The sequence below is a fragment of the Lepidothrix coronata genome, unplaced genomic scaffold (assembly GCF_001604755.1).
Source record: "Lepidothrix coronata isolate B3197 unplaced genomic scaffold, Lepidothrix_coronata-1.0 Scaffold45, whole genome shotgun sequence".
Classification (NCBI taxonomy): Eukaryota; Metazoa; Chordata; class Aves; order Passeriformes; family Pipridae; genus Lepidothrix; species Lepidothrix coronata.
This window is the reverse complement of record NW_016690225.1, coordinates 4,536,594-4,656,599: the sequence shown is the minus strand read 5'-3', so window position 1 is coordinate 4,656,599 and position 120,006 is coordinate 4,536,594. Positions and strand designations below refer to the sequence as shown.

Sequence of the window (120,006 nt, the reverse complement as noted above, 5' to 3'; positions counted from 1 at the left end):
GGACAGGGAAGGAGATGGTGAGGTTGTGACTGTGTGTTATTTAGTTGCTGTCTGGGGCTAAACAACAACAAGGTCTGTTTCCAGGAATTCATATAAAAGCAACAGATTTAATGCCACCGCTGTATTATTGAGTGTTTTCAGAATTCAAAGGACAGTGAATTGAAAGCATTAGGTTTAAAATGTTCGTATGAGATGTCAATGATAAGCGCAGTTTTATTGTGTATACATATTAAATGTGTTAAAAGAAATTTGCAGATGGAAAAAGCTATTACCATGTTTCATGACAAATGCTGCATTGCAGCTTCAAAATTAAATGAAAGAAATGTTGTTTGGATGGAACCTCTAGAGGTCATCCACTCCAGCATATGGATCCAAGTAAGACTACTGCCAAAGCAAGGTCAAATCAGCCATAGCTTCATACAGTTAAGTCCTGAAAATTTCCCAGAGTGGATAGTCCACAAACTTCCTGGTTGTTCCAGTGCTGCCCTACACTTCTAATGAAGGATTTTTTCCTTGTGTTAATCCCAAATTTCAGTGTTAGCAGCAGCAATGGACAGTGAACATCTTCACAAGTATCACTGATAACTCACACACTCCTGAGGAATATCTTTTGAAAGAAATAAGATTTTTCTCAATAATGGTCTCTGTAGCCAAATTTATTTCTGGAAATGGTCTCTCACTCATTCTAACTCTTAAGATACACAAGTATCAAACCAATACCATACCACAGAACAATCTTTCCATTTAACTGAATTTAAGAGAGTTCCAGTGCTTAGAAATATTTCTCAAAACTGCTTTAATTCATCAGCAGGGGCTGTCTCTCCATGCTAATACTCTTTTCCTTGCTGACTCCCCCAGAATTCAATCACTTGAATTGCCCTGCATGTCTCTGTGGTAGTAACTGATCCAGCTGTTATAGGAGCTCTTATACTTCCTCACACCAAAATGTTGAAACATGCAATTACTACTTGTTCATGAAAAGCCTCTTTTACCATAACATGCCTTGCAGAGATGTGCTGCCCTCCTCTTCTGAATTCCTGCATGACATTGCATGGTAGTATTTCACATAACCTCCATTCAAAAGTGCACTGGTATCATGTCTCCAAGATAGCTCTTTTCCCACTGATCAACCAAAGCCTAACTCAAGTGTTCCAGCAGTGCCTCTGTAAGATTAGCTGTAAGGTAGCTCTTGCCTTATTGCACTTCCATTACATGACAGGATTAGAAAGAAGGGCAGACCAGAATTTAGTGCTTCCCACTTGCTCTGGTCCTGTTTAATTTCACATCAACAGTGTCAAAAATATGCTTCTACATGCAGCCTCCAAGTTAATTCCTTCCTCCTCAGTGACCACTCGCTGAAGTAATCCATGCCTCCACACAGCTAGGCAGGAATGCAACTCTAGGTATGCAAGAGGAAATGCTGATCTCCTGGCTGTCTCGGCCATGTGCAGCAAGGATCTTACCAGTTTCTTGCTGTAGCTAATACAAAGCCTCAGTCCCGATCTTCAAAGCTCAGGGACATTTGAAAGTGTCTCTCATGAGCAACCCTTTTAGCCAAGGCTGATGTAATTTGGTACAAAGTAGCACAAAATGCCTTAAGTGTGTCAACTCAGCTGAACTTAGCTGTATGACAAAAGCTCCCCGAGGAGGTCACATACAACCTCCAGAACAAGAACTAAAGCTTTCCTCTAAGATAAATAGGAATCATTTAAATGTATACTCACATAAAACCTTCTCTGACTCTATAGTAAAGTATTAGCAGTTATTTAGTTTCCTAAACCATAAGATGAATCTGATACTCACACTTCAGCACTGAATTATCAAAGTGAAGAAAGGATTCAGGCAGGTAACTTATCTTCAGGAGTTTCTTTTGGGGGTAGGTGTGTTCTCACAGGAGGGAGAAGTAGAAAAGTCAAAGTACAAAATAAACCAGTGTAGAAAGGGGACTTAAACAACAACAACAATAACAACAAATCTCACTTCCCCTTTCACCCTTACCCTCTCAACTGAATGTAAATTGGCAGCTTAGCAGCCACCAGCCTGTCTTTTGCTAGGTGAGAGAACAGGCAGAGAGGAGTAGTTTGTATTGGGCAATCCTCCAGCTTTCTCACAGTGTGCAACCCGCAGAAGCACCTGTATGTTCCACACTCTAGGCTGTATCTCTGAATCCCTGCCATCCTCACACACAGTGATTATGCCCTCCTCTCTCCAAAGAAAGAGACGACTGGGTGACCTCACCGCTGTCCTGGCCAGACACATACGAGTACTCAGACCCTGAGCCCTGCACGGACGCCAGATACCTGATGCCCAAGGAACTACAGACCTGCCTCTCTCTCAGACTCCAATCCAAATTGTTCCCTGGAGAAGCATATCCCATCCCTCCCACCTCAACTTTTCCAGGCTTCACTCCCCCCACCCACTGGAGTGATCTGGAAGGGCGCTTACTTGTGGACACTAGGAGGAGAGGCTAACAGACTGGTGTGTCACATAGGCATAAGCACAGTTCCTCTCCAAAGCCATGGGCAGAGGCAGCTATTCTGTTGTTATTCAACCACAGGAATATCTGCTGTTGCCAAGGACGATCCTGTTGTCCAAGTGTAGACTCCCTGTATCTGCACAAAGACACTTGCTTTTCTCTTGGCTCCTTTCCCTTCCCTGTTCTGTTGCATGGAGGTTTTACCGTGTTTCTCTGGCCGGTGCTTCAGCCACCACTGATCATGCGGCTGCCCAAGCTGAGCACCACAGTGCCATCAGGAAGTAGCTGCTCTGAGAGCCTGGTGCATGCTCAGAGAGAGTGTCACAGAGCACTGGCCATGGTGTTCTGCTTCTGGGAAAGAAGGGACAGCCTGAGTCCAGAAGGTGTGCTGCTATCTCTACCTCTCTGACACCAGTCCTCACCAGCACATGAGCGAGCATGATCTGATAGAAGGGGTCTCCACAGGGGCATGACTGTACCCAGCGCTTCCTGCCATGCCCACTCTCACCAGCCTCCACCCAGCTCTCCTCTTATCTTCTGCTCTTCAAACAACCCTTCCCATCTCATACTTACTTCTCACCTGGTTTACATGTCATTAAATCAACAACAAAACCTGCAAGCAGGACCAGTCACAGAATCACAGAATATGCTGAGTGGAAGGGACCCATAAGGATCATTGAGTCCAACTCCTGGCCCTGCACAGGACCATTCCCAAGAGTCACACCATGTGCCTGAGAGCATTGTCCAAATGCTTCTTGAACTCTGTCAGGCTCAGTGCTAATACCACTTCCCTGGGGAGCCTGTTCCAGTGCCCAAACACCCTCTAGGTGAAGAACCTTTTTCTAATATTCAATCTAAACCTCCCCTGACACAACTTCAGGCCATTCCCTTGGGTCCTGTCACTAGCCAACACAGAGAACAGATCAGCACGTGCCCCTCCTCTTCCCCTCAAAAGGAAGTTACAGACTGCAATGAGGTCTCCCCTCAGTCTCCTCTTTTCCAGGCTGAACAGACCAAGTGCCCTCAGCTGCTCCTCACACGGCTTCCCCTCAAGGCCCCTCACCATCTTCATTGCCCTCCTTTGGACACTCACTAAGAGCTTAATATCTTTCTGATATTGTGGTGCCCAAAACTGCACACAATATTCAGGGTGAGGCCACCCCAGTGCAGAGAAGAGCAGGACAAGCCCCTCCCTCAACTGTTTGGTGATGCTTTGCTTGATGCACCCCAAAACACAGTTGGCCCTCCTGGCTGCCAGGGCACTGCTGACTCATATTCAACTTGCCATTGACCAAGACTCCCAGGTCCCTTTCTGTGGCACTGCTTTCCAGCCTCTCATTCCCCAGTCTGTACATGCATTCAGGATTGCCCCTTCCACCGTGCAAAATCCGGCACTTCCCCTTGTTGAACCTCATATGGTTGCTGATTGCCCAGTCCTCTGATTTGTTGAGGTCTCTCCTGCCTTCCAGGAAGTCAACAGTTGTCACCTCATTAGCAACCATCCTCCATTCTGTCTGGGCTCCCTTAGGTGGCAAACTTCAGGAAACAGGCTGCCTTCTTCAAGGAGTCTCTACTTCCCACATTTCTCATGGAGAAGACCTTATAATGATAGGACTCTTTATGTTGCTACCAGTGTACAAAGATTAATCATTGTTTCACTTGGGTGGGCTTGATCCGAACTGCCTTGCTCTGTATGAGCCACATTCGCACTTTGTTTGTGAAAAGCAAAAGCTAATTCCTTGAATGAAGTCCTGCAGCCCTCTTATCCAAAACCTAACCTTAATGCCATTTCAAGGAGTACGTGGCATTCTTTTTTATTCATATATTCGATTGAATTTATATTCTGTATGACTGTTATTTATTGCTACTCAGTGCATGAAGAAAGTAAAAAACCCCTCATATTACAAACTAAAGTACAAAGATTGAAAGTTCCCTACTAAACATGTCAATGTAAACGTTATTTTAAACGCAATAATTTATGTGCTTTTTTTGTGGGGAGAAAACAGATCAAATAGGAAACAGACAAGTGTGAAATATAATTAAAATTAATTCAAATAACAGAGGCAATATGCACTAAGGGAGGAGGACTTCAGAATGAAAACAGATTATTTTGAGCTGAGCCGTCATTTCAAAAGGGAAACTCTAGAATTACTCTGTCCTTCTGAGCTATCAAAACTATGAAAAGGAAAATTGAGTCCATCTGCTTAGTCCAATCTATTTTATAGTGAATCATTCTATTTTCCCATTACAAAATGGGACCTCCATTATCTTCTATTTCCACAGTCAGCTCCACACAAAGATTCTTCAGGATTCTGGCCACCGAGGAGTTTTCCTCCAGGAAGCAAGGACAAGAATTCTTTAACAATAAATGTCATAAATGTGGTGAAATAGCCTGAAGTGGCAGAGAATTTTATATTATTTATCTCATCCACAGTAAGCAGTGAATGTAAAGGTACAATACCACTTCATTAAATTGTCTATGAGGTTGTCTTCTGTGGATGTTAAACTTTGAGCATGAACTGGACTCTATTTAATTGACACACTACAATCAGAATATTTTCAGGATGACATAGACTTTGTTCTTTCAAAAATAGCTAGAAATACTTGTTACAAGGCGGACAAATCCAAGATTTGTCTTACACACACAAATATATATAGGTCACAGAACTATGACATTGTAGATATAACTGAGATGCTGTGGGATAGCTCACATGGCTATAGTGCTGCAAGGGACACAGGCTCTTCAGAAAGACGGGGAAAATAAGTAAGACACAATCTCCACGTGAAGCAGCAGCTTAAATGTGGAGAACTTTTGTACAGGTTGAACAACAGGGCTGGGGGAGGACTTGTGGGTCAGGATCAGCGGAGAGGTCAGCAAGGGTGACATCATGGTGGGGCTGGGCTACAAACAGCACGGATGTGGTGAGGAAGTGAGCAGTGCTCCTCACAACAACTTCTTTAAACAACTCAAGGAAGTATCTGGATTGCACACCTTGGGGTTTTTTTTAATGAGACTTTAGCTTCTGTGACACTTGTAGAGAACAAAACAGCAGGGAACAAGCAATCCAGACAATTTCTGCAGGTTGTCAGGAACACTTCTTGCTTCAGGTACTGGATGGGCCAACCAATGTCATGCACAGCTGGATCTGTTATTCAGAAACAAGTAAGAAGTGGCTGGGGATGTTACACTCAGTGGCAGGGTTGGTTGTAGTGACTGCAAAATAGCAAGGCCTAAGATCTTATGGGGGACTGAGGAAGACAAACACACAGCCTGAGCTTTAGGAAAGCTGACTTCAGCTTATCCAGGAGCTGTTAAGTGGAATACCATGGAAGGCAGCTTGAGAACACAAGGAGCTTGGGAAAGCCATCACATCCTCTTAATCATGCAAGACAGTCCGTGATTCAGGAATACAAGCAGACTTATCAGGACACCAGTGTGGCTAAACGGTGAGTTTGTAACTGAGCTGAAATGCAAAAAGGCAGCACAGGATGTGGAAGCAGGAATATGAAATATTTCATGTATTTGCTCTACTGAAGTTAAATATGTGAACAGACATCAGCAATATGTACAAATAGCATCTGTATCACAATTGACATTGCTTCATGCAGTCAGTTGACCTGATCACATGTAACAAGGGGAAGAATCAATAAAAGCCCAGGAGATACAAAACTAGAGAAAAAATGTAGAGGCACAGGGAAATCAATCTAGCAAACAGAAAGAAAGGCATTAAGACTAAACAGGCAAAGAGAGAGAGAGGTGAAACAGAGAAGAGACTAGGGCTCAGCTGGAAGGGGAGAGGGAAAGGGGCAGGAGGACTGGCACAGGGCCAAAGCATTCCCCCAGTCAACAGCGCTGTGAAACCCACTGAGCCAGGGCCTCTTCCATCCCCCTCACTGAGCACCCGCAGGAATGTGACCTGTCACTGCTAACAGGGACTCTCTCAGCTCAACATGTTGGGAGGATTTAGTTTTGAAACTACTGAACAGTGTGTGACCTGACATGGGTGTTAGTGTGGCTCCCAATAGTGGGGTCTCTGTTTGCTCCACTTTGCTATTCTTAAAATTAGTAAATGATGCACAAAGAGAAAGTCATCAGCAGATCATTACGGTTCCAAATGAAGCACTCTGCATTTTGGAAAAGCCTTACTTAAGGTTCCCTGCTCAATTCCTTGTGCATGAATCTGCAATTAGATAATCATACTGGTTGATTACATTGCCATATATTTTCTCTATGCATAAGCTAGAAAAAAAAATTCACAGATTTCCTTTGAGAGCTTTTCTGAAGCTTAAGTGGATTTTACACTTGTTTTAATTTTGATGAGTTTTCTTTATATTTTATATATCAACTAAAAGTTAAACATGAGGTCACTGTCTAAAGAATTAATCCATTAATTAAAAAATGAACAAGTAAAATAATAAATAATATTCCTAGAACTTCATGCTGCAGCTTTAGCAATGATCTTTCACATATTATTCTTTAGATAAATACTTCCTTTTGTAGAAAAGAAAAGGTACTTTAAGGGTAGGTCATTACTTTCAGTTTCAGCACTTTCCCTATTTCCTGCCCAGTGCACCTTGCCTTGGTGAAATTGTACTTAAAATTGTTAACTAACACACAAGCTTGCCAAGACTCACTTAACTGAGGCTAAATGAGGCAAACATTATGATTAAACAGGAGTAAATGTTGGCCCACTAAGAAACAAAATCTACAAAACGCCATTAGTATTTAAGATAAGTGCTAAAAAATTCAGCGCTAATTTGTTTCTTAGCAAGAGTGATGGCCACCTTTCTTCACAGCCTTTGCAAAGCCAAGAATAAACTGCTCTTTTTGTGATATCAAGAAAATAACCATGTTAATGTTAAGCAAATTATAAATTGCATTGCAAGCCTAAGATAATTAGGAATAAACTGTGTTTTGACTGTTTTCACTTTGTTTTGGTCACATCTCTTTTCAATAAGTTCCAGATTCACTCCAAACACAAACAATTTCTTCTGCCATTTACTGATCTAAAGTTATGGAAAATAATGTGCAAAGATATTAAATAGTTCTTCAAGAAAAATACAAGAGAACCACAGACTATTAGCTATCAGTTTGGGTTACGATGGCAAATCAGTATTTAAATAGATTTCAGTTTTTGCATTTCACATGCACATCATACGCATTCACAAATTTCCATGATTTCCACAGAAATGTACCATCATAATTAATTTAGCATACATGAAGTTTCAATCTTTAAGGTCAGTAGTTAAAGGAAGCCAGGAAATATTCCTGTAAAGTACAATGGATTATTTCCTTTTTCTTCTAATAGTTAAATTTAAAAAAATAAAAATATCAACATTTCTCAGTATATCTTACCGTTTGCTTTTCCTCTGAAGCTGCTCTTCCTGAGACTTTGCTTTCATGTTTTCCTAACTCCATTTCCCAGGGGAATAAAAACCACTCAATATCCTGAGCAGAAGTGATTCAACCTGACCACATGTTAGATATGCCTGTACTTTTGGAGTTAGGAGAGAAAAGTATCAGGCAGCACTGTGGTGATTTCTGGTCAGCGCATGTTTCCAATTATAGCCAACGAAAATCCACAAATAGAAGCGTGAAGAAAGGGCAGACAGCTGCCTCTGATAACAATAAACATTGGTTTGGTATCACAGCAAATTGTTCAGGAGGGATTTTGGTTACCGGCCCCATTCACTCTCTCTTTGCCCCCTCGACCCCAAAAGCTCATACCAGAAAAGTCCATGAAAATTAATAGCTATGTCTCAGTAGCACTAACTTGTGTTCACAGAGATTATTAAGCAAGTAAAATGATGAATATAATTAACTGGCACCACATGTTGTTATCTAGACATGAAAGCATACAGGAAAATACTTTAAAACGGTGCTTTAGCATGACTGTTGGTCTTTCCCTGTTGAGTGTTTGGAACTGAGCTATTCCCATATTCCCTCATGCAGAGTGTAGTCTCCTTTTCTAGTATCAGAACATGACATCTTGCACTTTCAAAATGCAGAAAGCATTGAAAAATTTTCAGCAGGTACCATGAAGAAATGACCAGTGAACATCTAAAATAGAGCTAATAGCCATATAGAACCTGGTTGTGGAATCTGTTAGTGGACTGTAGAACAATAAATTGGCTCTGGTTCAAAGTGAAAAGGTCAGGAGGCCAATATTAGAAGCTGCAGTACTGGAGGAACCTCTCAGTGTCCCTGCTAAGGATGCCAAGGTATATAACCCACCCTTTTGTTGCCACATCAACTGGGCTCATGTTGTCTAAGGACCGATCCACACACAAGGCTGGTTCTGCATGTACCAGCATGGGAAGGGGAAGCATGATGACACAGAATAACACAGAAAATATTTGCTTCTGTTAAACGAGAATGTGCTCTCTGGTCAATCTGTGGTTCATTACAAAACTGTAAAACTGGCATTTTAAGCACCTCACTAAATCTTAGTAAACACACATCCTTTCTACCTCTTCCTCTCAATACATCGGTAAAAGAAGACTCTGTAAAATAAATAAATCAACACATAGGGCAAATAAATAATATGAAACTCTTGTTTATCTATCATTTTTCAACAGTCCAAACTAGGCACACTCCTTTCTGCATGTTTCTTGATAGATGCGATACTCACGGAATCTTTAGAGCCTTAGACAGGAAGAAAAGGCAGTCAGTTGACCCCCTACAGTCTATACAGTTTACATATGAAAAGTTGACAAACACCCCCTTCAAACCTTAGATTGTACCTTTTCTGAAACATTCTTTAGAACAAAGAAAAAGTTACTTCAGTGACAATTATTTTTCTTTAGTTTTTCTTTTACCTCTCTTTTCAGAAGAATAAGACAGCCAGCAGAAGAGTAAATGTGGCAAAGCAAAAGCAAAGAACCAGTCAAATCTGCAAGGGCTGCCATAGCGGAGGGAATAAATGTGAGCTTGATGTCATGAAAGTAAAAATACACCCCACTGTGTCTCCTGGAAATGCTAGGATAAAAGGAACTAAAGTAAGCAACATAATACCCAGAGGAAAGCTGCAGTTCTCTACTCTTCAGCAAGAAGGCAAGCAGTAATAAGAAGTTCATATCTCCAAAATCTTTTCTGTGAGGCTGAAACTTATCCCTGAGGCAAGAAATTTGCATAATGTCTTTGCACCACTTACTGACCTCAAAGGAGGTCTTCAGTGGGATCCAAACTGCAGCTTACATTACACTGCTGCTTACTGTTACTGACCATTCTTGTGGGAGGTGAAAAAACCTGAAGCACCTCCACTCCCATTAACCTGTCCATTTGCAATAGTTTTCAATCACAGACAAGGACTGGAGCATCTCAGGTGGTCACATTCAACTGCTTCTGCTTGGTGTGCTCCCAGCCCTGTCCCACTAGTGGCAGGGATACCCTGGCTGGCAGCAGGCTTCCAAACGTCAGCTCCCAGAGAGTCACTCCCTCCTCAGGCTGGGGAGCAGATATCCATGTCCTAATGGAACAGGCTGTCAGTAGTGCAATGAAGCAGCAATACAGGACTCAAGACATATATAAGCAAGCAATGGCAGATTTTTATCTGGCATTTGTGCCACGTGTTACTAAGCACTCATCCTAACTACGCTAAAACTTCATCTTCAATCATGTTTATTGTCTCTACTTTCAGGGTCTTATACTGTTTCCATGTGTCAGCTCACCCATGTCAAAGATGATCACTACAGAAAGACCCAAGGAAGCGACTATTGGAGTGACTGTACTAAATAATTTTAACGTAAGATGGTGATGAGTGTATGTAGTTTCACAAATAGGTTTTCCCTTAGCATTCTTGTAAAAGCATCTAATAGCATTCACTTGAGAAGCTCCACTTCTCATGAATGGAAATTTATATTCTGGATGCATCATGCTGCTGACTGTGCAACTGCAAGGGAGTTGAAGCAAACTGCATTGGAGATGGGAACAGGAAAAAAAAAAAAGCTGTAAATGCAAGAGAGTATGACACCAAACTTCATGCCATCATGCTTAAATCAAGGAGCCCAGGAAATACTGGATGCAGGGCTCTTCTGTAGCCTGAATTATATAAGGACCCTGGAGACATCATAGAAAAGCTGACATCACCTTATTATCTACCACAGCTTGCTCAGCATGATATTTCACCACTAAATTTGAGGAAAGATCATGATCCTAACCATATGAGAATTTCGTTTTATATAGTAATGAGAGTATATTATTTCTTACATAGAAATAATGGTTATTCTACTCCAGGGACTTTCTGAGACAGTAACTGTATATTTCCTGTTTTACTTTGCTAGGGAAAACATAGCAAAGAGGTGCTGAGTAAAAGCATGTTCTAGACATTGCCTAAATTACTGTGCTATTTTCAATTAATTCTTTTTATTACAGTCACTCCTCTCTTGACACTTGTTTTTCTTCTCAGAGCAGGACCTAACAAGAGGCCAAGAGATGAAGTTGATGATGGGGAAGGCTGTGAGTTCTTTTGTAAGAGGCAAGTGCTGAATATCCCAAATAGCAGTATTGTGTAAAGAAGCCATTCAAACAGATGTATTTTCCGTACTCATTTGATCTGCTGTTGTTGAGAATGAAGCCAGTGACTATCACGATGTGTGTCTGTCACTCTTAGCTGTTTTCACTCATGTGGCTTCCATAATTCTTTTACTTTGCCTATTTTCATTTCCAGCCCAGCTCAGTGGTAGCCCAGGGCTGCCAGCCAATGGCTGCACCACACATCACACATCTGCACTGCTGCTCTTAAGCCCATACCTTTTATTTGCTCTGCATTAGACACACCATAAGCTTTCAACAGTTAGAAGTGTTAAGTCTGACCCTGATGTGATCAATTATATTATACTCAGTTGAAAGCTATGTGACTTAAGTCACATATATCAGCTAAAAACCCTAAGAGTAATACACCTAAGAGAAATCACACCCACAGTAATTTTTAAAAGTCTAATGTGGAGAGAGTTCCCATCCCACACTTAAATCAAAAAGTTGAAAGAAAGAACAAGCACAAAACTCAGTAGGCTGCCTCACTACTTGTAACTGCCAGTCTGGCAGATGCCACAAGTTGAGCTTTCCAAGTTATTTCTGGTGCTCACCCTTCTCTCAGTCCCATCGTGCAACACCAGCAAGCAATCCCTATGTTACTCCAGGTCACATGAACCCAGGGTCACATGCACATGCCTGGAAATGACAGGACCCCAGCAGCGTTTCTAGCTGGCATTTCATGGCATGATCCTTGTAGAAATGAAGAGCACGGCAGAGTACTGGACAGTAATACAAAGCAGGCTTACCTTCCAGGCAGCCAGGAGCCAAGGGTGGGAAGCTGATCCTTATGAGAGGTGGGTCCACATTCCTGCCATGGCACACGGCAGCTGCTGCTGTCACTCCCTGGTCCACCCCGATAGTTCTGCAAACACTCAGGGAGCAGTAGGTGGCAGGCGTGGAAAAAGAGGAAAACATCACAGGCACCGCCAGTCTCTGTTTTACATGTGAGGAAGCAGAATCCTACATGTCATGTACAGGGAGCAAGAGGCTCCTTGACAAAGTTTCTCCAAAGGGACAAGTTTGTATACATTTGAGCATGAAAACTAGGAAGGTTATTTCAACATTATAACAAATTGATTCCAAGAGCTCTGAGCCTTTTCTGACATGGAAGTCCATGTAAGCTGTAAGCACTTTCTTCTCTTTGCAGGTCTTCTAAGTCAATTGTTCTGAAGTGGACTATCCTTGTGCCGGCAAGATCCTACATCTGCTGTCCTCCAGGAGTACATACGGGAGTGGAACAACAGATCTCTTTTCTGTCAAATACCCATTGTTTCAGCTATATACACATGATGTCCCTGAATATTACTGCTATATCCCAGCAAACCAAATTATCCTGGGCTGTAAAATATATTTTAATAGATGAGTTACACACACACAAAAAAAATCTTCCCTCCCATATTTATTGGTACTGTTTGCCATCCCTTCTCCACAACGATGGATGTGACAATGATAAGAAGTGACTAATTAGGAAAATATTAAATACCTTTTTAGCTATCTTTTAAATGATGTGGCAGCTGTTCCCTATAGAAAATGAGTGGCTGCTCCATAGCCAGGCAGTGGGTTTTTTCGAGTCACTTCCCAGGTCACCAGGAAGCAAGAGCACAGGATATGAGCTGTCATTAACAGACCAACTCCCATCCCACCGTCTCCACCTTCTGTCTCTGCTCACTCTTATCGAACAGCCAAACCTGAAAAGAGACATTACTCAGTAACGCTGATAAGGACAACAGCATCTGACTCGCACCTCTGCCCCTCTTTTGCAGAACAAAAGCGGAACATAATCACCTGCTACTGCGGAGATTTTTTCATAATAAAAGCTTGAATAAGCATAGGCTTTGATTGATATATTTTGCAGAGCTGTGTGTCCATTTACGTAAGTATTTGGGTTCGTTTGTCAATGTGTGTTCAATTTTTTTCCATAGAGAGGTTACCACGTAAGTTTATAACCACAGCAAAATTCTCTACACTGCCATGTGAAGTTTGCCTTGAAAACAAATTCAGTTGAAAAGGACAGATAAATATCTAAGTGTTTAAAAGTTTCCTGAATGGCAACAGCATTTGGTTAAAAGATTGGAATTTTGATAGCAAACCTTTTGACTGCCAAGACCCAATGAAGAATCTAAAATACACATCAATCTATGAGAAGGAAAAAAAATACAATACAGAGTTCTCAACAGAACTCTTACTTTTATTTTACTAACTCTCAATTACTACTTATTCTGCAGCCAAGGGTTGGTTTATAACAGCTGAGTTTATTTTTTTCTGCAGTGTAGTAAGAGACAAAAAAACAGTAATAAACTGTACAGTACTAGCTAGATTGCCAAAGTGTTTGTGGGTTCTGAGGTTGATATTTTTGCAATATGCATTGATCAAACATTAAGTCATGGTGGAAGAACCCTGTTTATTTTGGAGGAAGAAAAGGGATGGGAAGCAAACATTTTAATATTATTTCATTTATCAACATCATTTAACATAATGCTTATGCACATAATATAGTCTTTAATATTAAAGTCATAGCAGATTCTAAGATGTTCATTTTGCAAATGAAAGAAACTAGCTTAATATTCCTACTGCTATCTTCAATTAAAATGCAGATGTACAAGATAATGAAAAAACCACAGTGGATGCAGCTGACGTGATATCATAGTGTTATTGCAAACCTATCTTTTCAAAATAAAATATCTATTTTGTCAGTAGGAGATGTTGTTCTAACTCTGTGACAGCCATACTCTCCTGGGAACTTCATAATTCTGGAAAAGCCACATGCCAGCATTCATTGAAGCTATATATGAATGATCACTTGAGAAATCTTTCAGAATGGGAATAAAAGATGTGGATATACCAGGTCAGAGTTGTGCTGTATTATATTTACAGGAAAAGAAACTGTATAAACATCATAAAAACCATCAATGCACACTTCATCTACATGAAAAGGAAGTAATGACATTCCAGTCTAGCAGGGCCAGACCTCACCTCTGAGTTAAGGCAGTACTTTGGAACTCCACATATGTTTATTAAACATCTCAAAATGCACTAGAAATCTGAATAGCAGTGAAGAGAATTAAAGGATTGAACACTGTTGTACAGGAACATTTTCTTTTAAATGCTTACCTCATATATACACACACACATACATACATGAAATACTGGCATACTGCAGTAAGGCAAATTAAAGGTGCTCTGCTTATATGCAAATCAGGAGGAGAAATAAAAGAGTCTCAGACAGTTCCTCAAGCATAAGAAATTGCTTCTCAGTTCACTCTCAGGTACATAGTTGCATAAGGTGCCTCCTGCATTTGGATCTAATAAAATGCAACTTACAGGTCTTGTTCAAATCTGATATATATTCACATTACTGATATACCTGGAGAAACTATTCTTTATTACACTAGAATGAGATACAGAATTCCAACACAAATAACTTTTCTCTGTGGGTAAAAAACCCCATCACTATTAAAGACACAATTCTTTTTTTTAATTCTCATAGAAAACAACATTAAAAGGGACAATTCAAAAGAACATGGGGGCAGATGAAAGGATGAGCTGTATAGACAAAACATGGACACAAGATTTAAAAAAAACCAACAAACTATACAATTGTTTTCATTGTGTTTCCAAATGGGTAAAGTACCTTCTGAATAAAAATCACCTGCTTTTTTCACCATTGCATTTAGGTGCTGTAGGACACTCACAAGTGGATACTGAAACACATGGTGACATTCACATAACTCTACCCAGTGCATTTTGTTTCAAGTGCTGGCCAAAGGAAAGTTCAAGGCAAAGAAAAACAAACAGGGTTCTGCTCCCCCAGCTCAAATCCGTCCTCCATTTAATGGTTTTCGCTATAAATAAGGCATAGTGGTTCAAGTACTACACTAAATGTAATCAAACAATGGGAGAGAAAATCACCCATTAACTCTTTCCAGAGAAGTACTTTATTAGGGAGGATAAAAAGCGCTGCTCAGACAGTCCGAATAGGCATGGCCTCCTGCGCTGCCAGGCTCCTCAGGCTCAAAGTCATCAGGGTCTGGGGGCAACTGGTCGGTATCTTCATCAGAAGTGGAAGGGCGCGTGAGGATTATCCGAGGTATCTTCAGCAAAACGTGAAAGATTTCAGAGAAAAGAGTCAGATCAAGAGCAGGGAAGTGTTTAAAGGGGGTATTTTAGAGGTACAGTGAAAAGAGGTGATGAGAAAAACATGTGAGAGGTGTAACACCACAGAACTTCAAAGATTCATAGAATTGTTTAGGTTGGAAAAGATCTTTAAGATCATCAAGTCCAACTGTTAACCCAGCACTGCCAAGTCCACCACTAAACCATGACCCTAAACACCACATCTACACATCTTTTAGATATCGTCAGGGATGGTGACTCAGCCACTTCTCTGGGCAGTGTGTTCCAATGCTTAACAATCCTTTCTGTGAAGATATTTTTCCTAATGTTCAATATAAACCTTCCCCGGCACAAATTGAGGCCATTTCCTCTTGTCCTGTCACTTGTTACCTGGGAGAAGAGACCAACCCCTACCTTGCTACAACCTCCTTTCAGGTAGTTGTAGAAAGCAGTAAGGTCTTCCCTGAGATTCCTTTTTACCAAGCTAAACAACCCCAGCTCCCTCAGCCACTCCTTATATGACTTGTGTTCCACCTCCTTCACCAGCTCCATTGCCCTTCTCTGGACATGCCCCAGCACTTCAGTGTCTTTCCTGTAGTGAAAAACTGAAAACACAGAATTTGAGGTGTGGCCTCACCAGAGGAATGATCTCTGCCCTGGTCCTGTTGGCCACATTATTTCTGATACAAGACAGGATTCCATTGGCCATTTGGCCACCAGGATGCACTGCTGGCTCATGTTCAGCTGCTATCAACCAGCACCCCCATGTCCTTTTCCACTGGGCAGCTTTCCAGCCACTCTGCCCCAGCCTATAGCACTGCCTGGGGTTGTTGTGACACAAGCACAGGAACTGGCACTTGGTCTTGTTGAACTTCACACAATTGGCCTCAGCCCATCAATCCAGCCTGTCCAGATCCCTCTGCAAAGCCTTCCTGCCCTCCAGCAAATCAACATTCCCATGCAAACTGGGGTCTCTGCAAACTGGCTGAGGGTGCTCTTGGTTCCCTCCTCCATATCATCAATAGAGATATTAAACAGGATTCATCCCAATACTGAGCCCTGGCAAACTGCACTAGTGACTGTTTGCTGTCTGGATGTAGCACCATTCATCACAACTCTCTGGGCCCAGCCACTCAGCCAGTTTTTGACTCAGCAACAGTGTCCCCATCCAAGCCATGAGCAGCCAGTTTCTCCAGGAAGATGCTGTGGGAAACAGTGTCAAAGGCTTTACTAAAGTCTGGGTAGACAACATCTACAGTCTTTCCCCCTTCCACAAAGTGTATATCATAGAAGATCAGGTTAGTCAATCTCTAGTGCCCTGGCTCCTCCTTCCAGCCCCTCTTCTAGATGGGCATCACATTTGCCAGCTTCCAGCCACCTGGGACCCTCCCAGTTAGCCAGGACCACCAGTAGATGATGAAAAGTGGCTCAGTGAGTACTTCCCCAGCTCCCTCAGTACCCTTGGGTGAATTCCATCTGGCCCCATAGACTCATATGTGTCTAAGTGCTGTGGCAGGTGCTGAACGTTTCCCCTTTGATTATGGGAGCTTCATTCTGCTCCCTCTTCCTGTCTTCCAGCTCAGGGCACTAATACCCAGAGAGCAACTGGTCTTGCTATTAAAGACTGGGGCAAAGAAGGCATTAAGTACCTCAGGATTTTCCTCATCCTTGGTCCCTATGTTTCCTCACACATTCAACAAAGGACAGAGATTCCCCTTAGCCCTTCTTTTGTTTCCTGACAGACTAGCTGTTCTATGTCAAAAATTGCATTGATAATTAAACAAAATTGATATAAACTGCCTTTTCCATTCCTTAGCTAATCTTTTAAAAAACCTTCCATAGGTAAAAAAAAGATAAAAATATTTCAAAAAATAAAGACAAGAAAATATTAAATATATACATCTATTTTAATTAAACTTCATTATTCATTTAATTCATGCACCTGAAAGCAATAAGAGATTAATTAAGTACCACAAAGTGTATCAATTATTTATCTTTGAAAAATTGCATGTTCTGGTTTCTTTCCTGACAAAGTATATTTAAAGGAAACATTAAGACAAAATATTAATGTTTCAATTTGTCAGTAAAATAAGAACACATGGATTTGATTCATGTCAATTTTTTGGCCAAGAACTTTGTGTTTTTGAGAATTACATTACAATGTTTTAAAGTTAATTTAAATTCTGTAACTGAGAAAAGATAATGTCAGGCTCTTGGTGTTTAGTCAAATAATGTATCAGTAATGGCTTGTATCAATTAATGGATTACTACAAATAATTACTCTGATGCACAAAATCATCCTACTTTTCACTAATTTTAAAAAAATGTTTAACATGTAATTGAAAACAGATATAAGAGTGCGTCAATATATCTAACAAATAGGTAATATAATCATGTGTAATAAATAAAGTGGCCACCTTATTAGTAGCCTAAAATTTTTCAGGAACTTCTTATTTATCAGCTGCTTTGTTGCATTTCTTTGCATTTTATAAGAACATTTCATGTTGACACCACAAATTCAATTGTTTTTATATTATTTCCTTGCTGTACATTATTTGATTTAGGAAATTACATAAGCAAATAGATGCTTCGTGGCTGTTGAGCTAGACAGCCAGGAGGCTTCTGCATTGAAGTAAAATGAATTATTCCCCAGGCTCCACTGACATTAGCTCCAACTCCACTGACTGTTGGGAGGCCTGGCAACCCCCTGGCTCACAGCATACTACACACAGACACCAAAATGCAGGTGTCAGTTTGGAGTTGAATCTCACCCCTGAGAGCTGTAAACTAATTTTAAAACTAGGCATAAATTTAGTTATATTCCTTGATGTACTGAGTGCTCAATTATATCTTTCTCTTTTTTCCCCCTTCCTTTTCTGTTGCTTAAACTCAGAAGTTCACATTTCTGGAATCTTTAAATAACCTATATAGATCCTAAGTACTGGCCAAGGTAGCAACTCCTGTCATGCACATGTGACAGCACTTATAGGCATTCTATGCACTGGATGTTTCTCTTGGCTCTGTTCATTGCTGAAAGATGCTTCTTGCTTAACAACAGCCAGCAGACAGCTGCTTTGCACTTCAGCAAATGCACATCCTATACATACAGGTGATTTACTGGGTCACATAATGAAATTCTGACACCTCAAAAACTAGTGTGAAGGTCTATGCCCTACCTGAAGTTACCTATAGCCATATCCGGGACCAGATTTGGCATTTTATTGAGCTGTCTGTTCAAAGCTCACAGAAGACCTTTCTTTGTGTACTGTGCTATTCAAAAATAGACATATGCACATCTCTCCACAACCAGACATGTATTCCATTAGCCATGAAGAGTCAGCAGTACCTATTCTTCCTTTTGAAGAATAAACCTTAGCCATTTTGAATGTCATTTTTTTAAAATACTCTTTATCAGCATGGTTTCTACTTCCCAGGGATTCCACTTCCAAGGAATCAAAATCAATTTTCTAAAAAAGCTTTTCTTCAAACATTTCATGAGTTCTTTCATACTATCTTTCAAATATTATGATGAGTCTAGGTCTTGCAATCATAAAGTGAATTTAATTCATGGAAGTCACTCGTTCAACATTTCTACGGTAATTGTATTAACTGCTTCCACAAAGTACATGGTGTTGGGGAAGTCTTACAATGAATCTTTCATGTTGCTGCAGATAAAGAGGAACCAGCACTAAATGACCAACCAATTTTCTACAGCAGATGCTGAACAGCGTCTCAGCCCAGAACTGCTGCAAAGGCCGGAAAACTGGACTCCCGAGAGAAGAGCAGGCTCAGCTCTGATCCACAGTAGTCCCTCTATACCCTCTCCAGGCAGGTGAAAGCTCACATATATACAGACTCACACTGATTTGGAGACGTACTGTTGAGTTTTTGTAACAAATCAAATGTTCTGGTCCAAGTGCAGCTGTATTCTCTGTCCCTCTACTTTCTGCATATTCCCTGCCCACCCTCCCTCTGAAGCTTCATGTGAACCCATACCACTGCTTTCCCTTTACCCATCGCTGCTCCTTCCCCTGTGGTCAATTATCCTGCTCTGTCGTTCTCCCTGATGGGATGCTGAGGAGCCCTGATATCCTCAAATCTGAAACATAGGTACCAATGACAAAACAACTCTTGGTTGTGGATTGTGCCAACTATGCAATTGCAAATCCAATTAAGTAACAGAGTATGCATTTGTACAAGTCTAATTCAATGAAAAGAATCTCAGGCCTCTACTCTCCCTCTCCTAGCATCAAAAGTTATCAATTAATTTCCTCTATAAACCAAAACCAACACAAAATGGATGTAAGAAACACACATCACATTTCTAACCACAGTGGCCTTTCCATCTGCACCTAACCATCCCCTAGGAACCCAGCACTCTCTATCACTGCCTTCACATTCACCCTAGCTCCAGGAATATCACAATATAAACCTTATCAGATTCCTTGTTTTTCAGTTTTGTTAAAAAAAAAAACCCACATAAACAAAACAAAACAAAGTAACAGCAATAAAACTCAACAACTTGAAACTTGCATTATATTTTGTTACATCCTTTTCTCAAACCCAGTGCTTCTCCTTCCAGAACACCAGGAGGGATTTCAGATTTTCCTTCTTATCTTCATTGACCTCAGCTTTACTCTATTAAATAGGCTAGCTTTGCTCTTAGAGCTTTTCTTTACTCTTCATATTTGAATGTACATTTCCTTGTGCAGCATGACCAAGGGAAGACAGGAGAACAGATTTCCTATGTGAAAAAATGGCACAGCAAACAGGAAGCAAACTCTATCCACTGCCCATTAAAGACAAGGCAAGAAAGAGACATTTAGGATGGCAATAAGGAAAACCTTTTCAGTACAGGCACCTGATCTCAAGTTGCTTGCCTAAGGCATGTGGGAAGGTGTGAAATTTCCATCTTCTATACGTAACGCTTCAAAAAAAGTTGATGCTGGTGTAGGAGGACAAATTATCCAGATTCTCTAGTATTCCATTGTTTTCTCCACTCATTACTGAATAGTGTTTGAACTTGTTTAAAATACTTCTACTGAAATAGCAAAGTCCTCCTACTCAGTTTCCATCATCATGCACTCATTATTTAAATAATATTTGAACTACCATTCAATCCTGATCCGCCAAAATATATAGAATACTTTTTCACAAAAATGTATAATTAGCAATTTGAAATAAATTACTATTTTTCCATTTTCCCCTGAAATTGTATTTTCAGTGCCTAAAAAGTAAGCTTCACTAACAACATGTCCGGTACTACACCAGTGTACAGTACAGTAACTAGAACCAGTGGGTTCACTATGGATATTTCTTCCACTACCTTGTTCGTGTCTTTCTTACACTTTTTTCAACATAAAAGTGAAGACTTTGTACACTGAAAAGATTCACTAAAAAAAAAATTTTTGTTTGAATTAAGCATAACTAAATAACTAAAATCAAATTATTTCAGACACTCTCATTGAATGGAATTAACAGCCTCTACTGAAAGCTAGAGTCCTTTAACTGGAGCACAGAGAGGGGCTGCCTGTGCACTCCTAGTCCTCTGCAGCAAGCAGTAAAATGAAGCCATCTAAATAACCTCGGGCAACTCAGCTGCAGTGTTGGCTGTAAAAATTCTTTCATATTGAAATAGGATAGTAATAAACTCACAACTAGCTACGATGCTTCAGTTGAAAGCAGCTTCTTAAAGAGTGATAAGATATCCTGCCAAGAGGTTAACATCCCATCATTTTTAACTTCCAGATGTGCACATATGCTTTTCTTGTCTACTTCTAATAAAAATGTTTTGTCCAAAATATTGCAGAACAGTCCATAAAGGACAGCTCATTATGTCTTCTTATAATTTTTTCAAAACTAAAACTGAACAGAACAAACCCCATCATTTTTTTTTCTTCTATAAGCCTTTCCCTTCTTCTCACCTCCCCCCACCCACAGGTCCATACTCCAACCTTAGCGGGAGAAGAAAGCTCTCAAGGCAACAGTCATGGCTAAAACCCAAGCTTCACATCAAAAGCATAAACAGCAGCGACAAGGCAAAGCACAGCTGGCAGCAAGGTCAGCCACTGGGGACAAAGGCTACAGATCAGAAGGTGATAGGACACATGAAAAGCCAAAGTTTGATGGAATAGGGGCAGGGAAAAAGAATTTAGATTGGCCTTTTGGAAGAAAACCAGACATACTTTTAACCCTAGTTCAAATAGATAACTTTCTAAAGAAAATATTCCCCAGTTAGAAAATACCTGTAATAGGAATGTCTGCCTAGCTCAGCTCTGTATATCTAAATAGTACATATTTTTGAAATTTGACTTAACAGCTGATCTTCACTGACACCAGTGCTAAAGTTGGTACCCATCAGTTGGTAGAAAGGGGAAAACAAAAATATCTACTTGGTTGAGAACATTTGCAGGGGTTTACATACTTCATGAATAATGTTTTCATGATTTCAAAATTACTCTTACCTTTTTTGTCATCACTGGTGATGGAAGTAAATTTTTAAACTTGAACAGGAAATTCAGCCTTCTTACTAAACAGTGAAAATGTGCCTTTGCTAGATGGAAAAGCTCATATTTGCTGATGACTGTATTCATAGCAGAAACTGTCTAAATCAAATTTAAACTGAAGAAGGGCTTAGTCGTGCCTAAAAAATGTAACACAACTGTATTTTTCAATAAAAGTTTTAAAAAGAAGATGCCAAAATGCATCCAACAAGAACAGCAGAGAACAGGCAGATCAACTGCTGCATGGTTCATACCAAGCCGGCATCTGACGGCTTTCAAAGTTGAAGCGATGAGATGTTTTCCTCCCAAAGTCAGAGACAACAGATAAAAGCAGCCTTCTCCCCAAAAGAAAACAAGTAAATACAAGTCGAAGAGGGAGAATGAGATCTAATTAATTTCTTGTGTGTTCATTACTCACAAGCACCGCCACCGCCAGGCGGGAGAGGGCACAGCAGCCAGGGCACAGCGGGGACAGTGGCTGGGGCAAGGGCGAGGTGGGTGTGACAGAAAGCCCCTAATGCAGACCTGCCTGTATGAAACCATATGAATTTGCAAACCCCGTCTAGGCATTCGACACAGTTTCCCTCTTACGGCATATCAGGAACATTTTAACCAGCATGTGTTTCATGGTGCACTTTCAACTTTCCTGGTCTTGGAAACCCCTGGCTGCATCCCTTTCCCTGGCACTTTACAGTGCAAATATTTTACTGCTGTGGAGGCCTGTGGCAAAACTGCAGAAATTGTGAAGTCAGGTGGAGAGAGAGATATAATCCTCTTCTGCACCCTGGGGAGGATAAATCTACGGTCAGGCATGGTTGAAGTGCCTCATTACACTTGGCTGCAGAAGACCTCTGCATAAGGAAAGCAGGTGACCTGTGCTTCTGCGCTCATGAAGCAATAGGCTCGTGATAGCACCTCTTGTCACTTGGGGTTGGGAGAGGGAAGCACATAATTCTGTTCATCCTTACATTTGGAGCAGCCACACTACTCTCAAGCACAGCCAGAGAAGCTTTGGCACCACACTTTTAAAAGTGCTGCCTGGGTTTTGTGTGCGGCAGCTTGGTGAGAGTCTTGAGCAAGGTCTACCCAACCAGCCCACCCTTGTTGCTATTCCCACATGTGCCTGGTGATTTGCTCCGAAAGCTAATGCAGCTCAGCATGATTTCCTGGAAGTTCAGTGCACCAGGCAGGTGGTAAAACACTGGAACAGGTTGCTCAGAGAGGTGTGGATGCACCATTCCTGGAAATATTCAAGGTCAGGTTGGATGGGGCTCTGAGAAACCTGTTCTAGTTGAAGATGTCCCTACTCACTGCAAGGGGGTGGACAAGATGACCTTTAAAGGTCCCTTCCAAACCTAACTGCTCTATGATTCTATGAAAATTTCCTCTGTGGGAATTTTCTAGATATCAATATATTTTACAGCTCAGGTTTAAAATCAGGTATTTTCTCTACTTCTTGGAACAGCAAGAGAACATCTGGCATGTTTTATTTGTCTTCTAGTGTGTAGTATATATAACATTTGGCCATGTCACATTTAAAGCAAAGCCCACTTCTGTTTTTCCTCTCCAGCAGCTCAGTGCCTTCCAAAGGCAATGCACAAGGCAAGAAAGGTGGAGTTCCGTCAAACTCACCACAACAATGGAAGATCAATGTCCATCATGTCATATTTGCATTGCCATTAGACACAAAAGGCTTCTATATGATTTCAATTGCGTATGAAAATGGTCCTTGCTCCATTTCTTTTATCTACTAATGTACCACTGGATAGTGACTTCCCTGCCACTGGAACCCGATAGAGAGATTTTCATGTAAGTGCTTTCTGAGTAATCATTTATGGCCTGATGCTATAAAAATATTGAAGAAAATGTATTGCTTTGATCCCACTGGGAGACTTAAAAGGTACTGCTCCCATAAGCAGTGCTACCCACAGCCCAAGTTACCAATCCTTTGATTTTTAAGAAAGGTCATCACCCCTACAGAAGGCAGCAGCTGTACCTGAATGCTTGCAGGAACTCAGTACAGTCTCAGCTCCTGCTGAGCTCCTGCAGAGTCCATGAGGGCATCTTTTACAAGGGGAGATGTTGCTGGTAATCTGTGTGGTTGTTTGAATATTTATCCTTTCTATTCTCCAATAGTATGCTATGTGCTACAGCATAGTTCCAGGTGCCTTGCTTGACTCTTCTTGCCTGTTGCACGTGTTTTTGCTTATATTGTCTGCAGTGCTTATATTGTCTACCATATAATGGGTTTATTTTGTAGATTATTTTTCTCTAACTTTGAGGTATTTTAATGCGGTGTCTTGAAAAGATCAGCTAATGACTTGTCTTTTTTAAAGGTTTTTCATATTTAGCATTTTTTACTTACAAGCTCTGCAAAATCCAAGAATTTAAAGTTTGAAGTGAGTCAGCTCTGACCAAGTCCTGTGAGAAAACTACTTAAAAGGAAGAGAGGAAAAAAGTTACACTGTGCAAACAGAAGCATTTGTTGGGAGCAGGAACTTAATTCCAAATTCACAAAATAAGTTCCCCAACCACTACACTATAGAGGTAAACACAGTGCCTACACCACACACCTTTATGTTTCATCTTTCCTCCTGACTCAGAAATAATCTGTTGCTCAGATAAAAGCAGAACCAAACTAGCAGATGAACTGGAGAAGGCAGTCACATGGCAGATGGGTGCTTACACTCCACTGAAGCTCACACGATGACTACAGGGTTAGCTAAACCAACGAGGCTGTGTGCATAGGCTTCTTTGCAAACATAAATAAACCTGCACAAGATGCAAGGCAGTGAAGAGTCAGACTCCTGATTTCTAAAACTAACTTAGCTTGTCAGAATAGAAAACAAAACAAACATAAAAACACCAACACCCTTAACTGACATGATTCAGAGTCATGAAAATGTTTTGGAGAAGGGATAAAGCAGTTCCTCATAAGAAACTTGAAGTATTAAGTCTTATAGTGCTATGGGAACAGGTCACTCAAACACTGTATGTGATGTGAGCAAGGTCTTTACTGTTTAAAACAAGCTTCAGAAGAAACGTGGCTTTGTTGATGATAGGAACTGAATCACTCTTTAGTTGTCTTCTTTTACACTGTTTTTCTGACTTGAGTACTCCACTGGCTTTGCTTTTAAAATTGAACAAAGTAAGATGATGACTAAAGAAATAAGAAAGAAGTTCTATTATGTATATGTTGTATGATTTCAGTTTTCTGATATGTTTAAAACTAACATGCTCTGATGAATAAAGAAAGGGTTTGATACTTAGATTTCTGAAGATTTTTTTAACTAGTATATGTGCATCAAGTTTTTTTCCTGAAAAGTCTGCATCAGCTGGAAATGAAGAAGGTGGACCTGCTCAGATTCCCATCCATTTAAGGTTTCTCACAGCTTGTATACAAACAATGTGAGACAGAGGCAGACAACCAGCAACCTATGTATTGTGGAAGCATGGTATATATGCTTATTCACTTTCTGCAGGCACGGGAGCATTTCACTTTGATACATGTTCTCGTTCACTGAAGATGTCTGTTTTCTCACTGTAGTTAGGAACACTTGGAATCTCTGCATTTTTAAACAAAACATCCAAAACATTTGGTTTTTTTAGCTTGATGAAGTTCTTCAGATTTTTCCAATACTGTAAGCTTTTTTTTTTTAACACAATCGCTTTTAATTGATAATTCTTACTTTAACCTTCCTTGAAAATCTTCACTATAAGTGACATTTGTACCCCTGGTGAACTACATGAAAAAAATCTAACTGAGGAAATTCCCAGGGCAAAGGTATAAAATTAGATAAAATAATATGGTAAGAATTGAAGTAAAATATCTAAGAGACTTGAGATTAATTATGAAGTATTTAATATCCTTAAGATATTGATAGGGCCGAAAATGGATCAGAGAAGATGACATGATGATGAAGTGATATGAGATGCTGAAATCTGTCAACACTCACCATTCACTGAGACAAAAATCCATTGGGAATTTCAGTCAGAGCTTGAATAAAAATATTTATGATACAGAAAGATTTTGAAGAGTTGGCTCTATGTTTGAAAGCATAGATAGGAAACAGCAGAAAACTGGAAATGAAAACTCCAGAATCCAAGTTAAAATTCCTCCTGTTATAGTCAGCATGGGGCACTGTGTTTGCAGTCCTGATTTTTCTGCCCCTGTAGTTAGATATGCAGTATTTTACTCACAGTCTGCACGTAGACAGCCATATCAGCTGTGATTTTAATCTCTTATATTTTGATGAACATCTTTACATAGTCTTATTTAAGATCACCATTTTAAAATCCAAAGACTTGGTTTAAGTTAACTTACAATATTTTTCTTTAGATATATACATATTAAACAAGTAAAATAAACTGTTTTCATTTTTTTGAGGTGTGATTAGCATAACTGAGGCAAGTCTAAAAAATATTGTATTTAAAAAAGCATCTAATTGTAACTAAAGTTCTGGGGCCTCTACATTTCAGTATGATACTCAATCATAATTAAAACCAAGGGAGATTCTCATTTTTCCTTTGCAAAACTGTGACTCAGAGTGAAAGAGCATTTCATTTGTCCAATTAATTACTGGCCATTCACACTGTCGTGAAATCTTAAAGCTGGCAAAAAGGGTTTGAAATTGAGTTTGGTTGGATGAGTTAACAATTCAAATGAGCCTTTTAAAAACAGTCAGAGCAACCAAGCCCAAGGCAAACCTGGACCTGGCAGCAGCGTTACCCTTCGTAATATCAGAGCACCAGGCTCAGACACAGGATGGGCAATAGCAAGAGATGGCTAGAAGGCTATGGCTAGCAAGTTCAAGACAAATATTATCACAGATAGCATATGCAAAGAGAATGTTTATTAAAATGCAATAAAAATAAATAAATGAAGAAAGTATCTGCTGGTGGGCAGTGATGACATGGAAGAGAGGGAGAAGGAAGACAGGCACCATCCAGCACACATTCAGTTTTTGCAGGAAGAATAATAGAAGTCTTTGGTTTTTCTGCCATCATGCTTCTCTCCTTCCCTCCCTTGATATAGACGCACTCATCCTCTCTTGAAACCTGATCAGAAATACAAAGGAAGCAAACCTTCCTATATTCCTAGCACAGAACAAGATTCTGTATTATGGTCCTACTGCCACCTGCTTATCTGAACATGCAAAGCAAGTCCTCCATAAGAAGGCAGGCTTATCTTTCAGATAAGACAGTTACTGAGGAATAAGAGAAACTTCAAAGCAAGAACAGATGAGATACTGAGAGTTCCAAAGTCAGCAGGATACTCCCAGCAAGTCCAGAATCCCTAAGATTGATGAATGCTTCTCTAGGTTACAGGCGATAACATACACTATTTGCTACAGCACAAAGATTTTGATTTCAAAAAAGAAACAAAACCAGAAATGCAAATGTTTCTTCACAAAAGAACTTGTACATGGGCTACTTTTGACAGTTGGAACATATTCAGCCAGTTGACTCCCTCTGTGTATGGTGCCTTAAGTTAAGTGATTTGGCCTTATCTTCCTCCTCCTCCCTCTATAGCTGAAGAATTTTAAAGGGAGGCATTATTTTCCAAAAGGCACACAACATAAAAATATGGTCATTTCCTCTTTCAGGATGAAAGCACTAGAAGTCAGATACCCCTGCAAGAGATCCAGGACACTAGCAATGTGTGAATAAACCCTTTCAAGAGTGGTTCCTCTAACAGGAAGCCTCACGCTTCCTGCAATGCTGGTTAGAACCATAAGAAACAGCTACCAAGTAGAGCTGGACAAAAAAAAACCCAAATTGAAGGAAGTGTTTTCATCTGGAAAATAAAACTGGTCTAAATGTTTCACAAGATGATGTTGAAGACCAGAGGCCTCAAAATAAGTTTCTTTAAGCAACTGAATAGAAAACTTTTCTTAGACCATATTATGGACAAATGCTGCAGCTCAACCTTTCTCAAACAGTGATTAACAGATATTAACAGATTTGCATGGTCAATTTGCTCACTTTTGCAGTCAACTAACAAATCACATTATTTTAAAAAAATCTGAGTGGCTATTAAAACGTGAACATGGTCTTTGATTATAGTCTTTTATATAATATATGAATTTCCATTTTTTGCCACTAGCTGGGTTTTGAATGGTATTCATGGAAAAGGATAAAAAAAGGCTGGAAGAAGAGGAATCAAACAAAGCATTCCTCTGGCATTTGCTGTAGGAGAAACACTTTTTCCTTTTTGGTACTTCAGGTTTCAAAAAAGTAGGATGCTTTTTGACCTTAATTATTCAGATACCTTAATCTTATTGTATCTTCCTAGCAGAGCCATAGTTTCATGTGTGCAGGTAGATGAAAAGATTAGGGTAAGTCTTCAGAGAGTTTTATTTGCTAGAGAAGTTCACAAAAGTGACTCAGATTTCTAAAAGCTACCCTGCAGGCTCAGCCATTTCCCTTAGTAAGCAATAGGCTTACTCTCGTCTGACGCTGGTCACCTAAAATATGGGCATGTCTTAGCCTGTCGCACAAGTTCCCCCTCCAGTCAAAAAATGAAAATTGTCACCTCCAGGTAGCAGTTCAACCTCTCCCTCCTAAAAGAGGGACCCTGGAAATGCTGCTCCTTTCATTAGCTAGAGAGAGTCCAGACAATATAATAAACACTTAAGCAGGAGGGAATGGACACCACCCTCAAAGTCCCCAAACCAGAGTGCTTCAAAAGCTCTGGTCTGCTACACTGATGCCTACCCAGGAGCTGAGCTCCTCCAGAAGCCATGTTCCAGCTGCAGTGACAGCCAAGGAAACGCCTGGTAGGGTCTCTGATCTTTGGTATGTGTCTTGTTACTCATAAGATCTGTCCCAGTCTTAATTAGCATTAATGACAGACAACACAAATTACTTAGGTAAATATTATTTGTTATTTACTGGGCCATCTTACTTACTGTTATGATGTGATTTACTGTTGGGAAGTGGCTGCCCTTGGGTGAAGCTTCAGTAGGACCAGCATCAAGGACAGCAGGTTCTGAAATGAAGGTAGCCTTTAAAAAAACACACCAGAAACACATACTTTTATTCTGAATGCAGAAGAACAATTCCCTCCCTCTCAGGTTATTATACAAATACTTTGCCCTATTGTTATATGTGGTTGCACAATGAAAGCAATCAAAATTGTAATTCTTGCTGTTCCCCATTTTTGATGAATTGTATATTTGAACTGTTGAAATGATCAGTTCAAGAATAAGAAGTTGTAACACATAGTTTCAAGAGAAAAATGCTCATTATTTGTACCCAGATTATCCCTGTGGTCAAAACATTAGGATTCCTATAGCACATCTGATTGCATTAATTCCTTTTCATCAACCACACACACAAAAATCAGAGATTCGTTTTCTGTATTCTTTAAACAGATGAATGATTCTGCCATCTTGTGGGAGATGGAGAAATCCTAACTATTTATATGGTAACAACAGCAGAGCACAACAATATGGAAAAGAAATTTCCTGTATTTTTCACTTGTTTCAATACTGATTAAGTGAACAGATACTAGCAGTTATTATATTCCAAATAGCCCCAAAATAAGAAATTAATTACAGCCTTGTGGGGGAACCTGACAAAAGGGGTTCATTTTTAAGATACTGAGTTTATTAGAAACTCTGCTCAGAAGGTAAAGGTACAGCAACTAAAAATCCTGATTTTTTTTTTTCCTGATGATCTGATAATGTGAAATATGTAAAGAATTATTTAAACTCTCACATCTGTTAAAATACCTTTCATAAAAGAAAAATCTTAAAATTATACAGAATTTTATCTATAATTAACCTTTTAAAAACTGTTACACTAACACGGTATGTGGATTATGGAACACAATCCTCTGCTAATAATTCTATAGCATAGTTTGACAAAATTAGTAGATTAATTTATGATTAAATAGTCTTGGGCTGACAGAGGTTGTATCCATAGTCCTGACAATTTAACAGACATACAGTACTGTTTGCTCTATCCCATCTTAATTCGACATGGAGTATGCTGCAGTAAAGAGTATTCATTTAAGCAAGTATAAACGACAGTTTAAGAGAAGGAGCTGAAAAGAAGCCATGGACCAGTTTCACCTCAAAGTAATTTTGTAGAGGTTCCCCTCCTACTCCACTATTTTCAGTAGGTAGAAACCAAACAGTACGTCTAAAATATATATCACAAAACCGTATACGTGCTCTTGGGAAACTGAAGACCAAGACAGTGGCTTCTGCTGAGAAGGATGAGGTTTGAGGTGGAGCAGCCCGAGAGACACATCTATCCCTTGGGCACTTGGCACTGCAAGCCTCCATCAGGGGAGTTGTTTTGAGCTGTTCTGTCCCCATCAAAAATTACCTTGGGGAAACAAGCTCACCTAGTTTATATTTCTTTGTTACAACTGCAATGAACTCATCTAGTAACTCTAAACCATGACATAGGAAAGCTTCTTGGACCAGGTACAACTGCATTTGTTCTTACATAACTGCTTATTAAGACCATTATTTTCCTATGTGAATCAGTCATTTAAGTGAATAATATTTTGTTAAGCACTTTGAACATAAAGATCTGACAACCAGAATATAGTAATAAGGAATACGACAATTTAATGTTATTATAATTTCTTCATAATAAGTATCTGAAAAGCTAAGGCAAGCCTAAATCTAGATCTCAAATTCCCCAACTCTGAGTGATTTGATTTAAAAGACAACAACAAGAGAATATACTCCGCATTGACAAAGAACACATCTACCTCAGCCACTCTGTCTCCTGCTTGTACTCCAGCCAAGTCTGATGGGCTGTCTTTCGGCAGCCGTGCAATCAAGATCCCCTGGTAAGACAAAAGACAGGTTTTAGACCTGACAGAATTTCTTCTATTGTTCTTAGATGTAAAAAGCAAATGGGAAGTAATTAATTTTCAAGACTTGTTGTTCTGTTGCCCCCTATAAAATTAAAAACTAAATGCCTTAGCACATTAGCAAGACCAAAAAAGAAGTCTCCATGGCTGACACATACAATAATGGACAAAAGTCAGTAATTGTTTACACTGTGCCATGGGGGACAGATTGGGAAACAAAGATTTATTTAAATGATAGTTCAGTGAGAAGTTGTGAGAAATACTTCTCTCAAGTCTAGTTAGCTCCTGGGAATTAGCAAATGGGATGGGAGAGCATGTGGATTGCCAAGGGAGTGACCTCAAATTGAAGCCGAAAATGGAAATTAGACAACAGTGTTTCAGCCATCAGGTTGCCTCTGGAAAATCATTGGTTTACCTTGGGTTTTCTCTCCAAAATCATCCCTCCAGAAGCTTCCCATCAAAAGCTAGTGTCAGCTCCTACTTTAGGAAATAAGTTACGCATGTTTACCCTTGCTAGCTTTATCACAAAGACAATAATGTTACATTAAGGACAACCTCAGAAAGAAAACAACAAAACACAATAGCTCAAAGAACTACTCATTGGTCTATTTCTAATGATCAGTAGATAAATTTTGAATAAGAAATGCACCTCATCACTGTCTTTACACGAGGGTGAGCCCTTTCCACCAGCAATGCTAATACCAAGGCTCCCCATTTGGCTGCACACAGTAATGGTTACCTGTAAAGAATTACAATGGGTGAGTAGTCTGATTAATCAAAAACATTGCCAACATTAGCATTGAAAATCTACTTCTCACTCTGAACACCAGCAGACATGACCCTAGAGAGCTCAGCCCAGAGAAGAATGGTGCTACGCTTCAACACTGGCACATGCAAGACTAGTCTTTACTCTTCAATAATACCAAGAATGCATGATTTCTCCAGGTGTTAGAGTCATGCCAAAACCATATAAGGCTGTTTATAAGACTACTGACCAACCAGTTGCTTCATAAAACCCACAGATTCACTAAGCATTCACGATGGCAACAATGCCAGTCAGTACACAGGAGAAGTGAAGAGTAAATATTATTTGATAAATTTATGAAAAATCTTTGCTTTTAACAAATTTATGCAAATTTAACAAATGTATGCAGTCACTCTTGCACATAGAAGATACTCATCTGAAATTCCTAATTCCTAAAATATATGAAAAGACCATATCAGCCAAATGAAAACCACTCTGCCACACGTGGCTTAGACTTAGCATTACCTGAATTCTCAACACTTCACAAGCCCGTGACTGCCAGCACTGCTTTGATGACAGGTCCCAGCACCGGTGCCACTTTTGGGCAAGCTACCTTTCCTGGTGCTGCATCCTGTCCCACAGGCAGTCAGCAGAGGTGTGCCTTGTACCCTTCCAAGAAACAATCCATAAAGTATGTTTCCTCCTCATGTCCTCCAAAGCATGCCAAGATGGGATATATCCATTGAGTTCAGACCATAGCTTTTTCATAACTTTCAGCCAAAATCTTGCAGTTCTCACTGATAAATTTTCACTTGAACATTCCCCCTCCTTTTCACAGGATGGAAGCTTTCTCATGCCATGAGGGTAAGACCATGCCACTGCTCCAAAACCATGGACTAAATAAAGACTTAGCTGAGTGCCCACCTGCACAAACTCTTGACTTGAGCTCACAATACCAAAGCTGGATATATAAAACGAGATGCATGGCTACAAGGAAAGTGAGTTTTGTCAGGTTTTTTTCAAAGGAAAATTCTTTTTATACATAAACCAGGGGGAGCAAGGATGACCTTCAGCTTACCCTCTGTAAGTCTCATGAAATCTACCATGCAATGTCCCCCTTCTATGCATATTTTATAAACTGCCACACACAAGAAGAGGACTTACCCCCCCCCGCCCCCAACACATGGACTTCCCCACAGAAACACAGAGCCCCTCCACCAGCAAGCCCAGCCCATGCAGCAGTTCAATACCTTCAGTGGGGTCTGTGGTACATCCATCACCCTCAGTTCCTCTGGGATCCGGCTGCTCTCACTGGGGAAGCTGCCTGCTGAGGAGACAGCTGGCTGCACCTTAGTGTTAGTCCCTGGAGGATTCTTCCCTTTCATTGCCAACTTGTGCTTTTCTTGAAGAGTTGTTCTGGTATTTCTTTGATCTCTCATGCCACCATTGCTATCAAAAAGACTGCCGGAAAACTTGGAAATAGGTTCCTGGGGGTTAAAGATGAAAAAGGTAAACACAGCAACAGCAAGGACAATACCTACCTGATACACAGACCCTTCCAATGGTAACCTGGATTTGTTCCTCACTATCCCATTGCTGTATGGTAGCATTTGTTTCACTGAAGACAAAACTGTAACTTTACAGCAAATGTACAAGTATTTCTTTACCATTATTTCTCTGGGCATGTTTTGCCCTTGAAATCAGGGTTGAACTTGTGGGAACAGGGAGAGCGCTGTGATTCATATAACCTTTCACTAGATCCCCAAGCACATGCACAAGCACATGTAACGCACATATACCCAACTAAATCCTGTAATGCCCTATGAAAAGGACAGAGCATGAGAACAAGACTGTTTTGGCCAGCCTCTGGCATTTCTGTAGCACTGAATCTACTGTCCCAGGGCCAGGAATCACACACGTGAGGCAAAGACCTTTCCATACAGAAAATAAAACATTTCTCATAGTACCTCAAGGTGCACATTCCATTTTTGGGACCATAGGTGTGAGAGGGAAGGCAAGCCTATATCTTGCATCTATGACTCTAGACTTTGTTTCAGTAATTGGATTGACTTTATTCAGTTGCAAATGGCAGCTAGTGGAGACCTGCAAACTAAAGTGAGTTAGGAATTCCTCTGGAAATGGAACCTCAAAGGTGAGGTATCCCAAAGGCTGCTTTGAAGCCTGGCTCTAGGCTACACCTCTGAGATGCAGTGAGGAACTGAAGACGTCACCCTGTGCTTAGCTAAACCACAAGGACTTAAAAAGAGAAATAACTAAAACACATCCAATTAAAACACATCCACCAAACAATTAAAGCTTCAGATAAGTTTAACAGCAGAACACAATGACATTTCCCAGCCATCAGTTATGTTTTGGCAAAGGGTTAAATGAAATTCAGACATAATGCTCAAATTCTGTTCATATTTTATGAATGCTTTGTTTATGTTTAGCTGACTTTTGCTCCCTACTTTGATGGGTTAAGGTCGAATCAGACCTTCCTATTGCCCAAATCCTTCTAACTTCAGTTGGCAGTAAAATGATGTAGCAAACAGATCAACATCTCCGAAAATAAGCCCCATAAACTTCCCTAAGCCTGGAAGTTTAATACCAGAAATAAAAAGCAGTGGCATTACCTTGAACATCTTTGCAAAAACCCCAGTAGACACTTGATTTTTCAATCTATATCGGTGCTTTCCCACAATCTCTTTTTGGTTGGGTAGAAAAAAGCATTGCCAACCCCAGGGAGAGCATACAAGGTATGATTGCTTCCTATTTTCACTTAAAAGGGAATTTGTTTAGCTTTAACTCACATAAAACATTCATTATCTTTCTTCTCTTGAGAGAGATTTCTCTTTACACTGCCAGGCTGACTAACCCAGACCCATCAGCAGTGCTACAATGCCATGGGTGCCAGGGAAAAAGGCCAGGAGCAAGAGCCAGGACTGGGGGTTGGAGCAGAGGGCACACCAGCAGCACTCACAGGTGCTAGGAAGGAAGCAGAGGTCCTGAAAGAAGAGCAGGAGCCCAAATTCCTCTCTCATTTCCCAGCAAATTTCAGAAGAAAAGACTGGTGAGCAATGCCCTGACAGGAGAAGGCTGCAAGAGTGCACTGACAACCTCCTTTTCCCAGGCTATAACCAAGAAGACAGCCAGGCTGCCACATAGGTGACAGACATCTGGCAGGTACAGGCTCGAGAAACCACAGCACGCAGGGTTTCCCAAATATCACCATCCTGGAAGAGCACCACCCAAAACTAAACATGCAGTGGAGTAGTACTGCAACCTCACTTTTCTACCATCCAGTCCAAGGGAGACACTGAGACTCGAGTGCTGCTAATCTCCTACTTACCTGAAAGAGATGGAGGGAGGTTGGTAACTGGGGATATAAGTAGGATTAAAGTAAAATCATATCTGTCTCATCCTTACTCAGGTTATTCATTGTAACCTGCAAGTTAAACTGTACTCCTGAGGGTTGCATGGATGAATTGCAGGTAAAGTAAGGGAATAAAACACTGAACACGGCACTGTACCCCCTGCACAAACAAGGATGTAAGAGTATAAGCAATGCAGCCTCCCACAAACCCAAAGTGCTCGGTTGCACAGCACTGCAAGCAGTTGTAGACTCTTGATGGATACACATTTTCCCTCCTGATTTCAAGGAGACTACCTACATCATCAGGATCCTCGAGTTCCTCTGCTTCTTGCTCAGGACTGCTCCTTCCTTCCCTCCATTTTCCATTAGCAGAGCTGAATTTGTACAGGTTACCACCATGAAAACTTTCCTTTCCTTTCAACGAGGCCCAGCGAGAGCCCTGAGAGCTCCAGTTATGACCACTGTACAGTTTAGGAGACTTGGGAAGCCACTTAATAGAGTCCTGAGGGGAAGATGACAAAAAAAAAAAAAAGAAAGAAAGACAAAAAGGCAATGAATAGATTTTAAGAAAGTGACTGAAGTGTGTAAGTGCAGAAACTGTCTGGCAAGTTCTGCTAGGCATTTTTGTATCTTGTAAATACTGGATTTCCCTTTTTTACCTTGAGAGGTACCTTCAGTCCCAGAGAGACACTTTGCCAGTTAATGGGCAATGCTGGTGATACAAAGAGCAAGCAAAGGTTGCTGAAAATAATGGAAGCCTTTAGGGGCTTACATGAGCATGGAACCAAGCCTACCTTCAGAATCGTAAAGAAGAATTAATGATCAACAACAGTCTTCAATAAAGTGTATTATTAAGAAAACAAACAAGAGTTTGTTTTCTAGTAAGTCACTCCCCTCTTCATTATTCATTAAATAAAATATTTCATTTTTTTAAGGGTCCCAATAGAAAGTACAGCACTAAATTGATCTTTCAAGATTGCTGATTTTCAAAGTGATTATAGTCCAGTAATCCCCAAATATCCATTACTTATTTACAGCCAAAATACTTCACCTCTCTCACTCACACACAAAAGTTCATACATGACAAGTTGTGCCAAGGTTGTCTATGTACCTTAATTTCATTGAACTTCAGAAGCTATTTTTCAAACTAACCTTTATCTTTCTTTTAAGCTTTCTTTTAATCTCACCTCTACATTTTCTTACAGTGATACAAATCCAGTGGCAGAAAGCAGCCTCATGTCATATAAATATATGGCACATTAAGGCACGTGCTCCAACAAGAAAGAGAGATGGAGAACACAAACTAACAAAAACAATTATCAACAAGCTTATGGTGGGGCTATCAGCAGCACACAGCGACCTTCACATTGTTTAAACAGATATTTGATTCATATTTAACAATTCTTTAAGTTCCCATTTTCCTTTTTAAATGAAGAATGGTTATGTTCACACACATACACAAACACACAGATTTCTCAGTGCTACCAGCAACCCAGATGTCACCATCTTATAAGATCTAAGGTTGATAAAGACAGGGAGGCAGGACAAGGCATCTTATGCTGGACATACTGATTCATCTTCAGGTGCCAAAGGAGCTCCCCTTGGGATTCTTAATTTCCTTTTAGTTTTAGCATGGCTGAAAAGACTAAGGAATGCACAAGGACAATATGTCAGTATCTCACTGGAAAACATTGTAGACCTTTCTGTGAGTCTTGAAAAGACTTTGTTGACCTCAACAAAGGATTATTTGCATTGTACAAGGAAGGTATGATTGGCCTCCGCAGGAAATTTGCTGTTAAACCATATTTTGAACTGCACTGACACTCAGTGACACTGTTATTTGCCGATAATAGCCCATATTTCTGGTTATTCTAAACCACATTGCTCAGGACACTAGACCTGATTGCCAGTTTAGTTGATCAATGCAAAAGCAGCACAATCAATCACGACACAGCAGGAGATTCCGTTTCTCCTGACTATTCAAAATGCGAGGCAGGATCCTGGTATTTCTTTACACTTGTCTTGAATAAGGAAACAGAAACTTTGCTTTCTGTGAATATTAACTAGGGGAATAGCAATTCTAATCAGACAGGTAAACAGCACACTAAGTGAAATTGTTTGCTAGTGGTCTGGTCTGTTTTATTTCAGAATAGCTAATGTGACACCTCCTAGTGTTCAGGGTACTTTCAGACACAGTTTAAATCCTTGTCAACTATTAAGCTCACTAGGAAGTCATAAAACAATTTCACTCTAAAAATAAATATGGGTACAGTGAAGCATTTAACTTCTTCCAAGGAAATATCTCATCTTTGTTTGACCCTGGTCCCTAATTCTAAACAACAGCTTCTCAAACCCAGCATGCCAAATTCTGTAAGACCAGTAAAAAGGCTATTCTTTCAAAGTGACACACAGAGATTTTTAATTAAACTTATGCCGTCAATCACTTCATCATTTTAGGCATGCATTCAACTGCAGTGGCAGCCTCCTGTATGCATGAGGAGCAAGGTGATGAGCATCAGTAGATTTTACATCCCTATGTCCCTTGCAGCTCAGCTGGGAACATAGAGCTACAGGGCACTTCTGCTCTCTGTTTTCTCCTATGGCAGGATGCTTTTCCTCATGCTGACATAAAGCTGTAAGGAAAATTCAGTACCTGTTCAACACCTTCTGTAACCCGTCTTCAATATTCTTCATCTATAGTACTTCAAAGTAAAATAGAAACAAAAAGACAATTCCAGGAAAGAACTCTTCACTTTTTCACTAGGTCTGTACAGTACCATGGCCTTATCTTTATGAGAGTAGTTTCACAGTTTGGTTATAGCAACGGCAAAAGATGGAACAAGACAACAAGAAAGTCTTTTAGCCTATGGTTGCACATGAGAGTTATACTTTCATGAAACAAAATGGAGAAACAATGCCAATGAATGCTGGTGCTGGGAGCACTGGCTACCATTTACTTTGAAAACAAATATTAATCCTCCAACTTTTTTACAACTTGATACTTTTTGATGAAAGAAAAGGGTGAGTGGGTAGAAATAGGAAGATAGTGAACTTTTAATTCAGCGTTCAGTAGCAATATAAGGTAAGGAACAGAGAAATCCAGAGATGCTGGAATGCCACTGCCAGGGTGTTATGGTGCCCAGCTTTTTCATCTTTTTGGACAAAGCCAAGAGTAGCCAAGGTGCTACACAGTGCTGCAACGTCTTAGCAAGGCTAGTCATGTGTAGTTTGCCTCAAGGAAGAGATGGAAGGTACAGCCCTGTTTGCTGTTCTTTAAGGCAAAGCAACCCCTCAATTTGTTTTTTTTACTGGATTTTGTTTTCCTTCCCAAAAATAAAACTAACTCCCTACTCTGATGTATTAAAGAAAATTGCTTTAAATGGGCAACAAGCTTCCATCAGCCTTCAAGGTAGTTCAGCTAACAGATAGTAGATTTGTACTTCAAAACTAAAACTATCTTAAAAAACTTCCAGTAATTTATTAGCTCATTCTCATTATATTAGATACTAAGGACCATGCTTTTAGACAAGAGGCTACTGGCAAATACCCTAATATGAAGAAAGAAAAATCAGCTCTCCTTGCAGAAATTTACAGATTATTGGTCTTCTTCCTGCCCAGGTAAGTTTGGAAGTTCTTTCTTGTGTTTCATATGTGGGGAAGCTAAGACCCAAAAAGATGAAAAACGTCATTGTTTTAAGTCATTAGTATCAAACACAGAGTGAGATGCACATAGATTTATGTTCTCTTAATAACTGGAACAAAACAAAACAAACAGGCAAATTCAGTATTTATGACTTTAAGCTTCTCATAGGTATGTAGGCTGTGTAACACTGATGTTTTTGTAAATGCAGAAGTGTTTGGAGAGAGAAAATATTTATCAGTCTAGAAGTTATGTTCCATGGAAACACATTGTCTTCTCCCTTCATGGTTAACAATCTTAACTGATTGGTAATAGATAATTTTGCTTCAATGTTTCAGCAGCAAGTCAGGTGGGCTTCCCTTTTGCCTTCTTTCAACATGTTTTTCATGTTTTAAAAAGCAGTCTCTTCTTAACATAAATACTGCTTTGTATCATACCCCTGTCTGTTAGGAGGACAAATTGTTCTCATAAAGTACAAGGTGTCTATTCTGGTAAGATCTCACTAATAAATCTTCTAGAGAATTAATTTCCTTCAGGCAACAAAGGTATGTAAATGTAAATGCTATGTATCACCCTAAATCATTCTCATGAATGAAAAAGAATCCTAAACACTAACAATAAAAGCCAAAACATGAAAGCCACCTACGTCTCTGAAGTACCACACTGAAACCACACAATGACAATGAAACACTCTGCCTATGGCCACAGCCTGGTCTCCATCGGCAAGTAGAATCCAGTGCTTTCAGTTACAGAACACTTCAATGGTCATACACCTGCTACTACAACTCAACTCAAAGCTCCAAACACACATTCTCACCTATTTTTCTGTTTAAAAGATGATTTGCTTAAATAGCTCAGTTATGGCAAAGAAAATGTCTTTTAAGATGCATTTCAAAGAACATAAACACTCTCTTTCATTTAAATACAGCTACACATAACACATTCTATTAATTCAAAATTATTTCAGACTCATTCCTTTTTTCTAGTACAAAAGGCCGTTTCTTAGAAAGCTTTGTGTAATTCGCATGAAACAAGAATGAAAGCTAAACAAAATGCTGCTGAAACAAAGGCATCCTTGAATATGTTTTTGCTGTAGGAGAGGCAACAAAGCTGCCTGAACAGATAATGGAAGCAAGCCTTATATTGGGAAACCTTGCTAGCGTAAATACATGACAATGTCAAACTTAGATGTTCAAGTACTGAGTAGCCAGATAAGATTTTTTTAATTTCCTGGAAACACCATTAAAAAAATAAAATTGCTGTACATTATCCTAAAAACATCCACTATGCAAATTCTATTTAGACTTGCAGTCTTCTTTCCTTCTGAAAGAAAAAAAAATTCATCAGTAATATTCAAACAAACATTCTTTTTGTTAGTTAGTTTAGATTTTGTTTCGGTTTAAGATGCTTAGTGGAAGTCCATGATGTCATCAATGAACTATTAATAAATTCATGTTTATAATCATGTAGTCATGTAGTGTCCTGTTCAATCTTCCAGAAATACGGGACAATCATGTCTCCTATGAGCTACTTCAGACTGGTTTAAAGCACCCAATTTATTTTGGGTTTGGGTAAAACTGGCAAGTTATTGGGAATGATCATAGAATCAGACTGCTTACAACAAGAGCACATTTCCATAACTTGCCCAAGTTTGCTTCAAAAGAAGATAGTTTTAGCCCAATGCAAAACTAACTTCACTCTTCAAAGTCCTGTCCCTGCATTATACTGAATCTGAATATAATCTGAAATCCAAGATGCTGATGTTTTGGTGGTATTTGGAAGCTCTATGCATCTGTGGATTTTTGAGAAAGTTACCACAGTCAGTACTCGTTGCTAACATTTTGGGTTTGGATGTTACCACACCTCCAGAGATTTCAGTCAAGACAACATTCTCCAGCAACAGATGAGCACATTATAGAAAAAGTGTCAAAGGTTACTGGACATCAGGTGTCCACTTCCTGGTACTAATGCCAAGAGAGATTTGCTAAAACTCTTCTCTGAAACATCACTGAGGAGCCACAGAGTTTTTCCCATGGACAATATTGATGCTGTACTTCTCAGAGAGGGCTTCTCCTGTACAAAGATAAACTACTTTCTTAAGATCTCGGTGTTAATAGACTAACAACATCAGTGTTAAGAGGCAAAATACCCTGAACAACTTATAAATTCAAAAACAGACTGCCATGAACCCATGCTCCTGAAGTTAGTACACAGTCCAGCTACAGTCATTGAGGTCCTTCCTCAAAGCCCTCTGCTCTGGCAGAGCCCATGACTGACCAATTGGTTGCCACAAGAATCATGCACGTGGCAATAAAACAAATAGTGTCTCCAAACACCCACCAGAAAAGGAAGACAGTTCCTGCAAAGCAGCCCACAGAGGCATCCTCAAACCAGGCATGTGCTCTTCCACTTTGGGGGGGAAAAAAAAAATCACATTTTTCATTCAGCTGGTGGAATACTGATTATATTCCTGACTTTAGCATGAAAGAGCAAGGCACTGGCCCTTTGAAAATTTCACAATTGGTTCAGAAGGAAGGGAACACCCAAAACTATTACTTATAGTCAAGACCAGTCGGCTTTTGTCATATTCTCTGATAGCAATCCAAGTGCTGAAACATATTTATGCATTTGATGGAAACTGAAGAGGGGAAACACTCATATCAAGTCAATTGAAAAAGTAATTTTATTTTTGGAGTCAAGGTAAAGAATGGCAGTGAATTCTCCATTAACAAAAGGTCTAGACATTTCTGATAAACAGTGTGCTTCCATCTCAGTAGGAGGAAGACATTTACATTTACCTGGGTAGGATCAACTGATATACTAAAAATACACTTTTTTAAAAAATCAAATTCCTGCTGTCACTACTCTCCTCTTAAAAGCTGAAATCATGAGCAGCCAGTAGCTAATCATCAAAAAAATGTTCACTCAGCACCAGTAAATTTCTAGTGCTAGACAAAAAGCAGGCTAAGCAGGACACAAACAAGTTACTTGCTGGAAAGGAGAGCATTATGCAAGTTTCCAATATGCACTTTCCTATAATATGCCATTTATAAAAAATATGGAATTTGAGCCAGAAAAATAATCTTAACACATAAATTATATGGAAGCTGTGAGAAAAGCCTGGAGCAACACAGAGGGGATGGAAAAATCCATTGCTACACTAACAATGGTAGCACAAGAGTGCTTTTTTTTCCCTCCTATTCTTTCAAGACTATGGAATTGTGACTTTCAATAAAGAGAACTTGCATGCAGTAAATGACAGGTTAATATTAAATCTACTCCACCACTATGGTCAGTTGATTTTCCCTGGTTACCTGTTTATAGCTAATAAAACAGGATGCAAATTTTGTCTTTCCTTGCATTAAATCCACCTCCCAAAGGGAAGTGGAAAACGTTCATAGAGAAAAAAGTCAGTCATGCTTACAAAATCATATTCACTACTCAAGCTCCTCACAGCATCAGCAAAAGAAAAAAGCCAAACAGAGACTAGGGAGGGCTCATGCTTTCAATGACACACACTGCTTCATCAGAATATCATCATTTTTTTCTGGTTATAAAACACAATTAAAACTGCCTGAAGTGTTATCAACACTGTTGGGAAGAGAAGCATACCTAAACCACTTCATAAAATGGCACACGCATGGACCAGTCAAGAGATAGAAGGACTTCTGGGGTCTCAGCTGCTGGAGGTTTGATCAAGCAGAATGACATGCAAGTCACTCTGAACCAGCATTAGGGGGAGAGAGGGTAGACATTTGTCACTGTTTGCACAGCAAGTATCCAAACATCTTTTCAGCCCTGAAGCACAAATGACACTTCAACTGCTATTATCCCACAACACCAGCAGCTGTTGCCATACCTCAAGGATTCACTAGGCTGGAAATTACACTTATTGCTAGACTCAAACACTGCACTACATTTATACACTGCTGAACTACCTGCAGCAGGGCAAAATCTTTAATTGTCTCACCCAAGAAACATTAAAAAAAGACATTAACGACATACAGTGCTACACAGTGTTAGTGTAGAAGACTGAAAAATACACCTCTCCTCTTTTAACTCTCCCCAGATACTGACTGAAAAAAAACAATGAAAATCCAGACTTCCATTGCACAGATTCACAAAGTGAAGACAGATGGCAGTGAAAAGCAAGGAACACCGACACTCCTTCAGGGATTGCAGCTGGATGGTCTGATGATGGACTACAGCTCCAATAACCTCTCATTAGGCAATTACTGGATTCTAGTCTGAGCTCCTTTTATTTTCTTTTACAAATGAATGGATGCAAACACTTTCAATAAGCAATTCATACCACCCACCTTTGGCTGAGATGACAATACCAGCACTCCTGGGTGCAGGAGTGTGAAACTGTCCCAAATGAAGGCAACAAGCCTGGTTCACCCATTTTTCTACAGCCAGAGAAAGCACAACAAATATTCCTCTCACTATTAACAACAACAACAAAACAAAACAAAACCCCCAAACAAACAAAATAAACATATAAAAAAAATTGACTGCTGACCAGTTACTTCATGCCAAAGCAGATGCAGCAAACCTGTCTTCTGGTAGGTTTGTGGGCTGCAGCACAGTCTCCACAAGCCTGCTGGAATGTATAAAAAGCAACTGCCGAGCAACCAAGCATTTATCACAGAGTTATAACAAGATTTACGTCTTGTTTTGCCTGTAGCAGGAGGGAGTAGGTGCACAGGGGCAGTTAATTATTTTCATCTGGTGGCATGTAAGGCAAGGCCCAAACCCAGGCTTTACACATTCATCTTGCTGATGGAGCAGACACTAAAAACAAAACAAACCACAGCTTCCAAATGAAGAATTGGCATCACAGAGTCTTGCTGCCTTTGGCTATTTTAGGAACACTTTTCCATCTCAAATGGGTTTGCTGAGGTTTACTTGCACTCTGGGTACATTTTTAAATTTTGTTGTGTCAATTCCATTAAGTACTTTAAAAAGAAAATTCTATCCAGGGTTGGAGTCAGCTGTACCAAAAGCTCATTTTCTTTTTGGTTTTATTTTAACAGAGGCTTACTGAGAATAACCAGAAGAGCTCTGCCTTGGAAAGAATAAAACTGCACTACCCCTGAACTGACCTAATACCTAAAAACCTGCAGCATCTCCCGCAAAGAAACCACGTTTTTAAGCTTACATGAGGAATCTTTGGGATGAGAAATGAAAATTAATGTATTGTGCCAGATTAGATTTAAACACTTGCAGATGGCTTGCAATACCTACCTGTTCAATATCAAAAAGAAAGCAGTGCCTTTTGTAAAAGCTTCAAATCAAAATTTAAAAAGTTAAAGCAAAAAGTTATCACAGATTCAGGTATTAATTTGAAAACACAATTTATTAGGACTTCCCTGATCTCTTCCTTTCCTATCTTCTCCCAGAAATCCTCATACAATTCACACTTTCTGGAAGAAACATTCAGCAGCAGAAGGGGTGTGGTTAGCCACTCATGAAGTGTCAGATATTTCATTTTGTTTAATAAGGGTTCATTGTATCATCTCACACCAAATATGTGAAATTTTTGCTCTGAACTCTGACTACTCAAGTCCCTGCACTGAACCAGTCAGTGGTCTTTGTTAGCTCATGGCACATACACAACCCAGAGACACCAAAAATCTTTATCAGCCTTTTGCAAAACTGTTATTTACCGAATTCAGTTAATACTTACCTTTAGAAACAAACCAGAACCCACAGATTTAATAAGACCTAGAAATCAGCATTGGACTACTGGAAGTGCAACACAGCAACAATGATAGTAAATTCCAGTATTAATTGATACTTTAATTGCTGTTTTAATGATACAATGAATCTACTGAAGCTTTCAAAGATTTTTTTTATTATGGTTTTATATATTTTTATAAAACCACCAAAGCAGTTTAAAGAATCATGCTTTCTTGTGTAATACATAAAACTAGTTTCATACTGTGCTTCTGAAAGTCTATCGTACTGTTTTTCAAGTTATTTTACAGATGGCACATTTGAAAAAAACAATGGAAGCATGAACTTCTAGTGACTGCAATGCAACACGGGATCCAAACCAAGATGTTTCATTACAACTAAGTTAAAGTGTGAGTGCATTATGTAATAAACAATAGCAGTTTGGTCATTTAAATCTTAATTCTCTTTACAACAAAACTAACATTTGTGCTTCATGACCTAAGATTCCATAATATAAACATAAGTTCTCTGCTGTAAAATTCCCAATGTCTGAAAAGAAAGACATATCTAATGCAGGAGACCAAATCTACTCACTTTCCTCAAGAATTGTTATATTTAAGACTAATATGACATACAAGACACAATAAGGCACAATGGGTGGTACAAACAAACGATACAGCTGTCCATGAAACTTGTTCTCTTCCACAAATACTAAAATATGTACCGCTCAAGATAAATTTTCTCTTAAAAATGAAATACATCATCTTGTTATGAAAGTCCTATACAAAAATTTAAAATTTACACCATCTGAGCTGCCAAAAAAATAAAAAAGTGTATCAATTTCCCACAAAACTATATTTCTCACCAGCACATCCAGCCACTGGGAAGAGGATATCCCAGCACTCTGGAAAAGAAAAGCATTATTTCCCCTGTGTTTAAGACAAAAATATTGTATTTTGCATACAGTAGTGTATTAAACTTTAAAAAGCCTAGGACTACTAAAATTACAATATTGATTTGGAAATTATTGGTTCACTGCCTGGATGAAATAAGGCACTTTCTTCCAGTGGGCCGCATTTTTCACGTGTATGGAGACGATGAATCAGGTTCTGGTTAAAAACAAAAAGGGGCTCAGTGAGGTCCCAGAAGACGACAGGAACATTTCAACAGCAGGGGAAGACACAGGAGGCAAAACCTGGAGATGAAACTCTACACGGAAGTGGTCACTCTGTCAATGGCATTATTGACCTCGTTTTTGTTTGAGTCCAGTCCTTTAGCAGCATTCATATCATTCCGTAAATTCTCCACTGTCTTTTTCATGTTCTTTAATTCTCCAGGGTGTGGAGTGGCTCGCCTTAGAAGTGTTCTCTAAAAATAAACAGCGCAATAAGTGGTTTTGCCTTCGTCTCTTTGCAAAAACAACATACACTTTCAAGGCTTCAGCATTCACATACCAAATATTAGGTATCTTTCTTTTTCTTTTTTATCCCCCCTTTTCCTTTTCAAACTATGATGTTCTGTGCTGAATATGACTTTCATAGCTGCTTGTTTATGAAGATAGTGAAAGAGGTTTTAAGAACTGTCTAGGAGCAAATTTTTTCCTCTTTTGGCCTACTAATCTGAAAGCCACTCAAGTGAAGTACAATTAAAAGTTATGAAGTGAAGATTCTTTCACAAATGTAGTTGGGGATTTTTTTTTCTCCCAAAAGCATATAAGTGATTTAAGATCACATTTGAAATAGAAAACATTCATCTGATTTTGAAAGAATCCCACAAGAGTGTCAAATACATGTTTGTGTGAGGTTTTGTTTGTCTTCCAGCCCCACCACACAGTTTGGTTCTCTTGTCAATTGAGAACAAGTATCCTGAGAGGATGAAGAGGGAGTATTTCTCTCCCCTCTTAAGACACAAGAATGTCTAACATCATTGTGCTGAAACCTTTACAAGGAAAACAAAATTTACAAAAACTGCAGTTAGCATCCAGATTGGAGACCAACAGAACATTACAAATATAAAATACGTATAATAAACGTATACATGCAGTTACTTTTTAGTGGCATACATGTAAACTGTGCACATTATGGATGAACTGATGACCCATAAACGGATGCTTTAGTCAAGACTGCTTTGGAAATCTGCCCTTCCTTCTCCCCAGTAAGATCATAAGCCCTTTTTTTCCCTAAAAAGGTCCTTGCCTCAAATCAGGCTGTAAAACCATGACTGAAAGCAGTTGTCTTTAACACAGGAGCCCTCGCTACTGTATGGACATTCTCAGGTTGGCACAGCTTTTAAGCAGCATTATTCTGAACTTGCTTATTAGTCAGTCTACGAACAATGCTTGTTAAGAGACGTCTAGTTTCTGCTGCTTTGGAGTAAGCAACTACCTTACTTGTTCATTTACCTTACTAACTAGAAGTTTTTATAGTCACTTTGTAAAGTAAAACAATCCAGACAGTGCCCTGAAGTATCTCAAGCTGAGATCTAATGAGGATCACCAGCAACTTTTTAGAGCATCAGAGAAGCAAACTGAAAATGTGATTGAAGAAGTCTTATTCTTTACAAAGAGTTATAATTGTTAATAGAAGTTAGGAAAACTACAGATCACATTGCATTTTGATCTTCAGGACATGCAGAGTCCAACTTAATGGAGAGGTCTTATAAGTACAGTGACAGATGTTCCCACATCCTTTGTTTAAGTGGGAAACTAATGAGCAACATTTTTTCTGTTTATGGACACACTGGTTGTTTCATGGCAAATGGTGGAGTTCAGGAAAAAAAAAAAAAAAGAAAGAAAGAGAGCAAAAAAGATAGGAAATAGAATTCAGAGAGACAAACGATGGCAAACTTAATGGAGACACATGCCAGAGTGCTGGAATGTTAAATTAGACCCTAAATACTTTCAGGCAGTAAAGCTTCAAAGATGCAGAGAAAGATCCTATCTTCTTTCTGCAAAGAAAACATCCTGAGCAGACAGAGGAATACAAAGCAAAACAAAGACTGCCCTGCATCAGAATATAAAAGTTATATTCAAAGCAGAAAAGAAAAAAGGCATTTAAAGTCAATATAAAAAGTTTCAGCAGTCAACATGAAGAGTTTCTGCTACAAATGTACACACAAAACAGCAGTCACAGCTGAAATATTTACAGCAAGAATGCTCAGATACTTTTTACACTTTTGCATTAAAGTCACAGTGTCTGCAGGTATCCAAAGGCTGGGAAAACATACCATTTCATTATCTTCTTCATCTTTTTCATCTTCTAAGAAGCGAATTGCGCTGACTCGATTCACTGCCCGCTCATTCCATGTTTCATCTGACATTTCATTTACCAAACTCTCCAATGCACCACATCGTGGTAGGTTATCTGTTAGAACAGGAAGATGCAGCTCAGGATTCACAGCAACATGCATGTGAATCCACACAATCAGCATGCTATATTGGCAATAACCAACTAATCACTCATTCAAGATTTACAAGTGGCTATTTCTACTTTTTTTGGCAGAAAAAAGAACCTGCATTTATTTTCTGTTATTGAGGACACACACTAAATAGTTTATGCATAAATGAGATATTTCTATACTTGGACTGTTTCAGATTTTAGAGTGCTGATTATATAATTTAATATATGTGGCTTTTCTTCTGGATCATGGCTGCCACCTGACATTAGCCAGTTCACTAAATGGATTTCCTAACACAGGATCATTGCTTTTACTAACTTCATCCTTTTAATACTACCAAGCATACACATCCAACAATCCTAATTCCAAGCCTTCTCTGCTTGAAGGTATGAAATTCACCTGGAGAGGTGGAAATCTAATTTCTAGTAGTGCGGTCCTTAGAGAAAGTCGGTCTACCTCAGTTCCACTTCTTGAACTAGCTTAATTTTCTCTAAATCTAAACAGGTTGATTCATTTACTTATTTTAATTCTTCATGGAATTTGTATTCTTAAAATGCAGAAGTTGAGGTAAAACAAATACTTCTACATTCCTGTTGCTTCAATGGTTTCTATTTGCTCCAGCCACACAGGACTGAAACACTGGAATTAAGTCTGGGTACCTACAATACAGATATCTACAGCTGAACTTTTCTCCTCAGGCCCCCTTTGGACGCAGTGGAGAAGAATCTACATGATTTTCTTTTAAAGTCCATTCTTGCATGGGATAAATTACTTTCCAGTGATTACACCAGAAGTTTAAATATTAGCTCAGACGAATCCCCTCCAATGTTCACACACAGCTTTAAAACTTGAGGACAAAAAACATTCAAAAGTTACTGGAGCAGCAACCCAGCCAACAGTGAAAAAGAGTTTATGGTTCCACCTGACCCAGAGGCAAGTTTCAACACAAAAGGTAAACGCAACTTATAATGCAATTCTACACTTGTTAATTAATATAATAAAGTTATTGTACAGCATATTTGCTTGAAAGAAAATTAGCTTGCTAAAAAATAAAATGTCTACTGCTTACTACTCGCTATGCAATTCATTTTTCTGGTTAAAAAAAGCAGAAAGGCACTAATTTTCAAAACATACATATGTATTTAAGATGTATAATCAATGTGCACAAATATGGACACCACTACGTGGCCCACTGGCAAGCCTCAGAATAATGATCTAAGTCTTTTTCTTTCAGATCTGTATTTTATTTATTGTATGTATTGTATTTATTGTTGTCTCTGTATTTTCAGTAACATTTACTGCCAGGTTTTCAAGTCTTCTGAAGACCAATTACAGAAAAAAAAAAGTTTAATAGTGAAAATTTAACCAGAACTTTGGTACTTTGCTCATTAGAGCTTATGAATCGTTTACAAATCTTTATGGAACAGATAACAAAGTAAACAAAGAAGTAATATTTCTATACAGAATGAAAAGCTGACTCTACACACTCACCTTGGCAAACAGGCTCAGAAGGCATTTGAGGAAGTAATACACATGTCAAAATCTTTTCTCCTGTTTCAGGGTCTGTGTCAGTCTGAAATGTCAGTAGAGGTTGGGACTGGTTATCAGACAACCACAAAGCCTTCAGCTTTAAGGTAGTCAGTGAGAGGGGAAGATACGCCAGCCTAGTTTAAAGAAAAAAGTAAAAAAGTCAGGGCAATCTCTAGGAGTCTTAGTAGAGACTCATGAAGTTGACTTAAGTATATATCATTGAGTTAGAATAAATAGGATTGAAATTATTGCCTCTAATAAAAGGCATTGCAGTAGTCATCAATTCCAACTATTCCGTTCATTAGAAAAAAAATAAATCTGCAGCTTAACTTTATACCATAATCCTCTGTAGCTGTGAGTAACAGGTAAAACTATGCTGAGCTTTCTCTACTGCAGTAAAATGCCCTGGAAGGCAGACGGCTGCCTCCACTCAGGAACATTACACATAAACAACTGTCAGAACAGTAACATGTAAGTGCCTCTGAGACAATTACTTTGCATAGAAGAAATAACATTTGCTTTTCCTCCTTTTTTTTTTTTCATTTAACTCCCTACTAAGCAACTAAACTAATTTGTTGGTTTATGCTTTAATCCACTCATTTTTGCATGTTGATGTCTGAAGCACACTAAGATTGGTGAGAAGCTACAAGGTCAAACTGGCTTTCCTTGTTACCTTCACTGTATTGCAAAGATAAGACACTCGATACTAGTGTTACTCGGTGTTATGGCTGGTAGTTTCAGCTGAAGCTCTAGCAGTTGCCTAGATTCTCAGTTTCAACTCCCAAATATACAAATCCAGACGGTTTTTTTTAAAATCCTATCTCTTCCTCAGAGTCAAAGTAATCAAAAAAATCACACTCATGAAAACACACAATTTATGCTACTTTTGGCCAAGGGGAAAGACTACTTTCAGAATTTCAACCATAACACTTACATAAATGTCATAACTGGTTTTTATTACTTCATTCTTAGACGTAGTATCTTTTGCTATCAGAAAGAATTGAGTAAATACAGCAAAAGAACATGAAAACAAAAATCTCTTGCCTGTTTCCAGCAACATCCAGGACATGAAGTTCAGTGGCTTGTGAAATTTCAGAAGGAATTCGAGATAATCTGTTGTCACGTATAGAAAATACGTTAAGACTGCAGCAGCCCCCAACCTATATTAGAGAAGAGGGGGGGGAAAAGTCTGGTTTTGTTGCCATACGACAGTATAACAAAGGCATGCAGTACTGGTCACAGAGTATGTCACAGCACATTCAAGCTACAATGCCTGCCAGACACTTCACCCAGAGGTACAGACTGCAAACAAGTGTTAGCTTAGAAGAAGTCTGACCTGAAGCAAGTCTGTTGGAGCCATGTCTTGAACATCTGTATCTCTGTATCTTTACAAATAGGTTGCATTCTACCTACCTTTCAGAGCCTTCTACACAAGGAAAAAACTAGTAATCACACACAGGCTACTCTATAGACAACACTCACAAAAACCCCTACCCTTAACTTTTTCTAGCTCTGCATTTTACATATTAATTCTTTCTTTCCTTTCAGTAATTTAGGTACAAACAATGGGGTTTTTGGCAAAGCACAATGCTAAACACACCAACCAACTCCCAACATTTATTGAGACCACAAAGAGTAATGAAGAGTTCACAAGAAGCAGAAGACTGAGTAAAATCTTTGATGCCCCGAGTCATTAAAACTATCTTATTTCAAGATGATTCCCATATGAATTGGCCTTCTTTAATCTATTGTAATCTAATATCCTGTGTCTCTACCCATTTATCCAAATGCAAGCATTTGCATTCTTAAGCTAGTTTTCTGGGTGCAAAAGATAGGAGTTTTCAGTTTTACCCTTAAAATACCTATATTTTCTACCAGAAGTAGATGTCTTCAGAAAAATAAACATTCTATATTTGATTTTAAAAAACCATATTCCAGTTTTATGTTCCAGAAGGAGCTACTCCTATAAACAGCAAGATTATTAGCTGTAGTAACTCAAAAGCTGCTTCAAGTAACTCTTTGTTCCTATTCACACAGAAAACCTACCTTTGCTTGCTTATCATACGGAGTTTTCAAAAAGCACTGCTGTTTGTTTGAGCGTTCCAAAACCCACCATAAGAAGAGGAAAAAAAGACGTTTCTTTTCTTACTCCAAGTATTAGAGGCAAAATATCCCAATGCCTTTGGAACCTTTCAAGTAAAGTGGACTTGGAATCTAGCTATAGACAGCAAACGTAGTGGAAGAGCTTAGTTCAAAAATTGGAGGACTTCTGTAGCCACACACATCTAAGAAGGGTTTCCTCTCAAAATATAGCCAGCATGTTGCTACACTGTGCTCAGGAGTCCCCAAATCTGAGCCGAAATTATTCATGTGTTCTTGTTAACTGTCAGTTGTGTTTTTGCAAAATCCACAATTCAGTCCAAATCCAAGTTTGAGATTACAAACAATTACCATAAAAGATTTTTAATTGGCAAAGTAAAAATAATGTTGATTTAACCTACACTATTTACAAGGAAAAAGCCATTTTTAAAAGGATGCAACTCTGACTACAAAATAAAACAAATACACCATTCACCTTCCTTTGTATCATAAATGCTTTTTAATGGAAGAAAGCAGCAATCAGCTGCTCAAGGCTTCTGATTCACAAGCTATTTACAGCAAAAAGTTACAATGCAACATTCTCTTGACAAAACAAAATCTGTGATGTTTCCCCTAAATCACTGCACTCCTAAAGAATGCAGCTATTTCACAAGATTACCAGCTTTCCTGGCCCTGTGTGTACAACAGAAGTATCAACCTTGTTAGCCATTTTAGCTTGTGAATCAAAGCCCTTAGAAACCAGTGCTCAAATCGTGAGTAAACTTTCTTAATGCAAGAATTCTGCTACTCATATTAAAGCGTGTATAGATTCTTAAATAATGTGCCTTCACATATTCACAGAATACAGTGCCATTTAAAAAAAAAAACATATACACACTAAGTGTCTAATTGGTGTTTCTAACACGAGGAGCTGTGAAAAGCAAGAAATACAATTAGTGAATGTTGATGAGCTGGTAAGTGATGCCCTAAGTGTACACAAGGTGTTCGATTTTCATGAATGAAGTTTGTGTTATTCAGTCTTGGAGCATGGAGATCCAAACAGTTTAGCCAAACAAACAAGGAAAAGCCATGCAGCCCTGATGAGACCAAAACTTCTATACTTCTGACAATGGAAAAATGCAGCAGTGGAATCGGACGGCCCGAGTCATCATGCATTTAAAGCAGTTTAATGAAAGGTAACAGTAGAACCGTGGACTGAATAATACTTACAGGGTTATCAATTTACCTGACCCATAATTTTCCAAGCGGCTAACAATTAAGAAAATACAAAAGATGTTCAATTTATTTTTCTTTATCCATACTGGATACATGGACAAGAGCATGCCAACAAATGGGAGACAGAACACACATTTTTTTACTGCCAAAAAGAGGGTTACAACTCCTAAATTATTTTAACTTCTGTTAATTTAACTTTGCACTATCACTCAACAGGCAGTTGTTCAAAGGTTTTATTTCATTCAGAGGTAGTGAATTTTCCTAGGGTAGTGGGGTAGATAAAAAAAGAGACACTGAATTTTTTTTAAGTAACTGTTTTAGAAAATGAAAACAGCATCTAACGAGCAGTATCAGGTGAGATATCACAGAAAAAAAAGACAAGCTGACAGTTCAAAATAAACTAAAATCTTTGTCATTTCAAACAAAGATGGCACCCATCCAGCAGTACAGAAAGATGTCAGGTCCAATGTTTGAAAACCTGAACATGAAGTGGTACCACTGAGGCAAAGTGCACACACTACATGGCATGCTGAAAGGAAAACACTGCTGTGACCACCGTGAAGTAATACGGTATCAGAAGGTCTCTGGTTTGGCTGAGAGTCATTAACTGGGGAGGAGCCATGCTTTCCAAGGGTCTGATCACATGCTTACAACAAACTTTGCCAAACCACAGCATATGCACCAAGTACACAGTTGAGGCCACAAGCCCATGTAACACTTAAGCACACAATTCATTTCAAGCACTGACTTCAATTAATGGGGACAAGCATGTGCTTAGTTCTAGGCACATGAGTAACTGTTCCAAGGACTGGAGGCTTAAAGAAGTCCTCACATTCTTCTGCAGTGAGCAAGACATCAGGAAAAGATCTCAAATGAGTTGTGCATGTCTAAGTCATACTCCTGAGATTTAGTTCATTTTAGCAACTGTAAGGGTTATTCCCTTGTCACATCACACCAACTCCAAAGAACAGTAAGCCTAGATAAAAACCAAAACCCACACATCAGTCAGGCAGAAAACGGTCATTACTACGAAGTGCTAATTTCAAGATCACTGATACTATGAAGTCAGAATAAAACTGCATATTTGCAATTCAGATGGACTTGCTTGAGAGGATGAGGATCACTAGGACCCCTCTGGGTTCCACACAAAACTATACCTATGGAGGACCTTTTTGCTCTTTCCTTCTATCTCAGTCTGAGGTTCATCTTTCTAACAGCTTCCTTGTTCTGGAGAAGCAGTAAGGTTTGGACGTACATAGGCAGTATGTCAGCTTGGCTACTAAAGCTCCCCACTATGTTCTGATCATGGGAAGCATTCAGCACTTCAGCCTCCTGCTTTTTTGACATTCATATACCTGCTACTAGTCCATCTTAGACAGTCCTCTAGAACTGCAAGTCCTAACACATCACTTCTCTGCTTTTGTTTCTGTTGACTCTTAAGTATATACCAGCAGTTGTTAACTACTCAAAAGCTATGAATCAATTATCCTGTCCTTTACCAGTTAGCATCTTTCACACAGGTATAAGCAATGAAAAAAATTACGATATTATGACAAATACTATAATGATTATTCTTCAGCATGTGACTAGTTAAAGTCCAATGACACATCTCTTTTATTCAACTCTCAAAACAGCTGTCAGCGTCAAGAACTCTCACTAGGTTTATACAAGCCTGATAAACATACTGGCAATTTAAACACAGTTCCTCTTGTGTTATAAAACCTTTTCCAGAGTGTCATACCCAAAATTTTTTTGGGGTTCAAAGTAAACAAGGTCAGAATTTTACTTGGCTCTACATAAAGTATACTACTTCTTTAACTGCAAGCATAGAATACATTTAGAGGTGGAAGAAACCGCCCAATTCACTATTATTAAATATTATTCAGTTATTAATAACTTTAAATTGGCTAGGAAAATCTTCAGCAAACTCACTTCAACACCCCCTGCACCACTGGTGAATAGTAGAGGAGGAGGAGCATAGCAAGGGAGCTGCTCCGCCCTCTGTCTCAAGACAAGTTTTCCTGCATTTTTCCTCAGTGCCTTTTTTCCCTCTGAGACGCACAAACACATACTTTTACACAAATGAGGGAAGGGACAGGACATCAGAAGTTAAAACCAGAAACAACAAAGCAGTCCCACTTATTTGAAAAACAAAATTAAAAGACAGTTACTGCCAAAAAAACCCTGCAGTTTTACCTACTGGAATAATAATTCTCACAATATACCTCAGAGCCAGGAAGGACACATTACAAGATCTCTGCAGGTTGTAAAGACTCATTAACAAAAGCTGGAAAACATTCCAAGGAGGTTATTTATGCAAGTGCCAAAATCAACACACCAGTTTCACCAGCGCTCCTGTGCCAGGGTGAGATTTCAATGCCTGAGAGTCACCAAGCAGGTCTTTCAAGTTTAAGGGGAAAAACATTTCTAACTATGAACAGGTTTAGACATTCTCAGTTCCTGCTGAAGTTTGTTTCACCACTTGGTTCAGTAAGAGAGGGATCAAGCTGCAAGATGAGATAATGAAGATGAAATCTGTCAGTGACTCAAGTCTTGGTCATGCATTCAGCTGTTCCACATTTTACCTTTATTGGCACACAATACAGAAGAACCTCTGAACCAGGAAACTTTGAAGGTGTATTTGCATAAAAACACCTCAATAATCCCAAGTCAGAAATCTTACACCAAAAGATAGAGAATGGTTTTACAAATGTGCCTTGAAACAATCTGGCAATGTAATGGTTTAACAGATTTGACCCAAAATCCAATTATCTTAAACTGCTAACAAAACAAAATCAAACCAACATTCCCCCCGACCCCCTTTCCCCAAAACTACAAAAAAAAAACCCTACACTGCCTCAGAAAATCTAGAACTCAGAGATTATCTCACCAGGACACATTAGAGCAGGCACATACTTTCTGCCAACCTATGTATAAAAGCTCTCTTTGCTACAGGAATAATTCTGAATGAAAGGACAGAGATACCAGCAAGCAGATACCGTATTGGTTACATGTGCTCTTCTCCCATTTTTTCCAATTTTTTTTTTTACATGCATGTTACCAGACTCTGTGTCTTTGTCCCTCTCCAACAGAAACCAGTAATGGCCTGTCATACACCCATTACTTATAAGGATGAAGACCACAAATGCACAGCTGTTCTAGCACTCTGTAAGGCAGGGGAAGAATGAAAGAGGTAAGGAAAACAGCTAAAGGAAAAGAGGGGAAGATAAATTAACAAAAATATCTGTGGTGCATACTCTACTTCTGCATCTGACTCTGCTTCTGTGAAGGGGGAACCAGTGTACAAGTACTAACACCGACTGACGTGCAAAAGTCCGAGACCTCAGTCTTCACCATACTGTCTCAGGAGACATCTTAAGCAACACACAGCAGGCGTGGGTATTGAAAATGACTACTGTCAGAAGCTTGTGCCTGGCTTTAAGTATTAATTAGTTGGTTTAGGATGAAAATAAATGGAAAAGATAGTATGATTCTCTCACTGTCAAGCAGAGCCTTCCAACAGACAGAAAAAGGGTGACACATTTTTCAGTTTTCCTTAAGTGTTCTACCAGTGCATTTTATATTACTTTTTTTCCAAGTCAGTAATGATGAGAAGGAAAATGGAAATCGAACACTTCACCCAGGACACCAAATTGTTCCTCCCTGCCATCCAAAGGGAAACTGAGAATTGGGATCTCTGCCATTATCAGCACACCTGAAGCTGCTCCTGTGGATGCTTTGCGTAACAGCAAACAGTACTTGTTATACCTGTGCACTCAGTTTACACAGAACGTTTTTCTTTTAGAGCTGTGAAACATATCTCTTCACTGAATTCTTCTGAATTTTAACCAGAAAAATTGCATTACAGAAATGTTCATGTTTAGTTTAAAGCAAAATGCTATTGGTTAAGAAGAACACTATACAAAGAAAATGCAGTTCTGGAACAGATGAAAACATGAGCAGAGAGCAGTAGATTCCTCTGTTTTTGAAACTAGCATTTCAGCATTGTTAGAAGGCAATCTAAAGAGGGAAAAGCATTTTACTGCACAGCCTAAGCCCAAGGAATTCAAACTGAAACTCGAAAAACTGAAACTGAAAAGCCTCGTTAGCTAGATGGCAGGTTCTGCAATACATGCATATTAACAGTATTTTTGAGACAACCTATTGCATCAGTGGTTTATGCTTTCTATTTGTCACATTACCAGCTTGGAATTCCAATGCACTGATCTAGAGGGTGAACATAACCCTCCAGTTAGAGAAGGACTGACTTCCTTTAAAAATAAAAAAATAAAAATTAAAAATCCACAGAGCAAAACATAAAATCTTACATTACATTAATTTCAGTATTTGCTCTAAGGAGTCAGACATATTGGTGTGGGCACCTTTAAAGGAAAAATAAAAATTCTATTTCAAAGAAGTGGATAGGGAGTCAAGGAACTTTGCTTCCTCTGTTTCTCTGCCAAGCTCCCTGGGAACCACCCTCTCCCATTTTAATTTCCTGGACTCCATCAACTCCCCAGCTCACCTCATTCCAGATACTACCATCCATTTCCTCATTATCCGCCTTCTCCAAACACAGGCTCATCCCTGACTTCTTCCCACTGCTGTTCAGTTGTCCCCCTCTGTTCCTTTCATGTGCACTAATGTTCTCTTCACATACTCTCATTCTTCACCCTTGGATATCCCCAACTCCTTCACCAACTGAGCAACATTTTCCACCTCTGAAACTCATTGCTGGTTCCACGTCTCCAGTATCTCGCTCAGCATTAATCCCTTTATTGTTCTGCACTGAGCTCTCAGCTCCATTATTCCCCGTAGACCTGTTCCATATTCATCCTGCTTTACCTGCTTCTGAAACCAAGCCTTCTCCTTTCATCTGCTCCTGTCCCTGCTCTGTCCAAGCCACACTGCTTGCCCTCATGCACTGTCTCCAATATCATGTACTTCACTAAGAAAAGTGCTTATACATTACATAAGCTATTAATGGATAATCTGGAAATAAAGTGTACCAGTAAAACCTCACATGCTATAACGAACTCAGAGCAATTCTGCTTAAAGGCAGAGCAGACATAAAATTGTACAAATCTCAAGTTCAGATATTTTAGGACACCTGTGTAATGTATTAACTTAAAGTTCTTTGTACAGACATGGAAAGTTTTCTGCTGAATGAGTATAAGATCAAAATTGTCATCACATACCAACCCAGAAACACAGTTTCCCCAGGGTCTTGCCTCTTGCCAGCATTCATGGAACCTGTCTGGGTACACCCTCTGCAGTTTTCTGTTCAGAACCAGCAGCACCTCTGCAGAGAAGACACTGTCCTGCTAGAGAAACTGCAGTACTCACACCTTCTCTTCCCTCCCCATTAGGTGACTGGCCTGTGGCAGCTCAGACCCAGGACACTGGAATTGTTACTGCCAGTGCCACAGCATCCTCCTCTGTCCCTGCTTGACCCCTCTCCCCCATCTGCGAGTTGCCTGCCACTTTGCTTCCTTCTCATACCACCTCCTTGAGCTGTCCGAGCTCCATAAGGAAGAGAGCCAGAGCTGATACTCCTCTCAATTTCTGCCCATTGGCTGCCACCTGAGTACGCATCCCTCCTGCTCCTGAAGTAACTGAAAGTGGTGAAGAAAAGCTTCAAACTCAGAGCTATATGTTACAGATAGATAAGAAAATTAAGAGGGAGAATTACTTGGACAAAGATTACGGAGAAACAGTAGTGCAAACCGAACCAACTCACAGCCCCGTGCTCCAATCACAGGATGCTGCTTTCCCTGACCTCTTTCCAGAATTTACAACTAAACTTCTAAGGCTTTCGTTACACTTAGTTTCACAACAGAAACTCTAGCCTAATTTCATTCCGCCCACTGTTACAATACACAAGAAGTCCCAGTGATCATAGCTGTAAGATTTGAGGTATATTGGTCACATCAGGTCCTCACAGTTAAGGGCAAAAGCAGTCCAGAGATCTTCAATAAGACTGTCAAGACAGTCTCTGAGCCACTTTTCAGAATATGAAACTTTCCCTTTGCTATTGCTCCCTAGAGTGAGGTGAGGAAGAGGCTGACAGTACTTTTATACTACATGCAGAAGAGGCATATTGGTGTTTAAATGCATTTCACCTACCAGAAGTCCGAGTGTTCAAATAGTGCTGGACCTGACACCCACACTGGGAATTGCCAGTTACAAGCTAATTAGATCCAAGCCTTCCTGCTCAACTGCAAAGACATTTTGCACTTCCAAGCCACCAAATCACCAGAGCTGCTGTTCGGATCTAATGGACAAGTTCCTGGTTATGATCAGTTTGGAAAGAATCCCCAGTGCACCAAAGTTGCCTGCTACTTCTTGTAGGTATTTGAAACCAAGAGTTTTCTACTTGTACTATCGCATCTGCACAAAACTTACCTCTTTGGGCAAGGATGTTAATTTGTTTCTATCAGCATTCAAATTGTTCAGCTTCTTTAGTTTTCCAATGCTCTTCGGCAATGACTGTGCCAACACAAACAAAATAAAATGCAAACAGAATTCGTAAATACACAGTCAGAACAAAACTTCTCTCACTTTAAAAATTAAGTAATATTCTGATCCACTTTCAAAACAGAAGTGTCTTAGTCCTCATTACTGCCAGACCTTCCAAAGAAGATCTAAAGGTTTATATTGCAGAACAAATACCTAGGAATGTCAGTTTCTAATACAAATTCACTCATAAAATATCTCTGCACTAAGACAATAGTCACACAAGAGCTGTGTACAGAATGCACATATGCAGAATGCCCATATCATCGAACTTCAGGTTTTCAAAATTAATTGAGAAGCAATCTCCTAACTTAGGTGCTATGAACTGACTTCTGGAGAAGCATCTTTCCATCAGACTTATGACCCTAACTCAATCATAACAACTGAACTTAAAAATGCTCAAACCTAGATCTTTATAGAGACATCTACTCTCCAAGTGTCAGTGTCATGTGAAGACAGTTCCAAAATAATGGAAGGAAACACCTAACAGAAGGAATTCTTATTTATTTTAACTGACCACATATCGTATTTAATATCTGGCTGGAGTACAGCAGCAAACCAAGGAGCAATACAACAGAAGCTCTGCAGCACTCAGGGCTCCTATTCAGTTCCAGCAAGTCTGATCCAGATAATGCACAGGAAAAATTGGCAATAACACAGTACAGCACAAACCCCGCATTAAAAACACAACAAAGTAAGTGATACCTGCACTCCACATGCTCCAATTCCCTTACTGGTCATGAAAGATTCAAGAATGAATATGTAATTGCTGAAGCATTTGAAGGGCATGTTGTTACTACACACAACTTGATCTCCAGCATTCATTGAACAGGTAAGAAATAAGATGCATTTAAAGAAAACTTGCTAGTTAGCAGGAGCAAGGGTGAGTAATCTAATGAGCTAAGTGATTCAGCACCTAAGAGCAGGTCTTATTACCACCCACCATTTGAGTAGCCATGACCATGTTTACCTGCAGCTGGTTTTCTGTGAGAACTAGTTCAGTAAGGCTTTCGCAGTCTCCAATTGAATCTGTTAGTTGAATCAGTTTGTTCTGATCAACCTTTAAAATGGAGAGCCTTCGCAATTTTCCTGGACAGAAAGAAAAATGTGGTTTTTTAGCTTAGTATCCTCCAATACCTGCTTTAATTACATAAAATTTTGCTGCTGCAAAACTTCTAGAAATCCTCTAAAACAATGAATTTTTTCAGGTAAAAAAAAAGAACTCAAGCACTGCTTCACTTGGTGCTTGCACTATGTTAGGAAGTTTTAACATCACTGAGTTCATATTCAATATAAATATTCATATCCAACATTTAAACCTAAGAAAATTGCAATAAATTTGCCATCTGAACATATTCCATATAAATATCAAGGATGTGTCTACCCAAAGGCCTATAAAAATGTGAAAATTATCAGGTTTTTCCTCCATTATACAACATCTATTAATAAAAAAGTGTGCAGAAGATCACCTACACCTAACTCAGCTACAGTGAGAATGGCTTGCAGTGAAGTGACACTCCAAACCCAAACTGGATTAAGGTCTCCTTGTCCTCATATAGAACCCAGTTAGTCAGACATGAAACCTAATTGTATTCTTTAGACTAGAAATCAAACTTCTTTGAACGTGGTCTTCCCATGAAGAACAAAATACCATTTCAGCACAGAAAGCTCACCTTGTTCTTCTTTGCAACAGAATGGGGAGAGCCCAAGACAGAGAATTCAGGAGATATCACTAGCTGCTGACACCTCCCTGCCATCCCTACATAGTCCAAAAAAGCTGTAATAGGCTGGCATATCAAATTCACTGCTGATGCTAAATCGTGAAGAGACATCTGATATGCAGAAAGATAAAAACCTAAAGAGAAACTCAAGGTTTAGCACAGAGAAGTGCAGAGCTCTGCAACCAGGCAGAATAAACCTGTGCACCAGCACCGCCTGGGAAATGAGGGTTGTACAAGAGTTCTGCTGGAAGGGACCTGGAGACTATCGAGGGCACCAGGCTGAACATAACTAGCAGTGAGCTCTCACCAGAAATAAACACTAGCTGGACTACATTAGGAGAATTACAGTCAGCAGATCAATAGAAGTTGCTATATCCCATCTACTTGCAAATAGTGAAACCACACCTGTAACATCATTCTCAGATTCACGTCATGTCCTGTCTTCCCCGTGTTCAAATGATGGGGGTCCAGTAGAAAGCTATCAAGATGGCTAGGGCACACGTGAGCTGAGGCTGAGGGAGCTGGCTTTGTTGACTCCCACCAAGAGGCAGCCAAGGAGATATCTAGAAACTGCCCACAGCTACTTGAAGGGCAGTTACAGAGATGACAGAGGAAAACTCTTCCCTGTAGTGGCAGGTAAGACAGCAATGGCTGTAAATTGAAGCATGGAAGATCCCAGCTGGACATCAGAAGCAGCTTCCTCACTAGGAGGTGATGCCCGGGGTGCTGGAGCCAGCTCCATTAGGGCTTTAGAGGCTTGGTGAGACATGGCATTACCCACTGGTGCTGACGAGAGCCCTGCTTCAAGGGCTCTACAGATCCACCAATCCAACCACCAATTCAGTGATCAGCTGAGCAACTCCCAGGAGCTTTTGCATTAGACCAGCAAGGTTCACTTCTGCCAACAAGCACTATCTAGAAGACTTCATGGGTTGTTGTATTTAAGAAGGTACAGCTCCATTTCTGATGTACAACAACTGTGCTGGCCAGCTCAGGTCATCACAGGGGGCTCCTATAACTCTCTATCAAACACACATTAGCCAGCTGTAGGACCCACAGTACTCACCCCACCTCCCCAAGCTGAACTTTTAGAGAAACATTTCTCTTTTCTCATATAGCATACAGGGGAAGGGGGAAGGTCTGTCCATTCTTTTCCACATGTTAGATGTAGTTAAACCACATTCACAAGTCCTCCTTATCCTACAGCTTTATTTTGAAAGAAAAAAAAAAGTCTTCTCAAGAAAGTACACTTGTACACTCTTGTAATGTGACACTTTCCAGAAAAACAGCTCATGAGCAGCAGAGAAAAAATGCTTCGCTGACTACTTGTCACAACTACTGCATGGGAAAAAATATGTACCTTAAAAAAGGCACTGGTAGTGCTTCAGAAAATATTCTTCAGTTACTGAACCTATTCTAAGGGGTCAGACACAGAAAGATTGTAGTTTGAATATTCAAGGGCAAGGAGTAATGGGCTGAAGTGCAACCAGTCACCCACTGGGTTCAGTATAGGATTAATCACATTGTCCAACTGAAGAGAAATACACATCCCCACTAAAAATTCTGTATTTCTATGGTGACACTGTCAGTCAGTCTTATCAAGTGACCCACAGCACATTACAAGCTAAAATTCTACAGTGTTAAAGGAGTTATGATGGTAACATGGATACAGTGGAAACCAAAAGGACATATTAATTTTTATTTTGGTTGGTAGGAATCAAGTGAAGACTGAAAGAGGATTATGAGGTAGTCATGTAGAGAATAAAAATGCAAAGTTAATAGAATTATGCATTTCATACTAAGTAAAAGGAAAAAAAAAACAACCTGAGACAAGCTCATCTTTTGCACAAAAAGACTTCAAAAGACTTGAAAGCAAGTGACTTCCAGTTTATGATGGATTAAATGGTTCTGTGTGATAGCATTCACCTTGTACTTACCAATGCCATCAGGTAAGACCTGAAGTAAATTCTGAGAAACAAGCAAGTCTGTTAAAGAAGTCAGACCACTAATTTCTTCAGGAAGGCATTCCAATTTATTTTCAGAAACATCCAAACAAAGCAGGTTTTTCAGGTTTCCTACTTCCTGTGACACAAGACAAAAAATTTAAGTCATGCTCAAACACGTAAGAAAGCAATTTGAAAAATGTACCATTGCAATGAAATTCCACAAAGTAAAACAATTATTTGTATGACCTCTAAATTGGCCGTTCTCTACACGACCTCTATATGCAGAAAAAAAAAGTAAATAATTACACTTTACATATGCTAAACCAACCAAGTGATTTAGTCACAGTTTCTTATTCTAGCTATTAAGACTGCCTTCAGTAGTCAGACAAGGGATGCTGAGCACACTGAGGCAAACAGCAGTCAAATGTGGAGTTTTCCCTCAAGTAGACTGCACAGTTGTTTTTTCAGAAAGGCAGATTATCAACCTGCACATAATTAAATCTACCCCTCCCAATTAACCCTAGGCAAACTAGGATTAGTCTCTCCTGGCTGTTACAGCAACGTGCCATGACATCTAGGGATTTCATATCTTCACATCTCCCGACTACAACAAATGTAGAAACAGGAATTAGGAGTGTTGCTCTAGCAAGCATATTTGAACTGCCAAGTTATACTGCCATCATCTGCAATTATTATTGACTACTTAAGGTTTTTACAATGGTAATCCAACAATTAGACAGAGAAATGCCTTTGCCCCTACTAGCTATCAGAGCACCCTCCCATTTCCCATGTACACAGACACCTCTATACATGCTTGAGAATAGTTCTTACTTTAGTCATTCACCTTTCAGAGAAGAGAACAGCTGGGGCAGAACTGCCCTTTACTTTTACATATATGAAATTTTCATACTGTGACAGCAGCCATGATCCTAACTCACAGTATCAGTTCTTTTACTTTTGAAACACCTGCCTCTCAAGAAGACCTTTCATTAAACACATACACATACCCTTTATCCTACAAGTTCATCTTTTGGCCATTAGACAAAATACACAATAATGGCCAATTTCAATAAAAACAGCATCTGAAGTCAAACTTGACCTCTTATAAATGATTATTTCTACTTAAAAAATTATTAGGCCAAGCCAACAAAAACAAAGTCAACTAAGCCCACTAAACTGTAACTGATTTCCCAGGTACACAGTTGACAATTAGATCAAAATATGAAATAACAGCAAACTGCAGGAGGAACTGAAGAAAAATCAGGTTTTGACATGTCTGTAAAGGAAAAAGGGGAAAAGGACCCATCCCACATGTTATCACAATTCTTAAAAAAAGAAAATTTGGAGTGCTGTAAGCTTTAAATGCTAAGGCCCTCATCCTGTGAGTGATATCAGATAGGGGATTTGCCTGAATAAATCAAAATTTCTATTTACGGCAACAGTTCTGTTACTTCTCCCTAACACTGTGCTTCAATGGATGAAGATGACTGCAAAAAGCAAAAAATCATACTCAGAACTATTAAAACTGCAATTTAGATAGATAAACATGTGAGGGTTAGCTCAGATGACTAGTGACTCCCTGATCATTGGGCAAGAACTGTAAACAGTGGGTGTGTCATCCTAAAAATTTAACAATGCAGCTATTAGGAAACAATTCCTTTGTCAAAATGCTTAAAAGAAAATTTCTGACAATATACAGTATCATGGCCAATCCCTTATTAATTTATTAAGAGAAGACCCTTACACACCCAAAGCCAAACCCAGGCAAAATGAACTGAGAAATCTATTCCATTTTAAAGCACTTCCCTTTAGGTATGAATGAAAAGGTTTTCTTCTAAAAGCATCTTCAAAATTATTCAATATTAGTAGAGCTCATCTTTACCTGAGGTATTTCAGCTAACTGGTTTCCATCCAACCAGAGGTCTTTAAGATTGAAAAGTGCACCAATTGTTTCTGGCTACAACATAAAACATCATAAGGTTAAGTAGCATAGCAGCTTTAAGTAAAAAACAAATGGCCACCTTGCAATTAAAATATAAGTAAACCAATTCTTATGCAAGCACTAGTTAGAGGTACCTTGATTAAATGTAGCAAGGGTGACTGTAAGCTTCTGGGAACTCCATCACACAAGTTAATTGCTATAGCTTAACAAATTACCATTCTTTACCTGGCATTAACTAACAAATTGCATGCACACTCTTGATCAACTGCAAATCCAACATTTAATTGAGTCAGACTTCATGGGACATGAAAGATATCTTTTTGGTAGATCAATCTGCGACAATGTAGGACCCTGCAAACCTCAATAGTTTGCTCAGCCCTTTTACAAAGGGCTACTCTCACCCTGAAAATAAGTGAGCTTTCATCTGTGCTCAGCTCATCCAGCTCCCGACAGAAGCCCATGTATTCATTGTAACTGCAAGCGCAGACAAGAGTTTGTGCCCTTCCACTCCTTTTTACTTCCATAAAAAAAGCTGTGCAGTGCTCTCATTTTCTAGAGATAAGCTGCAGTTTTTTGAGTAGAGTGATATTGTACTGAACAAGACTAAGTAGATATAGGAATCACCAGCTCACTGCCAGAATTCATCTGTGCATACAAAAAGACTCTCCCTCCACACGTTTTTCTTTCTTCAATTTTGGACATCATATAACCTATTTAATCTAAATGATGCATAAAACAAGACCAATGTGCACTTTCAGTGGCATGTTCTCTTACCAAGTGATAAAGTTCATTGTTTCCTAAATCAAGTTCTTCTAGTCGCTGCAGCTGGGCAAGTGATCTGTGAGATAAGTCAAAGCAAAACCACATTAGACTAAACCAACAGAAACCCTATGTATTTGAATGAGCTCATTTTACTGAAACTTGAATTTCAAATTACAATGTACTGAAGGCAGACAGCTATTTTACCAGGCATAGACTATTTGCAGTAATACCTTACTGAAAAAATAATTTGGTTTGTCAGTCTAACTGTATTTCTTTGAAACTTAAAACTTAGAACAGGCAATCAAATCATTATTTTTTTTTTAATTTTAACCGTAAGTCCCTTGGGGTGGAAAATGCCACATAGTCTAGTACAGTTAGTTAGATTTATTTTTAGGGGAAATTTACAGTTATGCAACTGGACAAAAATTCCCGATAGTGTAACTATGTGACTCAAGACTCAATAAATCCATTATTTATCTTCTCAGCATGTTCCATCCTTTTCTGAAGTATTTCAGGTTGGATTCAAGACTGTAAACAGAGGGAAGCCCAAAAGGATGTAAAAGAAGTTCTCTGAACATAAACAGACACAGAAAGCCACCCTTCTCCTTCAAAAACAGTCTGTTGCTTACCTTCCCCAAAGTCACAGTAGCATGAAAGCCAGCAAGACTTCTCAACTACATTACTTGCAGTCAGAATTTTCCAGGAGCAACAAAACTGTCAATATTTGTGATAGTTTCATTCTGACACTGCATGACAAAACTTAGTTAGCGATTCCTATCTTCTGATCACTGACATTTAAAGTGCCTTGTGGCTCACAGCTATAAACAGCCACAACCAAGGCAGTGGGTAGACTGACAGGAAAAAAGGAACCCAAAGCAACTAGGGATGAGATTCTGATTAAAATAGGTTAAATCTTTTACAGTATCTATTAGATTATCTAAACAAGCAAAATAGGAGTCACCAAAGCTCCTGCAAGAAGCAGCCAGTTAGTGAAGGAAGGAAGCTCCTTCATTAGAGAAAGAAAAGGCTTCTTCTAGGCAGACAAAAAGGATTCCCAAAATATAAGATACAAAATTCATCTTACAAAAGACCACAAAGTCCTCTGCCACAGATAACACAGAGACACCTATATAACTTTTTTCCCCAAAAATCACAGTAGGTGGAGTCAGACTTTAGACATCAGTAGGCCTAGTTTGCTACTGAGGCTTTAGAAGCCTCCAGGTTTTAGAAGCTGTTGGTTACTCAGCCCCAAACGCAAACACTTATTTAAAAGGTCTAGAGTGGAAATCTCCAACATCTTGTTACCCTACTTTCACGGTTATGAAATTTCAGCATGAGAACAACCCAAACCACCACTCCCACTGCAGACACACTCGTTCAATGAGTGCAAGAAGTGTTTGGTGCTGCTGCCTTCTATACTGAATATTTTTTGTAGAGCAAAGCCAATCCACACAAACTGCAAGCTCCAGTAAATAATCAAGTACAACTAGGAATAATGGATGCAACTAGATGTGGCTAAAAGAAGGCTGTATCTCATACATGTCGTCAATTGGCACTGAATATTTTTCTAGCTGTCATTCAGTTTCACATGTTAGCAGATTTTAAGAATAAGAACATTTTGTTAATATAATCAAACACACAAAATGTCACTTACTCAGGTAAATACGTCAGCAAGTTTTCTCTCAGTTCCAGTGAAGCCAGGTTATAAAGACTAAAACAAACAAACAAACACATTTTAATACAATCTTACTTTTCAGAAGTGTGTGTTTACACAGTTTAAAACAAAATTGCTGTAAAGTGGTTTTTTGTTGTTTTAGTTCAACCAGTCCCTGATGGGAAAGGCAGAATACAAAGACTAAATTCTTGCATGTTTCTCTGTGATAGGCAATAGATTAAAGCTAGAAAGTAAACAGACAAAACACAAATTTCCATTTGTTAAGAGGTCTGTAGCTGCAATTTACTGAACAGAGCATACTCATTTGAATTGCATTCACTTACTTGCTTTCAGAATCTGTCACGGGCTACCAAAGTTACAGAGTACCAGGTAAACCCATCACTGTTCTAATGACGCCTGCTCATTACTGTGAGTGACATTATGCTTCTAAGCGGCTCACTCACTCCATATCCCGGGCTTTTACTAACATCACCATAGCAACATTCAGATTTCTCAGGGGTTTATTTATGACTAAATGGAACACAAGGAGTCAGACATTATCCCAACACTATAATCTGCTCTAATCCTCCACCATCACAGGGAAAAACAAAAATCAGATATGGTGATTGCAAATAAGGAGTTTTCTGCAACAGAATATGTTCCATCCCGGTGTGCACAGAAGGGGGACAGTGGCTAGGCCTTAAATAAAATCTAGTTTAGAAACAAGAATTCCACTAAATTTGAAACACATTAAGTCTAAATGTGTACACCTTAGAAAAAAAAAGAAGCCCTTACATTTACACCATAAAAATTTAATTTACAGCTATCTAAGCAGAGAAAAACAACAGAACTGATATAATGACTTATCAAAAAGAAATGAAAATTTGTCATGGATTGACTCTGGATAGTGTCTGAAAAATAAATCCTTATTTCAAACACATATTTTGTAGTGCATTCAGAAAATAGTGAATGAAATCTCAGGAGTTTTGATTACAGACTCAGCAGCCCTCTCCAGCTTTTAAAATAAACACATTTTACCCAGTGGATTCTGTATTCCTTCAGAAAAAGTACACTTTAAATATCCCATATAGGTGAAGATACTTCAGTGGAAGCCTATTACAAATCCAATTAAAGGTTAAGTGAGAATAACTCAGCTACCACCACTCAAAATCAATGACAGAAAGAAGGTAATAAGGCAGCCATCATTCCAACAACGCAAGAGAAAACTCACATGTAAAAATTTTAACACTATAAAACACAAGTCAAGATGGGACATGGTATTTGACATCCTCACAGAAACCAAACAAGTGAAGGGAAAGAGGGAAGGGGTGATGGAGAACCATTTATCTCCAAGAGGACTGTGAGTCTGATCTTACTCACATTGACACCCACAGATTGCCATTATATTTTTGTTTCCGGTTTTCTAGAAACCTAGTCCAATCTTCCTTTAAATTTTGCACTTTCTCTTCAAACTCATATTAGGTGAGGCCTATGACTCATTTTTATCAAGAGAATACAAAAAGGATGCATACACCGACAAGCTGCTTTGTAATCTTGTGTTTACACATCACCCACCATCTACTTATCTCCCTCCTCATCACACTGAAGCATTGATGAGTAAAATGGTGCAATCTCTTAATTTCTTTTCTTATCTCAGACACCACTTTGGCTGAGGCCAAACAGAAATCTTTGTTAGGAAAACCATGTTCAACAGCAAGAACTTGGGAACCACCATCTTAACCAGCCTTATAGTATCATTAAACTGGGCCAGGCCAGTGAATCAGCTCAGGAAATTGATCTTGTTTAAAAATATCCCAGCAAGGAGAGTAACACAGATCCCTAATCCAACACAGAATAAATCCCCTTAAACACCTGGGTTAGTATGAGTGCCAGGACGGTGCAAGGAAGGCAGCTGTACTGCAGTGCTGTGGGGACTCCGTGGGTAGCTGTGTCCTTGCAAGTACCCACACACAACCACCTCTGCACTCAACCACATTCCATGCATTTCGGAGACTGTGGCCCACCACAGTCCCAGGTGATGTTCTCTTCTTACGGGAGTAAACTACCTATCAGGTTATGTTTTCATCTCTAATGACACAGCTTTCTGAAGGATAAATGCTTCATTTATTCTACAGCTATTCTCACCCACAGCATGCTCACAACCCTAACTCTACCCTGGAACAAAAAAAAGACACTGCCCCACACTCTTTACTCTATTCTTTCTACTTCTTCCAAGGTCTTAAGTCCAAATCCAATGAAAGTCAACCCCAATAAGAAACATGAAGCTAACCACCAAGTAATGTAAAATACAGACTAAGTCTATTAAGTTTAAACCAGCAAAGTTGCACCATTAGACTGAAATGTTATGTTTAAGGTGGATCCATCAGACAGAGAGGTCAGAAAATTAAAGGAAACTTGTGACTCATTGTTCTTAAATTTTGACCAGTTAGAGAAACGGCTCCCAGCAAACCTAGGTGCAACTTAAAATGTGAAAATCTGAAAGCTATCATATAAAATAGCATTGTAAAATACCACTTATTCAGACGACACGTATGTAAAGGTACAGTACGTACCTTCGAGATAGGCTCCTGTTCCAAGTCAAAAGAAGCTTCCAAAAAGAAGCCTCTTTCTCTTCTCCTCGCTTCATTGACTGTATCACCAACTGCACAAAGACCCTGAAAAGACCAATCTCTAACCTCCAGCCCCTAGATCAACCATATCCTGGACTACATCAAAAAAAGTGTGGCCAGCAGGCTGAGGGAAGTGATTCTACTCTGCTCTGGTGAGATCCTACCTGGAGCACTGCATCCAGCCCTGGGGGCCCCAGCACAGGAAAGGAACAGACCTGCTGGAATGGGTCCAGAGCAGGGCCACAAAAACAGGGAGAGGATTAGAGCACCTCTCCAATGAAGACAGGCTCAGAGTTGGCATTGTTCAGTCTGGAGAAGAAATTTTTTTACAGTGAGCGTTGTGAGACATGTTATAGGGTACCCAGAGAAGTTGTAGATGCCCCACCCCTAAAAGCATTCAAAGGTCATGTTGTAAAGGGCTTTGAGCAACCAAATCTAATGAAAGAAGTTTCTGCCCACAACAGGAAGGTTGGACTAGATGATCTCTGAAGTTCCCTTCCAACCCATTCTACCAAATTCTACCAAGATGCTTAAACTTGGATGGTTTCAAGAGTTCCTGTAGCAGAGTTAACTACCACTTCAGTTCTTCCCTCAGTCTGCTGTATTTCACCCACAACTACTCTACCTGCCAGCAACATATCTTCCCTCAGTGTCTGAACAACCAGCTCCATGTGGATTTTTGGTGTAATGATATTTTCAACACAACAAAAGCAACATTAGCCATATAGGGAAGCCATATATGCTTCCTGAACATGCCATATATGCTTTGTGAATTTCCTAAGGGTCCCTGAACACATAACCATGTAGTTCATGGTCTATATGCTCAAGGTATGCATTTTGCCCTTCTTCTTACAAGGTTCAACACTACATGCTTATTTGTTTCCAACTACTGCATAATGCTGACATACAATTAGACAAAGTTACCATGAAAGAACCTAACAATTCATATCCGTTATATGATAACCTACAAATAATACAATAGTCCTGCCTTGGTTATGCTTTGGTTACAGAAACCTGTTTTACAGTGTGGATGATAAAGAGCACTGATAAATCTTCGTAAAATTAATCTGGTAGAGTTGAAAGACAGAGACCTTCTGTCCACACCATGCAATATGGGAAAGATATTTTTGCAAATTCTTAGGTAATAAATCTCGCAAATTCTTATGTGAGCCAGAAATTACAGGAAGTATGAATTTCCAAAATGAGGGCACTACCAAACTATCTTCACACACATGAAATCCTATAGTTCTACCTCAGAATACAAGGGAAGCTGAAAAAACAACTAGAAAGCAAGGCAACTAGATTTGGTTTGATGAAACTGTTATTATGTCTCACTAGTATTATTAAAGACCATTCATCCAGAAATCATCTTCAAGAGCTTTCCCCCTCCTCTTTTTTGGAGACAGAGTAACTTGATGTAACTTGTATCTAAATTACACACTCTTCTTCCCTCTCAAATTTAAGTGTATCATATTCAGGGGAAAGGTACATATGGCTTTCTTTAGCAGGTCATTTCTGGAGTTTGACAAGCAGAGCAGCATTTTAGTAAGAACAATTCTCGTAACAAAATCTGAAATTAAGGATTATGGTCTCAATACCTGCCACTTTCTACAGAGCTGGGAGAAGTGGACACAAATTACAGGAGGGAAATACTCCTTCCTTGGAAGACTAATTTCAAACAGGCACAAAAAAAGTAAAGCTAATAATTTTTTCATCCTAGACTTACACAGCAAAGGCACTGAAAGCCAGAGAAAGAGCATTGCATAGTTAGTTACTTGAATTGAATTGTCAATATGATTAATTGGCTTCTAAAAATCTACAGATCTTCCACAAGTAAAAACAGGATAAAAAAACCAGTATCTTTCAGCCACTCTCTGGAGGAAAGCCTAAACAGATCACCAGTAGTACAAGTAACATCCAAATTTTAAAAACAGAGTAAAGTTCCACAGTTTATGGCCAAGGAATTCGCTAAATATGTTACGGAGGTAGTCTAAGCTGCTAGTTAAGACTAGCTTTCTACATAAGCTTGGCTTTCAAGCTCTGCTCTCTCTCCCTCACACGCACAGCAACACGCATGGACCAAAAGAATGGACAGGAACCCTTCAAAAGGCATAATCAAGAAGAAAAGAGAGATTCATAATTACAGCTCAGCCTGTTCACTTTTGAATGCTTTAACCAAACATTGTCTGATTTGCTTATCAAGATTACTGACACAGACTGCAAAGGTTAAGCCAATTCACTATTACAACATGATTTCATTTTCAAAATATCTTCCATTCCACTCATGCAACGTCAATCTTCAACAACTTCAATAAAAATGGAATTATTTAATTTCAAAAAAATAGCGCTAAATATGTGCTAATTTTTTTTTCTTGTGTAACATACAGGATGCAATATCTCTTACTTAAAGGCCAGATGGCACTGCATTCACTATTACATTGTTAAAGGGTTCCTGAAGTAAACTTCTGAGTTCCTTTACATCCAGTTTTGGCAGTTACCAAACAGCCGTGATTATCACTGAATGCTCTACCAACTCAGACTCTGTAAATATTACTTGCCACGCTAAATTCAGATAAACCAAAATAAGAGCTTTTAATACTATTTTTAATACTACTTATATCAGCCTGGCCAGACCACCTACATCCAGTTCTTCTCCTATGTATTTGCAAGATAACCCTCCCCCTCACTTCTGCTGAATCATGTAAAACCGTATGTTAATCAGACATTACTATGCTAAACCTGAGAACAGAATTACATTGTCTTATTCCACACAATTTTAAGAATATTTTCCATTCTGTGTGATGCTACCAGATGTGTAATCTACACTTGAGACATCCAAGCATACACTAAGAAAAACACAGTCAAGGACTGGCCCAGGAATCCGTTATCAGGATTAGCATGCCATTCTGATCTGCTTCTGGATCATCTGCATTGAGCATGTCACCCTGCCCTTTGAAGACCTTTTACTCTCTCCAGCTATTCCTATTCCAATCAACATTAGAGACTCTGTTTCAGAGACTGCGGAAAACTTCAAAACCTCTAGAATTAAACATATATATGCAAAACCACCACGTTCAGTGACTAACGTGAAATCTCTGGATATCTATGGTTCCATGACTGTTGAAAAGCACGCCTATAACCAATCTTTCTGCAAAACAATGCTAACTGCAGCAACATTTGTTCTATTCTTTTCATTATTTTCACTTTCACAATGAAATGCCTGTTCCAGCATTCTACCTGCTAGCTGCAAACGTTAAGAGGAAAAGTTCTCTGCTTACCTGGTAATTCCCTTTCAGTAGTAAGGTCCACAGATCCTTTCAGCCTGCTTGCAGCTTGGGGGTAAACCAGACTCATCAGTCATAGGCATCAGAATATCCTTCCCATCTAAAGAAATTCACCCTCCCCACGTTAAAAGTTTCTAAAGCCAAAATAAGGCTATCCTACTTTCTTGCATCAGAGACTGTGCAGTCCTCTTGAAAAAAAAACAAAAAAGGGGAAGGGGAGGCTGTGAATGATGGGGATACTACAAATCATTATATTTCTATGATCTTTTGTTGAATTCTCAGGATTTCAAGATCATGTTCAAGTAAGAGACCATCTGTACATTTTCAGGGGAGGAATAAAGACTGCGTATGGCAGAGGAAAACTTTTTTTATTTACCACGTAGGGAACTTTCAAAATACCCTTCCTGCCAGTCATGAATAATCTCATAATTTAAAGCTTAGCATCCAAAAAAACTAAAAGTAATCTGGCAATCTTTATCTTTTCCATGCACAGACAAGACTGCTGAAAAAATTGTGAAAGCTAAAAACTGGGTATCAGTTAGATGTCTGGTGTGCTGATGGACAGCAGCTCTTAAATTGTAATTTAAAGCACAGTAGTGAAGCTCTGCCCTTTGCTTCAGCCATTTAAAAAACTTGTTGATTTTGTTGTCCCCACAGAATTTGACAGATAACTGTCTTTTTCAAACATGCATTTCATGCTGAAAGGACTGGTTCTTCAGCTAAGGACAATTCCTCGTGAAGCACCCTTCTGGGAGTCCAACGCTAGATTAAACATCAGAGACATACATAAAAGGCTTTCCAAAGAAGGTAACTGGATCTCATTCAAGCCTAAGAACCACAAATAAATAATAATGTGCCATCTGTAAAATAACTTGAAAAGCAGCACTATATGGTTCTCTAAAATCACAAATCTTTGCTGGTAAAAAGCCAATGTCACAGTGAGTTGAAGCCAACATTAGAGAATGAACACATGGACAAAGAAGGTGCTAGGGACAGACAGACATTAGATTATTTATGCTACTACTGTAAGGCATGCCCTAGGAAGCCTCGATTTACTCAAATACCCTTACATACAAATACTCTGATTTTTGAATTTCAGACAGTCATGCCTTGTGTTTTGGGTGCTACACAAATAAGTAAGTATTGAAGAGAAACCCTAGAAGTGGAAATTCCTAAATGTTACCAATGCTGGGAGGAACAGGTTATGCCTGCTTGTTGGGCAGCTCTACAGACACACACAGTCCTGCAGAATAGGCAAGGAAATTACACTTGCTCTCATTAGACTGAGAAATGCTGTAAAAGACACTCCTACTCACAGCTTAAATGGCGTAACTTGTTTCTCCAAATAGTTCAACTACCCAACAGGACAAGTACTGCTCCAAGCTGCACCCACCTAATTATTAGCTTAAGTATCTCACATGTATTAACACTCACTGTTTTACTCCAGAGAGCAACCAAACTACAAGTTAGGAGAACACAAATCACAGAGAAACACAAAAAGGAGCACTGGTAACATTAAGATATCTAGTCTTTTATCCAGCCCTAAAGTAGTGTATCACACATATTTTTAGCAAGCCCTGAAACAATACATGAGCTTAAAAGAGGAAGGCTACATCCAGCAGGGAAAAACTGTCAGCACATATACCAGCATTGGATAAGCCGACTGAAGTGGTCACACAGACTAAGAAAAGCTGACATACTCTGAGCATGGCTACGAATAAGCACGAGGAAAGGCAAAATGTTCAAAGAAGGTCCTGCCTATGTTCTTCAAACATCCAGTTGTGACCCTTAAAAATACTCCTTTTAGCAACACAAAGGAAAAGAAAAATATAAAAGGTCTGTGCAGAAGAATTCTTAATGGCACAGTAAAAATATTAATGGAACTCTACATATCAATGGTTTGAACAAGCTCAGCCACTGGCCTGGGACAGTGAAGCTGAACTCTGGCACTCACTCACCTTATACATCAGACCATGGGAAAAACGGATTGAATATCCGAATTCACAAGGAAGACACACTTCCACTAATGGCTCACCACAAGGCAATTCAAGTCTATTATCTGCCATTAGGAAGAACTTTCTTACTAACATTTAAATTGCTACTGTTTGTAAAATATTTGCCAATGCTTTTGCTGCTTTCCCCATTAAGACAGTAAGGCAAATTTGCATTGCCACAAGATTTTAAGTAGGTAGCTAAAAAAAAGAAACAAAAAAAGACCCTAAGTATATACTGATCACGGTACTACACGAAGATGAATGAGATTTCACTGGCTGTATTAGGCAGCTTTCTAGAAAGCACCATAAGACTGTAAGAAATTAGGATGCATTTCCCCAAGTTTCCACATGCTCTAGTCATTAGAAGACCTGCAAAAAGCACACGGACTTCAAATTTTTCCCCAAACATGCCCAACTAGAGTAGAATAAAACACCAGTATGGTTTTTTTGTTTGCTCACTATTTGACAGAGCGCACACAGGTCCAGCCTATTCCATCAAATAACACCATGCATTATTATCCAAAGGACACTGAAACTCCAGTAAGGCATTTGCAAACATATCCAAACACTTTTAAGAGCTTTACTTAGTCTGTTCAGCCAGAAAAACACAATTAGTATTACTTTCTAATTCCCAGCACTTTTTGGGTCCCAGTAGAACAAAGGAGGAAACAAAGACTACAAGTATGCAACCTCTGGAGAAGCCACAGAGCATTTCACTACTTTTACCAAACGCAGGTTGGTTGGCTGCACCATCAAATTTACTTGCAATAAATGATGAAAATTTTGTAAACTAAAAAAGGAAAGTTGCACTTGTTGGTAGCCAGACTGAAAAAAAACCAAATCTCTAACCTAAGTATCTAATGCTAAAAATCCAGTAAGATTCCCTCTCAGAAGCAATCTATAAGGACTTCAGGTTGCTAGTTCACTACAAAGACGACCTCCCAATAATTTCCAGTTGGAACCAAACAGGATCTCTTTCTGTCTGTTGTCAAGACATTCCTCGACACACTTCAGGAACAGTTACATTTTGGGTGGATACCCCATGAGTTTCCCTCATACTACATTAACATTCTTCTGAGTTCAAAAGCATCCATCCTTAGTCCAAGCTTACTGTTGATTTTCCAACTGCCAGATTCCCACCTACTAGGAACACCTGATGAGAAAAAAACAAGAGTCCCACACATTTGTCTCTGCTTCTTTAAGCATAAACTTGATAATAAAAACTTCTACTAATGAGATTAAAGTGTTTTTGTAAAAATACAATATTCATATTCTAGACAGCAAATGTGGGAGCACTTCCCAGATCAAAGCAGGCCTGTCAGACTTGAATAAATGTCTATCTCTCAGAAGAAATCTCCAAGACCATCAGGATGAGCACATGGGTCTTCCTGATGCAAGTGAGAACCCCAGATTTTTAGCTTCAATATTGGGAATCAAATACCGACCTTGAGGGAGGAGGGCTTACACTGCTCTGTTCTGCAACAGCTCACACAGGGCTGAAATAGTATGACAGCATTTCCATGAACTGCTTAGGACCAGTATGAGGCAAATTTTTACTTTTTTTTCTTGCACAGCTGACATATACTGACATCTCTACAAACCTCTGGTATCCCCATTTTAACCAAAGTCGTTTCCAGTCATTTGCTCCAGAACAGAGTCTATCACCACTCACACTACCAAATGACAGGCAGGACAAGCAAGAAGCCACAGCCACCACAGCCAGTGAGCTCTCAAGGAAGCCAGCAACCTTCCTCTAGCTACTGTCTGCGAAGCAGCAGTCCACCTCATGCTTTGGCAATCATTTCAGCTTGTCATGTTTCTTATATTTATTTTCAGAATCAGGCAGGATCCCAAATTTTTGACCTTGGTTTTCAGTAACTGCAAAGTCTGAACAGGCCTGTTTTTAGCTGCCAGTGCTGGAAAAGCTGCATGAAAAGTTTTGTGGACTTTTACAGAACAGGAAGAATGTCACAAAAGCCTTGGCCCATGCAATTTTTAGGTAAGACTTTCCCCTAGTCACTGGGTGCACATTAACTCTACGGGTTAGTGCTTGCAGAAGGTTTCAAAGGACATTTTCTGCTTCTCTTGCTGCTGGAACGGTTCCAGCTGACAGCTTTCATACCCATGAGAAGTGGCTAAAGTAATGCTCGTCTGAACTTGACTACATTGCAGGGGCTCTTATTATTAAAATCCTTTCAAGAAGACTCCTGTTTAGAAACAGCTGGAATTGACTGAACCAACAACAAATCAATGCAAAGGGTAATAGACCTGTGCAGCTATTTGCCAGGGGAGAATACTAAAGATGTCTACGCATGTTCAAGGAGAAACTGGACAAGTACATTGAGGAGAGATTCACTATGGGCTATCAATTAGATAAACCAAAACTCTAAAGCTCAAGAAGTCCTCTGAACCAGAAACAGTCAGAGGATGCAAAGAGAAATCATCAAATACACACTTTTCTTTTTAATTCTCACTAGGCATCTACTTACTGTAACTGTAGAAGGAAGCTGGGGTAGATGAGCCTTTGAGATGAACTAGCAGAGTCATTCTCATGTATTCAACTGAGGCAACATGGAATTACCTCTTCTCCTTCAAACTGGAAAAGATACCCTTCTCCCCACTAACAGGACAGAGATTTCCCTTCTGAAAGTATGAATGTTCATTTCAGACAAAAGGAGACAGATAAACACTGTTCACTTTCCACATGTCTCCACTTTGGAAGTCTGTCCTTGCAACTCTGCTCTACTTTCCAGAGTTAACAAACACATCTTAAAGGCTTATAAAATTTCACCTTTAAGAGCTGTTCCTTTCATCTCCACAGCTCCCACTGGAGTTTTTTTCAGAACCAGACTGCTCCCATACTTAGTTATGAACCTTCTAATTTTCATCCTGATCCCTGCCAGCTTTAACCCATCTGTTCTTGTGCCAACAATTGCCTGGTTTTGAGCTAGGTTGCAAGCCATCTGACATGCTCACAATAATGGATCAATGATCTACTACAACGTAGGAAAGTAAAAGGTCAGATTGACATCACAAAACACCTAATTAATTTTGCACCTAAAATTCCAAGTTACTCTAAATCACAGAGAAAGTAGTTGAACCATACACATACATGCTGAAGATTCCGCATTAGCCTGCTAATGTCAAGTGAAAATGCCAAGGGGTTTCTTTAAACAGATCCCTCGGACTTGAAAGAATAGAAAAAATAAGGATAGACCTGTAAATAATTTTATAGGAGTATTACATACAATTATGCAAGTCATTTATACAATAAGCATAAAAATAACGAGAAAATAAATTAAGGGAGTAATATAGTATAAAAAACTTACTTTCCAATGTTTTCAGGTAGTGCTTGCAGAGAGATGTCGTTTACTGAAAGACACGTTAGATTCTGCAATTCAGGAAAGCTTTCAGGCAACCTATGGAGATATTAATTCAAATCAAGGACTTTCAGCAGAAGTATTCTCATTCATGTGAACAAGAGTTTATTTAGCAAATACACACAGAGGGAGACGTTCCCAGACTCCAGCATGACTCTCAGAGAATTCTAAGGATCATAATAAGAAAAAAACCCATGTTTACTGACTTTAAAGTTTATTCTGTGTCAAAGAATAGGTAATATACTTATCTCCCAGCCCCCTTCTTCCCTGTCCCCAGTTTGGAACTTCAAAAAGCTGTAGTTACGCACTATGAACATTTTAAGCATTTTCACAAAAATTAAAAAGAAAAATCAAACATTAAAAAAACAAAACTTTTTTACTATTATTTTCTTGTATCACCAAATGGTAAAATAATTAAAATTTATTTTTATTCAGGCTTCAGTTACATACATGCTTATAGCATGGCCATTCTGTATTAGATACTAAGCTGCTCTTCGATTGCTGCTTTTTGAAGAAACAGTCTGTTCACTATGAAGACAATGTTCTGTGTTACAGCATTCCACATTTACTGGTTCACAACACAACAGCATGTAATCCCTCCCTTCTTACACTATAAAATGCAGTCATATGCAAAACACTCCCAAAGTTACCAAAGCCTTTAGGTCTATCACTCAGTCGGTCTCCTGCAAGGCTTGGCTCCCTCTTCCCTTCACACTGATGGATTCCTGTACTACTCACTGGCAGCCCAGTCGCACCAAGCAGCTCAGTTTGCAGTTGCACAGGAGACAGGATGGGGTAATAGGGCCAATGAGGTAAAGGAGAAGAAGCCCCTGGCCCAGCCACCCAACTTGTGCTTGACTCCCAGAGCACGCCACCTAAGCTCAAGCTGTAGAATTTGGTTTGGTTCCTGCTCTCCCCATCACTCAGCTCAAGGCACATGATATGACCTGCAGGCAACTAGCCAAAGGGAGACACACACCTACAGGCAAATATAACTGTGCTCAATGGGATGGAGAGAAGGAAAAAGGCGAATTAAACTAGGGGGGGAAGGGGGCAGGGCTTTTCATGTGCTCAACTCTGTACTACACTGCTGATCATTATCTGGACCTTATTGACAGAACGTGCTCAATATCTTCAAAATGTGAGCTTCACTGAAACAATTCACTATCACTTAGACTCTAACAGGTTTAAGAGTGGAGTTAAATGGTTTGATTATCTTTTGCTCAGCCCTGAAGTCGACAGATAGCTGGACTCAATGATCACAATAGGTCCCTTCCAATTAGAACTATTCTATTCTACCTGTAGCATGCAGTGGACTTCCAGTCTAAACTGTAATAAATGCACCTGCTTTTAATCAATATAAACCTGAAATCATCTGAAAACAGCTGGGAAAATGGTACACCAGCCAGTTTTAATGCTCCAGTTTCATCAATCATTTAAGTTTGTCAATGAGGCAACATACACTGCAATAGTGGTAGGACATTGATCGGGAAGATCTCCGACTGGCTTTTAAGCTTAGAGGAAATAAGGACAAGAATTAATGGCTAAAAAAAGTTCCCAAATATTACACAGAAAAGGAAATAACTACTAGACTTTCCCACTCTGCCTGGGCAAATCAGTGTCAAACTTACGTGCTGTTGTTATACAGGTAAAACTGAAATTCTGGATCTCATCACAGAAATACCCGGCAACCAGACATGAACAGCTTCTGGTGTCTGTGCTTTCTAACTTAGCAAACTGCTTGGAGTGATGTTTTCCAGGACACACATACACTTTGGAGCCACTTCATCATGAATTTTTAAAATTCCCTTAAATTGTCTACAAAGAGGTAGGAGATCTATTTCAACACCATTGAAAAACTCTTTTGTGAAATCCACGAAGCTGTAGCTGTGCATTACAAGTACTATTTGAGGAAACACATTACTTAGGCCTCAGGCCTTACTGACCACAAAAAATGAAGAAAAATAACTAGAACGTTACTACAGACAGTTTTGATTTCAATACCCCAAGGTGCAGCTCTGAGCTTTATACACTGCACACTGATGCCCGGAAAAAAGCTGTTCAGTGACCCTCACCACTTGCATATCCAAACATCAGTTCAGCGTCAGTTTGCTTTGCCGGATTTTTGTGGTATTATTATCCTCACTGTATAAATAGGCTACAGAGCCACAGGGATTAAGATCACAAGTGTCCCTTTAATGCCCAGAGATGTGACTTTCCAGAGAACTTAGGAAGCACTATGGGTGATATTCAAAGCGCACTTCTGAAGAATCTAAGCTGCACACGTGGAAGAAGCCATCTTGCGAAACCACTGGAGCAGCTTAAGCTATTACACACACACTCCTGTTTCTCAGCACTCCAGCAGACCAGCCAGCCAGCTAACCCTGCAAGTACTCCTAACCATCTCAGTGCAAAGCAAAGCAGGTCAGCGAGCACCCACTATGAACGCTCTGGCTTATGTGACTTGCTCAGCATCACAAAGGAGTTCTGTGGCAATAGCTGGCTTAAGAAATAGTTCTCCAAATAGTATGTAAAAGCTTGAACTAGCAGATCCTCTCTTCCTTGCCATCTCCACCCTCACTTCACTAGATAAATTCCAAATTCTGCAGCAAATTGAGCAGAGAAACAAAACTCTTCTGTACTAAAAGTGCACATAACCTCCAAACCTCAGCTCATCAGAACACAGCCTGGCAGCAGACACAGCAGCCACTGACACACACAGTCATTTCTGCCTCATGTTACTGCATGTCACTGTGTTCCAATTGATGGGAGAGTGATGAAATGCTAGTCCAAGCTTTAATCATTAGTAAAAGCCATTATCTGCAGCAGCTAATCTACAGTCTATTCCAAATCGTCAGACACCTGGGTTTGTGCCAATGCATTTGCACTAACCATTGCTTTATCTCTCCCAAGTATAAGCATGGTATTCCTATGCATATAAGAAAAGTAATGAAAATTACTTTATAGACAATCAGATTTACATTTCTCCTGGTTGACTAACAAATTTCATCTCCTCCCAGGAAAGATGCATATCACTTTTTACATCTAAACTTTTGCTGCGGTCCTTGCCAGAGACAAGCAGTGTTGGGAAGATTACATAGACAGCATAGATCACAATTTTTCAGGACTTATTTAAAATTCTAATTGTTACAGTAAAATTGAAATTCTGGTATGTCAAGTACTAAGAAGAAGGTGGAAGTTACCTAGTCAGGGGATTCCCACTGAAATCTGCTACCTGTAGTGCTCTGCAGAATGAGATGCTTTCTGGTATTTCAGGAATATCTGCAGAAGAAAAAAAAAAGGAAAAAAAAATTGTCAGCAGCTGTACTTTATTTACACTGAAATTATTGCTTCATTACATTGAGTAACTTGCCACTGGCAAGGAGCTACCTTGGTATCTTTCAAGACATTTCAACATGCTTCATGTCCAAGTACATAACTATTGAAGTAGAGCCATTTTGTGCTTTTTCACATCCCATTTTCCCCTCCTGCTCCATGTTCATCTTCCTACTACTCACCTGTCCTTGGACTGATCTTTATCAGGATCTGCCCATCAAAAAACCAGACAACCTATGTGCTAGGACTGTCCTAAACAACCGATTATAATCTGAACCTCTTGTGATTTGATCAACACATGCCCATACTCTGTAGTGGAAAAAAGTACGCGTGGAGGGAAAACAAGGGAAAGAAGAAGAGAATGTGCAAGTCTTTCCACCTGCAACATACACTCATGAAGCAGAACCAGCTACCCTCACACTAAAGCCAGATAATTTGAAAATATTATTCAAACTGACAAGGTGCAAGTAAGCGCTAGTACACTATTTCAGATTGCCAGAAAGTAAGGAGATATCTTGAAACAGACTTTTTTTTTTCAAATAACTTCGATATAACAGGTTTACCTACTGAAGTCAGGTAAGTCTTAAAAATAAAACTGTTTTCTTGCCCTCTTACAGCAAACCGTATCTCTACAAATACACTGTGGGTCTTCTAATTAAGTCCTTGTTTACCATCACTGAGATCTAGCAAAACTGAAACAAATACTTTCCGTTTCCTCAAATCTCAAAATAAAGATTTATGATCCATTTTGAAAATAATTCAAAAAAGAAGAGGCAAAACTTAGACTTCTGTTTCCAAGTTTTTTGCTATTTCCCTTTTTATTACAGAGCACTGTGTCTACTCTATCTCCTCGTCTTGCTATTCCCATCACAAATAATAGTTTGGGAAATGCCTGCATAGATTTTCCTCATGCAAGTGGTACCATTGACCTAAGCAGCCATGTGTGATCTAAATATGTCGGAAAAAATTTGGAAGTTAGGTCTCTTCCTACCTAAGTAACTCAGAATTGACTCCTTATGTATTTTGTTCATTTTTCTCCCCAAAAGAGGTGTGATGGAGAAAGAAGTATAGGAAGGAAGAAAGTACCTTCTCATCACGTTCATCTCTTACCAGGTAAACAGCAAATGCATCCACTTTGAACGATTCCCAGCTCAGAACCCAATCACAGAATGGCTTGGATTGGAAGGGATCATGTAGTTCCAATCCCCCTACCATAGGCAGGGATACCTTTCACTAGATCAGGTTGCTCAGAGCCCCACCCAATCTGTCCTTGAACCCTTCCAGGGATGTGGTATCTGCAACCTCTCCAGGCAACCTGTTCCAGTGCCTCACTACCCTCACAGTGAATAATTTCTTCCTAATCTAAACCAATTCAAATAGATGTTTTAACTTTCACCTTGCATTTATGTACACACACAACCCTTTCACACACAGATACACACTTTTCTGTGTGACTCATTCTCACAGATTAAAAACAAAGAAACACACAAACCACAAAACAGCAAAGCTGAAGTAAAAATAACTATCCTAGTTTGTTTGGGGAAAAAAATACAAACACATAAAAATGCAGCATATAAAGCAGAAGGTAAATCCTCAATGGCAAAGTTTCTGAAACTAATCATGTTACTGATTTCCTCCACCAAAGTATAATGTCATTGCCATACTGCAAATAATCTCTCTTCTACTTCTGTATTATGTACTACAAAACCCAGAAAACATTCCTTCTCAGCAAAACTATTTTGATAAGTTTTTTTCTTTTACAAAAGTCTTGGGTATTATCTGTAAAAGCCAATAGGTATCTGAGCTAAGTAAGAATTACTCCAGTATAGGATACTACTTGAAATAAGGCAGTATAGGCACTGTTTACAGTCTGAATGCATTCACAAATTACTAAATCTGTTTTGAAAATAAAATGTGCTTTTCCAGACTATGACGTCACTACATGAGCAAAACTCTTCAGTAAGAAATGTTAAGAGACACAGGGAAAAGAAGGGAAATTCCATTTTTATGGTGTTTTTTGCACATAATCTCTGACCCAGGAGACCAGGGTAAATGCATGTTGGAAGGAAGACTTGCCCTTGGTCAAGGAGGATTGGGTTAGAGAAGACCTAGGCAGACTTGTTATCCAGAAGTCCATGGGCCCTGTCAGGACGCTTCCACTAGTGCTGAGGGAGCTGGTGGAAACCATGGCTAGGCTGCTCACAATCATCTTCAAAAGGTCATGGGGATCAGGAGAGGTGTCTAAGGACTGGAAGAAAGCAAATGTCACCCCGGTCTTCAAAAAAAGGCAATAAGGAAGACCCAAGGAACTGCCAGCCAGTCAGCCTCACATCAAACCCTCTAACAAGGCAATCAGGAGTAGTCAGCATGGATTCACTAAAGGTAAATCCTGCTTGACCAACTGATTGCCTTTTACAATGAAACAACTATCTGGGTGGATGAGGGAAAAGCAGTGCATATTTTCTACCTTGACTTCAGCAGGGCTTTTGACACTGTTGTCCAGGATAACCTTAGAGCCAAACTGAATAAAATGTCCAGCACACAGCTGGATAAACACATTGTGGTGGGTGAGCAACTGGCTGACAGGTCAAGCACAGAGGGTAATAGTAAATGGGGGAACATCATACTGGTGACTTGTCACTAGTGGGGTTCCACAGGGCTCCATCTTAGGCCCTCTGCTCTTGAACACCTTCATAAATTACTTGGACTCAGGACTGGAAAGGATACTAAGCAAGTTTACAGATGATACAAAACTGGGAGGAGCCATTGACTCCCTCAAAGGGAGGGAGGCCCTGCAGAGAGAGCTCAACAAATTAAGAGAACTGGGCAATCGCCAGCCACATGAGGTTCAACGAGGGGAAGTGCCGGATTTTGCACCAGGGACGGGGCAAACCTGGATGTTTGTACAGACTGGGGAATGGGAGGCTGGAAAGCAGTTCCATGGAAAGGGACCTGGGGGTCCTGGTCAATGGCAAGTTGAATGTGAGTCAGCAGTGCCCTGGCAGCCAGGAGGGCCAACCGTGTCCTGGGGGCATCAGGCAAAGCATCACCAGACAGTCGAGGGAGGGGATTGTCCTGCTCTGCTCTGCACTGGGGTGGCCTCACCCTGAATACTGTCTGCAGTTTTGGGCACCACAATATAATAAAGATATTAAGCCATTAGAGAGTGCCCAAAGGAAGGCAATGAAGATGGTGAAGGGCCTTGAGGGGAAGCTGTATGAGGAGCAGCTGAAGTCACTTGGTCTGTTCAGCCTGGAGAAGAGGAGACTGAGGGGAGACCTCATTGCAGTCTGTAACTTCCTTTTGAGGGGAAGAGGAGGGGCAGGCACTGATCTCTTCTCAGTGCTGACTGGTGACAGGACCCAAGGGAATGGCCTGAAGTTGTGTCAGGGGAGGTTTAGGTTGGATATTAGAAAAAGGTTTTTCACCGAGAGGGTGGTTGGGCACTGGAACAGGCTCCCCGGGGAAGTGTTCACAGCACCAAGGCTGACAGAGTTCAAGAAGCATTTGGACAATGCTCTCAGGCATGTGGTGTGATTCTTGGGAATGGCCCCGTGCAGGGCTAAGGGTTGGATATGACAATCCTTGTGGGTACCTTCCAACTTGTCATATTCTGTGAAGTATTTGAAGGGAGGGTGTCAAGAGGATGGAGCCAGGCTCTTCTCAGTGGTGCCAAGCAGTAGGACAAGAGGGGCAGAAACTGATGCACAGGAAGTTCCACCTAAAGATGAGGAAGAACTTCTTTACTGCGCAGGTGACCAAGCACTGGAGCAGACTGCTCAGAGAGGTTGTAGAGTCTCCCTCACTGGAGATATTCAAGAACCATCTAGACACAACTCTGTGCAATGGGAGCAGGGAGATTGCCTCAGATGACCCACTATGGTCCTTTTCAACCTTCCCCATTCTCTGATTCTGTAAAGTGCATTTTCCTTCCCCCCTTGATACCTTCACTATTCACTTTTCTCCTCTGCCTGTATGGACAAAGGATGGACAAAAATTCAGTGCAACTGTTTGAAGTGAGGATCATTATATATTTATACAAGATTGAAATATAACTCATTTTAATTGCAAGGCATCTTAAAAAGATTTCTCAGGCAAAACACAACCAAGTTAGGAGCAGATACTTTATCACTATATATGAAGACTAGTGTAACATTGAATTGTTGAATTCAGAAGAGAATAGGCGAGTAGCATTTTAGTATATGACAAAAAAAAATGAGTGATAATTATAGCAGAGAAGATAATGGCACATAACAATAGCATTGACATAATCAACTGGAATGCAGCAGAGGATATTAAAATATATAAAGAAGTTCTTTTGTCTCTTGATGGATTATGAAGTTTTCACCATTAGTGTGGAGTACTCTATTTTGTTACAGACATTAACATACATGTCTCTGCCAATATCAGCAACAGTAAAGTTGAATACTTTTCTTGCCACTGCTGGATAACCAGCTCAAATCCTACTTAAATATCCAGGATTCTTCTAATGCTACACTCTGACGAACACTCTGCATCTACATGATGTCCCAGATGTTCTGGCATACAGACTGTGCAGCATTGCTAATAATAAAGCCATAAACCAAGCATAAGCCCTGTGACATGTGACAGTACAAATACACTGGCAGCAGAAAAGTTGTGGTAGCAGAAGTGGATCAAAATCAAGCTTGGCAGTCATGTATACAAGAGGGCATGCGTACTCCTCTCCATTCAATACACCTTTTCAGATGTTTATTGTTATAGTTTGCACAAGAATTTGCTAATGATTTAGCAAGCTCTGTATAAGTCTCTTTAGAAGCAAGTTTGACATTAGGGAATTCTGTACTGTCTGGGTGAGAAAATTACTTCTAAAAATGCTTTTGTTTGATGCCGATCCTTTTTTTTTTTTTTGATTTTTACAACACCTACATCACTCAATCCCCCTTCCCCTAGTTTTCTTCCTCTAGTGGCTGGGGAGGTAGGGGGAGAAGATAATCTTATTTTTAAACTGATAAATCCTTTTGCATGGCACAATTTTGCAGCATTTTATTTGAATTTCAAGAAATGGTAATATTTCATCTACCCAAAGCCTACACACCAGCATCCTTTACACACTCTGCAATAGCGAACATAATTTCCAATACCTAATCAATATCATGATAGAAATGTCTGGGAAAGTCCTATGATACAACAGGGCTACCAGACCAGAGCTACTCACACAGTGACTCTAGCTCAAAATAAAAAGTATTTTTGCGAGAATTTTGCTGAAGTCTCAGACATGAGAGATGCACCACATTCCTTAGGGAGAGTTCACAATGCTCGAGTCTTTCAGGAAGTAACTACTGGATGCTGTCATATTTTCCAGCTATGAAGGAGACACAAAGCACTGTGCTTTAGGAGAGCTGGAGCTGGCACACTGCATACATTCCAGCAAAAGTCAACTGAATAGACCTGATCTAGACAGTCATAGTGCAAGGCCCACCAACAGGTATACACAACACAAGCCAAGCAGCTTTAACTGCTTAGTGACTACTAATTAGGCAGTTGATTGGTTTACACCAAATTTATACCCAGGGAAGCCCATTCTAGACTCAAAGAATGTGAATCCATGCAGCATTATCCCTCAAGAGAGATATCCAGCAGCAAAACAGACCTCATCCATCCAATTCAATACACAGATGATTTTTTCCCCCTCCTCTTCTCATATATATAATATACATTATCAACTACAGTATTTACACACACACACACAGAGAAGGTCCATTGAAGCATTAAGCACTGCAATGCTCAAGTGATTTAGGAGCCTAAAGGTTCTCTCATCACTTCCACGGAAGTTCCTCTGTGCCACCCACCTTAGGCTTCTCTGAGAAGCCTGCCCTTGGGAAAGCTCTGCTTTCCAGCCCTGCTCTCCACCTACTCCACCTTCCAAACATGGGAGGAAAGAAACTGCCCACTTAGTCAAATACCTTTCAAGTAGGAATTTGTGCTGCAAATATTTGTTTGTCTTTGTGAAGGGCTCTCCAGCTGGAAAGCCCAGCTGAGCAGGCTGTTGTCTCACAGACACCACCACCACATTTCTCTACCCTCCAAAAAGCAGCCAAGTGCAGCTCCGAGAGGGTCTGACTCCAGGGGGAAGGGATGGTGGAAGGTTACTCATCCTCTCCCTCCATTTTCATGTTGAGATCCAGTCATACACAATGATCAGACAGGTTTCCTTTCTTCTAAAACCAGAAGGCTTTGCTACTATCTCTGAAGACTGAAGTAACCAACCTCTTTAGATCAAGTGCTACAATTTCTAGGCACATTGTGACAGGAGTCACACGGTTCTTGCGAAGCCTATTGAGATTAAGTGGCTCTTGAACAGGTTGTAACATTTTCCTCTTCACGCTCTGAGGCTGAGAATATACAAAATACAAGACGTACACCACTTTTAAGACCTGTCTTTAAAGCTTTAAGGAAAATTCACCAGCAGGTTCAGGTTGGGTTTTCTCAAGTAAATCCCTTACTGTATAATTAACAAGAAACTGAAGAAACATGTCTCATTTCTCCTCCTCACTGCTTCTGGATATATCCCTTTTCCAAACAATGAGAGCAGCAGGGAAAAAAACCCTCAGCATTTCACGGATACGTAGATATTAGGCATGTTACTTGAAAGAAAACTCTGCATGGACAAGCTGGTTTTTGAACAGATAGGATGTGGTAATTCAACAGATTGTCCTTCTCAGCTGCAGGAAGCAGCAGTAACAGAGGATAAGAAGCTGCAGACTGGAAACAGGAAGAAAAATAGGGGGGAGAGGAAGAGGAGGAGCTCAAAGATCAGATGACGAGGAAACAGTAGTTCCAGGTGAACTAAGTGAAAGAGCCCAAGTTTGGCAACAAATTTAGGTCTTCTACCTTTTTACTTATACATGCCAATGGAGAGTTAAACAAGGCTTGAAAACATTTTTATAAGGATTTCCATCTTAGACCTTGAAGATAAGAGGAATTAAATACTTTTAGTCTAAGAAGCAAGGTGGGTAAAAACATAAAAACTAAAAATTCTGTGAATACAAGAACTAACAATGCCTGTTTGCAGATTGCCATTTTATGATATCTAGTCTAGATTATCCAGAAGATTAACGCTTTATTTTATGTCACTTCTATACATATCATCAGATATTTAACACTCTAGCTGATACTTCAGGCAGTCCCAAGATTTCTGTCCCCAACTTGTCTTGTTCCTTCCTACAGCCTTCCCTTGAATTTGGATGAAGACAACTGTTATGCATGGAAGTACGTTAGCAAAGTCTCCTTAGAAAGTAAGTTAAACATGGCAGAATATACCATGACGGAAAAATCCAGTTTTCTGTAATCCATTTAAAAATGACACCTTCTAAACTTCTCTAATTATTTCATCATGAGATTTCACTTTTCTTTCACTTTCTTTTCTTTCTCAATCACAGTCAGCACTTGCTGCTTCTTCCTTCCCCTCCTTGATGAGAAGCCCTGCTCAGGGATGAGGTCCAGTGATTTCTCTCTCACCTTACTTCTCTTGCTGCATATAAAGCTCTCCTCTTCCTCCAACCTACCAACATCAAATTCATTTTAGCCACCTAAATGCACAAGTCCCAACTTTTACATCACTTTTTCAAAGCGAGCAAGACTTTCTAAACATCTGTGATACTCTACAGAGGCCCAGAATCCAAAAGCAATCTGCAGCAGGTGTTTCTTCCCTGGAATGTTGCTTTGTACATTGATCCCTAAACTTCATGTGTAAGACGTTAAAACGATAATGTTTTTTAAGTACAAGTTTTAAAGTAACCTCAAGGGAGGAATGGGAGATAATACAAAGGAAATGTATGTCACAAGAAATAAGATTTGTCAAAAAAAACAAAGCATAAAAATCCAAACATGCAAAACAACTATTAGCAAGCAACCATCTAAAAGGGTGAAAAATTCTGTTATCTCCAAGTCTGCTTTGCTTTCATTAGCACAAAAAAAACATCCCCCAAACCAGTCACTGGCCATACTGAAGCTTAAGATACTCTACCACCATACAAAACACAATAGTCTCTGGTGGAATATGCAATGACTTTCAGATGTACACACCCAAGGTTGCAGTGAGTGTATTCACAGGATGCTTTCTTGTACCAGATAAGACATGTCCATGCAGGAGTAGGAGAACAATTCTTGTTTGTCCGTAAGCGCTCACCGGACACAAATCAGTCCAGAAGGCAAATAAGCAACATCCAGCAGTTGCATACGTTAACTAAATAGATGCATTTGTCAACTATTCCGCCTGCCAGCACAGCTTGCTGACTTGGGGTTTTTTTCTTGTCCACTGAGCAAGAAAGCATCAATTCCCACTTATTTCTCAGCACTCTGGGTTTTGCCATTTGCCACCAGACCCATACCAGCACATTCATGCCCAGGCAGCTGGTGGCAGGCAGAGAAGAAGAAGATTTCATGGAGGAGGTCTCTGCTCAGATGCTGTGGAAGTGCAGCACAGGCGGACAGCCAGATCCCAGGCAAGAGCACAGAGCAACAGCAGCAGCTGCCAGGCAAGAGAGCAGATCCCATGTGAGGCTGCAGGACAAGATCAGAAGACCTAAGAGTGCTTCTCCCTAATTAGTTCATATCCTCACTGTAAAATAGCTGGGTCACTAGACCAGGCTGAACTGAAACAAGTGTTCAAGCCTTTTCTCGGTCAGAATTTCTAGTTTGAAAAAACACTGGTTATCCCGCTTTCAGTGCAGGAGAGGAAAAGGGGAACACTTTGATGGCAGAAGGGAGATAATCCTACAGTACAGATAACAGGTATGTCTTTGAGAGCAGACAGCTGAATTAAAAAGGGTAAGCATATGTGTGCATGCACGGATACAAACAAGTGAGCTGAAGTCTTAGAGGGCAGAGCAAAGAGTCTACACTGCTCTTCAGCAGGATGGACCGATGGATGCTCTGCAGGAAAGCTGCTGCCGGCTCACCCAAGCCTCTAAGGAAGCTCCAAATAACTTTTTGAATAAAATGTACCTATCACACAATACACAATGAATGTGGCGTCCTGAGGATGACCATCTCAGGTCATCCTAACATCTCTAAAGAGACTTTTAATTGGGTTGTAAAGCAGCTAAAAAGAATAAACACTTCAAATAAAAAGCAGTAATATCAAACCACCTGCTACTGAAAGTAGAACAGTTAAATACCCTTGCTGTGGAGTTCTGAAACTACCCTGATAACTGAAGACAAAAGAAAACACAAGTTTCTAAATTTGCAACTGTGATCCATTTTGGAAGGAAGGAAAACATAAAAATAAGGCTCATGGAGTACATGGGACACTGGTCTTCTAAAGACTGACTTTTAAAATCTTGGACCCTGCTCAGACCTTGCATAGCAGCAGCTCTCTCCTTACATAGTGTTGTGACTATTGACAGGCTTCTGAGGAACCATCTTTACTGTTAGGGTAATCCTAAATTAGCATATTTATCTTTTTTTAATTCTGTAATTATTTTCATATAAATGACAGCGTATATGCCATAATATGGCAACTGTGTGGAGAGACTATTTTGGAATGAGGATATCCTGATGTCACAAGACTTGTGTCCAGAACAACCACACTATCAATACAGTCAAAAGCTCAGTTTAACCATAAGCTACAGAAACGGGTAGTAACTAGCATATCATGTAGCAGGAATCCACCTCTACAGTAGGTATGAAATATAAACCATACACATTAAACAAACAGTATTAGTCCTATTGGGTATCACAGTAAAGAACCGTGTTGAGATTTTGTTATCAAGCATCTTGCAGAGCCAAATATGGCTTAACAAGATCTGCCCACACACAGATTTCCTCAGTAGATGCCATAGCAAAGCCATCACTCCTCAGTTCACAAAGTAAAGCTGAGATCTGAGTCAGCAAAAAGAACCAGCACAACCTATCTACCAAGATTACAAAAATCCATTTCATTCTCCCATTGCACACACACTTGCACCTTTTTTAGAGTTTTGAGACTCAAGGCTTGGACACAACACCAAACTGTGAGGCTACAGAGGACTTGCACAGAAGAACAGACAACTTGAGTCCCCTTACCTGCTGCCAGCTGGAGAGTCACCACAGACAGGTAATGCAAATCTGCCAGCACAGAGCAACTACAGCGATGCTATGGGCTTGCATAACCAAGTCCTTGGTAGGCACATTCAGTGGAAGTAAGAGTAGCAGCAGAAAAGTCTACTAGACTTTGATCACAGAGACAGCAACTCACAGGTAGACACAGAAGTGCAAGAGGCTCATCTCCTACAGAAGCAAGGGGGTTAGCGTGCATCCAAGAAGGGGTTGGATAGTGGGACAGTTAAAATGGCACTCCTGCAGCTGGGAAGGGTAGGAAAGACACCACAGTGCCTAATACCCAGCATTCACTGCCCAGTGTAAAAGCTCACAGGGATTTCTTCCTATGTTAAAAGAGCTGAATAAAACAAGCTGCAGACTGACTGTCAATGCCTGTGAAAGGTATATGACATTAAAAACAAAAATCCAGGCTTCCACAGCTCACCTGTTAAGAGAAAACATGGGTAAGATGGAAATTTTTTTCAAATAAGAATACTACAGTTAAATTAACACCTTCAGGGCATTTTAAGGAGCATACAATACCATGACAAAACCACATAATTGAAATCTGGAGGATTTAATATTTGTCAAAGGCAAACAAAAACCCCCTTCTTGAAGAAGAGGGGTACTAAAAAGGAACACACCACCCCTCCAAGAACACAGCATACGTACATCGTATACATAATCCCAAATATAAGCATGCATTAAATTAACTATAGAAACTTTATGCATCGCCCCTCCTGTCTAGAAGAAGCTACAGAACAAGAAAAGCCATTAACATTTTAATGAATCTCAGATGGCAGGGCCCTAAGCTTTAAGAATTTGGCCTCCAGGGGTTGTGGAAGAAGAAAAGGGAGGATGGAGTCACTGAAAGAAACCTCTGGGTGATGAGCAGCATGGGAAGCAGCCTGCTACAACTCACAGGGATCTGAAACACACTGCATACACTTTGGGAGAGAGGGAAGCTTAATGAAGTGCCAGCTGAGGCAAGAAGGAAAAACTGCAGAAATTCAAGGACATCTTTCTACCTTTGGAGATTGGACCTTCTGAATCCCAGGGTCTTTCAGGACTTGACCGAGAGAGTGTGCAAGTGTTGTGGAGAAACAAATAGCACACAGGCACTTCTGACTCTGCTTAAAGCAGAATCTTTCCCCCTATCATGGAGAGCAAAGGCTTGCACTGAAGCTCAATGCAAAGCACTGGCGCCCTTCAGGGGGACAAATGCTTTGCAGAGACATCAAGCAAGGATGCTTAATTGACCCAGTGTCTTCACAAAATTCCACTGTGACATGAGAATCCAGGAAAAGTTTTACTAAGCTTGAGGAGTCCGAGGGAACCAGCAGTAGCTTCAGACATGCAGCAGTAAAGCATCTATTTCAGAAGATTTCTCGGAGAATACTCCGAGTCTTAGACATGCTTTGCCAGCAACTCAGAAGCTCAGGCATCTGCTATTGAAATCCTACAAGTCAATTTGTTTTAGCCTTAGAACTAGTACATCAGCTTTTTGAACAACTTAATACCAAGAGGCAGAGATAACCTAGATTGTCAAATAACCTTCAGAGTGTTCACTATCACTATGCTGTTTCCTTAGCACAGCTTCCCTGTCTTCATATTCCAATCATTGATTCATCCATGCAACCTTTGCTCAAATAACAGCCTCGATCAGACTAGAAACGTACGGTGGGGATGCTTCCTAGGAAAATCTGCATGAACACGTGGCCTTGCAGAGGAATAAAAAACAGCACCAACATGCAAATAATCCAGGAAAATTTAAGACTATACAGCTCCTAGACTGCCCAAAATCTTTTTCCTTCTGCTTCACTGAGGTTATCCTTACCCTCCCCAGAGACTACTCTCACGGTCACCCAAGATCACAGGGAGCATCAAGTTTACATCAGCTGAAGATTTTTTAGTTTTATTTCTTAGAAGGATTTTTGTAGTTCTAGATTCACTTATTAACCAAAAAACTGCTAAAGGAATTCATTATATAGCACATTTTAACATACACTAGCATACCTTGGGCATTTTAAAACACCTGAGAATTTAAGAAAGACACATTTAAGAGTTTCCTTGTTGACCCTTCCTGAGTGCCTACAAACTAGGACTACTTAGGTGGTGAATAAAACTGCATGGTACAGGCACCCAGAGCTACCTACAAAGAGTTGGAGGCATCCTGCCTGAAGGGATTTATCCCACCTCTGGATGCAACACCTCACCACTCACACAAAACATAGCTGGCCACTGCAGTCTGGAAGCACAACCAAGTCCAGCCATAAGATACACTCACCATGTCATGAGGCTACATGACCATACACTGGCCAAAGGATTAGAAAGTAGGAGTAAAGAAAATATTATCATTTTATTATGAGGGAAATGGAAGTACTCTCTTTATTCAAAACCTTTTCTTCCTCCTGATGAGAAGTTAAAATAGAAAAAGCTATTCCTGTACATAGAACATTAAATGAATTTATATTTGTGCTTTTAAGATCTTAAGGAAACAGAATGGCCAGAACTGAAAGCAATTAGTGCACTGAACCAGACAGCTAGAACAACAAAAAACACAGAACAATGATCTCTTATTTCCCAAGTTCAGATGTCACCATCACACTTTCCTATTCATGCAGCATACTGCATTTTGAAAAGTAGGGCTGTTTTTCTCTGCCTGAAAGGAATACAAAGAGTTCCTATTTTTTTTTCCTAAGTACTCTTGGGTAGTTAGAAAACAGGACAAACCTGTGGCAGGCTAAGAATCTGACATACTGAAAGGTAGGTTCAAAATACAAAGCTAAGAAATTAAAATACTGTAAATCCCAAAAACCTTATGTGACATTTCCCCTACAGCATCCCAGATGGTGTGTGTTTTGCCTTTTAATTTGGAGAACTGTGAGACAACCATGAAATGACCAAACAGCAAAAAGCAGTATTAGTTATCTTCTACCACAGCCCCCCAGCACCACATAACACGGTGCATTTTCCATTTGAAGAGTCAAGTCATGCAATAACTGTGATATGATTAAGCAGAGGGAAGCAGTATCAGTCACCTTCTGCAATGAACGACAGAGAAGACAAAGTAATGCAATAAAATGGGCAATTAACACTGAACCTTGGATATAGGAAAGCAACTGCTCTCTGCCACCTGCCGTAGTCCAACCCATCACTGGAGAAAATACTTCCCTGTGCAGTAACTTCTAATGACACACATGCATCTACCCAACCATAAATGTTCACACCATCTGTTCTCATTACAGTTGAGTTCTCAAGCCAACTTCCAAGTCAGGCTGACAAGAGTTCACATGGCTCTGATCCACCAGCTCTTTTGCAGCTAGTTATTCATTTGTGATGAGAATTACTAAACCAACACAGGGTTTCTTTTTGTATAAGGTCTGTCACAGACAGCACCCAACTCAGCCAAACTCAGTAGCCAAAATACTGCATCAATTAATGCTCACGTATTTCTAAAAGGTTATAACTAATCTGTTTCTTCTGTCTCTCAGATGTGGGGGTTTTTCCCAGTTTTCATCTCTTAAAAGGTTTTGCAAGTGTGCATAAAATTATATGGTTCACAGAAATCTTTCGGCAATTGCCTGGAGACTCATTACGCTTCATCAATTATATTATCAGATAAAGATGGAATTAAAAGCACCAAACAAATAAAGGAAATATGCTATAGGCCACTGAATATTCTTCAGTCACAAAGGGTCAATGTGAAGTTAAACTGTAAAGGAAAAAAGGCTCCCGTTACGGTATTTATTTTCTTGAATATACAATTACATCCCTCATTTATTTACAAGGTTACGCAACCATGATTGCTCCCACCCCTTCCATCACAGCTCAGAGAGCATTTTGTACATATCCACTGCGTGTAAGGAGGCAAAAATAGCTGACAGTTGCTCTAATTTGGTAACACAGATTCACTGTTTCTAGATCAGTGGGTCATAAGGCTGCTTAAAGGTGACCCACCAGCCCCTGAACTTCTTGTAGAACTGGTAAGTTCACCAGGCCACAGGGAAAAAAAATGTTTTCGCTCCATCACAATGCAGGACAATATAAGCAGCAAACATTACAAGCAAATGATAAACCCATGTGGTTTCCAACAACATGTTTTAAAAGACAGTTTCTCCCAGCATTCTTTTCTGAATTTATCTCTGCAGATGACAAACGGACTGATTCTTCTTCCAGAAGTACAACTAGAAATACTAGCACTCTGCCTCTTGCTAATCCCAGTAAAAAGGAGATAAGGATAAGGAACTGGACTTCTAACTCATAGGCAGCCTTTTTTTAGGACAGAAAGCAGCTTCATTTTTTTAACCTCTTTTTTTCTTTTTTCTTTTTTTTTCTAGGCATTTCAGAGAGCTTGTGAAAAGAAATCAACATTATGACACATACACATATAAAACTAGGATGTAAAGCACTTTTTAAATTGGAGAATCAAGCAGGCTCTCAGAAAGGCAGAACTACATTTAAGTGTTATTTTATTCCTGTATTTCCACTATCAGCTCTCCTCTGCTCTTTTCGCTCCCCCCATCTAGAACCAGTGGCAAATCCACGAATTACATGAAAAAGTGTTCTGCAGGACACTGATAGCAACTTCTGAGTCAGAAAAAACCTATCAACTTAGTTTCCTAAACCATGTCATAGGACAGCATAGAATCAAACAAATTAACGTTGGAGCTTACCATTTCGAGACAAATCAAGTTCCACCAGCTGCATGAAATTTGCTATTTCAGGAGGGAGCCGCTGGATTTCATTATCACTAAGTCCAAGTTTCCGTAACTTCACAAGCTGGAAGAAAGGCTGAAAGAAAGAAAAATTACATATCAGAAAATATTCATATAACTCAGATATAAGCATCATAAATGATGAGGAATAACTGGAAGCCGCTTTCAAAATGTAAGCTAATTAAAGTTATTGCTTGACACTAGTTATGCACATCCCTTTCAGACCTGCATCAGAATAAACATTTTGTTTTAATTTTTACATGCAAACAGACTATAACCTGTGTTTTACCTAAAATGAAAATCTATGTTAAAAACAAAAATCTGTAAAGCTTGCCATTAAAGATCATTGCAGACAGACACTAGCAAAATCCAGAGTGCCTGCTTCAAAATCATTAATGGGGTGAGGTTACCCAGTAGAGTAATTAAAAGCATCCTAATTATACACCGTGGCTCATTAGGAAGTTAATGCAACTTCTAAAGAACAATCCAGAAAACTGACAAAGAGTGGCTGACAAGGTCTTCTTCACTGGTGAGCGCCAAAACCAACTAGGTTACAGAGCCAGCCTCCCTCAGGAAGACTTTCTTTCCAGCCTCATATACACCGCCTGCTCCATGGCCCAGTTTCAGAAGGACTAATGAAAGTTGGGCAGGATACACACAATTTCAGGTCTTTCTTGCTTGAGGAAAAACCCAGCTCAGCCCTGTCTCTACAGTGAGGACACAGGGACAAAATGCAGACAGGATGCTAACTTTCCCAGACCCCCAGCTATGGGCTCAGAGGGTCTGGAAGCCCCCAAGACAAAAAAACACCCTAAGAAAACTGGCCAAGCTGAAAGTCAGGTCAACCCCAAGCACTGGGAGCAGCTGGTGATTGAATCTAGGCATCCCTACGAAAGTGTGGAGCTCTTATTGCAGCTTTCCTCTCTTCCAGACAGGCCTTTGAAGTGGAGTGATTGCAAGGGGTGAGGATTTGTGAAGAATTAAATGGCTTTACATACATGTCATCTTGAACAAAACTGAACAGACTCCTCAAATTTTGAGTGAGTTTTGTGCCCCCTGGAGTGCACAGGGATTTTTACCCAGCAGTCAGAACCCGTGCATCTCACCCACTCGTGGCATGTGTGCATGCCTGTGTACCAAAGATTTTGCCATGCAGGGTAACTGGAAGATACTAGTAAGTCTGGGCTATCTGCTTGCATTTAATCACCTACAATCCCTTCTTGGAAATTAGCACCTTTTTTTAGCTTTTATTTTATATAAGTGCTGGAGTGTGTGATCTAAATGTCACTCAGTTGTAACTCAGACTGACAGAAAAAGGGGCAGTAAGACAGGCACCTTACTAGGACACAAGGTAAAAGTAGAGTGTCATGAAGGTATTATAATGCAGGTTTTCAATCTTAGTTGGAGTGTCTTGTGATCAAGTTCATAAATCAGGTTTTTAAGTGCATTTTGCACTTCAGCACCAATCTTTCGATATACACTGTGGTTCCCTGTCACGGAAAAATAAAACACAACTGAAACTAATGTGTTTTCCCTCAAAAATATGGCTTCCTTTTAGGGGATAAAAAGGATAGAGTTTTAGAAAGTTTATAAACACTCAGCAACGAAAGATGCACAAGACCTGAATATGACATTCCAAAGGCATTTTTGAGTCAGAATGGCACTCCACCCCCCCCCATTAAAAGTGTTTGCTAACACAGTTGAAACTGTAAGAGGAAGATATAAAAAATGTCTACAATTCTATGTTTTTAGTTCCCAAAACAACATATATTCCAATTAAAATAGCCACAAATGCTTTTTAATCCTTCATTGCCCTCAAAAGATCCCTAGCTGCACTTTCATATCATTACCATTCTTATCTTTAAACAAATGTAGCCCTTTTGATAAATATTTATCAATATGACTAAACCAAGAATCCATCAGAAGCTTAAAAAAGCACTTAAAGACACTTTTGTGAAAACATAGCAGGAGTACACCCCACAGAAGAGATCCAAATCTGTTCTAACACTCCAAAATAAATACTTGCCAAAATGTGTTCCTCAATACAGTGTGTAGCTGCTAAACTATATGACAGTTATAAATATTGATGTTCTACTACAAATCTTCTCCTAAGCAACAGTTGTCCCTGCCAGAGATATTCAATGGCAAGTGAGTAAAAACAGAAGGAACATGGTTAAAAGACAGAACCATCATCAAAAGCCTATTAAGATCTAGACATCCCCAGGAAGGTTTGAGGGCCCTGACAGCACCATGTGTCAATGCTGTACATATTCATTAAGTGTGCAGAGCACATTTGCAACAAGCAATATTACACAATATTTAAAAAGGCATTCCTGTTTAACTATTTAAAAGAAAAATTAACTGGGAGTTTAATTTCCAGTTTGCATAACAATTTCTAATGAATTACACCATTTCCTAGATAAAATCAGAAACTGCAGTTACGTGAATGGCATTTCTTTGAATTCCTCCTTTGTTTTTTCCCTATAAACTACAGGACTCAATCACTCTTGCATGTTTAGTGCATCCTACTTGCATTTCAGTAACTACTCTTCCTTTATCTAAAGCACATCATTAGTGCTCTGAAGCACTGCTGGTGAAGCAAGCACCTCCTTTCAGCCATATATGTTCTACCTTTCAAAAAGACCACAGAGAACAAAGAGAATTAAAAGCTTATTGAATAGAGTTCAACAAAGGTAAACATAGATACGTGTGTGTGCATAAATATCTGCACTTTCTTAAATATATGCCCCCCCGAAACACGTTCCTAATTTAATGTATCCAACACAGTTCTGCCTCTATCTGAAAAGCTCTAACACGATCCAAGGTCCAATGGGGTTATTGGCCAGAGCAGCACATCCACCCAGCATGCTCTAATAGCAGGTTTTGATTGCAGACCCAACATCTCAACAAGTATCTCGGCAACACTTTTAATGCCAAGATACTTGTTGAGATGTTGGGTCTACAATCGAACAGCCTAATTAATAGTGCTTCAATGAGACAAATAATTCCATGAGCATAAGCACTGAAGAAGCCTACAACTTGCTATTTAGTGACAATTTCCAACCCTCGATTGAAGCTTTTCCTGCTATCAAAGAATTTATAGAGTTTTCCATTATATAGATTTTCTAAGAACATACATCTTGAACAGATCCCTTCTCTCACTGGAAAATTAACCAAGTCTCTCTCACCCGGACACATAGTTTTAAAAAACTTCATTCTGACAAAATTGGGTCGATGTCAGCCAACGGAATTAAAAAAAGTAAGAGATAAGTGCATGACTCACTGAGAAGTATAAACAGACAGTGTGATCCCACAGTCCTCATTTTTTATACCTTTTTTTTAAGAATACTACAACTGACACTCAATTCTAGAAAAAAAAGTGAAGAGAATTAAGACAAACTAGGATTGATAAATACTTTCTCCTGTAAAAGTGCCCAAAACAATGTATCTCTCTGTTTCTTTCAATGATTCACTCCTGCAACAAAAAACATTCACGCCTGAGAATCTTCCCTGAGTGCTTCAGCACCTCACCATATGGGAATAATAAAAATCATAAATGGAAATAGATGATGACAAAAGGCAGTTGAAGTAAAACACAGGGCACGAAGACTTATTTGCAGCTAACGCTGTTTAAGGGGAGGAGCAGTGTCTCCCTGCTAGAGCCCTTCCAGGGCTACAAACATGTCACACTCCAAGTTCATTTGGCACAGGTAGCATAACTAAATGTTTACTGTGTTAAGTAAAACATTTCCATAAAAAGGCTACTACTATCAGCAAAGAGAATTAAAATTAGAACCCTTATGAAATCTACTGCCTAATTTTCATCATGGGCCAGCAGGGGAGCAGAAATCAGAACAAGATGGAAAGGAGGAAGAAAACTGCAAATGAACTTGTTTCACGGTTACATTCACACAGGATAGAATGAGGGGGTTTTTTTGCAGGTACTTGAGCTGTTGCTGACTAGATTAAAAATTTGTAAGCACTTGCTCTTATGTCAAGTTTGCCTTAGACACCAATATGGATTTTCCACATATGCATGTTGCCTCGGCTTTTGAGGTTTCGTCAGGCAATTACAGTATTATATTCAAAAAGGAATTAAGTAAGCTATCATGACACAGTATATTACTAGGTTCTCATTCTTAAATATATCTATATTTATTTCACCCATTTTCCAAACCTACAACTGACCAACTAAAGGTTATCTGTGCTTTAGAATTAAGAAGTGACACAGTAATTTAAATATAGTTTAACTCCCAATTGCATTTCTGTTTCAAATCTTACTTCAGGCTCCATTTTCTTCTACATTATAAACAAAAATTAATGGGGACACCCTTCACTTTATTTACTTCCAATCATCAGGTGTCCTCCTTCAATCATCGGATAAGAGAAATTACAGTCAATCCTTCCCCTACTCTTTTTATACTGCCTCTTCAGGCAAACACGAGCAGAAGCAGCAATTTGATTATGGTAAGCAAAGCAGTGAACAAGAGATAAAGCATCAAATCCGCGAAAAGCATCAAATCCATGAAATAACCTTGCAAGGAACTGGAGACTTTGCTGAGGAGGTAGAGAGCACTGTCAACCATGTTGCAAGGTTATTTCACGGATTTGATGTTTTATCTCTTTTTCACTGCTTTGCTTAACATAATCAAATTGCTGCTTCTGCAAAGGGCCCCTAGAAGTTAGTGTTTTGCCTGCACCATTGCACAGCTTCAGTAAGAACAGGGGAAGCCCAACTTCTCTTTAGGCGAACATGCTGCTTGGTGGTCAGGACACTATGAGGAGAATGAGGATTAAATCCCGTAATGAAGCAGCAGCACTGAATTCAAGCATTCTGCTTCCTTGGGATGGGTCTAATAACCAGGCTCTGGCACAAGCATACATGCACATTCTCCCTGTTTGTCTGAAGGGCAAAGGCAGAGAGGGAAGGGAGAGCTTTTCCTCATTCCTCCCCACCCCATTTCTGTAGAAGTCATTGATAGAATGGTCTTCGGAAGACCATCAATACGGGTCACTCAGTGCTAAGGATTCCAAGAGGGTAGGACACTCAATGCCCTACACTAACCAACTGGTGGGATTTCAAACATCACTTCTACTCTGGTCACCCAGTGGACACACCAGTCTGGAGCTGACAAGAGCCACAGCCACGCTTACACACTGAGCGAGCTGCAATGCACCCTGCACTGCACTCAAGCCTCAAGGCACCCCCAGCTGAAATCCACAACTAACTTGTAAGCAAAAGAACTCTTTCTAGGATGCAATCCTGTACATCATTGTCTTAAAATCCATCCCTGAGACTCCTGCCAGTAGCACAGGTGGGAGCACTGAGGAAACCGGCAAGAGCACAGAAAACAGACACCTTCCTCTAGAAGCGCATTCAAACCAGCTGCACAGTGAAATGCTGCAGAAGCCGAGTCCTACTTTGGATTCATGAAGTGTGAAAGGAGCTCTCACCAGACTCAAGTGAAGCCTAGCATGGCCATTATCAGCTTGACATCTCCCACAAAGCCTGCTAGCAACACCAGGATCCCTCAAGTCACTCCACCTGCTTTCACCTCTGAGCAAGGACAGCTGGCAAGGGCAACAGGGTTTCACAAATACAGATCCCACATGATCCTTTGGGCCAAACATACTTTAATTTTCAAATAAAGTACTACACGAGATACTGAAATGATTTCTGAGGGCAGGGGCTAACTCACAGTGCAGCACAGCAGAGTTATCATCCAACTGATGACTCTGCATCAAACTGATGGCTCTGCATCTCCTCTCCAGCCATGAGGAGATGCAGCAGCAGCTGGTAATGGACAACAGCACACTGACCTCTGCCCACCTGCTCAGTGGCAAGCTAGCAAATAGACAACTGCTCCATGCAGCTGAGGTCTCTAATTCTGTCTTCACATACATCATGGGCAAACCCAGAACTGTTACAGACACATAGCATGGTGAAATTCTGTTTCATTTGCCCAGCTATGTCTGTAGAATATATTCAAGTCTTTGGTCTTGCAGCATCCTAGTACCAACTTTGTCTTTATGAATATTAATGAAAAACATAATGGAGGCGGACATTCCAGCGGGAGTCCATACAAAACATGAATAAAATTACCAGATTTCAAAATAAGAGGAAGCATTAATGAAAGATCATGGGCACGTATCCTAAACAGAAACAGATGCTGCGACTGCTGTCTTCCCCACCAATGGATGCTTTAAATCCCAAAAAAGCATCAGTCAAGCAAGAAGGGCTATGGGGGAAAGTTCTAGAGGAGATAGAGCAAGAAGTATAACCAATGCCTCACTGAAGCTGGCATTCTACACCTACTTGCTATGTTTCTGGCACCCTATTTTCAAAGCACCTGCCATTTTCTGAACTACTGAAAAGGATAGGCCAATTGCAGGTCCTAGTCTCAGTTGTTACCATCCATTTTAAAAAACAAATAGGGGACTATCCACTAGCCATCAAAAACCAATACACTGGAGCACTGAATCAAAATGCTGCTGCACTACTGAGCGATGCATCGAGCAGGTTGCCTCATACTGTTTCCTGGCAGGCAAGGACTTACTTTCTCTTTTATGTCAATTAAGCAGAAGCAACAAAGGTTAAAGCACACTCAATGTCATAGCTGTTCCAGTACAGTGGTGGGAAGGACTACCTCTGCCTTTAAGAGAAGCCAGAAAACATCTGCTACAACAAAATATGGATTCATTTCAGTCAAATGCATTTGCCATTTGGAGGAAAAAAAAAAAAAAGAACACAACCAAAGCCCACATTTAATCTCACTAATGAATTTCTAGCATGCATTTTTCCAGTATACAACACTGTTGGCAGGAGGTAGTGTCTTTTTTTAGACCAACTGATATAATTAGAAAATCAAATTTATTTTAGAGCTACTGATACATAATCTCTGCCCACAAACCTTGTCTCATCTGTGTACACTACACAGAGAAGGGGATGCTACTGGTTTACTACAACAGTACCTCCCTTACAAAAATGTCCCTGAGTGGCAGCATAAACATCTTTCTTACCAACCTCTTCCAAGCAGAATCCTAAACATAACAAGGTTTGTTTTCTGAAGTCCAGTGTTGTGATGCTGCTTATTGCCCTGTTCCCTCCTCTCAGGACCCTAAACTCCACCATCTCACAGTCACTACAGCCAAGGTGACCAAGGTCACCACAGCTACTGCAACCCTGACCTTCACATTTTAACCCGCCCTTTCTTATTTGTAAGTATACAGCCTAACAGAGCATCTCTGTCCATTGATTCCTTGAGTACCTGGTTTAGGAAGCCATCAATGCACTCCAAAAACCTCCTGAATTGCTTATGTCCTGTCGTGTTGCCCTTCCAGCTGTCACAGTGGTTCAAAACACATGTGATGACCTGGGCCTGCAAACATAAGGCTTCTTCCAGTTATGTGAAGAAGGCATCATCTACTACTTCATCCTGATCAAGCAGTCTACAGCAGATATCCAAAACAATGTCACCAACTAATCCCAACCTGCTCTCAGTTGGCCCGTCCCAAAGCAAAACTTCACACATCCCTGCTGCTCTCTCATACGAAGTGCAACTCCCCATCCTTGCCTTCCTGGTCTGTCCTTCTTAAAGAGCCTGGGTTCATCTGTTGCAGCACTCCAGTCACGTGAGATATCCCACCACATCTCTCCGAACCCAAGGAGATTATATACACTTGAAAAAAGACATTTACAACTTGAGAAGTCATAAGCACAAATTTAAAGAGAGATATAGTAAATCATCATCTCTTTCCATAGCAGATTCCTGGCCACTGACCAAACAAGTGTCTTTCAGGCTTATGGTTGCATAATGGCAGAAACTATGGTAGAACAGTGAAATTCATGCCAAAATTTGGAAATTTTTTTCCTGAGAAAGAGGGGTGGTATGGGAAGAATAAAGGGACTTCTTAAGGAGCTTTCACATTATTTTGGTAAGGTTAACAGCACCCTGGATTTCAAAACCACACATAATAGATACAGACAGTGCTGAATGCCAAGCAGCAGGAGACCATCGGCATCTCTCAGAAAGAAAGTGGGGCACAGGAAGAGGCCAGGATTTGACAGGTTTGTCAGGGAAGGGGTCTCGCATCAATCACATCAAATAACTCTACAGAGAAGCTTTAGAATGTAGCACCAACAAGAGAAATTACAGATGGAAGATAGACTGTAAGCTCAAACAGAGAAACTAAATGATTCAGAGCTGCATTAGATTAGGTTTACAAACACTACATAAAAATCATTCCCCAAATTAAAAAAAAGAGCTCAGCAGACTCTTAAGCTAAACTACGTGCATACAAAACTTTTTTTTTTTTTTTGCCACTGGAGTTTTCCAGAAACAGCACCTGCAAAAAGTCTCATGGGAAAGTGGTCATTATCCTTTGAGTTAAACAACTGAGCAGCAGCAAGACATAACAGGAGCAAAACAAGAGTTATAAGCTATTTCTACCACCCACCAATGCAAAGAATACCAGTGATTTAATACAAAGGCCAAAACATAATACTGCATTCAAAGGTTCATAAGATATTTTTTTCTTTTCATCAGTGGAAAAAAATACACAGAGATTCAGTATTGTACTGCAAATTCCAGGCACAGAGAAATTAAGTTGACAGGATGTATTTGCCCTTAAATTCCAAAGTACGCAAGCAGAAAACAACTACAGACTTTCATCAACTACAGACTGATCTATAGAACTGAAAGCATTTTATTTTTATCTGATGCTTTTCATTAGAGAAGCTATTGAAACACATCATGCAGAATGTGTTATTTTCTTCTATCAAAGCAATTTGCCAGAAAGCCTACTCTCCAGTGAAGAATAGCTTTTGACATGTAGCAAATTATATACTACACATTAGAGCTTGAGTTGAAAAAGTCTTCAAGTTTTCACTCCTAAGGAAAATAAAAATGCTACGAGTTTAGAAAAAAAACCCCACAAACTACATTTTTAAGTTGCTCTATGCACACTGGAGACCACTTACTATGTTTTTTTCCAATGAAATCGGATACACTAAATATTCAACAGAAGACACTTAGGATCCAATACAGGAAAAGGAATTATTTAAGCAAGTTAATAGCCACACTCTACCACCAACTCCATACATAGCCCATCCTTTTGAGACCAAAGGGTGCAGCTCTTTAATTTGTCTTGTAAAGCAGAAGTGGTGAGAAGCATGCTGACAGCTAGAAACTGCTGTTCTGTGGGAAAGCAGCCACATCTGCCAAGAAAGGCTAGAGAGAGACCTCAGTATTGTGGAAAACCACCAGCAGCTTAATAGTACACAGCCTGCTCCTCCAGCACATCCCACCAGGCTGGCTTATCCTGCAGGAAGGGCAAGAGCAGAGAAGGGAACCTGGGAGGCAGCAGAAGGGAAAGGGAAAGACCAGGGTACTAAAAAAGAAATGTTTGCAAGGGCAGTCAAGAATCCAGCACAGAAGGGACAGGAGAGGAAGCAAAACGTCAGAAACAGAAGGCAGACAGAGCTGTTTAGGCTGGAGGAAGTAAGGAAGATGCTGGAACATCAAGGACAGGAGAGGATGGGAAAGTATGAACATGCAGGGCAAGGAGTCTGAGACACCAGTGGTAACAACAGTAAAAGGTCGCTGTCAGCAACTTGTGCTGTCATAAGCACAAGTTTTCCATCACATAACTGGGAACGGGAGCAAACAAGGGACCCAGGGATCCAACAGAGTCATTAAAGAGACCTTGAAAAAGAATCAGTTTATTGACATGGGAAACCAAAAGAATCCCTCTGCAGTAGCAAAATGATACAAAAAATTTGTAAGTTACTGTACAAATATAAATTATTACCTTGTATTCCTAATAAGCTGACAGGTATAGCTTAGATAAAAAAGGTATTTGTAAGAAAAAGGAGGTCACAGAAACTGAATTCTTTTCCTGGTCCACATATGCATTAATGTACAAAGAAGCAAACATGGGAAGGAGTGGAAACAACGGGGGCAAAGAGATCGATCTCCCTCTCCTTCTCAAACATTTCAGGTGTCTTCCAGATGGACCCTTCCTACCCCTCTCCCCTTAGAAAAAGGTAAAGAATTCTACTATACATTTGGGTCAGCCAACAGAACAAAAATAAAACCAACAAAGTAATTCCTTCAAAATAATTCAAGTGTATTTCTTGTTTCTCTTTAGGATACTTCCAACGACTCTCATAACGTGCAATGCAACAACAGTGCTGGGTCTTTCTGCTGGTCATTTCTCCTAAAGATGCTACAGCAATTCTCTAAGTTTTGTCTTTTGAGGGGATTTTCATGTGTGTTCTGTCGGGTTTTTTTCAGTAACACCCTAACATATGCCATGCTCTGTTTAAGGCCTCTGAATAAGAGAGGTTTAAAGTATGCTAACAAAGACTACTTCTGTACCTCAAAATGGAGATTTTAGGGTGTATTAAAGTGTATTCTTTTACTGGTGTATTGGATTAAACCAACCAAAGAACACCTTTTATTGCTACTTGATAGAAACAGGAGCAGGGAGAAACAGGGAAAAGAGGAGAACCATGTGCATCTAACACAAGATGCCTCATCAACTTGCGTGAAATGCAGCAAGTCCATGTCTTTCACCATGCCACTTGCTGATATTTATCTCCCTCAGAAAGCTTTACATTTGAAGGGATGAAAAAAAAAGTGCAAGTGGAAGGAAAGCGGATGTCTAGAGATAAAGCCATCATTACTGTCTCTAACTTGTAGCCATGGCAAAGCTGGTAAAAGAACTCAGCAATATCTGCTTGATTTCAGAGAAGCATTACAAGACCTCCTGCCTGCTGTAATAGACCTTTCAGACCACAACTGTCCACACTGGGAAAATGAGGTCTGAACTATCCGTGTGCAGAACGAAGAGCTGAGCAGCAGAGTTGGGGGTTTCCTCCTCCATCCAACTGTGGCAACTTCTGCTGCAAGTCACAGAGTCTACAGGACTCTTCACTATTCTAAGGTGAGGCTTTACAGCAGCAATTTCCCTTAGGAGGATCACAACTACCTCAGTGACACAAACACCTTATCGGTTTTAAGGGATTATATTATGGCATCAGCACAGCCCGCAGATGACTCACCAGGAATCGGCACAGATCACTGTGAACTTCAGGACTTCCTCAAGCACAGGAAAACACTTAACTAACCAGCCAGTGAGTTACACTTGCTTAGGGCCTTACTTGCTTAGGCCTCAACTGAGCCCAAACACTGCTTGATTTTGTGTTAATGCCTCTATGCACATAGGGAAGAAACTTAATGGAGGTAAGGTCAGACTAATATAATGAATTACACTAAATTAAGGGTGTAACAACCACTAAGATCTACGCTGATCTAACAGTTTGTTAATTACACACCCTACTGATTTCTCTCGTATTTTGTCTACCACAGGTATGGTCTGTCCCAGCTTTTTGCACTTATTTCCAGTTCTGTATCTGTAGTTTGTATTGGCACTACCCTTTTAATATAAGGGGAATGAACAGTGTACCCTTGTAGCTATCTTCCACTGAGAGATCTTCCACTATTCTCCTGAACCAGATTCCTGTAGCAGAACTTTTTGAACTATTTGCTGGTAGAAAAGTTGAACAGGGCTTTTCCCATCAGTTTCCACTTTCAACAGATTAGTTTCACATCCAGGATTGTAGCCATATTTTTGTATCTGAAAATTCTGCAGCATCAACACTTACCTGAGATGATGGCGCTATATTCCATTTATCAGAAATCATTAATAAGGAACTGACAAGGAAAGTTCATAGGTTCGTGCATAATAAAAATGCCTCCCTGCATTGCTGACAAGGCACAAAGTACTTAAGGCAGATACTACAAGTATGTTTCTGTAGTTGTATTTCATCGGGTTCTTCCTAGTCCAGCTAGAAACCCACAAACATATTCCTAGAGTATATTTAGGCACTCCAGTAACATGATCTATGGACATTAAAAAAAAAAAAAAAAAGATAAACCAAACTTCTAACTTCACTTTTTACTTGATTCCACCTCAGTGCCAAGGAGCCTGGGTTGGTTTTGGGTTTTTTTAACCCCCTCAGCTATTTCTTACATGTACAGGACTTAATATGCAGTCACAGGTAAGTAATGGGAAGAAGTGGTCTTTTTAACCACCACAGGACAAAAAAAAGGCTATTACATGTATTACAGTTCAAGGAAGAGAGGAGAAACAACAGATCGTTGCACTCTATTTACAGAAATTAATACCATATAACACAATGAACAGACATCATCATTTACATTTATACACAGCAACCAGTTGGTGGTGGATTTATTACTTAAAAAAAATAATTCAGAGAGCCCCAGGTTTCAACTGGATTTCAGTCACAAGCACATTCAACACCCCTGCAATAAGACAACAAGCCTGAAAGCCAACACTAAGAAGAAAAGTCTAGTACAAAGAGACTCCTGAGTCTAGTCTGTGCACAAAGCCAGTAAAAACTGCTGGAAGTAAAAATAGCACCCACACACAGGCTATGTAAACCAGTTTTGCTCTACTTCAGAAGGATAAAGAGCTCAGTCACAACACGATGAAAACTTGTGCCTAGGTTTTCAAAAGAAAAAGCCAAATTTAATATGTCAGTTCAACTGAACATCTTTACTACTGCCTATAGGAAAACCTAGCCACCCTGATTACTCTTACTACATAGAGTGAAAAAAAGTTTAGTTAGTGCACTGAATTTCAAAAAGGAAAAAGTAAGACTGTTTAAGTCTGCGTATGAACAGAGGAACTCTGATTCAGGTGGAAACAAAGGTGCTTTTGAAAATTTTTCTGACTAGTGAGTTCAGTTTCTTGTATTCCAAGTTATTAAGAGTCCACGCATTTTTAACGTGCAACTGCCAGGTAACACTTCCCCTCTAGTGTCAAACTCTACCAACCACAGCTCACAAAGGGTTCTGAGGTGTCCAAAGTTTAAAGAGGAAACACGGAAAAAGGCCCATGGTTCATCAAGTCAGAAGTACAACATGCCTTCCACTCCACTGCATCTGTGGAGTGGAACAGTGCCTCACTGGAATCACTCTAGCAAAACCAGCAAATGCCACCTGGAGAGTCACAGCAAAAGGTACCACCTCGATGTCTCAAAACCGTGTTGAATTTAAAGTGAATTCACCTTTGACAATGCTACCAATAAAACAGTGTGCACAAAAATCAGGCTACATCTTTCAAGCGAGAAGCAAAACACTGACAACTGTGCGGGACTTACACCGAGACACAGAAAATGTTTATATGTCTCCCGTGTTTTGCATGACGACGTTTCCGGCAGAAGAAGGCAGAAACGGGAACGCTGTTACTTGTTGGAGGGTTTTGGTTTTCCCATGTACAGAGCAGACAGTATCTATCGAAAAGGGAAAAAGGGGAGGGTTGAATACCCTCCAAGGTCTCGTAATTCCGATGACGTGAACGTTAATCACAACATATACTCATGTCCTGTGACTCTGGCATTAACTCCCTGCCCTCAAACAGGACCTTTCCTCCTGCAAGACGCGGGTCTTCAGGTTTTGCTCGTGAAAGCTCGTTTACCACGGAAGCAGGGAAACGCAAAATGCTAGTGCGAAACTCCGGCTCTTTCTTTAACTCCTAGGGCTGCCACCAGAGACCGACGGCCCCGGTAACCCCGCACCGCAGCCCCGGTGCGGGCGCGGCGCCGCCTCCTCTCGCGGGCGCTGCACCGGGAGCCCGGCGGGCACCTGCCGGGGCGGCTCACCTGGACCCCGCCCGGGGCGGCGGCGGGGCCGGGGCCGCCCCCCCGCTCCCGTTCCCGCTCACCTTGGGCAGCTCGCGGAGCTGGTTGGCGTCCAGCAGGAGCTCCTCCAGGCTGCGGCTGTAGCGGTAGATCTCCTCGGGCACGGCGGCCAGCGAGCAGTGGCGCTTGTCGATGGACTCCACATGGCGGTTGCACCGCCACAGGGGGATGCAGTGGAACATCGCCCCGCCGCCGGGGACCGCGGGGCGGGCGCCGCCGCTCTCCGCCGCCCCCTCCTCGCCGCCGGCCGCGGGAGGTGCCGTCCGCTCCGCCGCCGCGCAGCGCGGGTCCCGCCGAGCCCGCGGCCGCAACCCGCATCCAGCGCGCCGCCGCCGGCGGCGGGAAGCGGCTCCGGGCGAGAGCGGCGACCCCGGGAGAACAATGGGCGGGAGCCGGAGCGGGGCGGGACTGGGGGCACCCCCCTAGTGCCTGTCGGCGGGCCGCTGCCCTCCCTGCAGGGGCATCGCGGGGCGCCGAGCGCAGCGCTGCCGGCGGCCGCCGCGCATTCCCGCGCCTGACCCGGAACACAGGCGGCCGCTCCCGCTCCCGCTCCCCCTCCCCTCCTCCCCCGTCCCGGCTGACATCAGCGGGGCCGGGCCCTGCCGCCCTGCCCCGCCCCGGGCCCGGACCCGGCCCGCCGCTCGCACACCGCCCCGCTCCCGCCCCGGCGCCGCCTCGCCCCAGGCACCCGGGGGCGAGCGCCCACACAACTTTCTGCCAAGGAAAAAGACGCTCCGGCACGGAGCTTCCCCGGCTGGAAGCGTACAGCAATGCCCGGCAGCGGGGGCTCCGCACGGTGCCGCTACGCCCTGGGTGCTCGGGGGTCCCGGGGCGCTCCCGGCAGCGGCCGGGCTCTGCCATCGCCGCGGCGTCTGCTGCGGGACCGGCCGTGTCACACGGTCCGCAACGACTGGGAGTGCCGGGCAGCGGTTTGGGACACTCATTTTACCGACTTTGGGACATCCCGATACTTACCTGAGGTGCCCGCGAACACTGAGCGGGAGCTTGCGCACCGCGCTCCCAGTTCCTTCTCAATTGTTAAAACATAACACTGTCTGGAAAGTAACACAACAAAATGTATGGAACGCTCTCTAGGTACCTTGGCCGTGGATAACGCTTTTCTTCTCAATTTACTATCCTCAAGGCTTTCTGAAATAAGCTGTTTTAAAATCCACTTTCAAAAGGCCTGATTGTAAGGTCAGAAGGGTTAGTAAAGACAAATACTCCAGCAGCCCTCTGCCCGTGTCTGTCGCCTCTGGACTCCGGCAGTCCTACTCCAAACCCCTGCGAGGGGGGTGATGTCCTCCTGAGCTCCTATGGCAAAACACAGTCTCAAAGGATCTTGTCTTTCTGGTTGCATAATAGCAATTTTGTAATCTACACAGTGACACAAAATACTTTTGAAAACAGGCGGTTAACATCAGAGCTGCTCTAGAAATACTGCTAATTTCTTGCATAATTATTATTGGGTGCAGATATAGGAATAGGAAAGAGAGGGAGTTTATTGTAATCATCTCTGTTCTTCAATCCCTGCATGGTACTGACAATACTTAATCTTACAAAGTTGCAATGTATTTATTGTTGGGTTCTTCTTAAATCAGCAGATAAATCTTGCAAGCTACACTTGTTAAATTTCTGTGGGAATTGGAGTGATCTACCTTTTTTTGGTTTTAAAGAGGACATTTTAGGTGCTTGTGTACTGTTATTCTTTGCTGACTCACAAAATGGGAAACTTTAAAAATATTACTATTTTCTTATAAATACCTTTTAAAAATCCATCAGAACCAATAGTTTCTTCCTTCCATCAATATATCCAGTAATTACAAAAAATCATTCATAAATGTGTTCACGTGTGCTCAGAAACAGGGTGGGCATGCACCAGCACCCTCAGGCCTTCCCAGCCCCATGCAGGAGGTTAGATAACTACAAGATAGGAGAAAATCAAACTAACATATTGTGCATTGGCACAGAGCTTGGCAAAGTCAGGGATCCAGGAAGCTGCCCAGTAGATCTTAGAGGTGGAGATGAGGAAGACCATCTCCATCACACTTAGTGGGTCCCAGCCAGTGGCCAGCCAGGCACTGCAGATGCACTTCTTCCAGCTGTTGGTGAGGTTGGTCCTCCATGACAGCAGGCAGAAGGGCCAGGTTCAGAAAATCAAGCTTCCCGTGGCAGCTCCACCCCAAGATCTGTCAATGGAGGTATTGAACCAGATGCAGGGAAAATGGAGGCTAAGCAGAGACAAACTGAGCAAGTATTGAGGCAAATTTGAGGCTCAAACTGTTCAAAAGCCTCTGGGACCAACTGAGATTTGCTACCAAGATCGCTTTGCCTAAATTCAGTGACCTTCATGCCTTTATTCCTAGGGAACCCTCTGAAGAAGTGAGACTATGGGGGAGCTGTGCAGTGGGGCACATGAACAAGGGAGGGCTGCAGCTGACTGCCCCTGGTATGAATAGGACATGCAGCCCTATATAGGACTACATCATGGGGATGGGTTGACATCAAAGCATTCAAAGCTGGAGAACAATGTGACTTGTTTAATTGGCAAACAGAAGGATGAGCATATTGACTCCTGATGTCCAGCTCTAAAAAACAGACATGCGAGTGGGGCCTCGGGACCTCCTGTACATCTTCTGCTCAGCGGGAAGCATTCGCATTGTCCCACAGCTGAGTCTGACACCAGACAAGAGCTCTAGTGGTGGCCTCGGTGGGAGGGATCTCATGCCTTATGATGCTCTCTGACCCACCGTCTTCTGTGCTGTTTGAGAGAAATGCCCAGCATGCCCTTGAGACAGAGAGGGCTTCGGATCCCAGCACACGGATCTATCTTGGAGGCTTGTAAACAGCTTGAGCCTTTCTTGCATGACACGGACACAAAGTTTGACATGAGGTGTCACTTCTGAGATGCTGTCATGTGTCTCATAACTAGGCCTCACTTTGACAAGTCTAGACAGTAACAGGAGGGTGATTGACTATTGGGTAAGTCTGTGTACTTCAATGAAGAATGAGTCAAACTATTTGCATGCTTCTTGTATGTGTTGGCGAGTCCAGGGGACAGAGTGATTGCAAGAGAGCCTAATACTTATTTATGACATCTGCCTTCACCAGCTGACATGCAATATAAGAATAAAGATCCTCTTCCCCTTCTCTGAGGTGGACAGCCACTACTATCAGGATCTTTATAAAATCTTTGGGAGCTTAGGACATCAAGTCAGTGTTAGTGGCCCTGACCCACTGCACAGCCGAAGATACAGCCTGAGGCTATGGCATGGAAATAAGTATTGAGGAAGCCAAAAGGCAAACCAGTGCTGTTCTTGAGCAAATAGTATTCCCACAGCAAAGAACAACATCCCAAGCAAGCAAATCTATTGAGTTTTGGTCAGCGTAATGAGTTCCTGGTCTCTGTTGTTCTTCTGTGCTAAGAAATATCAGCAATAAAAAAACCCTTTCCTAAGCAAAGAAGGGACCAGTTCTGTATCCTTTGTGGCCAGAAGACTGACCTCATACTGGGGCAAGTTTTGGTGGGAGAGGTCTTTGAAAAGGGGTAGGAAAAGAGAATTGTGATTCAGTGGAGTAACTAGAAGCTACGATGAGGCATGTATGAGAAGTTGTGAGCAAGCAGAGGAGGAGGAGGACATCAAGTTGCCAGGACACACAACCTTCTCACTTGGGCAACCGTGTCCCCCAGGGGTAGAAGTATTGCCCTCTCTGATAGCAGCAGTTCTGCTGCGTTACACGTTTCCATGACAAGCCAAGGTGTGGCTCACGTGCAGAAGGAATTAAGGACTGCTGCTCTCCCAGTTCTGCAGGGGATTACCTGGCTCCAGCTGCCTCTTGATAAGAGAGGTAAAGCCACTACTTCTTTTGCAAGAGTAGTGAATAAGCATGGGGAGCAGATTTGTGCTTCTTTCCCAGCAGACTGTTTTCTTCAGCCTTGGGCAGGCAAGGTCAGACTTCTTTGTTTTGGAGGGGAACAGATGAAGTCTGCTCTTGCTGTGATACAATTCACATATCTTCCTACCATTCGCACTGTGACAAGGCAACCCCCATTAGCTTTTGTGACAATCAGTGTTGCCCCCATTAAACGGCATTCGGGTGTTTATAAACAAAAGTTGCAGCCCAGTTATTTGCAGGACATACCCAGCAGGAGATGAGCAAGCTGTCCTGCACGGGATTGCCAGCGGGGTTGTGTTGTGTGCAAGAGATCACCCTGCTTAACAGGTCAGTGCTTCCAGGACTCTCTGTAGGGAATGAGAGCAGGGGTACCAGTTATACACACAGTTACTTCAGAGTTGAAACTTGGGAGACAGCTCATGACCAAAAAATTAATGTCTATCAAACAAAGAGCCATCCTTCCGTCACTACCATCCTAGTCTGGGAACATAGCCAAGAACTTCAGTGTAGAAAAATCTCAATTTCTCTTGCTATATACCATCATCCTGTGTGCTCCTGAACAAAAAAATTAGGTCTGTGTGACTTTTAAGGAATTCAGACAATGAAATGTGAAATATAGATAAGGCTGGACTGATCTCAGGAGTGTTCCTGGAAGTTATGGCTTGAAAGAAGCAAGAGCAAGGTCACCCTGCAGCTCTCCCTCCTCGGCACAGCTCAGATAGAATTGCTTTCTGGCTTGTCAAAAAGCAATTCAGGCAAACAACACCAAGTTTCAAATTGGAAGTCTTATAAAAAGACCCAAAGCAAGGATACCTATAGGTTTGTGTTAGTGCAGAGTAGGTGAGTGCTGCTACAAGGAAAGCAGTAATATTCAGAATAATCAGAAGTTAATAGTAAAGTACATTGTAGGGTAGAGAGGAAACAAAGAGAATGGATGGAAATAGATTTTGCGTCAGCATAGTTTAAGTAGTTCATAAGGCTTATAGTTCAAAATCCATTTAAATTAACACTAGGAAAAAATACAATAAATAATTATTAAAATAAAAAAAATAAATAAATAAGTAAAGCAGGCCAAGTTCCTGATGCCTTCTTTGCATTAATGATCTCTTCACTCCCCCAGTCAGATTTCCTAAGCCTTGTTAGAAAGAGATGCAGTTGCAAAGCACAGAGAAGCCAGGGCAAAACAAGAAGACAGAAAGACTCAAGTGCTACAGGTAATGGGACTAGTTTTGGAGATAATAATTTAACTAGCACTGGATTGCTGCTGGAAGGTTAGTTACCCAGCACTCTGAACAAATTAAACAGGAATACTACTGAACCTGCAGTAACTGTACTACAGCCCACAGAGCTGCTGCGAGCCAGCCCAGTAGGGCGCTGGAGGTAATTAGCAATTACATACTTCTCTTTGCTCAGTTTTGCAGGCTAAGGATTCTGGTCTCATTTACTCTTCAGTTTCTATTTAAATTGTTTAGAAGGGGGCTGGAAAAGCAGCAGGTAGATGTGACTATAAAGTGTTCCCATATTGATTACAGAGTTACAAATTATGGTTTAATCAGCACAGGTACCACATCTACAAAGCTTTTGTATGCCTGAAATAACTGTACTAGTAATACATTATATGGTTCTGTATCAAAGACACATCTAAGAGTTGCAATGAATTATTATAGCCATAATATCACGCTGAAGCGGCACACGCTCATGGCAGTGCGTTTAACACATTCACTATGGTTTTACAGCATTATAAATAGCAATCACTGTGAGCAGAAACTGTAGCATCTCCTATCCTCTCCACTCCCACCACCAAACAAATCACTCATGTTAATGTCAGCTTTTATTTGAACACAATGAGCTGTAATCACACGAGGTATTACTTTGATTTAATCCTACTTGCTTCAGTTTGGTTTGTAAAGAGTGGCCGGTCATATGTGGTTGCATTATGTCTGATAGTTTCTTATTTCACACCAATTTTCAAGGGCTGACACCCCTCATCTTTGGCCAGAAGAACAAAGAGATGGGTTCTGGCACGTAAGGAAAAGAGATATTCCGGTGGCTGGGATAGGTTTTTACTTTTCTTTCTTTTTTTCTCTCTCAATTGCTGGGCTGGTTGTCACAGCTGATGGATAGATTCTGGGCCCCAACCATTTTTTCAGGGTTTTGCTATTTTCAGCTGATCCAATACAACCAGATATAATTTCTCACAGAAAATTTTGCTTCTCCAACCACTCTGAAGAAAACAAGTAGAGACATGAATTTAGGTCTGTGTTTATTTTTTCAAATCAGCATCATGATGTAACTAAATACCCCTTAACTGCACGCAGTTTGGTGTTCCATTTCCCATGGCCAATGAAGACAACCACGCTGCTGGATTTGGCATGAAGTAAAAAGGCAGATATGAGCATAAGGCAGGTCACCCTGCGTGGGAGGCCCACCTGGGGATTTTGGTAGGCATTAAGCTGCACCTTCATTTTGTGATCTGTATCCTCTGAATGATGAGACCTCCAGCTTCCAGTGGGCTTTCAGAGTTGCAAGGGTCAGGAGGAGACACCATCCCTGTTGGAGAAGATGGGCTGGATGCACCAGCACAAGGGCGGCACTAAGGAGCATCACTGTGTGTCAAGAATTCATATCAGGAGCATCCTTACAGCCCGTCATTTCATGGACTGATTGATGGACCTGGAGAATATTTTACTGATGGGAGGTACGAGCAGCTAGCACCACAGTTAATGTAAATTTTGCAGCAATGAAAAATATTGTGACTGACTCATAATTTTTTCAAAACTTTTTTTTTGGCGTGTGGTTCCTAATTTTCTTCTTCCTCTCATCTTAGCTGGAAGGGAATTTAAAGCCCTTAGAATAGTCAAATGATGTATTATCAACAATTACACACACAATTTCACATTTAGTATTCATAAATGCAAGTTTAATGCTGAGTCTACTGTTCACTAATTTCCTATATTAGCTCTGCATGTTAATTAGACAGTTGGATTTCAGTGGCTTTTACTACAGAAGATTTTTTATTCAAATTATAAAATACCACATTAGAAAGGTGTTAATGATCTTCAGAAAAAGAATGAGAAAATTTCTGACATTTCTCCTTAGAGCAAGAGGAACTGAAAGACTATGAAAGTTGCTTATTTGAGGAATCAGACCAAGGACAAAGGAAATATAACTGGAATTTATTTGGAATGCCAGACAGAAAAATTGTAGTATGCAGCTGCACCAGGTAAAATATTTTTGCTGCTTTTAATCACGTCACAGTAAGAATTGGCATTTAAAGAATTGGTATCCAGTGAGTTACCAGGTTTGATGTAACCACTCAGTGAGAATCACAGTTGCCTTCAGAATTAAATACCTTTTCAAAGAGATGTAATGCTGAGGACCAAAAGATAAACTAGCAATTTTGGACATATATGCAACAGCTCAATCTTCTAGTTAGCAAAAATTATAGTTTAAGAATGTGGTAACATTAAAAAATAAATAAAATAGAAAAAACATGCCTATATTGTTGATAACAAAATGTCAGAGCCTGTGTGTCCAGGTCACAGCATTTATTAACCAGCTACCCAGTTCTGTAAAGCCTGTGCTAAGTTGTCACAAATGATGGTTTTCAAAAGAATTTAGGTCAAGTAAACACTTGGCAAACAGCCATACTGCAGTGAACTGGGAAGTTCATGTGAGCACCTCAGAAGCTTTGCAGGCCAACAGAAGGAGTAAATGGAAAGCAAAGTGGGCTGGAGTGCAAACCTTTAGCAAATTAACAACTGCAAGGAACTTCTACCAGCAGTGGGACTAGACAATCACTGTAGGTCCCTTCCAACTGAACTATTCTATCCTATCCTACCCTTGGTCATTTTATGAGAGAAGAGGTTTTGCCAGCTACCAATGTCCTCAGTTAAGACTGTTTTGTGTTTCAAGAAAGTATCGATATTAATTTGATTATGTAAAGATGACCGGAAACACTTGAAAATATATGGGCCAGAAAAGGACTTATTAGTCCTTTAGGCCAGAAATAGGCTTATTCCAGCTGACACCAGTTGTGCAATATACATCTGGTCTTGCTCATTGGTGGAAATCCTGGCATGGAAGTACCATCATCCGCTATGGATACTGCTCAGCTTTAATTGTGAAATGCCCGTTATTTTTCCAGCCACCACACAAAGACAGACCTTGGGCCTGGACATTTTATTCAAGTTTTTAAATCTGTATTTCTATTTCCAGTTTTTTAGCACTTTGTCCAGACACCCCGCAGAGGCACAGGCTGACAGGAGGCCAGACGAGAGTGAGAGGGAAACCTAGTCTGCTTTGGCATGCTCATTCCAGCCACATAGTTGGCAAGAAGCAGCTTGTAATTTTGCAGCCTACCCATCCATACTGCTTTGTTGTGCATGGCGCCGGGCTCTCTCAGCTTGTGGCAGAGGTTTGACTTCTTGTCTGCCTGAAATCCTACTCTTGTTATGGGCTTGTTTGGTTTCGGCACAGGTACAAGCACAGATACATCAGTGTTTTCAGGTTTAGGAGCAGTACAGATGGAGTTGTCCCCAGGTGGAAATGCTGCTGGGACATGGGTTACCTCAGAGAAACAGAGCCCACCCAGGGCCCCCTTTCCTATATATCGCTTTTCCTCCAACTTTCCCAACACAGGCACGCTCATCTTGTGGTTCACCGTCTGTCTCTTCCCAGCAAGAAGGACAAACTGCCCTCAAGCAAAATCTCAGCAGAAATCTGGTCCCAGGATACAGATGTTAAGTCTAATGCACATATGGCTGTACGATGCAGTATTTCCTTGATTCTTTTGTCTCCCACTTCATCACTCTCCCTCTCTTACAGGACCGCCATGAGATCATAACATTTATTTTCTGGAAGGTGGGAAGCTCTACACTGTATTTTTAATTAATCTCAGGGCTGCAAGCTGAAAACAGGGGAAGTTGAGAGGACACAACAGCTATAAGTAAAGCCAAAACCAAAAGCATCTTGCCCTTTCTAGCTCCTGGAGATACACTGTTAGCACCAAACAGGCAGCTTCAACCCTCACACACAATGCCAAGCTGCTGCAGGTTTCCTATCTTTGTCTGCTTCCCTGCTAACCTTCCTCAGCCAAAACCTCCTCGACCAAAAACAAAGACTTTCTTTATGTTTGGAAACCTCCCTAGGAAGCAGAAGGGCACCTTTTGTCCTTCTGTCATCAGGAGCGATGGGAAGAGCTGATAATCTCATCATTAGCTTGCCTGGTACTTCCTGTTGTAAGATCTAGTTTCTACTTGCTTGCAACCCCCCCAAACTCCAACTGTCAGGATAATGTTTTCTACCTTACATGTCTGGCTCAGACAGGTATTTTTAAGAAAGTTTCATCTAAAAAGATCATCTGGTTCTAAGAACACACCAGACAACATGCTATGTTGTATCTTGAAAAGATGCACAGTAATTTTGCTGCTGTGATCGTTTGCTTTGGAAGAAAAAACCTTTTTAGCAGAAAGCAGTGAGCTCAGCCTCCTGTTACCAATGGGCCTTTTGCTGCCACAGCCATGAAACTTGTCCAAGATTCCTTTGAAAAAAATAAAAAAATCAGTCCACAATGGCCTGGCAGCATGTGCACCTAACAAGCCTAGTATTTAGCAGCTAAAAATCCCCCAAATCCTCTGTGCCTGGGCTGCCCAGGTGCTGGAGCAGAAGAGCCTCTGCAATGTGTGCCCTGCAAGCACCCAGCCAAAGATGCTGGTTCATTAACCAGCTGAAGCAAAAACGAAATTTCTCCAGATCTGTCGTTAACATAGCAGGAATGTTTAGCTACATAAGGAATAAAGCATGTGACCCACAGCTTGGTGTGGCTGCACAGTCAGCGATCTGGGACACAGAGCACCAAATGGGAGAGTCACAATATGTTTGCTCAGCCTTGTCCCATATTATAGCATCTCAGCTAAAAAAAAAAAGGATTTTATTTTGAGTTCGGCCTCCAACCATGCTGATTATTTTGAGGCAAATTTGTAGCCTGTGCAAACTACTTACTTTGGAGATTGCTGCCATTTCTCAAGAGGTAAATCCTGGCTGCAGCCTCAGCTTTAAAGGGCTCTGCGCTTCTTTAACAAGCTGTGTAACAAGCAGCTTCCCTCTGTCTTGTCAGTCCTACTCTTGACTTCCAGGAGAAAAAAAAAAGTCCCCAACTCATTCCTAGAAGAGACTGTGTGTTGCCCACTTGATGAACAAATATATTTGCAGGCAGCCTTAGTACAAGCTGCTTAAAAGGAAAATATGCACCCAGGGATAAGGTTTCCCAGCCTACATGAATGTAGATGTAT

At 40.4% G+C, this 120,006-nt stretch overlaps 3 protein-coding genes across 5 annotated transcripts in view; all 3 read right to left on the bottom strand.

Annotated features, from left to right (window-relative positions):
• Nucleotides 1–7,988, bottom strand: part of MLIP (muscular LMNA-interacting protein) — a 106,570-nt gene extending 98,582 nt beyond the window's left edge. For all 3 annotated transcript variants that reach the window (XM_017814567.1, XM_017814568.1, XM_017814569.1), the window contains exon 1: nucleotides 7,833–7,988. In XM_017814567.1, coding sequence (XP_017670056.1) covers nucleotides 7,833–7,895 — 63 coding nt within the window. In that variant the 5' untranslated portion in view covers nucleotides 7,896–7,988. The remainder of the gene's footprint in view (nucleotides 1–7,832) is intronic.
• Nucleotides 7,989–14,200: 6,212 nt separating this feature from the next.
• LOC108497174 (protein scribble homolog) lies at nucleotides 14,201–42,836 on the bottom strand. The gene is made up of 7 exons (XM_017814578.1): nucleotides 42,745–42,836; nucleotides 34,881–35,084; nucleotides 32,460–32,696; nucleotides 31,114–31,203; nucleotides 30,360–30,437; nucleotides 28,540–28,635; nucleotides 14,201–15,103 (listed from the first exon to the last, which is right to left on the bottom strand). Exons 3-7 carry the CDS (start codon nucleotides 32,646–32,648, stop codon nucleotides 14,951–14,953), a joined length of 606 nt encoding a protein of 201 aa, XP_017670067.1. The 5' UTR covers nucleotides 32,649–32,696; nucleotides 34,881–35,084; nucleotides 42,745–42,836; the 3' UTR covers nucleotides 14,201–14,950.
• A 1,220-nt stretch (nucleotides 42,837–44,056) lies between these two features.
• Nucleotides 44,057–109,998, bottom strand: LRRC1 (leucine rich repeat containing 1). Its single transcript, XM_017814576.1, has 14 exons — nucleotides 109,840–109,998; nucleotides 96,046–96,163; nucleotides 81,175–81,253; nucleotides 77,921–78,010; nucleotides 66,684–66,740; nucleotides 65,042–65,105; nucleotides 64,208–64,282; nucleotides 62,317–62,461; nucleotides 59,629–59,747; nucleotides 58,548–58,631; nucleotides 49,872–49,987; nucleotides 48,789–48,961; nucleotides 47,127–47,263; nucleotides 44,057–45,269 (listed from the first exon to the last, which is right to left on the bottom strand). The coding sequence occupies exons 1-14, from the start codon at nucleotides 109,996–109,998 to the stop codon at nucleotides 45,111–45,113; spliced, it is 1,575 nt and encodes a 524-aa protein (XP_017670065.1). The 3' UTR covers nucleotides 44,057–45,110.
• Nucleotides 109,999–120,006: the final 10,008 nt, after the last annotated feature.

Excerpts from the sequence above, each read along its gene's own strand:
- LOC108497174 (XM_017814578.1), bottom strand. The coding sequence starts at position 32,648 with ATGAGAGATCAAAGAAATACCAGAACAACTCTTCAAGAAAAGCACAAG. Across the intron at positions 30,438-31,113 it reads CGTGTAAAGACAGTGATGAG|GGGATCTTGATTGCACGGCT; the intron begins GTGCATTTCTTA and ends TTGTCTTACCAG. Across the intron at positions 15,104-28,539 it reads CAGTAAATCACATCATAACA|ATACCTCGGATAATCCTCAC; the intron begins GTAAGTAAGATG and ends GTTTTGCTGAAG.
- LRRC1 (XM_017814576.1), bottom strand. The coding sequence starts at position 109,998 with ATGTTCCACTGCATCCCCCTGTGGCGGTGCAACCGCCATGTGGAGTCC. Across the intron at positions 49,988-58,547 it reads TAACATCCTTGCCCAAAGAG|GTTGGGGGCTGCTGCAGTCT; the intron begins GTAAGTTTTGTG and ends TCTCTAATATAG. Across the intron at positions 48,962-49,871 it reads CTGGATGTTGCTGGAAACAG|GCTGGCGTATCTTCCCCTCT; the intron begins GCAAGAGATTTT and ends TCTTTAAACTAG.